Source organism: Vigna umbellata, chromosome 1 (assembly GCF_029865625.1).
Source record: "Vigna umbellata cultivar VRB3 chromosome 1, Vumbellata_1.0, whole genome shotgun sequence".
NCBI classification, from domain to species: Eukaryota; Viridiplantae; Streptophyta; class Magnoliopsida; order Fabales; family Fabaceae; genus Vigna; species Vigna umbellata.
Window position 1 is genome coordinate 2,467,370 of NC_142165.1, and position 144,179 is coordinate 2,611,548.

At 32.3% G+C, this 144,179-nt stretch overlaps 7 protein-coding genes, 1 long non-coding RNA gene and 3 pseudogenes across 20 annotated transcripts; 6 read left to right on the plus strand and 5 right to left on the minus strand.

The window, feature by feature from the left end:
* The first annotated feature begins 2,819 nt into the window (after positions 1-2,819).
* LOC148204392 (uncharacterized) lies at positions 2,820-5,028 on the plus strand (annotated as a pseudogene).
* A 27,507-nt stretch (positions 5,029-32,535) lies between these two features.
* Positions 32,536-36,890, minus strand: JOSL (JOSEPHIN-like protein). The gene is made up of 4 exons (XM_047311852.2): positions 36,723-36,890; positions 36,115-36,569; positions 33,667-33,719; positions 32,536-33,198 (listed from the first exon to the last, which is right to left on the minus strand). The coding sequence occupies exons 1-4, from the start codon at positions 36,804-36,806 to the stop codon at positions 32,687-32,689; spliced, it is 1,104 nt and encodes a 367-aa protein (XP_047167808.1). The 5' UTR covers positions 36,807-36,890; the 3' UTR covers positions 32,536-32,686.
* A 3,935-nt stretch (positions 36,891-40,825) lies between these two features.
* LOC148204393 (uncharacterized) lies at positions 40,826-41,624 on the plus strand (annotated as a pseudogene).
* A 5,242-nt stretch (positions 41,625-46,866) lies between these two features.
* On the minus strand, positions 46,867-50,566 carry LOC124836677 (uncharacterized). 3 transcript variants are annotated; one of them, XR_007028669.2, is made up of 6 exons: positions 50,245-50,566; positions 49,873-49,979; positions 49,457-49,800; positions 47,634-47,720; positions 47,495-47,548; positions 46,867-47,078 (listed from the first exon to the last, which is right to left on the minus strand). It is a non-coding gene; the product is annotated as an uncharacterized LOC124836677 (long non-coding RNA). The 3 variants fall into 3 exon arrangements; XR_015779757.1 differs by having other exon boundaries at positions 49,457-49,693; positions 50,245-50,565; XR_007028670.2 differs by having other exon boundaries at positions 49,457-49,668; positions 50,245-50,564.
* A 2,122-nt stretch (positions 50,567-52,688) lies between these two features.
* On the minus strand, positions 52,689-59,677 carry LOC124836672 (ATP-dependent zinc metalloprotease FTSH 9, chloroplastic-like). 2 transcript variants are annotated; one of them, XM_088091565.1, is made up of 13 exons: positions 58,698-59,677; positions 56,500-56,565; positions 56,252-56,407; positions 56,044-56,109; positions 55,503-55,688; positions 55,322-55,408; positions 55,114-55,227; positions 54,888-55,012; positions 54,687-54,795; positions 54,397-54,522; positions 53,745-54,068; positions 53,546-53,669; positions 52,689-53,188 (listed from the first exon to the last, which is right to left on the minus strand). In XM_088091565.1, exons 1-13 carry the CDS (start codon positions 59,493-59,495, stop codon positions 53,064-53,066), a joined length of 2,406 nt encoding a protein of 801 aa, XP_087947691.1. In that variant the 5' UTR covers positions 59,496-59,677; the 3' UTR covers positions 52,689-53,063. The 2 variants fall into 2 exon arrangements, with proteins under 2 accessions (XP_087947691.1, XP_047167805.1); XM_047311849.2 differs by having other exon boundaries at positions 56,252-56,386; positions 58,698-59,674.
* A 26,171-nt stretch (positions 59,678-85,848) lies between these two features.
* On the plus strand, positions 85,849-87,635 carry LOC124836678 (putative NAD(P)H dehydrogenase (quinone) FQR1-like 3). The gene is made up of 4 exons (XM_047311854.2): positions 85,849-86,121; positions 86,251-86,344; positions 86,547-86,812; positions 87,111-87,635. Exons 1-4 carry the CDS (start codon positions 86,096-86,098, stop codon positions 87,334-87,336), a joined length of 612 nt encoding a protein of 203 aa, XP_047167810.1. The 5' UTR covers positions 85,849-86,095; the 3' UTR covers positions 87,337-87,635.
* Positions 87,636-90,444: 2,809 nt separating this feature from the next.
* On the plus strand, positions 90,445-93,027 carry LOC124836679 (UDP-glycosyltransferase 71K1 pseudogene; annotated as a pseudogene). The gene is made up of 2 exons (XR_015779762.1): positions 90,445-90,639; positions 90,858-93,027. The product of XR_015779762.1 is annotated as a UDP-glycosyltransferase 71K1 pseudogene (transcript).
* Positions 93,028-98,607: 5,580 nt separating this feature from the next.
* On the plus strand, positions 98,608-101,045 carry LOC124842356 (uncharacterized). 8 transcript variants are annotated; one of them, XM_088091591.1, is made up of 5 exons: positions 98,614-99,332; positions 99,453-99,554; positions 99,677-99,726; positions 100,181-100,297; positions 100,701-101,045. In XM_088091591.1, exons 2-5 carry the CDS (start codon positions 99,495-99,497, stop codon positions 100,777-100,779), a joined length of 306 nt encoding a protein of 101 aa, XP_087947717.1. In that variant the 5' UTR covers positions 98,614-99,332; positions 99,453-99,494; the 3' UTR covers positions 100,780-101,045. The 8 variants fall into 8 exon arrangements, 4 of the variants coding, with proteins under 4 accessions (XP_087947717.1, XP_087947715.1, XP_087947707.1 ...); XM_088091589.1 differs by having other exon boundaries at positions 98,615-98,818; positions 99,390-99,554; XM_088091581.1 differs by having other exon boundaries at positions 98,616-99,332; positions 99,390-99,554.
* A 2,103-nt stretch (positions 101,046-103,148) lies between these two features.
* Positions 103,149-104,802, plus strand: LOC148204394 (UDP-glycosyltransferase 71K2-like). Its single transcript, XM_088091599.1, has one exon. It carries the CDS (start codon positions 103,221-103,223, stop codon positions 104,625-104,627), a length of 1,407 nt encoding a protein of 468 aa, XP_087947725.1. The 5' UTR covers positions 103,149-103,220; the 3' UTR covers positions 104,628-104,802.
* Positions 104,803-105,413: 611 nt separating this feature from the next.
* Positions 105,414-108,579, minus strand: LOC124829205 (uncharacterized). 2 transcript variants are annotated; one of them, XM_088091606.1, is made up of 4 exons: positions 108,330-108,579; positions 108,116-108,221; positions 107,848-108,015; positions 105,414-106,452 (listed from the first exon to the last, which is right to left on the minus strand). In XM_088091606.1, exons 1-4 carry the CDS (start codon positions 108,500-108,502, stop codon positions 105,739-105,741), a joined length of 1,161 nt encoding a protein of 386 aa, XP_087947732.1. In that variant the 5' UTR covers positions 108,503-108,579; the 3' UTR covers positions 105,414-105,738. The 2 variants fall into 2 exon arrangements, with proteins under 2 accessions (XP_087947732.1, XP_087947729.1); XM_088091603.1 differs by having other exon boundaries at positions 107,848-108,035; positions 108,112-108,221; positions 108,330-108,578.
* A 24,841-nt stretch (positions 108,580-133,420) lies between these two features.
* On the minus strand, positions 133,421-137,524 carry CPT4 (Undecaprenyl pyrophosphate synthetase family protein). The gene is made up of 3 exons (XM_047302669.2): positions 137,010-137,524; positions 136,863-136,930; positions 133,421-134,052 (listed from the first exon to the last, which is right to left on the minus strand). Exons 1-3 carry the CDS (start codon positions 137,430-137,432, stop codon positions 133,605-133,607), a joined length of 939 nt encoding a protein of 312 aa, XP_047158625.1. The 5' UTR covers positions 137,433-137,524; the 3' UTR covers positions 133,421-133,604.
* Positions 137,525-144,179: the final 6,655 nt, after the last annotated feature.

Here is a 144,179-nt window from a genome sequence, read left to right on the forward strand (position 1 = left end):
TTGAAGTATTTCATCTGGGGGAAAACTTAATTATATTTGGAGGTTAAGGGCCCTTTTGAGCATAATAATTAGTTGAAGTGATGCAGGGAAATGTCAAGCATAACTCCACATGATAAAGTACTTTTTGAAATGACAAGGAGAATTTAGTGAGTGTTGTAGATCATGTTCAGTCAAAGGAATTTGAATTTTTTATTCAATATTGAGCATTCAAAAATAACTATTTGAATGATAGTTCCAATAAAATAGAAACATAATGATAAACCATAGCTAGATGTTGTATTGTTGTTCCGAAGGACAATAATTATTAGTTGTGTAGAGGTGATAAATTATTCAAGCTATATAACTCTGGTCATACATGTTTGCTGGTATGTTCTCTACTGTTTTCAATAGGAGAGGATTAGAGATAAATGATAAAATAGTTTTACCGAGCAATTAAAGTAGTATGAGTTGTAGGAGGAACAAAGTCTTTAATCTGGCTGTGAACTTTTAATTGTGTGAAGCCAATGGTGTTGATTCTCAAAGTTGTCATGTGTTAGTAATAGAAAATGTTGTTCCTGAAATTAACAATGTAAAAGTGTCACCAATGCATGCTAATTAAACTAATAGGAATGAAGTTATAGAGATTGGCCATGTAGTTATGACTAACACATTGTATAATTTCTCTTCAATATTGTTTTAAAGACATGTTACTGAAAGAATTGAAGTGTAATGGTGATACTTGATGTTACTAAATCAGTAGTATGCTAAGAACATGGTTAACTAACATCTGGTTGTCACACTAGATATTGTTATCCTGCTCGAATGGTTATGCGGTGATTACTTTATAGTACAAATGCATGCTATCATGAATCCTATAGTATGTGCAAATAACAAGTTTTTTGGTTATCTATGTTAAGCTGCTAGAATTAGCTATTTAGTATTATTCGCTGAATTGACTGGCTGAGTTATGTGTTTGGTGAGTTTCCATGTTTTATCATGTTATAACGTATATATAAATTTGTTTAATTGTGACTTGAGTTTGAAATGTGATCAACAATAGTGTGTTACTGATTTTTGATGTCCATAAGGAATAGATTAATTAGGAGGGATGCTTCTAAATGATAAATTGCTGGAAGTCTTGTGCTTTGAGGTGGTACACTATGTGCCATATAGCTCTATTATGAAAAGCAAATGGAGGTCACCAAAACAATGCTCGTGAACTTGAGAGAAAGATTGACCAAAAAGAAAAGATCCTCTAGAGAATATGAGTCTACTAAGCCAATACAATTTTATAAAATCTTCTAATTACCATGTGAAACTATAGGAAAGAGAGAGACAATGAGTTGAAACTATATGTTTCTGAGACAACACAAATGCTTTATTTACACTAAGATAACAAAATTAATACAATAGATAGTGTAGATTTCATATCCTCTGACAACAAGTATATTATCCAGGAATAAAATTGTTCCAAGTAATACATATATAATCTAGATATTCCTTATTATAAAGAATTTGCTCCTCATTTCTATAATTACAGAACTTACAATATATATTAGAGGAATGCAAGGAACTAAATCTTTTCAACACACCCTCTTCTACTGGTTAAAATTAACTAACTATAGAAGTTGTGTTCCTAGCATTTCTATAAGCTAAAACTTCATATAATTATTATTAATAAAATAATATTATTAAATTTATACTAAAATTCATTAAATATTTTAAAAGAAATAAATTTTATTAAATTATAATTATGAATCGATAATTATTTTGTAAATTAATAAAACTATATATATATATATATATATATATATATATATATATATATATATATAATATGGATAAATAAATAAATAACTGTTTTTAAAGTTGTTTAAAAAGTTAATATAATAATTATTAAAATAAAATAATATTATTAAATTCATACTAAAATTCATTATATATTTTAAAAGAACTAATACAACTACTTTTTAATTAATCTTACGGCTACTTCTAGGTAGACAAATACACCTTACCACACAATATTGACCTTAGTGCTTCTATTTAATTAACCACCTTACTGCACATTCCTCTTTGGCCTTATAAGTAGATAAATACTACTACTTTTTAATTTTCATTAACCTTACTGCTACTTCTAGGTAGACAAATACACCTTACCACACAATATTTACCTTACTACTTCTCTTTAATTAACCACCTTACTGCACATTCCTTTTTTGGCCTTCTAGGTAGACAAATACTATCACTTTATTTCTTTTCTTAAGTGACCTTGTTTTCTTTATTTGGGCTCTGATAGAGTATACACTCAACATTAAAGTTGAAGCCTTAATGAATTGCTCTTTCCACAATCATTGTTGCTCCCAAGTAGGCAGATTGTAGTGTGATTTTTATTTACTTGTTGAATTTGAATGCAAGGTGCATTTCCATTTACTTATGATCATCTGAAATTGGTTTGTTTAATTAGATTTATAAATACTTGATTTCATTTTTACTAATTGCATTGTTATTCTTTTTGTAAATTGCAGTTGTGAACTTTTCTTACACATACGGTGTGTTCAAAGTTGAGGTAGGATGAATATTATTTTATAGTTTGTTATTGCAAATAGTGTTAACTTGTATATATTGCTAATACTATATTGACTAATCTTGATATATTAATAAAATATGGACCGAAAATGGATGTTTTGCTAGTCGATTATCAAAAGAGGATGGGGTGAAAGGGTTTCGCAGATTTGCAGTTGAGCATGCAAAAAACCCTAGTCGAATCATTTCTCCTTGCTTGCAGTGTTGTCATTTAAAGGTAGTGAATGCAGATGAGTTAGAAGAGCATTTAATATGCAATGGCATTGATAAAAGTTATTCATGCTGGACCAAACATGGTGAAAATAGAAAAAATCATATGAATAATGATTTTCATCATAATACAAGTTATACACCGAAAGAAACTGACACAACATATGAGTTAGATGATGTTGAGGAGATTGTAAATGTAATCGAAGAGGATATGCAAGATTCTCCTCAAATGTTTGATAGGTTGACAACGGATGCAAAGACACCATTGTATAATGGTTGTACTAGTTTCACAAGACTATCAGCAGTCTTGAAATTATTCAATTTGAAAGCACGAAATGGATGGTCTGATACTAGCTTTACTGAATTACTATCACTTATAAAAGATATGCTACCACAAGATAATGTGCTTCCTAGTCGAATGTATGATGCTAGAAAAATATTAAGCTCTATTGGGATGAGCTACGAGAAGATTCATGCTTGTCCAAATGATTGCATTCTTTTTCGAAATGAATATGCCCCATTGGATAAATGTCCTAAATGTATGACATCGCGCTATAAGAAAAATTTAGTGCCGAGCAAAGTGGTATGGTATTTTCCTATAATACCAAGATTTAGGCGCATGTATCGTAATGAACAAGATGCAAAGAACTTAAGATGGCATGAAAATGTAAGAATACGTGATGGAAAGCTTCGACACCCTGCACATTCTCCCCAATGGGCAAAAGTTGACCATGATTACCTTAATTTTAGGAAAGAACCATGAAACCTACGTCTTGCTTTGTCTACTGATGGAATAAATCTGCATGGTATGCAAAGCAACTCGCATATCACGTGGCCTGTGGTTATGATTATATATAACCTACCTCCATGGCTATGCATGAAAAGGAAGTTCATGATGTTGTCCATGTTAATTCCAGGTCCAAAACAACCAGGGAATGACATAGACATATACTTGACACCTCTTATTGAAGACTTGAAGGATATGTGGAACGAAGGTGTAGAGGTGTATGATGGGTATACGGAAGAAAGTTTCCTACTAAGGGCAATGTTGTTTGGCACAATTAATGATTTTTCGGCATATGGTAATCTATCTGGATATAGTATCAAAGGGAAGCGTGCATGCCCTATATGTGAAGATAATACAGATTGGGTGCGATTGGAACATGGTAAGAAAAATGTATTTCTTGGGCATCGCAGATTCTTACCTTCAAAGCACCGTTATCGAGGATGGAGAAAAGCATTTAATGGGATGACAGAAGAACGTAGAGCTCCAAAATTGTTGTATGGTGATAAAGTTTTTGAAAAAGTAAAGGATATAAACAACAAATTTGGTAAGCCTTTTACAAGAGATCTAGTCACAAGTGGGTGGAAGAAAAAGTCTATATTTTGTGATTTGCCATATTGGAAATCCTTGTACGTTAGACATTTCCTTGATGTGATGCATATCGAAGAAAATGTATTTGATAGTGTCATAGGTACGTTGGTGAACTTTCCTGGAAAGTCTAAGGATGGCATCAAAGCAAGGTTGGACTTAGTTCAAATGGGAATTCGAACAGAATTGGCACCAATAAAGAAAGGTAAACGTCAATATCTACCTCCAACAGCTTATACTCTATCTAGAAAGGAAAAATTGTGTTTTGTAAGTTTCTACAAGGAGTTAAAGTACCAGAAGGGTATTCATCAAACATTAGGAACTTAGTATCTATGAAAGATCTAAAGCTAATAGGGTTAAAGTCTCATGACTGTCATGTTATGATGGAGCATTTGTTAGCGATAGACATACGTTCCATTTTTCCTAAAAAGGTAAGATGGACCATAACTAAACTATGTTATTTCTTTAGAGCCATATGTAGCAAAGTGATTGACACTGGAAAATTGCAAGCACTAGAAAGAGAAATTATTGTAACTTTGTGTGAGCTTGAAATGTATTTTCCACCTTCTTTCTTTGACATAATGGTTCATGTCACCATTCACTTAGTTAAGGAGACACAATATTGTGGACCGGCTTATATGAGATGGATGTATCCAATGGAGCGATATATGAAGATATTAAAGGGTTATGTGAAAAATAGAAGTCGACCAGAAGGATGTATAGTGGAACGATATATACTTGAAGAAGCTATTGAATTTTGTACTGATTACCTCTCTAATGTTGAATCAATAGGACTTCCAAATTTTCGACACTTAGCAAGAACCACAGGAGAAGGGATTTCTAGAAATACCATAGTGACCATAAGCAGGAAAGATTGGGAGTAAGCTCAATTGTATATCCTACACAATGACGATGAAGTTAAGGCATATGTTGAGAGACACAAAGACATGATTACAAAATTAAATTCAACTAGGACTGACCAGTGGATATGTAGAGAACACAATGCAACTTTTATACAATGGCTAAAAAGTCACATTTTTGCAGAGTTAAATGTGAAATCCTCTTTAATTTCTGACAGATTGAGATGGTTAGCCAATGGTCCAAATTTTCAAGTCTTCTCTTACACTGGTTATATGATTAATGGGTGCACATTTTACACTAAAGACCGAGATGATCAAAGTACTATGCAAAATAGTGGTGTAACTTTGGTGGTTGAATCTATGCACATCTCATGTGCTAAAGATAGAAGTCCTACATATGCAAATATGTCATATTTTGGGGTAATTGAACTTATATGGGAGTTGGATTACACCACATTCCGGGTACCCATATTTGGTTGCAAGTGGGTTGATAATAATAATGGAGTTCGACAAGATGAAACAGGATTTATGCAAGTGAATTTTAATAAAGTGGGGTACAAAGATGAGCCATTTATTTTAGCATCAAAAGCTCAACAAATATTTTATGTTACTGATCCGGTTGATGTCAATTGGTCAATTGTGTTGTTGACCAATAAAATAAACGATCCTTCCAATGATGATATAGAAGATGAATATACAAATATTGAAGATGATCCTTTGTATCAAATATCATATGATGATGATCCAATAACAGATGATATCTTGTATAGGAGAGAGGATCATAACGAAGGAATTTGGATAAATCCATCATTTTATGTCCATAAGAAACCTAAGTCTTTAAACTTCATATCAAAGAAGAAAAGGTTGGATTTATAAATTTTTATTCTTATGTTTATCCCTTTTTACTGATGTTATCCCTTTTTTTATCTGAATCACTTTTATTACAGGTAAATGACAACTCCTACTGAAGATGATATTCCTTCTCCCAACCAAGCTAAAGGGATGAAAGGTATAGTGATTATGAAGAAGATCGTTCAAGCTAGAAGTGAGGGAAAAAAATTAGAGGTAATGGACATTGTATATTTTTTGGTATATTAGATATGTTACTTTCCTAATTATTGTTCAATATGTACTTATTCATAATATTAGGTTTCATGGAATGCAAAAGGTCAACCCATTGAACCCGGTGGCACAAAGTTCATCAGTTATCTTGGATCCATTGTTCGAGCAAATGTGTCTATAACTTATGATGATTGGAAAGATTCAAGTTTGGATGCCTATAAAGAGATCATTTGGAATAATATACAAGTAATGTTTACTACTTATTTTAAACATATGTGTTATGATTTCCAAACTGTTTTTTTCTAAGTATTTTTTTGGACAACTAACTTTCAATGTAGATACATGTCGTAAGACATTTGTATTAAGGAAGGCAGGGTTGTTGCTTAGGAGTTTTAGGACTTCCTTGGCCCATAAATATCTAAAGGATGACAATGGAGATTATTTAGAGAATCCTCCTAATCAACCTCCTTAGTATTTCTCTTTCTTGCAGTATTTTTCTAGTTGCAGATGTCAACAATATCATGAAAGTCAAATCATTGAAGTTAGAGAAAATTGGTGTTTACATGTAATTAGTACATGCTTATAGGTTATGTTAAGGTGATGTGCTTATAAGTATTGATAGGATATATATGTTATGACACGTAATAGACGACTTAATGATTAACTTTTGAAATATTAGTGTACCAATAATTTGTATTTATATTAATGAACATTCTTTTTGAGACATTTGTCGTATTTTTCTCAATATTTTATATTTTTTTTGTATATAATACCATAATAGAACTAATATTTTATATTTTATTCTAAAATTCATTATTTTTTTTAAAAAAAAAATTGAACCAATAGATAGCGCTTCTTTAAAGAAGTGTTATCTATTGTCAGCATTAATAAACCAATAGATAGCGCTTGTTTAAAGAAGCGCTATCTATTGGTGACTGATAATAGATAGCGCTTTTTTTAGATGTGCTATATATTAATAGATAGCGCACGCATAGATAGCGCTTAAAAAGCGCTATGTATGATAAAAAAAGCGCTATCTATGCACTTTTTTTGTAGTAGTGTCATTGGCTATAGCATTCCACAATTCTTCATTATCGTATTGCTATGAAGATTTTCTTCATGTAATATCCAATCACCAACCATTTGTTGTCGAATAAGTTGTAATTGCTCCTGCATTAATATTACACTTGTCAAATATTACAATTAATAACCTCTTATCATAAATCATATTAAACAATACAAACATATACTTAAACAATACCAACCGTTGTGTAATCGAGCATTTTTCCCCCATCAAATTTAGGTTGGTTGTCCCATAACTCCATATATTTCATCACCAGCAAACCACAATCATACCTACACATTAAACAAAGGTTATAAACATCACATATAAGAGACAACCCAATAAATTGGTTATTGATAAGGTCACTAACGTATTTGGTTGCACTGACAAATCTTCTTTAATCACCTTCAATTCTCGCTCCTTACAATTGGTCTCATTATCAATCATATTGAATAACTCTTGCAGACAACCAACTTTACAAATTTGTATTGAACACATTAAATATTATTGTAAAGCTTTTACTCTAAAATAATACTTGCATCAAAAGAACAAGAGTGCAACACAACTTGTCTTACCATAGCCTTGTCAATAGCATATCTACACCGTCTCTTATGACCAAGAGAATCCAAAATGAACAATTCCCTTGATTGACAATTAACACAATAGTACCACCAATGGTCATCACCCACAGTGGGCACAAACAACTAAAGAACCACAACCACAAACATCAATAATTCAACAACACATGTTATGATAAAGGTGTAAGTTGAAGTACTTACAAATTCAGAAATTAACAAATGATTCAATGAAGAACTTTGAGGTTGGAAGAAATGATGGTAATCTGTTTCTTGCAATGATTGTCGCTTTGTTTTGGGAATCTTCATTCTTTCAATTATCATTGTCTAAAACAATTGCATCCGTAAGATTAGTTCAAACATATGTACTTTAGTACAATGAAATATCAATGAATAATTAACGTACCGCAAAAAATGGATTGAAACAACACTGAGTAATAATTCCTTATTTATGCAATTGATTATTCACAATCATCGCAGTCGCAAACAACATAACCTACACCAAAAGTTCATAACCAATCATTTAATATCCTTTTCACATTTATATTTCATAAATATAACATAATGTACATATTTTTAATCCTAACCATTATATATACTCATCACATAGTAGTTGTACACAACGCTTTTACCTGACTACTTACATGGTATTAAAAAAAACATTGTCTCAAGGATATCCTAACAACCAACCGATACAAACAATGGTACAAATTTTTCAGGTATTACAACTTACAATATTATCAATTTTTGCACGAGGTCGAAAGCATTGCAAGTCTCCTCTAGTTAATATATTGTTTGACACCTCCACCAGTGCTCTATATACACAATAAATTCATCATAAATTTCAATTCTAAAAATATTTATAGATCATTTAATTTATGTATGTAACCATTGTGTTGTGTATAACTTACATATCACCATCATTATAAAGCGCTGAAGTGCAGGTGGTGTAAACACTTGCAAAATCAATGTTGTCATGTGTGGAAGGTCCCTCCATACCATCATTAAAAGATGACATCTCATTGAAAACTTCTTCTTCAAGACGTCTTATTTTCATTTGTAACTCATCAAACCGTTCTGAATGTTTATCAACTTTTCTCCTCAACACCCTTTGCTCTTACACAACTCTACCAAACTCAAAATTGTCATCATTTGACTTGGGATTAGTTTTCCTACCGGAAGTTTGTGATTCCTTTATTTCGTCATTATCCAATTGTTCTTCAGACAAGTTGCATTCCCACAATATCTTGAAAATGAAATACAATTTTACAAATGCTAACAAATCATATTAAGCAAATAACACAACAAATCTAAGGATTATATCAAAAGAAATGGAATTACCTCTGTTTTCCAAAATGCTGACATGGAGCATGTCAAATGAATGTAAGCTCCATGTCAGCATGTCAATGTATCATGACTCTTTATAAAATGGACAACAATCATGCATGATTTATATCTTTTCTATTAGAAGAAAAAAAATACTCTCTCGTGTTTTATTCTTTTCTTTTTGTTATTACAAAAATCGAGGCATTTCTACCCGCAGCTCATATTTTCTTCCTACGCTCCATACTGAAAAAAAAAAGAATTATTTGACACCAAAAACAACCATTTGATAACCCATTGTATGAGTAAAATGATCATAAAGTAAATTTTGAAAAAGAAAAAAATTTTTATATTTGTAAAAAAAAACAGAGTGTAAGATAATGTGACATAGGTGTAAAAGAAAATTGGGTGTCATAAGTATCATTTTATTTTCTAAAATTCCAACTATAATGTCGCTGAAATTAATAGAAAAGGAGAATGTGTTAAATGGTTTAGGTTTGTTGTCTTGTAATGTGTGTCTCAATGGTGGTTGGTGGCGCTTGTTAGAGGTGAACAGGTGTAGGTGGTGGTGGGAGGAGGCTTCGATTCACTACAAGTTGTTTTGTGTATGGTTTGTTTCATGTTTGAGTTATAGTTGCAGATTGTGTAATATGTAAATAATCTGGATTACACAATCCATAATTTAGAAATATTAATATTACTTATATACATTTTGGAGTGGATAATTTAAATTGTAAAATTTGGAATGCACATATACATTTTGAATTGTTCAGAATGAATATTTATATTTTGAATGGTAGAATCCATAATGGGTATATGCATGTTAGATTGTATAATCTAAAATGTAAACATACATTTTAGCTTCTACAATCGAAAATGTAAATATTCATTTTGATTATCATGGTTCTTTATATGTTAATGTGTGTTGAGATTGAAAGTTATTGTCTTGTTTTGCAATGACTATGGAGAAATGAAATATTAGAGTAAAATATCTAATGAGAAAGATTAATTATCGAAATATGGAAGAGTCAAATGTGATGATGTATGAGAAATGAAGAGGAATTGGTTGAAGAAGATTGTCTTTTTTATTTTACAATTGATGAGGTTAGTAGAATTTGATTCGTGTGTGTGAAAAGTTAGTGATATGATATATAATTATGTTGTAATATATATGTGTAGATATTTAGGACCCAAGATGATTTACTTGAATGAGTGTGCAAGATGACTTTTAGTCTTGGTTACGTGACTTTTAGTCTTGGTTACGTAATAGTCATATTAAGGTTTGACACGACAAATAAACAATAGGAAAGGAAGACTTATGTGTTGTTAGGTTGTTAAAGAAAAGGTAAGTACAGAAAATACAAACAGGGATTGAATGTCATTGTAACTGATACAAAAAAGTGTGATTGTCTCTTTAAGTTATGGGATAAACCTATATTTGCAACGGGGAATGTTAGGTTTTGAAGGTATTATGTAGTAGCTGTAATCATGAATTAGATGATACATTAGTTGATCACCCCTATGCTTGTAGATTAACATTGAATGAGTATCCATGTGTATTGACATGACCAAAAATCTAGTCAAGCCAACTAACATATAACTTACTTTAAAAAAGAATAATGATCTGTCATAACAATCAAACAATTATACAATGCCTAATATTCATACAAGATATCACAAAGATGTAGAATTGAAAGGCAACAATTAATGTTGTTGTTGGAGTGTGATACTTATGTTCATTGGAGTAGGTGTAATCAATTTTCACTTGTTGTAACTAAACTTTTTTGGACACACCCCAATTCAGTGAAATTTTTATATGCTTTTAACATTGTATTTTGTTGTGGATAACACAAAACCAACCAATATAGGTTGTCTTTGTTTAAAATTGTAGATTTCACGTCCAATGGATTGACTTTATCTACTACCTTTCTGTTATTTGGAAGTGAACGAGAAAATAACTTTATTTGAGAACTTCAAAGACTTAGCGATCAAATGTGTCCCATCAAGTCATTGCCACTAATAGAGACCTTGCTTTATTAAAAGCAATTAACATTGTTTTCTTTAGGCATTGAATCTTCTGTGTCAGTTCCACATTATTAAAATTATTAAAGCTAAATGCAAAATGTTAGTAGACTATGTTGATAATTGGAAAGTTGTTATGGATGCTTAGGCGACTATTACAGATCATGATGATTCTCATTCATTTGAGGGGTGTATGACACAATTCGAAGTTGTTTGTTTGTCATGGATTGACAGTGTGATGCATGGTAGTTCCACATAGGAGAAATTGGTTAAGTCATGGGTTTATCGTGTGATGCATCTAGGAAATTCAAAAACAAATAGGTATGTAACTATTCCTTGCTTGTTGTTTTATTAATGTTGTAAATGTTGTGGTTGATATCGTGTTGTTGGGTTTGCTATATTCGGGATTGAAAGTGCTCTTTGAAATTTAAAGTAAGTTTTTATAATAGTATTGTTGGGATGTAATAAACAACGTCATAAGACTTCAACATAATGAATTTAAGACATCATTTGAGTGAGTTTATAGATTATGGTATGTATAATGACTTATGGGGTTTGTTTCCAAACATTAATTGATGCATAATACTGAAGAGTACGATTGGATAAAACATGCTGGTTTTGAAAGTGAACACTTTGATTGTACTTTGAGACATACTTAAAGATTACCATGTGCTAGTGAATTAGTTAGATATGTTTTGAGTATCATACCACTAAATGAAGTTCATGTTATGTGGACTAGACTTAGTTTTTTTATTTGTCATCATCTGATTCATCTTCAAATTTATCTATTCAGTAAAAATTTGATGTAATCTTGAATGATTTCAAAGAAGCCAACATTGTTGGTAAGCTATCCAATAAAAGAAAGTTACATGAGATTGAATATCCTAATTTGAATTAGGCTAATGGTTTGGTGAATATTTTCCAATGCTTAGCATTAATGAATGGATGGAACAACTTAAACAATCTTTACTCGTGAACGACATGAAACCGATAAGTTGTTTCATAGTTTACGGTAATTAAATAAATTAAAAATTTTAATACTGACCAATTATTCATAGACAAGTGTAGATAAATGGATGACTATACCCAATATATGATATACCATTGGTAATAGATAAAATATTCTAGAAGTATGCTTATTTATAACAAACAAAGTATGACGATATTTTTCTTACGAAGTAAATCTCCATTAAATGTCATTTTCCATCAACCTATATGTATTGAACATGTCCATGATTTACATTTTGTCCAAGTAATTCTCTATAATGTGTATAAAGTTTTTATTAAATCATGTTATTCGTCCTTAATTTTGTAGAAAAATCTTAAATCAGTCATTTTTATATGTCTCAATTTATTTCTTATTTTGAAAACTTTTATGTAATTAAGTCATTAACACCGTTAAAGAGATGTCACATGTCAGTTTGTAGTTTATTATTTATTTTTTAAAATTTTTTTAAAATATTAATACTTATATTTAAAAAAACAAATACTCAATAATCATCTTTATTAATATAATAATGATAATAAAACATAAACAAAAATAAAAAATTTCAGAATTTTATTATTATGGCATTAATAACAAGAGTTTTTAAAATTATGCTTTTGATAAAAGAGTCTCAAAATATATTTTTCATTTAAACATGTGTGTGAGTACGAAATAAAGGGGATGAGGGAGGAGGCATAAAATAGCTGTGTTGACTTTTTGAAATATTCCGTATGTACACACTAAACATATAATGGGGAAATGACATTGTCACATTATCTTATATTTTTTTTTTTCCATTATTTCGTTTATAGGGCTCGGGTAGTTGATTCAAATACTCTAGTTGGACAATCAGAATGTGTGTTTTTTCTTTTATGTTATTGTTTGAATAAAATATAATTTAAAGTTAAAAAAATTAAAATATAATTAATTATAACAAAATCTATAAAATTAATTATTGAAAGTTAGTAATAGTTTAACTATAAGAATGTACTAAAAACTTGACATATTTTTAAAACAATTTCGTACATCTCTCCCATATAATTAATTAATTAAGTTGCTGAAATTTATTGGTAATTACAACAAACAAACACACACACGTGTGTGTGTATATGTATATAAAGTTATGTTGAATTTTGAAAATATCAATTAAATTAAAATTAAAATCTTTTTAAAAAGGTATAGAGGAATATCAAATTAATTTTTATGGATATATGAAAATTAGCATAATCTGTGGCAGGTCTTAATTTTGAAATACACATGGTTAAATATTTTGGATGTGTGTATTCAAGGGGATAAAGTCGCCAACCAATCAACTAAATTTTTTATAGTAAATATTTTGCATTTCTGTGTATTATGTAATTGGCTAGGTCAAATATTTCGACATTTATAATTGTTGATAATTTCATGGACAGTAAAATTGATGAGAAGATTATCCTGTTAAATAGATCATCCTCACATTACATCAAACTCGTTTACGTTGGACTTTTAGCAAAGTGACCAAAATTTCCATAAACTTTCCAAATATTTGGTAAAAATTCGTATTAACTCCTAACCCAAACTGTCACGCTTAAGCAAAATATTAGTGTTAGTGAAATAGCCAACTACTTTAAGTTGAGTCAAAAGAAAAAGTGCCCACCATTAACAACTGTAGTCCCTTGTACGACAATTCAATTAATTCAACAAGATTTTCAATGCTAATATCGTTTTTTTTACTGTGTGTGATATGTGAGGGTAGAGTGAAAGAGAAAAGAGTTGTTCAGATGGTTTATCCGAATCAAGAAAATATCCAGTCTTCTTAATTGAGAAAAAAAATAGGTTAGTAATCATTTAGTAAAAGGATTAAGATAAACCAACTTAGTCATTATTTCTTACATTAAGGATGTATTCTTTTAGGAGAAATGATTTGGAAAAAATAGAAATGATGAATTTGTATGGATTTGAATACGAAGTTTATTTGTTTTTTTTTTTAAGGATTTGAAAATAAGGATAGAATAAATTTGGAAATAAAGTTTGAGAGATTTGATTCATGTAATAAATTTAAAAAAATTATAAATTAAAAATAATATTAATTATCAATTTTTTTATATTAAAAATAACATAAAATGATATTTAAATGTGTTGAAATTATTTTTTTTAATAAATACAATTTTTTAATCCACGGTCGAGTTGTTTTCACAGTCAAAGTCTTCATGGTTGAACTATTTTTACAAACGAAGATAAATAATCTACACCATCATACTTGGAGATGACAAAAAAATCCGCAAGCATGGGTATCTGCGGATAAAATCTGTGACGGATAGTTACTATTCGCAGATATTTATTATCCGCAGGTAACGAGTAGCAAATATTTTAATATCCGCTTTTAAACGGGTCGGGTGCGAGTATTATATTATCTGATCCGCAAGTACATGTTACCCTTAAAAAATAATAATAATAATTTAATTTATATTTTTTAAAATTAAATTTTCTTTTTATTACTCTTAAAAAAAGGGAAAAACTTTTCAATTAAAAATTATGTAACCCTAATTAAAAATCCCAATTGTGGTTTCTCTCAAAAACTCTATTCAGAGTTTTATTCCCCAATCTCTTCTCTTTTACATTTTTTGCGAGAAAGCCCAAAAGCTTCAAGCTTCTTCCCTATCTCTGTTCTTGTGCGAACAACTCAACTTGGGGAAAATCATTTGTGACTTGTGCAAAGAGTTGGCCTCGTGGTGGTGAAGACGGCAGTGCAGCGATGGCACGACATCGGCGACATTATCGTCTTCCCCGGTGCCTCGCGAGGATGCATGACCCTTCTTGTTATTCACCTTCCCTTTGTGCTGGTTCACTATGCAAGGAGGGAGGTTTCCTCTCCCCTCACTTTTTCTGGTTCGTCTAGCAGAGGGAGGGGACTTCTACGTTTCGCGGTGACTTCGCAGCACAGGGTCTGATTCTCGCGTTTGGCTCACGATTTTGGGTTTGAATTTTCTTTATTTCTCGTCTACAGGTGGTAGCGAAATATTCGGGGTTCTTATTTAGGATTTAAAGTTTTAAAATTGGGAATTTAGGGTTGCTATTTCTCGCGATTTAGGATTAGAGTTCTTGCGATTGGGGTTTTTCCTAACCTTGTAGCGAGTTTGGAGTTTGAGAATTTTGGGGTTCTTGGTCTTGCAATGTTTAGGGTTTTCTCTGCGGTTTTGATCTTGCCTTCTGGGTTATATGCTTCCAATTTTGTCCTTGAAAATTGGGGGTTAGGTTTTTCAAATTGGAGTCTTGGTTTTTCTTGGAATTAAAATTAAAATTTAATTTATATTATAATATATATAATTTTTGTAATTTTATTTAAATTTTATTTTAAAAATATATAAAATATATCTTTTTTATATTTTTACGGGTATCTGCGGGTACTCACAGGTTTTAAAATATCAGTGGCTATTTTTTAAGCGGGTACTCGAACAAATAGCGGGTTGGATTTTCATTTTTGCAAGTCAGGTTGTGGGTAGACACTATCTGTGCCTGACCTGACTCGTTGTCATCCCTAATCATACCTCCACACAACAATGTTGTCTATTGAACTACATGTATTTATTAACTACATATACACATGAAGAGTTGTATGTTTAGAATAGCTTATTGGAACGTCTTCCATATGACTACAATAAAATCAATTTATTTCAAATTGTAAGACATGACAACATTAGTTTCACTTAAATTTTTATTGTTGTGTTAGCTTATAAAACCAAAAGTACACCTTAATTTATTTCCTATGAAGAACTTCTAAACTAGAGAATAATGTTAAAAGTTTAGCCCAACCCTTTTTTCTTGGCTACAAATAAAAGGAAATTCAACCAATTTTAATGTAAAAATTGTCATTATGAAAACAATATACATGAATTCTTGATAATATGAATTTGAGATTATGGTAGTATATTAGAGTCAAAGAGTGCTCAGTCAAGGCCATGGTTAAGAAGTATTATTTATACTTGGCCCAAGGTCCTATTTGCACCTATTTAAAGATTGCCAAAATTTAATGAAAATCACCACAGTGAACTGAAGAGTCCTATCGTAGTGTGTGTCACATTTATTTTTTCTACAAAATGGTATTAGAGCTTTATACTTTGAGTATTGAGAAAAAAAAGAGAGAGTGAGAGAGATATGAGAGTTAAACACCGTGAGGGAAATAGTGAGTGCTTGAGTGTTTTTTAAGAGAGATAACAAAGGTTGTCAACGGAATGAGTGTGCCTCAATTGACAAAAAAAATCAATTATGCTAATTGGTGCCTACAAATGAAGGCGTTGCTGAGATTCTAGGACATTTGGGATATGGTGGAAGATGGGTACAATGAACTCGATGAGTACAAAAATCAGACGGTGGCAAAAATGATCGCGTTGAAGAAAACACCTGCTAGAGATGGGTCAACATTGTATTTTCTCTACAATGGAGTAAATGAGTCAGGATTCGAAAAAATAGCGAATGTCGCATCAGAAATCCTGGGAGATATATGAGGTTGCGTATAAAGGTTACAATCGCGTCAAATAAGTCCAAATACAAGCTCTTAGAGGGGAATTTGAACAATTAAAGATCAGGTTCAAAGAGCATGTAACCGAGTACATAAATCGGATGGAGAAGGTGGTCAACCAACTCGACAAGAATGGAGAACAAATGCCACCTAGCCAGGTTGTGGGAAAAATCTTGAGATCCTTCACAAAATATTTCGAAAGTATTGTGTGCACCATCGAAGAATCGAAGGACTTATCAGTTCTCATAGTGGATGAACTTGTTGGGTCATTATAAAGCCACAAACAAAGGAGAAGGAGTTAGGATGATTGGGTTGAACCTCTCGACCAAGCACTACAAGCATAGTTTGACTTGAATGGAACTCGAAATACTCAGAGTCGAGGTCTTGGAGACAAAGGACAAAGAGGCCGAGGACGAGGTGGACATGGCTGAGGTAATTTTAAGGATGATAGTAAAAAGCAAATCGATCAACATAATTCGAATGGTCGTGAACAAGGGAAAGGCCGAGAAGATTAGTCAGGAGTTGAGTGTTTTAAGTGTGGCAAGCTCGACCATTATGCAAACGAGTGCAAATCGAGGAAATGCTACAACTGTGGTAAGGTTGGCCACATTGCAATACCAGACTAAGACAAAGGGGGAGATGTTGGCTGCAAAACTAACGACAAGTGCATCAGTAGAAGCGTAGCAAGTGATAAATATCGCTATCTCTCAAGAGACTTATGCAACACATGACAACTCTTCCTTTCATAACTCAATAGACATCAAAGTGCACAAAAAACACAATAAACTCTTTTTGGTATTTTTATCAAACAGTTGGTGTGCAAGGAATTTAACATAGAGTATTTACAATTTGTTAAGACTAGAATTCATTCACTTCATTCTCATGCATTCACAAACATCTTAATTATATTCATTAGGTGTTCAATTTTTGTTCTAAGTTCAAGTCATATTTTCCAATACATAAAGAACCAAAAATCAAGCCATGGGTGGTCAATCCAAAAGCAAGCATTAAGCATGAAAATCAAATACTAACATTGAAATGGAAAAGAATATGTATTAACATCACAAAATACACAAGATTCAGTTTATTACATCTAATCCCAATAAATAGGAAAAACCCTTCATGGTAGAGAACTTAGGATTTTACAAAATTAGAGAGATGGGAAAGAAAATGAAACCATAAAGAGTTCCACAACCTTTCCCAAGGTTCTTTACAACTGCTCCATGCTGCAATTATGCTTCCCCTTCGCATTTCCACCTCCAATTCGTGACCCATCTTCTTCCTCAACCCAAAAGGGGCAAAATCAGTATTGATGAAAATTAAAGCTCAAAGAGAAGGGAGAGCTTCCCAGCACCCTAAACAGCCTCCAAGAGCCTCTCCTAGTCGCCTTAAGTGAAGAATGAAGCGTAGGAGGAGAAAAATCTTCAAAACCTTCGTGAAAACATGACTAAATCCCCCTTTTACGCGTTTCTGGTTTCACAAACTCGCCCAAGCGAAAAAGTCAACTCACCCAAGCAAGTGAACAGTGTCGGTCAACCTATGAAGAGTGTCGGTCAACGCGTGAACAATATCGGTCAATGCATGAACAGTGCTAAGTGAATAGTGAGCATTGAATACTGAATAGTGCCATGCAAATAATTTTGTTTACTCATTGTGTTCGCAGCACTGAACATGACTCTTGTGGCACCTAGTGTGGGTATTCACTTAAAATCCATCTTTTGTTGTCCAATCATGCTTCCTTGAGTTCTAACTTGTTTTTCTCCACCAGAATTGCTTCCTCTCTTCTTATTTCACACTCAAAGAAAGATTAGAGGTAAAAAAAGCATATACTAACATGAAAACGCACTAAAATTGGGGATAAAACAATCTAAAAGCTATGAAGGTGTTGATTTATTAACCAAAATATACACACAAAAATAAGTAAAATCAACGTTATCACTCCTCCACACTTAAAATCTTGCTTGTCCTCGAGAAAAAGATAACTTGGCCAAGAAAAAGCATCTACTCAACAAAGCACAAATAACTAGGAAACAAGTTCACAAAATTAAATCGGATAATATTCACGAATGCTCTTCTTTCAACACCAGTCCAAAGAAAATGTGTGTAATTTTGTAAATCCTTTCATCTACCTCTAATAGCACACAATTTGACTTTGCTTTTCATTTCAAGATCCAAGAATTATCAAAGCATGCAAACACAACAAGGACTTTATTTGATGGTGGGACAAGGCAAGGAATGAAATTGATGCATCTAGGTAGTATGAACGAGCAAAGAGAGCAATCACATCAATTTCATAGTCTTATCATTCTACTCTCTTTTATCTGAAAACTAGAACAACCAACACCAACTTGTAGTCACCTTATTCATATATTTTTTTCCTTTTCTTTTTCTATTTTTCTCTTTCTTTTTCCTTTACAGATGATATATATACAAGAATGCATCATATTAACCAACACCAATTCATAATTTTTACCCAGGCTCCCCTTCTAATAATAACTTCCCCCACACTTGAATCACACTATTGACCATGAAAACTTTACTCTCTCTCATCAAGGTGAGATGTTCAATCATATTCAACAAGGCTTAAGGTTTCGAAAAGGAGGGTATGTTTCTTTAAATGTGTTGAGATTGTTGATAGAGGGAGCACTGGTTTAGCTGAACCCACAATCTCAGTAATATCTGAGTTTTTGATGATGACAACGCATAATTAATAACACATGTGTATTATGTGTTACATGTTCTATGCTTACATGTTATATGCGTATATGAGAACATGATTGTATTGTTGATGTGTTCTTCATTGCATTTCACTGCCTTTCACTGTGTTATATATATGTGATTTTATACATGAATGCATGACACATGTTTCTGGATGAGAAAAACCAGAAGCACTAATGTTGAATTTTAATTGTGTGGCAAACAATAGTTTTAAGTCGATTTCATTATGGAGTGAGTCGATTAAAACTTGTGTCTTTGCACAAACCTTTTTCAAAGTGTGCTGTGAGATTTTCCAAAGAGAAAGTTTTTCAAAACTATGATTTACTCTATTACATAGTTGATAGACCACAATCATTAACCATAGTAAAAACAATAACAACATTCTCGATATACCCATATGTGAACAACCACAAACATAAGTTTTCACTAAATCACAACACATTCTCAACCTATTCCAAAATGAATTTATGAACGAACAAAAATAGTTCTCCTCAAAGTCATATAACCAAATGCATTATATTTGTCAGACCAGCCAAGTCACACTTATTATCACTGAAACAAGAAAAGTAAATAGAAAGGGAAATAAAAATCAAACTCTTTTTGGGTGGACCAGCTTGCTACTTAAATTCCTCAGCTCCTCGTGTATTCTTCATCATCAACACTCATACATATCACTCACAGGAACACTAGGAAACTCGAACAAACTCGTTAGCCCAATTTTTATAAAAACAAATATTTGAAAATTAAAACTGAAAAACATAAAGATAAAAATAAAAATAAAAAATAAAAAAGTAAATTAGAAAAATGAAAAACACAAACAAAGAAATAAGGAAAAGAAGAAAAAAATAAAATTACATAACATGAGCACACCAACCAAACAACAATTCCAATATGTAGAATGATTAAAATGTATTTCCCAATTAACCTCAGTCAAATTCCTCTTATTGCAAGATCACTTATGTTCATAGGGGCAACACAATGTTAGCTAAACCTAATCCCTGTGATGTTTGTTTTTTATGATGACAACACATTGGTAATAAAAACACATGTAATATGTTAATGTATTGTATATGTTAATTCTTGCTGTGAAATATGCACATATTGTGTTTGTCATATTTGTTGACATATTTTGTTGATTGTTGCATATTATTGTGTTTGTGGAATGATCATATATGTGTATGCACAATATATGTTTTGGTGATATACAAAATCACATGCACAAAAGCATATCTGAATGACTTAATCGATTATAGTAGTGTGATAATCAATTAAGGTCATCAGACAGCTTGAGTTTTAAACGGTGGCCAAACAACTAGTTTTGAATTGATTACATTAGTTGGTGAATCAATTAAAACTCGTGTATCTGCACAACTAAAGGTACATTCTGTTTGATCAGGAGAAGAAGACTTGCAATCTTTGATTTTTTGTTCCTTGTACTGTGGCGTCAGGAAAAAGAATGGTGTACTCTTGACTTTGAGAGGGGATATGTCAAAGGGGTTGTTGCGACAAGAACGGGGTAGTTCTATGTTGGCAGGTTTTGTTGTTCTATATTTGATTGAGAGTTTGTGAGGTGTTTACATTTGAGAGTTGCTCTGTAAAGCCTTGGCTGTAATACTCTTATCATTATAATGAATTACTCTCCGATCTAAGGTTGATTGGGAGGGTGACTGGATGTAGGCATTGAGGCCGAACCATTATATAAATTGAGTTTGATTTTCTTCTCCCTATCTTTTTACATTTGTGAATACATTCTGTAACTGTTTTACACGCATACTGTTTTCATAGCACACCATTGCTTACGACACAAGAAAGGTTTCAAGAACCAAACCATTTGCGAAAAAGATTTGAAAAGTGCTATTTTTTTATAAAACACCAATTCACCCCCCTCTTGGTGTTGAGAAACAAAGTTCATCAATTCTAACAATTCGCACCAGAGCTGGTTTTCAAAAATTATTTGAAAAACAAATTGATTAACCTTTTTGTATAATCAATTGTTTGATCCTGAAATGGCTTTTGTTTCTCAAACCTTCGGTGAGGGTGCATCCACAAATAGACCACCTCTATTTGCTGGCAAAAATATATTTTTTGGAAAATCAGGATGCAAATCTTTCTTGAGTCGGTATACAAGGGTGTGTGGGATGCCACTCTTAATGAACCTTTTGAACCCACTCATGTGATTAATGGAAAAATTGTTTTGAAAAAAATCTCTAAGTGGACTCAAGAGGAAAATAGGAGAACACAATACAATGTTAAAGCAAGAAATGTTATTGCCTCTACTCTTATTATGGATGAGTTTTTCAGGGTTTCCCAATGCAAGACTACCAAAGAAATGTGGGAAGTTCTTGAGGTTACTCACCAAGGCACAGATGAAGTCAAGAGGGCTAGAAAGAATTCCCTGGTACAGGAATATGAGATGTTTAGAATCAAAGCTGAAGAGACCATATATCATGTATAGAAAAGGTTCACTCATATTGTCAACCACTTGATGACTCTCGGCAAAGCGTTTGAGAAGGAGGAAATTTACATCAAAATTCTGAAAAGCCTAAACAAAAGTTGGCAACTAAAGGTAACAACCATATCTGAATCAAAAAATTTAACTAACATGAATATGGCTACTTTATTTGGCAAGCTTAGGGAACACGAGTTGGTGCTTGGTAGATTGAAAGAGGAAGAGAAGATTGAACAGAAGCAATTGATTGCACTCAAGGCTACCAGCAAAAGGACCTCCAGAAATGATGAATTTGATGCAGACTCAAATGCAGATATTTCAGAAAAAGAAGTCATGAATATGATTAGTTAAAAAGTTTACCAAATTTATGAAAAATAGAAATGCTGCAACTGACTTTGCAGGTAACTCTAAAGGAGGAAGAAAGAACTTCAAGACCAACATTGTTACGTGTTATGAGTATGGAAGAGATGGTCACATCAAGCCAGAGTGTCCAAAATTGAAGAACAAACAAAAGGCTGATGCAAAGTATCCTCAAGACAAGAGAAGAAGTAAGCAAAGAAAAGCTTACATTGCTTGGGAAAACAGTGATGGTGACACATCAAGTGATGATGATCAAAGTGTAGAGGAGGAGTCAAACTTGTGTTTCATGGTGGTTTTTGTGTGTTCTAAAGACAGTGATACTGACTTCGAGAATGAGCCAATTGAAGTCAAGTATTACATGTTGTTGGACACATATCAAGAACTGCATGCAGAAGCTATGAAACTACAATACAAGATAAATCGATTAAACTCTAAAAGAAGAGACTTTGAATATCGAATTAAAAACCTTTTAGATGAAAATGAGAAGCTAAAAAATGAACTTGAAACTGCTTTGCAATATGTTAACAATGCTAAAACTAAAATTCAGATTGTAGAGAAAGAATGTGAAAACTGCAATGCTCATATAGAAAAAATAGAATACTTGACTAACACACTTTGCTCTTGGTAGAGATAATTTAGAAGTTGTTTTAAGGTCACAAGGTAGAGTTATTAATAGCTAAGGGATAGGTTACAAGGCTAAGAGTAATAGAATAAATTCTAAGAAATTTATTGGTCTAAGCAAACATGTTACTAATGCTTGTTTTTATTGCAATACAATTGGTCATACTATTAGAAACTGTTATTATAGGAAGGTTGGTGTTCCAAAAGGAAAGTATAAATGGATTCCAAAAGAACAACCTCATGTGACTAGCAAAAAAGGCCCCAAGTTTATTTGGGTACCTACAACAAAACCATTTGAATGTTTTACAAAGAAGTGAGCTGCCACAGAATCAGACAAGTGCTCAAGGATGAGGTTCAGTGGAATACATCAAAACTCTTGAGTAACTCAATGGGGTAGCATCTGTTGTCAAAATCATGCATCCATGCATCATTAGTTTTTTGTATGTGAATGGATGTTGTATGTACGATTGTATGTTGCTTGTCTGTGTTTGAAAAACTGTTTTCACGATTATTAATCGATTAGACTATAAATGAAGTCTATTATCTTTTCTGTGTATTTCTCTGTTTTGATGAAATTGTGTTAAGTGGAATCGATTTCAAGAGTAATAAAATCGATTAAAATTTTTTATCTGGGCTTTCTATAGTTTGAAAATTTTAATTGGGCCTGATGATAAATTGATTTGTCATACGACATTATAAATACTAGATTTGGAAATCTATGATGCACTGATTATTTTGTAACAAAAAGTTAAAACCTAGATTGAGTAAGATTCTCTATTGAATTCTTCACAAAAATGACTTCATCCTCATCATCCAAACGTTGCAAGAGAGTTGCCGAAACTAAGAGAAACGCAAGTCCAACAGGATGGATAAGCGATGATGTTGCTCGAAATAGGTTTATATGCTGGAGAAAAATCAAAGAAGTTGTTTCGCATAAGTCACTTGACTTGTCCCTGTTCAGTGGAGAAGGGTTCTTATTTCCTGTATGGCTTACACATCAGGCACTTGCGAAATTTATTCAGAGGAAAGGAGACTGCTATCCTGAGTTAATTGAAGTGTTCTACAATAATCTTCAGGTCGTCAATGGCAATATTCATTCACGGGTAAAAGGTGTAGACATCATCGTCAATAATGATGTCTGGCTACTTGTTATTGGACTTAAAGATGAAGGTTGTATGTCTCACATGGAAGATTCACTGCATAACAAATGGACTACAAAGAAGCAAATATATAAAGATTGCCTTAGGTATCCAAGTAGGTACAAGGGAGGAAAGGTATATTTGTTATGTTTATGAATTTGTAATCAGTGGCTTTCTTAAGCCATCTTTTGCTTTGGTTGATTGTTGTCACCTTTTGAAATATGAATGAAATTTAGCTTTTGATTTAATCAATCTTTGTGAATGGTGAATTGTGATTGACTGCTTAAGCTGATCTAATAAATGTTTCAATCACTTATATGATTGCAAATTGAACATTTCATTGTTACATCATGTCATTGAATAATCGTACTTAAATTGTGATTCTACTGCATAAAACTAAAATGCTTGATCTATATGAGATTGAAAGGATATGCAGGAATGTTGATTGCTAGCTAAGTTGAAATAAGAATTTCACATTACACTACAGAATGAAATCGATTAAGGGAAAGCTAAAATCGATTGTGATTCCTCAATTGGTTTGAAGTTTCTAAAGTTTTGATTCTTATACTTTAAACTTTGACTTGTGATTTGTTACGTGTTTATTCATCATATGTCTCATTGTGTTTACTCCGCTGTGAATCTGATATGAGTTTATGAATGATTAAATTGAATTGTCTGTTTCAAGATGTATCATATTTGCACTGATATCATATTTGTAAAATCTTCTGGTGCATTGCTTGAACATTTTTGGATGATACATACTTTGTCATATCTCTGTTATGCATCTTTGATACTAAAATGTGATATGCATAATGATAGGGGGAGTATTGTATGTTGTTATAGGCTGGTTCACATGTTAAAAAGGGGAGAAAATGTAAAATTCATGTGATTACTACTAATAGGGGGAGCATTATATTTTTGATAATTTGTTTGATGCATCTCTATACGATTTAATATCTATGTTTCAATTACATGTTGCTATATATCATTTTTTCCTAATGCCCAAAGGGGATGAAATAATTGAACATTGATTGAGATATTTGAAACTAGTTAATGTACAACATGATTTTATTAATCATGGTTGTGCATCATAAAAAAATAGGGAGATTGTTGATAGGGGGAGCACAGTGTTAGCTAAACTCAATCCCTGTGATGTTGGATTTTGATGATGACAACACATTGATAATAAAAAACACATGTACTGTGTTAATGTGTTGTATGTGTTAATGCTTACTGTGAAATATGCACATATTGTGTTTGTCATATTTGTTGACATATTGTCTTGATTGTTGCATACTATTGTGTTTGTGAAATGATCATATTTGTGTATGCACAATATATGTTTTGGTGATATAAAAAATCACATGCACAAAAGCAAATCTGAATGACTTAATCGATTACATTGGTGTGATAATCAATTAAGATCACCAGACAGATTGAGTTTTAAACTATGGCAAAACAACTAGTTTTGAATCGATTACATTAGTTGGTAAATCGATTAAAACTCGTGTGTTTGCACATATCTTTTTCAAATGTGTTGTGATGTGTTTTAAGAAAGAAAAATTTTCAAAAATCTTATAAGTGTTAAAGCTTAATCGATTTCATAGTTTATGTATTCAATTAAGTTCGTTATGATTTGAAAACTTACTTATGCTTGTCATAACTGCTATAATGGTCATATTTTTAAATGTGTTCGACCAAGCATTCGATGAGAATTGATTGCATTAATTGTATATTCAATTAGGAGCTGAATTGGTTGTAATTTATTTACATGTGTTTAATGTAACCGATTACATTACAATGTTAATCGATTTGATCTACGTTAGTACCAATATAAACTATATATTGGCGCATTGTTTGATTTTCAAAGAGAATAATTGAGGATTACACTTTCATATCTGATTGATTTTCATCTGAGAAGTTTTACAGATTGATCAAAGGCTCTAAGAATCAAGAACTATAAGTGGTTTATAGATCTTGAAGCATTCTTGAGAAGCAAACGTAAATGGACTAAAAAGGTTAATCGTTTCTACACAACTGAAGGTGCATTGTGTTTGATCAGGAGAAGAAGACATGCAATCTTTGATTTGTTGTTCCTTATACGTGTGGCGTCAGGAAGAAGAGTGGTATACTCTTGACTTTGAGAAGCGATATCTCAAAGGGGTTGTTGCGACAAGAATGGGGTAGTTCTGTGTTGGTAGGTTTTATTGTTTTATATTTGATTGAGATTTTGTGAGGTGTTTACATTTGAGAGTTGCTCTATAAAGCCTTGGTTGTAATACTCTGATCATTATAGTGAATTACTCTCCGATCTAAGGTTGATTGGGAGGGTAACTAGATGTAGGCATTGAGGTCGAACCAATATAAAAATTGAATTTGATTTTCTTCTCCCTATCTCTTTACATTTGCACATACATTCTGTAATTGTTTTACACACATATTGTTTTCATAGCACACAATTGCTTACGACACAAGAAAGGTTTCAAGAACCATACAATTTGTGAAAAAGATTTGAAAAGTGTTATTTCTTTTTATAAAACACCAATTCATCCCCCCTCTTGGTGTTGAGAAACAAAGTTCTTTAGTTTTAAAAACTTAGTACTCTCACAAGGTGCTGAATACTACTTTCCATGTTCTTTAAGGTAAAAATATTCAAATCCCTCTTGTAACGCCAATATAAGCTTGACGCACCTCATCCAATCCCTTGGTCTAAGAATGTATCAAAACTTGCATTAAGAACCAAAACAATTGGGGCCAAACATACAATCTCATCCTTGATGACTTGCAATTTCTGGGTTGATATAGGTAGTTCGACTACTGAAATCTCATCCCTAGGACCTTCCAACAACTAGATCAGGCGTATCCTGAAACAAGCATGAAGCACAAACCAAACCAGTGGAAAGTATAAACATCAATAAGCACACTACATAAAAGAAACACAAACAAAACAAACATACAATTCACAAAGAATTCTACTTTCCCTGTTTTCTAAAGTTAAAACACTCAAATCCATCTGGTTGTGCCTATCTAAGTATGATGAATCCTCACCCAATCCCTTGGTGTAAGAAGTGCATAAGACATGCCTTAAGTTTCAAAATAGTGAATTCAAACACATAATCCCATCCTTGGTGATTTGCACATCTGGTTTGATTTAGTTAGTTCCGCTACTGAAATCTCATCCCTAAGAATTTTCAATAATTGCATCAAGATCTAAGGCGTACCCCAAGACAGACATTAAATTCAAACTAAAGCACCATTTTGCTGCTGTTTTATTTTATAAGTTTGTTTGTTTTTAAAATATCCCAATCTTTGTAAAATTGACTGACCAAATTATGTCTTTAGGTCAATCAATTAGCGGGTTTTAATTTGACTTTATTTTCAAGTTGTAATAAAGGCCTAATTTGGAAACTTAGACATCAGCCCTTATAAGCTTAACTGTAAGAAAAGAAATGTCTTATATCTCAAGCCAAAAGAGGAGGGGTGAATTGGATTAACCCTTTTTGAAATCTTTATGAGTTCTTTGTTTCTTGAAATCAATAAACAAATAGCAATGAATCAACAAGTAAAGAAAGAGTAGAGAAAGATTAAGGACACAAACAATCTATACTAGTTTGGCTATCACAAGCCTACATCCAGTCCTCCTTCAACAACCTTAGTTGAAGGGAATCCACTATAATGATTGAGTATACAAGAATACCGAGACAACCCTCTCAATGCACTCCTATCACCACTCAAAATCAAAATAGCAACACAAGATATGAACACCCTCAATCTCTTACAAATACCAAGAGTAATCCCAACTCTTAAAACCTGGCTAACCCGCAAAAGTGTTATTATTTATTGCAAAAGATAAATATAACGTTGCGCAAGTTTCGTGCAGTTGCCAACGTTATATTTATTTTGTTATGCAACGTGCTGTTTGTTATGCAACGTGCTGCCAACGTTTTCCGCAAGAAATGGTCTCCAACGTTTTGCAACGTTTAAATTAATTAAAATATTATTTTTCTAAAAGATATTTTGGACTTTTGGGATCATGGGCTTGATCCATGAACTCTATAAATAGGGAGCTCCTCCTCCATTCCAATACACACAATTTTTCATTCTTTCTTATTCTCCTCTTTTCTGAGTTTCATTCTCTAACTCTTTTTCTCTCCTAAAAATTATTCTGGGTTGTTCTTATACTCTATTTAGAGTTCCTTGCTAGTTCTGAGATCCTCAGAAATTCTGAGAAGTTCCTGTTGTATCCTGGGGGGCTTGCGCAATACACCGCGGATAAGTCCTTAAGGGCAATGATCTACACGCCTCAGGAAGTATTTTTGTTCGTGATCTTTATTCTACTTTTGTCAGCTTTTACAACAAAAAGTACACAATATAAATTGTTTGAAGAACCTGATCTTGAATAAACTTTTCAAAGTGTAGAATTAATCAGAATCAATATAGTCCAATTGCCTTGAATGAATCCTTGTTGTTTGATCACCAAGAAAGCTTTGATTCCTTCAAGAACGTGTCTTTGAGAGCACATGTACATAAACTCAGAAGATTTGTTAGTATTTGAAAATGTTAACATTATGGAAACAGGTTTCAAGACACATATATATAGGATTTTCAAATCCTGTCGCAATATAATTGATTATGTTAATTGCATAATCAGTTATGCTTTTTCTCTGTTTTAATAGATCATCCAATATGTGTAATCGATTATTTAAACACTTAAGCCTATTATTGATTCATTTAACAGTCTTAACAGATTAAGCTATTTATGTAATGAATTAGACTATGTTCTTTGTTTTAATCGATTATCAAACTTATGTAATCGATGATTTCCACGCTTAGCCATATTAGTCATCCATTTTTCATCCTTAGCAGATTATCTCACTTATATAATAGATTATGGCTTTCGTTCTATTTTAATCGGTTGTGTACCTTGTATAATCGATTATAACATAGCAATTTGCTCCTGTTAGCTTTCTAAGTGATTTGGCTAAATCTAATAGATTATATAATTGGTTTAATTGATTATTTATGCCAGAAATGAGATTATCAATCTGTTTTAAGTTTGACTCATTCAAAATTAATGGATTCACATATGTAACACAATCATGATAAAGATAAAACATTGTTATATCATTTGTTGTGCAAGAAACCATTAATAATCATTTAATTGTGCATCATCAAAAATTAAGATATAAAGAGGTTAAGCTCCCTCTATCAACATTAACTATTTTCATCAAATGAGAAGAAGTCAGGGTTTTATGCAGATAAATTAGGATTTTATCATTTCTATCTTAATGAAATTGATTCTCCTAAGTTTTTGAGTGATTCAAAAATCCTTGGTTTTATCAAAAGAATTTCTATCCTTTTTGTGTTGCCTCTGGTGGAAGAGTGATTTTTTCCTTCTGTTTATCTTTTTTCTTCGTTGTTCTTTCTCCTTCTCGATTTATAGAATCTCAATTTTTGTCCAGTTTATCTCATGGTCATAACTTGTGTTCTACACATCCAAATTGAGTATTTCTTGAGCCTAATTTGTAGTTTAGAACGTGATCTTTCACACTGTTCTGAAAACACCCCAATCGGAGTTCTATAGCTCAAGATATTCCCCATTGTTTTTACTAAATTTCGAAATTTCTCTGCATAAATTGTGTGAACCACATTTACGAAATGGATAATTGAGGATCTTTAGGGTTAGAACCTTGAAAGAAAATAATTAAGCTTATCAGGGCTGATGTTTATGTTTCCAAACTAGGTCCTTATTGTAACTTGAAAATAAAGTCAAACTAAAGTCTACTAATTGATTGACCGCAAGACATAATTTAGTCAACCAATTTTACAAAGATTAAGCTATTTTAAAAAAAAAAACTAACTTATAAAAAAAAGAGAAAAGTAATGGTGCTTTAGTTCTCCTCCATTTGAGCCATAATGCAATTCACCATCTTGAACTTTTCTCCTTGAAATTTAAGCTTGTATTCAATTAATATGGACAACAGTTGTTGAAGGGCTTTCTTTGTTTTCCTTGCTCTAACTCTTGTCATAGGTCCTCTAAGTGGATCCTTGTTGTTGCTCATGGTCACGTCCAATCATTGGTTGGATTCACATCACAACCCTTAATTTTTAAATCTACATTTTAATCATTAATCAATTGAAGGTTCACATGCCTCGTTTATGTATGCATGCCCATATTTTTTTTTCTTGTGCTTTCTTTTCATAATTACATTATCATATATTTTCACGAATTTGAGATAGATTTTCAAAGTAGAGTACATGATGTCCATTTGTGGTGATTCTATTCTAAAGGGACATATTTTAATTAGAATAAATCAATAAGTTATTTGGTTAATCAGTTTTTATTTGATAAAAGAGATAAAACAAATACATGATTAGGCATAATAATATTTAATTAAGTTAGTTTGGTTAAATTTGCTATCATTAATCTAAAGTGTTTTTACTTTTAATTGAAAATTATTTTGGTTAATAATGAGAATGTCATTAAATTAATTGAGAAGTTACATTCATTAATTTGAAATCTAGGACAAGAATAAATCGAATAATATTTTTTAGAAAACCAGTTATGAAATGGAATCAACTTATTTTCCTTATTATTTATCTTTTTGTTATTTTGTTTCATTTTTTCATTTATTATTTTCTTATATAGTTTAAGACTTATATTTATTTTATTTATCATTATCCTATTTTATTGTTTCTATTTTATTTGACTAACCTTTTTAGTATAAATTTTATAAGAACTTTATGTTAAAAATTAATTTAATCTTCGTTGAGTGACGATTTTGGGTTAGTTTACCCATACTAATATTTTTGGTTACTTTTTTAATAATATTTAAGTTATTATAGATTCTATTAGATAGCGTTAGTACATTTATTCTATGATTTATACAAGATCGAATATTGTACAAGTAACATAATTGGTTAGTAGGTTCACAGCAAATTCGGATGAGAACATTAAAGTTTCATTAAGAGATCCTTAGATGTATCAAAGGAACCTTTGCATTATGTTTTAAAGGATTAAAATTAGTTGTCAAGTGTTATGTCGATTCAAATTTTGTAGGAAGTGCAGTAAGTTTGTTATCCAAGTTACAATATGTTGTAACTCTGTCTATTAGAAAAGTTGAGTGCATGGCAGCTACCGCAGCTTGCAAGCAAGCTATTTGATTTCAAAAGTTAAACGCATTGTATATTGTGACACTAAGAGTGTTTTGCACATTGAAAATACTATCTTTTATTATAGAAGAACAAAGCACATAGGTCTACATTACCACTTTGTTTAAAAACCTAGACAAAATTGATATACATTTACATAAATTAATCTTATCATGATAAAAAAGTAAAACATGAAGATTTGATTAATTTCATCAAAATCTTCAAATAGAAGAATATAAGAAAAGAAGATTACAAAATCTTCAAATAGAAGAATATAAGAAAAGAAGTCTCAACGTAGAGGAACTCACCTCCTGTTTTTTTTTTTCATGTTATAAAAAAAGCACTATGTTTTCTTATATTATTCCAAAGTCTATTCTTTCTTTTTATTATTTTAATGTGTGAGAAAAAAAGTTGAGAGAAAATTATTTTTTCTTTTAATATTTTTTTTATAGTTGTTTTTCCTACTTACAATATAATATGGTATTATTTCCTCTTTGGAACTAGAGAGAAGAACATATAATTTTATTTTATTTTTTTATGAAATTACACTTTTGTCTATTGTGTGTATTATTATTTTTTTTTTAGTTGCGATAACTTGTTATTATCATACTGAACATTATATTTTAGTTGTGAATAGTTATGATGATATTATGTAAGCATTATAGTCTTCTTCACTTAGATTTTTTAAGTTATCCTTTTTTCACGATAAATAGATTCATTTTGGTTCAGTTACAAGCAAGCACAATTTAGTTTTGACAAATTAAAAGCTCTTGCTTTATATGGCGATTATGAGCATTATTAAGGATTTTATGACTCAATAAATTAGGCAGATCAAATCCTTGGATTAAGAATAAAATCTTTCCTTTGCTGTTTCACGGGTATTTTTGCTTCCTATCATCAAGGAATCTTACCCCTCTATTATTGTCATTCACTTCAATACGAGAATATTTTCTGCATATTTCCTTAATGTTCATTTGTAATTAGACCTGATTAAGTCATCCAAATAGGACTAAGCTTATGGCTTCATTACATTAGAAGTTACTTAACTCCAATTTATTTATAGGAAAAGTTAGAAAAGTTGGAAGAAAATAAAATCAAGTTCAACTCTATGACCAACTAATCAAGATCCAGTTCTTTGAAAAACAGAAACTATTTGAGACAAAGAACCTTATTCTTTGAGCTTTCACCAACAGTTGATCACCTTAGCAGTTAGCAAAATTGTCAAAACAAAATCATTCACGTTTGCTACTTGCTAAGAACCCTCACTGTCATCCATGCATGTAATGAAGAGACAAGGGAAGTATTTCATGGCTTATATATTTCATACTCCAACGAGAATGAGTAACGATGCTATGCAAGAGATCCATACAAGGATGAACAAACCAACGTAATAGAGATATAGTGTGAGGATTTTACATCTTCGTCTCATATTCTTGTAACCCTTTTCATTATTGGTTTCAGCGTGTGCTTCGTTAAACATAAAATCCCACCAATCATTTCACATAATATTTCTTAGAAAAACTTCGATTATTGCATTTGTTTCATTGAAACTTAAAACACCTTGTAAGAAATTTATCAGAAGAATGAATATACACTGATTCTGTTTGTACAGAAGCATAAAAGGATGGCTTAATTCCCATCATTATGAGGTGAAAGAAGAAAGGAAGATATACACTTTAACATGGCATCAAGCACATGATTGTAACTGTCTCAAATCAAGGAGCTTGTACAGAATCTTGGCGGGGTGCTGTGGTTGAAGAGTTTGATCTTGAAAAAGAAGAGTGGATGAACTCAATGCAGTCCTCAACAGCAGCAGTTCTATGAAAATCAACAGAGGAGCCTGCTGATTTTGATCTTGTTAGGGAAGAAGAGCCTCGGTGTAAAGATCTCCTTGAAGACATCAAGCGTAGAGCATTAGTTATTCTTTCTGCAAGATCCTTCACAAGTTCAACGGGAGAGGTCTCAGACTGCCAAGGAATCCTGAACATGCAACTCTTCACTTGTCCATTTCTTGTTGATTTCCTGCTGGAATTCTGTCTCAAGGACAAGCCTGTTTTTTCATTGATGTAGCCACTGTGACTCATTTTGTTGCTTATTCCAGTTTGACTGATGATAGCAGCATTAGGAGAGAGAGCAATGATGATGTTATATAAAGTTGAGAGGGATTGTAGGGGAGACTTTGGAAGCAGAATCTTTAGAGAGGTGGGAATTGTAGAATGAGGAGTTTCTTATGTGAGTGAGGAACAACCATTTATAGGACTCTCTTGATTCCATCATGAAAGAAATGTGTACAAGGGAAAAACCGCAACAATACTCAAGTCCTTTTTACTAGATGAGATTGTTTACACTATTTCTCCTACCAGTTCCATTATTGTCATAAAAGAAATGTGTAAAAGTACAAGGAAGCAACCACAATATCAACCAAGTTCTTTTACATGACATTGGTTACATACATAATATTTTGCTATAGAAGTTTCATTTCTTCCACTCTCCTAGGATAATCAAAATTGTTTAGACTAATTTTAATTTTAACCATTCATTAGAATATAAGATATTACTCCTCTATTCTCTTATCTCTAACCTGATAAAACTTTCATATTTATTTATATATATGTGTGTAAAGTGAAATATAGACGGTGAGAAAGGTCATATTAAAGGTGTAGAAAGTTGCAGATACACTAGCCCTCTTTATTACTTTCTATTGCAGATGCAGTGCCGCCCTGTGACTTTGCAGAGCACACGTTTAAGCTTTTCCATGTAGTGGAGAAAGAAGCGGTATCTAAGTTGAGTATAATCAAAGATAGCATGAATATTTTATTTTAAAGTAATTGAGTCATCATTCCAGTTCCAAACTCATCCTACCCTCAGAGCAAGAAACTGTTTTAAAAATCAGGAAGGTGGGGGCTACATTCTTTCACTCATTTCTCTGAAGATGCTCTCAGAACCACCAGTAAGAATGCTGCATTGTTTTTCTATTTCTTTTCTTAAAGCTCATTGCAAGACAACCAACCGAGTTTCTGTTAAATAATTTATCTCTAAAGAATAGTGTGAACTAGTTGACATGATTTGATCGGTCTTCATTTTGCATTGGAAAAAGAAAAATGATATCTTTTGATGTTAAAGTCCTCACAGCTTTAACATCATGCTTTTGGGAATAAAGGGTAAGAATGTGTGTGCTATTCTTGTTTTATTATCAACAGAATATAGAGATGTAATAAAAATGTGGCTAAGTAGCAAACATCTAAAGATATGATTCCAAATTTATGCCTGATATGAAACTAAGAAAGTTCGAATAGAAATACGGTGTGAAACTTCCGAAGTAAGAAATAAAATATGATTTTCTGGATCTTTTGACTAAAAGAATGCAAAAGATCCTCATCCAGCATGCCAAGGAGTTTGACGATTTAAAGTCACAAACTAATTTCTACTCATTGAAGTGAAAAACAGTCAACACCTGGTGTGAAACTTTCGACCACATTGCTGCTCCTCAGAACAACGTGGTGCTATTTTTTTTGTTATGCAGAGAAGGAAATATTTCGGGTGAGTTACCCTTCTGCCCTTTATCAGCAAATTATTAGCAAATATGGTTACAAGTGGACCACATGGCAAAAGAAATGGCCAAAGGTTTGATATTCTCCACTGAGATGTTGAAATGATTTAATAACTCAATCTGTTAATCATGAAATTGAGTGGCAACATGTTTTGATAATTAGAATACTAGTTTGAATATACTTCTTTTAAGCACTTCGAAGAAAATAAGAGGAATTAAGCAGACAATAGATTAACACTCTCACATCAAGTTCAAAAGCTTTCATTTTATTTTTTTTGTTAAGGTGAAGTGTATAAGTTTTTTTTATATTATGAAAGAAGTTTGATTCAATTTCTTCTACTATATATTATGATTGAAAAAATCATCCAAATTGATTACATATATTCTAGCAGCTGTTTACAAAAGGAGAACATCACCATGGCTTTCTACCAGGACTTCGAAAATAAAAGTAAAAGCCTCACTTTAGATCAAACCTCCAGAACTTTGACCTTTTTAACGTTGCTTTTGGTCTTGTGAAAGAACTGATCCATGGCGGAGCGAGACAAACAAGCCAACTTGTACCTCATCTATTAGCATGGAACAATAGGAAGCCATATATGAGTTAGACGCTTTTTATGGCAGATCAGGGGAATGAATTTGTACACTCCACAAAGGGTTATCCATAAAGAATAAATATCTTAGTAAAATGAATTTCTTTTATCCCACCCGTCAATGCCCAAAGGAATATTTACAAAAGATGGCCATTAACCTTGCTGTTTGATAACTTGCTTGCATTAAGAAACAAAATCTTTCATTAAAATCCCGAATCAAAATTATGGACAATCAATACCAAGAGAATATGTGATTATTTATAAGACATTGTAGGTAATAGCTGCATAATATTTTACAAGTCGCAACTGTAGAAAAGATTGAAGTTACCTGTGGTTATTAAAAAAGAAGTCTGGGGACATTTGTTCTTCTATGCCTGTACGTAGAAATATCATATAGGATGGTTTACACACCAATCTATGCAGCCTCCATGGCTTTAACTGACCATATAAAAGTAATCCCACAATTGTAAATGAAGGGTCTATACTTGGTGATCATCACCTTATGGAAATTGTAAGTCAAAGATAAGTATTCCATTCATAGATCACTAGAATTAAAGTTCAAAGAATGTTTCCAAGTTAGATTCCTTTATAGTATATTTGATGATACTGAAGTACATTGCACAAAACAGTTTTTCTGCTATTAACAATTTCATTGTAAATTTTGTATGTACGGCATTTCAAGAAAGAAAAACACATGTCCTGCTTAATGGTTCAAAAGAAGCACAGGTCCAAGACACACATGGAAACTTCAGCTTAACAAGTGTATTACAGAAAAGATACTATCTCCTATTAAGAGCATCCTCTAGAAGCAGTTTCAACCATTATTCACAAAACAAACTCATTAAAAATCTTCAGAAGAGGATGAGCAAAGCTACATTCTACATTGAAATACAATCAATCTGATACTACATTTAAATACAATCAATCTGATACTGTACACAAGAATATCCGAATTTAACTTCTAAATAGAGTGAACAAATATTAAATTCAAATTTTTCAAGACTATTTTTCGTTCAAGACAATCAAAACCTCTCCTCCATGAGCCAATGTAACATCCAAGAACTCCCTTACTTCATGTGTATCAAGAAAAGGTTGAGGGGCGTCAAGGTCACTGTCCAAGTTAAACCAAACCCCATTAATCTTTCTCAATGCAATCCAGTGCCTACTTCTCCACATCCCACCAAACCTCGACGCTGACACATTGATCACAATCCCCATCAAAACTGGTGCATCAAGATCAATGCAAGATGCCCCCTTTCTACGATCATGCCACTCCACACTCTTTCCTTTCTCTTCCAAAGCCGCAATTAGAACATTTACGTCATAGTTTCCAGTGAAAACATTGTGATGGGGCTTGAATATAAAAGAGAATGGGGTCCACGTTTCTGTGTTGGAGTCTTGAATTGCGATTCTTTCAGAAATTTCATTCAATTTTGCTCTAGTAAAAGCATCCTTTTGCTGATCAAGGTGAAATTGAATAGACCCGAAAGCAGAAAGAAACGTGAATAAGTGAAATTATGCAAAAAGAAATGAAATTGGAAATTAAAACAGGGATGGGTATTCGTCGATAGTGCTGGTATTTGAAGAATCAGTGGGAAAGAGCAGATGCACCTGAAAAAGGGAGTTGAGAGAATGAACGAGACAGAACTGTAATCTTTGCCTTTCGTGATAGACTTCGGAATTGTCGGTTGCCATCAAAGGGTGTTCTGCGCCGGAAATTTCGATGTTCAAGACGAATTTGCAGTGTTCGTGTTTGCTTCTTTTTTTTTCTTTTCTGGAATAAATTAAGCATGTGTTTGATTTAATTTATATTAAGACCGGTTATTTATTCTTCTTAAATTTTAAGAAAATATAATTTTTATAAATCTTTTTAAATATATATTATGTTAGTTTTTTGTTAAATTGCTTTAATTTCCTAAGACATTTTTTTGTATCTACTACAGTTATAATTTATTGCTATACGGGACTTTATTTTGTATACATTTAAATTTTTTAGTATTTTAAAACATTAACTCAATTGAAAAAAATGTATTCATAAGATTTATTTAAAATAAATATAAATAATATCGATTATGTATTTTTTTTTAAGTAATGATATATATGATCTCTTAATTGATACCTTTAACTCTTATTTTATAAAATATACTTTATAGTAATTAAATTAAGGCTTAATACCTCTTTTGGTCCCTCGAAAGAGGGGGAATGTTCATAATCGTCCTACCTTTTTTATAATGTTCAAAACGGTCCTAACTTTTAAAAAAATTGGTCAACTTAATCCTTTTTGGTTACGGCGTTAAATTTCTAACGATACAGCTGTCACCCTGGACAAAAGCTAATGACGTGTCCAGTTTATCTGACTGCGTAGAACCCTAATTCCCAAACCCTAGCTTCCTTGTGCCGCCAGCACCATGGGCAACCGTAGGGCGCCGTCAACCACACTGCTGTCTTGCCGCAACCTCGCCATCACCCAACACCAGCGTCGCCGCCGGTAGCCACCACCGTCACCAATATAGAACGCGAACGCCAAAGTCGCGAGTCCTCCATCATCATCTTCAGCATCTTCCTCGACTTCCATCTCCACCATGAGACACTTTTCAGGTCGTCGTAGAGCTGCAAGGAACGGCATCCACCATGACTATTGTAAGAGCACTCTCTTCAATCCCAAACGGAGAAATCCCCAATTCCAAAAATCTTTCGAAACCTAAATCACCGCCACAACTCTTCAATTCATCTCCTCGTGAGTTTCGCCCAACCTTGAGCTAGCCATCAGCGCCTCCACCAGACCTAAATCCCGCCATCTCCCACTGCGATAGAAACCCACCATGGCCAATGTTCATCATCTTCTTCGCACGGTAGAACCATCACGTCGCACCTCCATATCGCAACCTGCACACCATGGTTTCTCCACCTTCGCAAACCGCGAGCACCTGCAAGAAAAGAAATCCAGACAGAGATTCCATATCCAAATTGTAATCCTGATCGCGCAACCATGGTTTCTAAATCACGGCTTTAGGGAGCCTGAAACGTGAGGCGAGGTTGCGGCAAGATGGCAGGGTAGCTGACAGCGACCTACGGCTGCCAATGGTGCTGGCGGCCCAAGGAAGCTAGGGTTTGGGAATTAGGGTTGCCACGCAGTCAGAGAAACTGTACACGTCATTAACTTTTGTTTAGGGTGGCAGCTGCACCGTTAAAAATTTGACGCTGTAACCAAAAAGGACTAAGTTGACCAGTTTTTTCAAAATTTAGGACCGTTTTGAACATTTTAAAAAAGGTAGGACAATTCTGAACATTCACCCTCTTTCGAGGGATCAAAAGAGGTATTAAAGCTTAATTTAAAAGCAAATAGTACTTGTTTCAGTATGATTATTTAGTACTGAGATACGAACCTTGTTGGTGGTGTTTTACTATTTCTGAACGTCTGGGATAATTGCTCTTCCTCCAATGATATCAGCTCAATGATATCAGCTGCTCACCTTCCTGTAACTTGTTCGCACTCCTTTCACTGATGTAATGTGTCCTCCTTAATAGAAGTGGGTGGGATACCTACGAAGATACTTTGATGCTAAAGTCAGATATGAGTTATGGAACCTCAGTTCTCAAACGAGTGATCTTTTCTCACAATATGATCTTTTTAGTCTTAGAGCAAAACGTACCTTTCTTCATTGGTCTCCATTGTATTTAACGTAAATAAAATGTGAAACAAACTGATTACCTTAAAATCCGGTTAGTTGTCGTGATCCACGTTATTCTTAAAATCCGATTAGTTGTCCGCGTTATTAAGGTCAGATATTTTTGACTATTTCCTCTTTTGTTGGACTATTGGTCCAGTTACTTAAATGTTGGGCTAATTGGCCCAATATCGTTTGACTGAATTGAGCGTCCACTGAACCCGGTTTGGTCGGATTGATTGAGTGTCGCTTGACTTTTAACATGCGCTGACCCGATTATCGTCGTTTGACGAGCGCTTTTAACGTTGGTTGAATTTACGAGCGTTTGATATAGTTGGCGAGCGTTTCTACAGTGGGTAGAGCGATCAGTCTTGGTTGCTAACCGCTCGGTTTGGATATCGTACTATACATAATGCCCCCCAAGTCCGAGTTAACCTATTGCGGTTTGTACGGGTAGGTTGACTATAGGACTTCGGAGTTATGGTCATCGGGGGGAGTAGTTGTTGCGCACCGTTTCATTTAGACGCTTCATTGACCTAACAATGCTTTAGGTTTTCCCGCTTTGGAGGCAGTTGTAACGTCTCAAAAACAGAGCCGTTAGATTATCTTGATCCTGTGGTATTCAGCGCTTTGTGTCAATTTTCCCCTCGTTAAAGCGAAAGGATATTTGAAAAAAGCCTGAGTCATTCAACCGTCGCTTATCATTTTTGCGTCAGTTTCTTCTTTCTCCGATTTTTCTCTCCTTCTCTTTCGCACTTATCAGGTAACCATGGATCCTTGCACTGTTTTAGATTGCACTCCAGGGTCGAGGAAGAAAGGGGGCAAAGTAGCAACGTCGAAGTGTCGGGAGCGTCGTCTATCGTAAGTCATTGCGAAATCACCACAATACTTAGTGGTGAAAGTGTGTTTTTATACGGTAATGTCGTCACCGAGAATCCGGAGAATTCATCGTCGTCGTCGCCCAATGTTAGTGGTTACGACTAGGTATCCCGCGATGTAAGTGATTTCGCTAGTCTGTTTAAGAGCAAACTTGTATTGCAGGATTGGGTAGAGAATAATTGTATCCTTAGAACCCTAGGTTATAAATCTTGCATAAAGTTGAATGCTTGTCGGGAGAATGAAAGGGTTTTTCACGGGAAAGAGAACTTTGCCGACGGTTTTTCACGGGTTTTTCCCTAGGTTATAAATCTTGCATAAAGTTGAATGCTTGTCTGTTTTATGATATGTATGTTAGGTTGCCTCTGAGCATTTTTCATATGGATGTGTTCAAAACCCTAAATGTTTCCCCCACGCAGTTACATCCAAACAGTTGGGGGTACATCCAGGCTTTTTGTCGCTATGTGCCAAGCTTTGGCCATTAGACCGACCCCATCTTTGTTTTTGTACTTCTTTAGGGCTCGCCCAGTCGCGATAAGGGGTTGGGTTTCTTTGATTTCTGAGCCTAGGAATGCCATTCTGGAATTGTATTCCCAATCATTTAGAGGTTTTAAAGATAAATTCTTTAGAGTGACGATCGCGGAGTTAGGTCGGTCGTTTTTTTTCAGTATAGATAACAGCCCTAGGTTCCCACTTTACTGGACGCAAGAACCTCTGAAATTTACCTCGTGGTCTGAAGATAAAATGACTATTGAAGAACTGAACACTTTGAATGTTTTGACCGCGCTGCCACGCCCCTTTTCTTCCCGCCGAATTATAATTTGTCTTGAGCATGATGATTTTGGCTCAAGGGTATTTGGTATGTTCTTTTTACTAACATCTTTGATTGTTATCTAATCACGATTGATCTATGAATATTGCCTCTTGCCTGCAGATATCATGGGAAGAAAAGGTCTCGTACATGATTGGTTTAAGGCCATGAGTGATCCCAAGCCGAGCAGCGCTCGTGATGGTCAGAAGGCTGCTGAGGGTGTTGTAAAAGAAAAGACCATCAATCCTCCGTAGGTTGAGCGTCCTCCGTCTCCAGACGTGATGGTCGTCTAAGATCGACCGTTTATAAGGAAGCATAAGGGAGGACAAGGCGTTGACCAGCCGGCGGGTTCCAAGAAAATGAAGGACGTCGAAGATCCTAGCGATCGCCCTATTCCAGGTGGCGTGCGGGATCCAGCCTTCAATTTAGGCCACAAGATTGCCTTTAATCTGGACGAACCTGAGAAGAAGGTAGTCGAAAAAATGACCGAGCAACAGATGGTTGATACAGCCCTAGAGTTCGTGAGTCGAGCGGCTATGGCGACGTGACATCTTGCGTATGCTTTAGATAGAGGCGTCGTGAGGGTTGAGCTGCAAAAAGTTCAGATGCAGCTGAAGGAAGTGGTGGATGCTCATTTAAAATGTGAGCAGAGAAAAAAACAGTTTGAGCAGCTGTTGAACGAGGCTCGTGTACTATTGGAGAACGTGTAGAAGGCCAGCTTCGAACTGAAGAAAGAGCGTGACCAACTGATGGCTGATTTAGAGCGGGCGAGGAAGGAGGTCTTTAACCAAAAGAGCGCCATTACTGCGTTGAAGGCAGAAAGGGACACCCTACTCCTTACAACTGTTGAAGATAAGGAGTTAAAAGAGGATAGGTGAAGCAATTGTGTTAGAGCATACCCGGGGTTTCAAGAAGGCCTTGAGACAAGTATCTCATCTCCTCAACATATTTACTGAAGGGGTTGATTTCGACCCAAGGAAAGATGTATACGAGGGGCGTTTGGTACCCTTAAATGAGATTCCTGAAGGCACTCTTCTGGAATCTGATCTTGCCGGAGATGAAGAAGAAGTCGTCGCGGAAACAGTCGTTGCTGAGGAGATCAAGGAAGAGGTTGTTGCAGTCCCCTCTACTAATGTTGCTGATGTTGTAATAGATTAGGCTTTGGAATTGTTGTGTTTACATCGCGTACTTGTTTGCATGTACTTAAGGTACTAGGTACCTGTTGATTCCATGACTTTTGCATTTGCCTATTTCGTATATACTTGTGGTAATTACCTGTGTTGATTACTTAATATAACTGCGATGATTATCTGTTGTCGAATATTATTATTGTTGCGTAATCGGTAAATTGCCTTTATGTTGATACAAGTTAGGGTGAACATCTAACAGAGGGAGTGTATCCCTATATGCAATGCGCCTGGGTGTTTTAGGGCAAACATCTACCAGGTTTGTGAGTGTTTCCTTGGTTCAGTGCCTTAGTATGAACGATTCTCTAGCGTCGGTCTCATGTTTGAGTTCGAGGTGTGATCATCGAGTAATTATATCATGTTTCAGCAAGTTTGTGAAACTTGTAGATTGAAAGCAACCTGCTTGTGTTTTTCTTGAAGATGATCTATACGATGGAAGTGAAAATGGATAAAAAATTATTATGGTAAACGGAGGAGTAATGTTTCATAAACATGAGAAAACAATTTTCAACTGAAATAAAATTTAAGATGGGTTGCGTTCTAGGTGTTTGGAATGGCTTGTCCATTAAGGAGCTCGAGGCGATATGCTCCATTCATTAAATCTTATGTGATGCAGAACGGTCCTTCCTACTTGGCTGCTAGCTTTCCATGAGCTCAATTTTTCCTTGCTTCCCCTCTTTTGCGCCATACGAGGTCCCCTTCTTTGAAGGCTCTACGTCTGACCTTGGTATTGTACCGGCGAGAGAGCATTCATTTTTGAGTTGCCTCGCGAATTGTGGCGACCTCTCAAGGTTCAGTTAGCATGTCGAGGTTCATCTGCAACTGCTCGTTGTTGATGTTCATATTTTGTATGCCTCGCCTTAATGACGGTTCTCCTACTTCTACTAGAAACATGGCGTTCGTGCCATATGTGAGGTTGAATGGCGTTTCTCTAGTGGATCCGTGAGGGGTGCATCTGTACGCCCATAGTACTTATGGTAGCTCTTCTACCCACAAGCTTTTGGCTTCACCGAGCCGCTTTTTCTCCAGTGGATCCGTGAGGGGTGCATCTGTACGCCCATAGTACTTCTGGTAGCTCTTCTACCCATAAGCCTTTGGCTTCACCAAGCTGCTTTTTCAACTCTGTGATTACAGCTTTATTGGCAGCTTCAGCCTGCCCATTTGTTTAGGGGTGTTCTACCGAGTTGGTAACATGTTTGATTCCCAAGCTCTTAAGGAATTCTTCCAGTTTCTTTTCAATAAATTGTCCTCCATTATCAGTGACGATTTTCTGAGGTAGACCAAATCGGCAGATCAAGTGCTAGATAAATTTATGTACCCGTTGAGCGCTTATGACCGCCAATGCCTCAGCTTCGATCCATTTTGTGAAGTAATCGACCGCTACTAGGAGGAACTTACTTTGAGAATTTCCGATTGGTAATTGTCCCACTATATCCATTCCCCACTGGGCGAATGGCCATGGCGAGATAATGCCATGCAACTCTTCAGGAGGGACGCGGAAATCTTTGTCGTGTATACATTTCTTAACGAACGTTTCACAATCATGGTCGATTGTTGGCCAGTGGTAACCTGCTCGCAATACTCAGGCCATGAGTGTACGCTTTCCTGAATGTAGACCGCATATTTCGTTGTGAAGCTCTCGTAGAACGTAATCTGCCTCTTCTTCCAATATGCATTTTAGCAGCGGCGCGGTATAGTCTCGCCTTTATAAGTCGTCACCTATACACAGAAAACGAGCAATGCATTTAGAGTCGGTTGTACTAACATTTTCTCCCTGTTCTTGTTTCGTCATTAGTTATCGTATGCTTTGCCGCCAATCGGCTTTGGGCATCACCGTATTAGTTGCAAAGGCTTCAATTATAGGTTTGTCGAGCGTCATCTTGATGACTGAAGACACTTTTGAGTGAGTCAACTTATATAAGAGAATATAATTTAGCACAAAGTTGAAACTAAAATATATTATTTGTTAGAGAATCTTTAATTTAATATGGGTGGTCTTAAAAATATCTTATTTAAATATAAGATGTAATAAGAAATTATCGTTAAAAGGTTGTAGTTAATAGCTAGTTTGTCTCCTATTTGATTGTGTGTTTATTAAACAAAACTAAAAATTAATGAAACAAATAATAAATATTTTTAAGTTTATAATTAAATTTTAAATAAAATCAATATTAAAAGTAATTTATACTTTTAGAAAGTCATGTGTTTATATAAATATAAATAGTAGGTTTTATGAATAAATAAAACACAAAAACATATTAGACATTATCAAGGATGTGTAGAGTTCACTTATTAAAAATATCAATTAATCTATGAACATACTGATGAAATGTGTATTGCTATATTTGTTTAATCAATGCATTAAAAAACTTGTTCAATATGTTTTGTTAGATTTGTCTAATAAGTATAAGGATACACTCGTCTAATGTGTTTTATTATACTCGTTTAATTAGTATATGGACAAATTTGAGTAATATATATTGCAAGATTTATCTAATCATGGAATGGATAGAGTCGTTTAATGTGTATTAATAGATTCATCTAATATGTGTATGAATAGACTCGTCTAACATATGTTGTTAGACTAGTTTAATCAATGTATAGACAAACTCATCTAATATTTGTTACAAGACTCGTATCATCAGTGTATGGACATACTCGTCTAATGTGTATTCTTAAACTTATCTAATCAATATATATTCATCTAATATTTTTTGTTATACTCATCAATCAATATTTGACAAACATTAAATGTTAGACCCCTTTAATGTTTTTTGTTATATTTATCTAATTAATGTATGAACAAACTCGTCTAATGTGTATTTCAAGATTTATATAATCAGAGAATGAACAAACTTGTCTATTGTGTATTAATAAGCTTGATTAATTTATAAGTGAAAATACTTCTCTAATGTATATTGTAAGAGTTGTCTAATCAATATATGAATGACTCGTCTGATGTGTATTGGTGGATTCGTTTAATCAATATATCGACAAATTTGTCTAATTTCTTTTGCTTTGCTCACCTAATCAATGTATTCCTAGACTTGTCTAATCAACATAGGAAATGACTTGTCTAATATTTTTTTGTTATATTTGTCTAACTATTGTATGGATAATCTTGTGAAATTTTTTTGCTATATTCTTTTAATGAGTGTATGTAAAGACTTTCTTATGTGTATTGCTAAACTCTCTAATCAATACATTGACAAACTTGCTTAATATGTATTATTAGACTTGTTTAATTACTACATGAATACACTCGTATAACGTATATTGTTAGGTTCGTCTAATAAGTGTATATTCAAACTCGTGTAATGTGTATTGCAAGACTCGTTTAATCAATGAATGAACAAACTTGTCTAACGTGTATTAATAAACTCATCTAGTTTGTGTACAAACAGACTTGTCTAATTAGTGCATAGACATATTTGTCTAGTGTTTGTTACTAGAGTCGTTTAATTAGTGTATGAACATAGTCTTCCAGTCAATGTATATGCATATTCATTTAATGTGTATTGCAAGACTTACTTAACCCGTGAATGGACAAACTCTTCTAATATGTATTAATAGGCTTGTATAATTTGGTATGGACAGACACGCTTGTGCAATGTATATTGCTAGACTTGTTTTATTAGTGTATGGACAGACTCATCTAGTTTTTATTTCTAGACTTGTTTAATTAGTATATGACAAACTCATTTAATGAGTATTCCATGACTCGTTTAATCAATGTGTGAAATGATTCATTTAATATTTTTTGTTATACTTGTTTAGTGATTGTATGAATAAACTCATCAAAAATATATTGTTAAACTTGTCTAATTAGTGCATCGACATATTCGTTTAATATTTTTTGTTATACATGTCTAATCATTGTATGCTTAGAATCATCTAATAAATGTATGAAATACCTCATCTAATATATTTTTTATTATATTTGTCTAATTAATCTATGAACATACTCCTTTATTGTGTATTGCTAAACTCCTATAATGATTTTTGTTATACTCGTCTAATGTGTATATTATTAGACTCATAATATTTATTTTGCTATATTTGTCTAATGTATTACTAAACTCGTATAAAAATGTATGTCTAGTATATATTTCTAGATTCAAGTCATGACAATGTAAATACAATAATGGTATATTTTAAACTAATTATTTTGTTAGTTTTTATTTTTTATTTCGATCTTACTAAAGTTTTAAACCCTATATTTTCAAGTTAAAATAGTAAAAAGTAAATTTAAAAAATATAAAACAAAATTTATATTGTTAAAAAGTACGACTTTTTATTAAAAATATCTAATATTAAGTACAACATTTTAATTTATTCTAATACAAATATAACTATTTAAAACTTTATAACTTTATGTTAATTTTTATGTATATATAATTAATTCTAACTTTTTATTTTATTAAATAACAAAGTGATTAGAAATCACAAAATAAAAAAATAAAAAATAAAAGATAATAATATAAAAGTAAAACCAATATATTAAATATAAATTATTTTTATTTAATATTTTTTCATATTTATCTAATGTTTGAGTTAGATTCATTTAATCAATAAATAAATATATATATATATATATATATATATATATATATTAGTAAACTCTTGTTATTAATATATAAATACATCAGAAATATATTTTAAGATAATTAGTTTATTAGATATTTTTTTATAAACTCTAACAATTTGAAGTTAAAATGAAAAATAAATTTGGTGAATATAAAAACAAAATTTATAATATTAAAATGTGTGATAATTTTATTACTAACACTACAAAAATCTCTATTTTTACCGGGGGTTTTTTTAAATAGTACCAGCGGTTTTAACCCCTGCCAATCATATTTCCCGCGGTTGGAAAAACCGGTGGGAAAACGTCCGTCGCCAAGCAAGTACCGGCGGTTTTGGAAAAAACCGCCAGTATTAGCGGGGGTTTCCAGAAACCGCCGGAATTTCCAGGGGTTTTGTAGAAACCGCCGGAATTAGTTGGGGTTTTATGAAAACCGCCGGGAATAGCGTGACATCTCAAAAACCGCCGGAACTAGCTGGGGTTATCACAAAATCGCCCCTATTTTTGATGGTTTAGTTTACCGGGGTTTTAAAACCGCCGGGAATTTGTATATTCATTTTTTTTTATTTTAATAAAATTAGATTATAATAAAAATGGTTTTATTGACAAAACAAACAATAAATTAATATGAACTAAAATTTAATAATATTGTATAAAATAAATTACATTGTTTAACCTAATATCATTCATACAACTAATTGTTCATACATAAAAATTAAAAAGAAAGAGGTTCATTACATATGTTCAATATAGATGTTCAATACTAAAAGTATTCAATAATAATATCTAATTTTTTTCTTCATTACATCCATTGTTTGGCCCACTCCCTTGATCAGATACCTACAATATAACATAATAGTTAGTCGATAATATATTTAATAAAAAAATCATACAAATAAATTTAACAATTATTATCGATGATCTTTGAAATACTGCAAATTGTGAAGACAATGGACCTTGATGATTTTGCAATAAAAGTGTCATGATTGCCTTCATTTTATTGACTTGTGATGTCAATGAAGATACTTATATCAGAAAAATTTATTTATGGGACATGTTTCAACATTTGGTTCAGTGACTTGAAATAGTTTCAGACATTCATTTGTACCACTGCTTACAAATTATTACTCTCTCTGTCGTATTCCTATATATTGAATTCAAGTGAATACATTCAGCCGAATAAATAAAGGGCACAATAAAATAAGCATACGAAATCTCAAATGCCCAATAGTGTGAATATATGTGACAAGACTAACCTTCCCAGGGTGATTGTACAAAGATGATAGATCAGAGAACAGAGAGGGAACGCCCTAGAAACAACACCAAAAGAAATCCCAGTCAACTATTAGACAACTAAGCTAGGCATAATATAATATGAAAAGGAATTTTGTAAACCTTAGTTAAGAGAGGCCTAATATAATTGGCGAGTACTGTCCATCTTCTAAATAAAGTCCAACACACTTTTGAAGTCCTTCATAGTATCTGAATAGTAATATGAATCATGAACTAAAATTCAGTTTCAACAAGCAGAATAGACAAATAAGCAATATAACATACACAAATACAGTGTACACAACTGTAAATAACATATCAAACCAACCAGAACCAAATTTAAAAGAAAAAACAAAGTTAAACCAATTTTGCAACTGAATCAAAATCACCCCTCATCCATTTACTGGAGAGTATTCAAAAACATTTTAATTTCTATTAAAATTAGGATACGACATGCATTGCTTATCATATAAAAAAAATACAGAGTAGACAACTTATCAAATCGAATAGAACCAAGTTCAAAAGAAAAAACAAATTTAAAACTATTCTACCACTGAATTAAAATCATCCCCCTTGGCCATTTATAATTTCTCTTAAAATTAGGACAAGACAACCACTGTTTATCCTAATCTAATTTCACACAAAACACACCTTAAGACATCAGGTAAACAATAGTTTCCAGTACCAAACTGAGCCACACACAAAAATGAGAGAAAAAATGAAAATAAAAAAGAGATATAACTTTGAAGTGTAAGAAGTTTCAAAAAACCAGACAAGTTAGAATGTATTTCCAATTATTTATAAAAAAAAACAGAAAAGGATTTTCATGTCAAGATAATAGCATATGAGCACATAAATCGTCGAAGACTAGTCAAGACAAAAAGAGTTACAGGAAAAGATTGAAAAATTGATGAATGTGTATTTCCGCAGGTTATATTCTCTTCAGGAAAGCTAAATGTAGCTAGAGAATTTCCGAAGGTTATTAATCTTTCTTTTTTATGTCTTCTCACAAATGTCTGGGTGGAGAAAAAAAATATTATCATGTTATTGCAAATTAGTGTGTTTGAGTGGAAACAAAAAATATGCATCTTTATACATATACTTATGAGGAATGAGGAACAATCAGAGTATAATAGATAAATTGAAGAAAATTGGAGGAATGAACTAATTTAAATCAAATAAATATTAGTAACCATCTAATCATTCATCAAGGATAAAAAAATTATAAATATGTTTACCAAAGTGTTGAAATGTGATAGATTAAGATTTTTAAGAGAATATATGAGTGTTATACATGTAAATACAACTTTAACTTAAGGAGGAGTGTTGGATTTAAGTCAAAGACAATTTTTACAGTTTTAAAAAACTCTATCAGTTATGTTCTGGTTTTTTTCTTTATACATTGTTACTTTTTGGATGGTTGTATATATTCATATAAATATCCTGTGAAGGTTAATGGGAAACATTTCAATGCATTTCTGTAATTCCTATATGCTCTTATTTATTAACTTTTGTTTCATATATATATATATATATATATATATATATATATATATATATATATGATAAAATATATGTTTAAATATTATTTTTATTTTTTATTTTTATCATTTGTCCAACACATCCCATGTGAAGAATCCTCCTAACCCATTTCCAGCATTAACTATAATCTGCACATTTTGTTGATTTCATTGCAATCAGAGTGTGAAATTTTCAAAGCTAGAATGACTAATGACAAAACAAGACCAAGACTTCAATTTAAACGCAACAACTATCAATATCTTATGGCATAAAGGTGTTAAGAAACTTTGCAATAACTTGTAAGTTAGTATTAGTAAATTAACCTAATCATTGTGGCTGCTACGAGTTCAATGTAATGAATTAAGGATAAAATGAGTTAAAGAAATAATGACTATTTATCTATTATAGAGGGTTATCAGTGAGACCTGAAATCCCTGAAGTGGAGTGTCAGGATACAGAGGATGATCGATTCTCTCCTTGATTATTTCTCGTAGGTGTATTGCATAAGTGCTCATAAAATCAACTTTTGTTGGAATGACACTAAGCAAAGTAGAGACTTTGGCCATCCTATATTTGCATATTTTCGAGCAGCTTTATCACATATTTCCTCCACCTCTGTTGAAGTCAATCCACCTCTCTTGGTAAAAAATTTGTATTAGGCTCTGATTATGACAGAATCATCACATCCATATTATAAGCTTCTCAGTACTAGTCTTAAAGTCTAGTGTCATAAGCAGCATTCATTTGAGTTCATGGATTGTAGAAAATCCTAATCAAGAGTTAAAACAAAAAAGCATTAACCAACTACAAATTGTTGCTGTTACAAATTTTGGTAACCTACCATGATTGAACCACCATAGGCAAATGGAGACAATATTGTGCTCATGAAACAAGCTGGTGTGGTAGCTAGTCCCATGTCAAACACCATGCAACCTGCACGAGAAAGACCTGCAAAAACTACAACACTCAGTTTTGACCCTGTAATTCTAGGGTCACGTCCAAGAGACACTCTCACATTCTCTACAAGGCAAAATGCCTAATGGTAGTCAACTTTGCCTAATTTCAAGATCTACCACTCCACAAGTTTAGGTTTGAAGAATGATAAGGTTTACCAGTTTTCATAAATTACAGCAAACACGAATTTTCAAAACCTCCTTCGAAACCCTAACCCCCAAATCACAAGAATAAAAAAAGAAAAGAACACGATTCGAACCCTATCTGGCGAAGCTCATCCCCGCGCCGCGAAGAAATCACCGCCGTGGTACCCACCGCGCGGTGAGGATGGAGGTCGCGCCTGGCCGCCGAAACTTGCGTTTCCTCTCTGCCAAAAACGAACCCAAACCTCCTCCTTTGCCATGCTCCTTGCGTGAGAACTCTACACCTTGTTTGAAGTCCAGAAAACGTGAAGAACAACGTTCGAGACGCGAACTGAAATCCAAGAAACGTAGATGAACGACGCGGGAAAGAAGTAGGGTTGAGTAAAATGAGTTCAGAGACTGATAGACGTAAAGAAGGCTCACGAAAAAGAAAGAAAGAGGATTGAGAAAATATTCATAAAAAAATTAAATTAAATAAAAACAATAGCTGCGGTTTTCAACATCAACCGCGGGAAATTACTGGGATTTTTCAAACCTCCGAAAAATAACCTCCCCTAAAATATATTATTTTTGTAGTGTAAAAGCTTTAAAAGGAACTATAATTTTTTAATATTCTTTTGTAACATAATTATTTAAAACTTTATAAGAAGTGTTATGTATGTATGATTTATAATGACTTCATAAAATAATATTAGTTTAATTTATATGAAGAATATCAATAATAAAAATATTTATTTAATAGTCTAATATAATAACTCTAACTTTACACATAATTAATTTTTGAAAATTTTACATACCGATTATGTATTTTTTTTAAAGTAGTGATATATATTATCTCTTAATTGATACCTTTAACTGTTATTTTATAAAATATACTTTAAAGTAATTAAATTAAAAACAAATAGTACTTACATAAGTAAAACATAATTAAACACGAAGTTCACACTACAAGATAATTATCTGTTAGAGAAACTTTAATTTAATACGGGAGGTCTTAAAAATATCTTATTTAAATTAAGATGTAATAAGAAATTCTCATTGATATTGTAAAAGTTTTAGTTCAGAATTGTCTTGAATATGACTAATTTTTATTTTTATTTTCAGAATAAACTCAACTAAAAAATTGTACAAAACTCACATCCAATTTATTTATTACACCATTTTACTCTGTCGGAACAGAAGTCGTGAGGGTGTAAACTGATTTCTTCTTTTGCGTTAGTCTTGATTGAGGTGAGCAAATTTCAATGCAGAATTTTTAATTTTTTATATTTCATAAGTTTAGTATAATAATACAAATTTTAAAAATAAAAAAATTAACAATTTTGTTGAGATTAGTAAAAATTTGCAATACAATATAATAATACATGTTTGATTAAAACCTCATAGTTACAAAAATTTATGCATGGTAGATGATACTATTAACTCGTCAAATAAAATAGCACTCAATAGCATAATATATCCTCATTCTTGTGTTTTGTAAGAATGGAAAACCTTTAGAATACAATTTATTCCCTTTTAAAGTTTAAAATGATTTATAATTAGATCTGATTTTTAGATAGACACAGTTGCTAAAATTTGATGACTCAAATTGATGATATTAATTTACTTTTATCAGAGGAGTGAACTAATCCACCAATATATCTTCTAAATTGAAAATTAAAACATAAATAATTTAAAGGATTAAAATATTTTATGTTATATTATTTAAAATATATAAATATATATCATATTATAACTTAAATCATTATATTAACAAGTAAAACTTTAATTATTAATTATGATAAAATAATTTATCATATAAAAATAATAAATATAGTAATTAAATTAATTAAAAATAATAATTAATAACAAAAAACTTAAAATGTATTAAAATTGTTCAAACTGCCCCACCTTCAATAAAGTAGGTTGGCAGTTTAGGTAAGAAGAGTTTGATTTTGCTACATGTAAGTTTTAACAGCTTGTCTGGAGAAGGCTCTACACTATTTGTCCACTTGCAGTTTTGTTGTTCAAGCTTCTGAGCAGTAGAAAAATGAGATAATGATTTACAATGATAGAATATGACATCATGATTTTCCAAAGAAGATTGGCCACACAGGACAATGGTCCACAAGCACAATGCAAGTTAGCATGATATTGTTCTTTCTCTGTTAAAAAAAGTACAAAAAAGTTGCATTCATAGAACACTGGATATTTTGCTCTCCTCTCAATTTCAAAAGATCCTGTGCTATATGAATACAAATTCATTTCAATCATTCACACCAGGGACAAATGACTACAAATATTCTACCTTGTTAAGGTTTACTTCTGATACAAGACAGTTGATGTTGCAGAGTCAACAAGATTTCTTTCCTTACAAAGGATAGGGGAAATCATTCTTTACTTTTTATCTCTGTTCCATTTTGGAATAATAATTATCCATCCCAAAAAGATTCTACTCAGTTGAAAACAAAGATGACTATACTTTAGGAAATTTGAGAATGGACTTCATAACTAACCATGTTATGTTATACTTACAGTTGGGATAGAATTTTGGGTGTAACATAGAGCAGAACCATGTATATTTCACAGAACCATCAATATATAAAACTATATACCAAATTACATTTGCAAACAGCCACATCAGGACTGAAATAATAGTCAATATACAACGAATTCAATTTACCAGTCAATATATGTAGTTGGTGAGAGGCACTATTATGTATTTCTTCATCTTCTTTATCCGTGTGGCTTTGGATGAGTGAATTATGAGTGAAATAACAAGGCTGGCTATGTGTTAAAAATGATGCCATGATCCACCTTACAGGAATATACAGTGTTGTAGGGGTGAACTCATTCTGTGTGGGATATATAACTGCACTGGCCTTAGCCAAACACGTCAAAAACATACCTTAACTTTCACTCAACTTTGCTCGCATAATAGACAGCTCTCAACAGTTCAGGAACCTGTCTGCATTGGGAGGAGAGACCCTTGCTTGCCTTCTATGAAGATTGCTAGCTCTGTTGGTGCAACCACCAATCTTAACCACTTCTGTAACTCTTCACCCTCTACTTTCTCTTTTTCTGAAAAATCAGTATCAGTACTATTAGAACATCACAGTTAAGCAAAGCTACATGGTTCACAGTCATCTGAATTGATACATAGTTAATAGATGCACAAGATGTTCATATCCCAATTTCACTTGTCCCTTCACATGATCATCGTGTTATATAGAAGTGGCATGTAAAGTTCAATTAGTGACATGACAGGATACAGGTATGAACATGCTAGAGATAGAACTTTCTATTTTTTAGTTAAACCCTAACCTAAATATATACACTATCCATTTATCAGATTAAAAAATTTGAAGTTATTAAATCTTAATTTTTGGACAATCAGCTGAAAAATAACCAAATATAAAATGAGACCCGTATAGTTACCTTCTAAATGAGCACCTAAACCCTCCAAAACAGTAGGATTAGCTCGCACAATGGAAAGTGATACTTCCAGCGCAGACTGCAGCAATGCTTTCACTTCTCTTTGAACAAGATCAACAAGGTGTCCCTGTTTGTTTAGATATAAATCAGCATATAGTAAAAATTGAATAGGAAGAAGAAATAAGTTAATGAAATAGAGGACCTGATCTCTTCCCCAAGGAACTGATCCGCCAGATTCATCCATTCCACCATTGGAAAGGGTGGCAATTGACACAGGACCTATTGTCTGATTAAGACCATATTCAGCAATAGCTTTGTATGCCATATCGGTTGCTCGCCGTATGTCATCAAGTGCACCTGTTGACACTCTACCTGAATAAACAACTTCTTCTGCAGCACGTCCTCCGAGTAGGGTAACCAGACGGCCACGCAACTCGTCAATGAAAAGCAAGTATCTGTCCTCATTTGTTGGAGGAATGTAAGTGAATCCCAAAGCCCCTCCGGATCTAGGCAATATGCTTAGCTTCTGATAACATACACAGGATACCAAGGCATGAATGGATTTTCTTAATAAACAAAAATCAAACATAATTTTCAATACAAAAGTAGGCTAAAATTCCCAAATAGCAAATTTTGGCAAGTATTCAATTCGAAATAGAATGAAGGAGGGTTGGGTTCATTTCACAAGTATAGATACTTAAGCCGTGTTTTCAATAGTTTGCTTGTCTAGACAACTAAAATTCCAAATACCAACCCAGTATGATTATCTGACTTTTCTTTATTAATACCTAACCATTTGCAATGACATTTGGCATATTTAAATGGCCAAGAATAGAATATTTTCTAGGGTTTACCTCAACACGTGGCTGTCCAGAAAGAAGGCTTGCAACTGCAGTACCTACTACAGCATGACCAGCTTCATGTCGTGCAACTACAGCCTTCTCGCTTCCTTTCAACTTAGCAGTCTTCTTTTCTATACCCTGAAATAAGAAGTTACTTGGTCCATTTTATCCAGCATAGGTAAAACTTACAAAACTAAAATTTTTCAAATTAACTTTTGTTATTGACATCCAAATCCTGCCAGACGGCAGCTGTAAAGTGAAAATGTCCATCTATCAAGATTTTAAGAGACATTGTAACTTACTGCTATTGATCTTTCTACAGCTTGAATGAAATCAATTTTCTCCACAATAATTTTGTTTTGTCTTCCCGCCAATAAAGCAGCCTCATTTACTAGGTTTGCAAGATCCGCTCTTCAATTTGTGTACCAGTGTGTCAAATCAAAATTTCAGTCTTCCAAATATTTAAAAGATATAAAAAGGTATGAACGAAACAGAATAATTACCCTGTAAAACCAGTGGTCATACAAGCAATGTCACCAAGATCAACATCCTTAGCTAAAGGAAGTTCTTTCTTGGAAACATGAACTTTCAGGATAGACTCTCTTCCAATCCTATCAGGTGTTTCCACCTAAATTGAAAATGAACATTTTTTCTTAGAATATGCCAAGTCAAGGTCTTTCTGAAATCAGTATAAAAATCAAAGGTTATGCTGTTAAATAAAATCCAGACCATAACTACTCGATCAAATCTTCCTGGCCTTCGGAGTGCAGGGTCTAAGACATCTGCGCGATTAGTTGCTCCAAGAACAATGACTGCAGAATTGCTGTCAAAACCATCCATCTCCTGCAATTAAGTTAAAAACATTAGCCTCTTATTTACATAATACCCACCCCAATGCTCGAAAAAAAAATACAAGAAAATGGAAAATTGGTTATACAGTGAGCAGCTGGTTCAAGGTTTGTTCTCGTTCATCATTGCTGACAATCCGAAATTTACCATCGCGACTTTTAGCCACAGCATCTATCTGCATACCAAAATGATACCAAAATGAAAGTTTAATTGGTTGAATAGTAAATATTAAATCAAACATCTAACAAAATAAAAAGAAATATATTTACCTCATCAATAAATATAATGGACGGTGCCTCTTTCTTTGCCCTTGCAAAGAGATCTCTCACACGGGAAGCACCCATACCAACATATAACTCTACAAACTCACTAGCAGAACAACTTATAAATGGTACATCAGCTTCCCCTGCCACAGCCTTCGCCAGTAAAGTCTTACCTGTCCCAGGAAGACCCACCTATAAGATAAAACAATGGATATTTACAACCTACATGTCAAATTAAAGTAACAATAAAATGAAAATTAATTTGGCTATACAGTGAGGTACCATTTCAAACTAACACAATAGTTATCTCAATTTTGCAAGTTAATGATCATGAAAACAAGAGAAAACATAGATCATATAATACAGTAGAAAATTTTACTGGATATTATTAGAAAATATTCCCAAAAGAAATTTCCCATATTTGATCCCTTCCCCATGTAAACATCCACAGCTACAAAGTGTTTGCTGGCTGACCAACATGTGATTTCATCCTAAGATCAAAAGACCACAGTGTATTATTTATCATATATCCCTTAGCTAGACTCACCAAGAGAACACCTCGGGGAGGACGAGCTCCAAGTCGTATATATCTGTCAGGATTGCGAAGAAATTCCTGGCAAGCGAACATCAGATAAACTACTTGTCCATATCTCCAAACAAAAGGAACATAAAAAGGCCTGTTGTATAATAGAAAAACTTCTATATGCCCTAAAGAATTTTAGAGCTAAGTATGAGATGAAGAAAGTCCAGCCTACCACAATCTCTTCTAGCTCCTCCTTAGCCTCATCAACACCAGCAACATCGGCGAATGTGATAGTGTCACCTTGTTCAGATGACTTTGTGCCAGCAGAAGTTCCTGACTTACGATTCCTAATCTGACCAGGGGAGTGCTGCAGATAGCAATTCGAGTCCTCAAAAAACGGTTTTAAAATGTTTAAAACGACGTTAGATAAGAAGGCCTGTGAACAAAGAAAAATGAGTGAGTGAAGGAATTCAAACTCACCTGAGAAAAACTAATAGGGAATCGATGGAGCAGCCCTGCTAGCAGAGCACAATAAAACAAGGCTACCTGCAAATATCAGGATGAAGTCAACAGCATGTGATATAATATATAATGTCAACCACGACAGACAAGGAAAGTCATAATGAATGAAATGGGAAGTTTAACGTCTTAAACCATTGATACATTATAATTGAAAAATGCCATATTCAACAAATGTGAAAGAAAGAAGATTTATCTCAAATAGATAAAAGATTACCTTCTATTTATTATCTGAAGTAATGGGTCCTTAAAAGTTATTATTGCAAATTCTCATTGTTAAAATCTATAGTTTTTAATTATGAATAAACATGTAGAATATAGTTTCATGAGCTTGATAATTTTATCCACTATACTAGTCTCAGACAAGTGACACAAGTTATATCCATTAGTTTCTTAGCCAGCTCTATTAGTTAGTTTAGTTGGTTGAAGAAATAAGGCATGTTGCCTATAAATACACCATTGATAGTTGTTACGGGACTTGGATACCTCATATACCATAATCCCTATCAAAGCATGTATATGAGAACCAAAATCTCACCAGCTCACACTTTACTCGGTCACACTTCACTCAACATCTTTGAACCTTGAACCTTATAGAACCTCATAGGTAGCCCTTTCCGAGTCACCAACAACCAACTATAATACTGGTTGATAAGCATCCAAACACTTGGGGAACCCACTCTTTAAATGTTGGTTGCCAAGGGAGGAAAAACTAGCACTTAAATATTTCACTGAGCATCCCACAATATTCATTGTGGGACTTAGATACTCCATAAATACCCATCACTATCCGGGAGAGAAAGAAGAAATCACTTGCCTGTTGTGAAAGAGTCAGGGCCTTTGGCCAGGGAGGTCAGTCTCTCAAAGAACTGTGTGTCTTATTCCATTAATTAAGAAGTTCACGGTTGTATTTCTGCAATGAAGGTACAGGTTTCTATCACTGTCCTTCTTTAATAAAGAAGACTTGATAGAATGGAGTAGTACACCTATGGGACCATTTGGTCTAAGAAAACATTTTCTATTTTCATTTTTAATTACAAAAATGTGACATTGTTTTGTTTGCTTTCTGTTTTCAAAAATTTGCATCAATTCCTATACAAACATACACTTTTGGAAACAAAAAACAATGTGACAACAAGATGCTCTTTGTAATTAAAAGCAAAAACAGGAAACATCTTCTCAAACAAAACACAGTCCTTAAGTTTTTCATGGCTCTTCCAGAAGTAGGGAAAACTTAACGAGATAGCTACAAGGCCTGTTTGAACAAGCTTCTCTACAAGCTCTTCTAAGAGAGCCAAATATAAAGGAAAAATTGAAATTAACTTATCCATAAGCTAAAATTAGCTTACTCACAAGTTAAAATTAAAAATTTAGAGATTATATGAAAGAGTTTCTACAAGTTAGTTTATGTGTAAGCAAATTTTAGTTTATGAAGAAGTTAATTTCAATTTTTACTCTTATTTTTTTGTCCTAGAAGGAGCTTCCAAACCGGCCAATAGTCTACCTTGTGTGCTATAACCTATAGCCATTGAGCATTCAGAGTTTTCAGCTACATCATATAATGATTGTAATTGGAGAAATAACCATATTTCATGTATCAGTAGGTTTTTTGCACAAGCAAATATATTGGAATTTATATATTACACTTCAAACCACCAACCACTTTCCATTCTTGAGCAAATCCACTCGTGGCAGAAAGAACAGATACACAAACAATGCATACAGTGATACAACAAATTCAAAATATAAAACACAACATAGTTATAATAAATTAATAATGCAATGAACAAAAGTAATCCAAAACTAACGCATCATAAAAACCATAAATCAAATGAGTGTAAATAAACACAACAATGCTACAACTAATCTAACTATTCTTATTTTAGGTAAAATCACATGTTCTATCCATGAAAAAGCAACCACGCTCGAGACAAAATAAAAAGAATAAAAACATTGGCTATAAAATCCTCCCTCGGAATATTTATATTAGCTATGTACGAGTGATTAAGCTAGAAAAAAATCCTTGCATATTGACCGATTGGTGGGTGAGAATCTAACTAATTTAGTTTGCCAAATTGTGTTGACATAAGACTATAACAACGAAAACCAAATGCAGCTACAATTATTTCAAGTGTAGAAACCATGTTCCAAATACTTACCAAAGCAGAGTTGAGGAATCCATTAGACCTCTTATCCGGGGACCCGAACTCCACCTCATTTTCCAACATCTTCTCGTAGGGGGTCCTTATATCATTAGGCCTAGTGGTAGTGTAAACAATGTTCTTCGTCGGAGTAACACTCTTAACCAAGGACTCTGACTCTAAAGGAGTAGCAGCTGCAACTTCAGAACCATCCACGTCAGACTTCAACTTGAACATGATATGGACCCCATCCACCTCCACTTTCTGCACCTGATCACCATTAATCTTGCTCAAAAAATCGCTGTAAGGCACGCTCACAAACGACGTCGCAGCCCTCGGTTCGGAGCCAGGTAACTGAATACCTGGCTTGAGCAACCGCATCACGAAAACCACAATTCCCAACTGCAGCAACAACACTCCAACCTCCTGAGCATGCAAAATGGGCTGCCACCGCCACTTCCCACTCTTCGAACCCAACCACCACCACCACCCCTTCCCTTGCTTCTCCCTCCTTCCGTTGGAACCAGACCCTGTCGAACCCTTATCCACCCCCTGACCCTCCCCGCTCTTCTCGCCGGAATCCCCCTCTTGCCCACCACTCGCCCTGACTGCTACACCGTGAACCTTCCGCGTCCTCCACAAATCGAAGCTCCCGGAATCCCTCCATACCCCCGGAACCCTAACCGGAGCCGAATTGGGGACAAAACGACAGGTGTTTTGCCTGAACGGCGTTGAGGGCTTCCGCCAGTTATGGGAATTGAGAAAAACTTTGGTATACGTTATGGGAGAGAGATAGAGATACTCCAACGCCGACATTGGAATATGAATAGAACGAGAGAAAGAGAAATAGAAACACCCACGACGTCAAAATCGAAACTTTGAATATCCTCTTCCCGTTCACTTGCATTAATTTATATGGGTGTGGCTCGGAGATGATAATCCTCTGGCTTCTGATATGAGTGTCAATGATAACGGGAGAAGAAGAAGAAATGAGAAAGAGACAACGTGATCCGACAGGACATGGTAGCCGTTCGATTGACCACAGGTTGAAGATTTAAAGGATCCAGATTTCTTTGTTCTCTGTTTTGAAAATTAATAATTGTAATAACTACTTCCGTTTCCGAAGATTTTATTGTTTGGTTAGTTTGTGGTGTTGGTGGTGTGTGGAGAGATATTTGGTGCGGAAGGGTGTAGAGAAATGTATTTATATGGATTACGAGACCAACACGTGTAGGGTGATGATACGAAGGTGGTCATTGGATGATTACCTGGCGTTGTCGTGTGTCAATCCGGAACACAACTTTGCGGGCACAACAAAAGATGGAGAAAGAGCCACAAAATAACCAGTCATAATAAACAAAAACGGTATCCAATTTTATATTAAATTGAGAAATAATTTTTACTAGAAATTATGAATACATTAAGTAATTATCATATCAAATGTTATGTTTCTAAGAAGTTAATTTATAATTTTAATACTTTAGTTTAGCCTTAGTAATATTTTTTCTGGTACAGCATAATTTTTTATTTATTTACCTCAATAGAATATTGTAATTAATATTTACATGAATAGCAGCCTTATATAAAAGTTAAAATTCGGTTTTCGAGATATCGAATTTTGACTTTTCATTTCAATAACTTTTGTCAAAATGTATCTTAGAATTCAATTTCCAGAAAATGGAATTCTAATTTTTATTTTTTAATGATTTTTCTTAAAATATATACTTAAAATCTTTAACTATTTTAGACAACCATTTGAAGATTTAAACGTTTTCGAAAACCATTAAAACGGTTTCCAAATATTGTTGAAGACTAAAACAATTTTTCAAAAATTGTTGAAGATTATGTTAACGGTTTTCGTACAACATATTTTCCTAAATTTTATTTTTTAATTTACATATTAATAAATAATTCATTTATTTTAATATTTTAATAATATATTTTTAAATTAAATTACTTTTATTATAAAATTTAAAAAATATTTAATTTATTTAATTATAAATTAATAATATTATAATAATATTGAAATAAACTAAATATTTTTTAAATTTTGTAATAAAAATAATTTAAAAACTTTAATAAATTCTAAAAAGTTATATTAAAATATTAAAATTAGTTAATTTTAAATTCAAAAACAAAATTTAAAAAGATATGTTAAAGGCTCGAAAACCCTATAATGTTTTTCAAAATTTTATTTTTAAATTAAAATTAATAAATAAAAAATTTATTTAATATGTTAATATAATTTAATATCTTATAATATATTAAATCAAATTTTATATTACTACTATTTTTAGTTTTATTATTATTATTATTATTTTCATAATAATTATTAAAATAATAAATACATTAAATGATATGAAAATAAACTAAATATTTTTAAAATTTTATAATAAAAAAAATTTCAAATATTTGTTAAATTCCAAAATACTTATACTAATATATTATAATAAAAAAATTATATATTAAAACGTAAAAAATATGTTAACCATTTAATTTAAAAAAATCATTAAAATATTAAAATAAATTAAATATTTAATAGAATTAAAAATAAAAAGTAAAATATAATATTAAATAATTTAAATTTTATTTAAATAATTCATCTATTTTAATATTTTAATATAATATTTTGAACTTACCAAATTTTTTAAAAAAATTTATTCTAAAATTTAAAAATATTTAATTTATTTTAATATAATTTAATATATTTTATTACTTTAATAATTACTATTATAATTATATTACTACTAATAAAACTAAAAATAATTGTGAAGACCTGAAAAATGAGCCAAGACTAAGGGCACTATGACGTTAGAAAGGGCTTTCAGATTTAAGTTCATTATCTCAGCTTCTCATTCTCTCTCTAAAAAGCTTGTTCCTCCATTTTTCTCTACCTTCTCTCTCTACTCCTTCACCAATTTTCGACAGTTGCATTGTTGATTAGGTGGTGCTCAAGTGACTGCGGCGTAGAGACCTTCGCAACCATCCGAATACATTTTCATTCTTTAGCGGGTAAGTAGCTCTTCACTGTTCTCCGCTGTCTGGGACCTAGGGCAAGTTGCATGCGCCTAGTGTACCCTTCTTTACGTTTTTCCTTTGTTCATTCTAGCTCTAAGAGCTATTTCTATCGCCATTTGGGTGATTTGTAGAGTGGGGTTGTGCCCTTGTTGTGTGAGGTGTTGTAGAGAACGGTACTGTAAGTTGTGCTGTAAAGTTTTCCAGGTAAGGGGAGCTAATTATTTTGGGTTGAGTTTGTTTCAAAGTATGTGTGTATGATGATTTATAAAATGATATGATGTTTGGCTGCATTTTTTATGTTTCGTATGTTGGATGGTATGAACTGAAAATGATGATGATGATACTGGGAGTTCTTGTCTGTGTTCTGCGTTTGATGAATTTTAATGGCTGAAATTGGAATTGTTAAGATCATTTTTTTTGTTGGTAGGATAGAGGAATCTTAAAAACCAGAGTTGGTACATCCTTGATCATAGAGCAGCCTTGGTCTGATCCAGCAAGTTGTAACTAGTCATATGTACTGGCGCTTATGGTGAGTTTGATGCGTCAAACATTTGATTCTTCTCTGATGACCAATTGGGCTGGCAAGAAAGGGGTGGGGTGAGAATTTTGTGGTAATGGTAGTTGGATAAACAGTTTAGAAATTTTGAAGTATTTGAGGACGCTTTGAGAGGAAGTGAGATAGTGAATTTGGGAAGTAGGGGTTCTGGGCATAATGGGACTGTTGAGACATCTTAGGCAAGTCAATTGTGACATGTTAGGATCATAAACCTGGACTAAAATGAGTTACAAGTATTAGAATTGGATTTGGGTCCCTAAGTTATTGATTTTGGTGTTCTAGAGTAGAAATTGAGTCTAAATCACTTTAGAGTTGTAATAGGAACGTTTATAATCACCTAGACAAGTTTAATTAGGTGTAATACAGGAATTAGGAGTGTTAGAAGTTGGGGAAAATAACTAGAAATGGTAAAGGGTGTGTGAGTTGCATATTTCTGCAGAATTTACGTTCTGCAGACTATGCAGACTCGTTATGCGAGCTGTCTCGCATAGCGAGACCCTGTAGAGAGTGCTCATTGTTTGAGTCACTCGTTGTGCGAGTTAGTGCGCTGTGCGAGTGACCAGATGATGTTCGACAATTATACAAATCCGGATGAGTCGTGTTGAGTACTTATTGCATGGTTTGAAGGGTATGCTTTTGGATTGTTCTCTTATATATGTAACTAAACTTGATGATATTCATTGATTGTGTTATATGTATATTGCTTGTTTATCTAGCTCACCCTTGCTGCTGTGTTGTGTGTTGTTTGTGTATATCTTCTTTTGCGATGATCATCCACTTGGATGAGAGCAGATGTTGTTGAGGAGATACGTTTGGAGCAAGTACTGGAGGATGTTGATGTTGTAGTGTAGTCTACTTAGGATTTCCTCTTTTCGAACTCATGACATTTTGAATACTCTAAACGATTTAAGTTTAAATTCTATCTTCTTTTATGGATGACTGTAATCCCATACTTAATCGCAAGTCATGCTCTAACCGTTCTCTTTATTTGAATGTTGACGTCTATGTTATATGATTGTAGTTATTATATATTTGGGATGTCACAATAATAATAAAAATAATAACATAAATATGATTTAAATATTTTAACAAACTAAATTATATTAAACTATAAAAATAATTTAATTATTTCTTAATTTTAAATTAAAAAATAAATTTTAAAAATAACATATTTTAATATGATTTAAAATATTAAAAATTATTTTATTATAATATTATTAATTTATATTAAAGTAAATTAAATATATTTTAAATTTTATAATAAAAGTAATTTAAAACTTTTGTTAAATTTAAAAAAATTATATTACAATATTAAATTAAATGAATTATTTATTAAAATTGAAATTAAAAATAAATTTTAAAAAATATGTTAAACGATTTTTTTAACCATTAACATAGTCTTTAACAGTTTTCGAAAATTGTTTCAACCTTCAATTGCTTTTGATAACCGTTTTAGCTTCCAATAATTTTCGAAAATCGTTTAGATGTTCAACGATTTTTAAAAATTATTCAAAATTTTTAATATATGTTTTTATAAAAATCACTAAAAAATAAAATTAAAATTCGATTTTTTAAAAATCCAATTCTAATATATCTTTTACAAAAATTATTGAAATAAGAAATCAAAATTTAGTTTTCCGAAAACTTATTCTAACCTCTTATAAAATCGTGTTATTCATTTAAATATTGACTACTTTGTTCTATTGGGTAAATAAATAAAAAATGAATTGTTATAAGAGAAAAGAAATCAGCCTTTAGTTGACATTTTTTACATTGTTTTTTGTATTTATCGCATATTTAAGTTTTTTCTTTGATTCTTATTTATCAATGTTTTAACTTATGTAAATGTATGGATCATTTATGTAGTTTATTAGTAGTTAGAATATAAAAAATAAAAAAGAGTTAATGCATTTGAAAATTTAAATAAGAGTATTCAAAATATATATATATATATATATATATATATATATATATATATATATATATATATATATATATATATATAAACTCACAATTTACTAAATTTTTTTACCTACTAAGATGATAAGAAAAAGGCGTTATGAAGTGTATCAATTTGGCAGAATACTTTTGGACTTTTTCATTTAAAAACTTCTACAGTTAAGTTGCTGTTTTCGAAAATATATTTTTAATAAGAAAATATTCGTTTTCTAATTTCAACTATTGTTTTTCATATTATCATATTTTTTTAACTTAATCACTTTTTATTAATTATAATAATAATAACTTATTATTTTTATTATAAAGAAAAATTGAACACAAATACCCATGTATTTACAAATTAATAAAGATAATCGGTTTCTCATCTAATAGCTATTTCAGGTGAGAACATTTTAATCTAATTTCTCTTATTAATAAATAATTTTGTAATTGCTTTTTACAATTTATTTAATTACCTATAAATATAAAAACTATCTTTAATCTTTAATAAGATACGTATAAAAAGAGTTATAAGAATAATTTATTTTATATTTATTTTTTAATAAACATGATAAAAATTAATATTTTTGTAGTCAATCTTATTAATAAAGATGATTAGTTTATGTAACCAATTTGTAATTTTTTTTACGTGAACATTTCTTTTTAATTTCTTTTATTTATAAATAATTTTATAATTAAATTATAATTTTATACTTATTAAGTAGTGAAAGTTGAATAAACCTAATGACATTTTGAGAGTATAATAGTTTAAAAATAGTCAGATTCAATTATTTTAATGTTGAAAAGTATTATTATAAATAGTTTTGTTATGAATGAGTTTTATTATTTTAAAATTGATCATTTTTTATTTTTTCTAAAGCTTTCTGACTTTTTTTTTCTAAGACTTCTTCCTACTCAATTTGTTGAAGAACCAGGATTGATCATTACGGCGAGCTTTTCAATTTGGACAGAATAGTTTTTTCTTTAATGTAAGTTGAGTTTCAGCTCTTTTTCTGTTATCGGTATTATGTGAGCATTCTTCCACTTACATGTGTTTTTTTAATAATCTATATGAGTCTTTGCTTATTAGTTATCATAATGGTATGTTTGGGTTGTTCTTGTAACTTCTATATGTAGATAAAGCATCCTACAGGTCGGGAGGAACAATGTGAGCTTAAAGAGATTTGAGATTCCTTAGAGCAAGTTCATCGATCTCTTAGGTAAGAAGCTAATTGCATTCTTTTTAAGTTATAAATACTTTGAAATTTTTAATTGTATGATTGTATGGTGAATTGATTGAATGATTGATCTATATGATGAGTGTGATATGTTGAAATGTGAAAATGTTGTCTGATTTGAGTTTCAAATGAAATTGTTGACTTAGTGAAGATTGTGTAATCTGAAATTTGCATGTTTTAGCATCTGTGATTTGAATATTTGATTCTTAGATGTTTGGTTGGCTTGAACTTAGTTTTGTATGATGAAAGAGCTTAAATTTGATTAATTGATCAAGTTGTATGAGCTTCCATGTTTAAAACTATTTTTAACTCATGCATTGAGAAAGAAGTACTAGTTTGATCAATTGAATATGTATAAGCTCCCTCAAAAGCACAAAATACAAGTTTTGATATCTGGTAAATCGTTGAGCTAGGCTAGGGTGATGTTGAACATCCTATTTTACGTATGGGATAGCATTGAGCAGTGCTAAGGTGACACTAAGCGCCCAGTTCTTCGAATGATTTGGCATTGAGTAGCGTCAGGGTGTCATTGAGGGTCATCCTTTATAGGAGCATTTTAACTTCAGGGCGTTCAACACCAGAAAGTGTCTCTAATGAAAATTTTTTATGAAAAGGTCGTTAAGCGTAACTTATTGTGACAAGGTCATTGAGTGAGGTTAGGGTGACGCTAAATGTCCTATTTTACGTATGGGATAGCAATGAGCAGTGTTAGGGTGACACTGAGCACCTAGTTCTACGAATGATTTAGCGGTGAGTAGCGTTAGGGTGTCGTTGAGGGTCATCCTTAGATTTGAGCATTTTAATTTCAGGGCGTAGAGCACTAGAAAGTAGTGTTGTCAAAATGGGTTATAACCCGTGAGTCAACCTGACCCACCACGGGTTTGAGCCGAGTTGGGTTTGAAAAAATTATTATTTTTTTATGCGGGTTAATTTTGAACCCGACTTACTTAGAACCCGGCTCACACGGGTTGAACCTGTGGTGAGCCAGGTTGGCTCACCAACCCACCTAATTTAATTTAATTATTTATTATTATGTGTTTCAATATTATTAGTTAGCATTTTTTTATTATATTGTAGATGAGATAAAAAAAAAGATGTTTCAAGAGACAAATATATTATAATTTATCTATTCAAGTCTCTAATATTATAAATGGACAAGTGATACAAAAATTATCAATATTAAAAACTTATGTGTTCGTCTTTTGTGCTTGTTTTTGGATTACGCTTGCATTGTATAATATATTTTTTTATTTTGAATTGTCTTTGGAGTTTAAAATCATTTTAGAATAAATTTTTTATTTATATTTGAATTAAAAATATATAATATTTTTATTTTAAAAAAAAATTATAATTAAGTGAGTCAACCCGTTTAACCCACTAACTCGCAGTGGGTCGAGTTGTGTTCAAATTTTTTCAGCTCGCTAATAAGTGAGTCAGGTTGGGTTAGCTTACTAAGTGACCAACTCGTGGTGGGCCGAGCTGGGTTGAGCTGGATTACCCATTTTGACAACTCTACCAGAAAGTGTCATTGATGGCAACTTGTTGTGAGAAGGTCATTCAGCGTAACTTATTGTGAGAAGAATGATGTTGAGCATCATGGCTAGTGCTAAGTGCCACCTTTTGCAAGAAGTATTATGCTAGGCACCACCTCTGACCGATATGTTTGAAGTTTTCTTCTTCTTTGGTTGTTTGAGATAGAATGCAATGTATCTTATCCATGTCTAAGAGTATTATTGTATTTATTCATGTATGATATTGTGATGATGACAAGTTTGTTATGAGCATGGTATGTGTATGACATAATTATAGGGATCTTGTTACGATATTCTATAATGACGTTTCTTTAGTGTATGTATTTATATATGAATTAAGTATTAGGAGTTATCATATCACTCTAATAATCATTAAATCTCAAGTAGAGAATGATAAAGTATGTGGTGAAAGGTGCAGGAAGTCCTAGTCTAGGAGTTTTACCTTTTCCAAAAATGATTGATGGACTAACCTTGTGTGTGGCAACTTAGATGGGCGAGTTGTTCCACTATCACAAATGCATAACCCACCAGAGTCTGATATCGATACATGTATTTGGATAATTAGGTCTATAATGAATTTATATGTGTGACATGGTCATTTTAAGAATGAGCGATGTATGATGATTATTTCTATGTATGTGTATGACAACTCCTTTTGCATATTAGTTTACCCTTTTGTGTGTTTTGTGGTTGTTGTATTGTCTTTCTTTTTTTTTTTGCGATGATCACATATTGGTGTGAACATATGAGAAATAGATGTTGAAGCATGGATGACGGTGATGATATGAAGTATTTTTCTTGATGTATTTTTGTTAATTATTTTAGATATATTTTATTATTATAGTTACTTTTATGTAGATAACTATATTAACATCTTATAGACAATTAATTTGTTTTATCAATCTTTTTAATATCTTATGTTATCAGTTGTAAACAGCTAAAAACTAAATGTTACATAGATACCCACTTTTTATTATTATAGATAATTAATTGGATATTGAAAAACAATTATAAAATTCAAAAAATAAAATATTAAAATAATTTACATCAATAAAAATAAAATTGGTACGGATATCTGAACACGAAATAACAATTATGAGAGTTACAAAACTATTTTAGATTTTAATTAATTTCCTATAGAAAACACATGAGCTTATGTATATTCACTTATTCTGTGATGAAATAAAAAATTTATTATATAATTTTCAGAATTAATTAAGTTCAAAAAATATTTATAAAAACTTAAAAGATAAAATAGTAAACTGAAATATATTGATAAAGAGTAAAATTGATAAATAATGATGGACACTAAAAGAACATTTACAACAATTATAATGGTGAATTAAAAAATATTTACAAAAGCTTAAAAATAAAATATAAATAAAAAACAAAATTCTCAAAAATTACACACACCAAAATACCACTATAAAAGTGAGTTGGCTCATATATAATTATAGATATGTTAAGAAAAAGATGTTAAACAAGAAATGAAGTATGTCGTTTTTATTGACTGAAAAAATGGAATGATAAAAGATTAAACAAATATTTATGTTAAGAAAAAGATGTTAAAGAAGAAAGGAAGTATGTTGCTTTATTGGCTCAAAATTCGAATGATAGAAGATAATATGATGGAAATAAATTGATTTAATGTATTGTACTTCTATTATCTATTATAATATAAGAAAGGAGGATATTAGTAAATTAATCCTATTGTACTTATTTTATTTTATTGACAAATATTTTAAAAGTTAGTTTTTTAATTATTTGACATTTTAATTTTTTTATATTTATTTTGATATAAGAAAATAAGATATTAGCACATTTATTTTATTATCTATTTTTTTATTTTGTTGACAATGGTCTCAAAAGTTAGTTCTTTTGGTCATTTAACATTTTTAACTTTTTTATTTATATTTATTTTTCTGTAACATGTTTATTAAAAAACTTCTTTTTTAGCATCTTACCAGTGATAAAATAAGATATAATAAGATCGTTAAAATAAACCGATTATCTTAAAAATGCCTAATTAATACAATTATTTCAAAAAGCAAATAATTATATATATATATATATATATATATATATATAAAGCAATTATGGATGATTCAGAATTTTAAAAAACTTTTATATATAATAAGTACTACAAAATGAAGAAAATTATTATGCGTCATCACCACCTTCCACCAAAGACGTATCAAGACTTATCTACTCACCTACTCACATCGTGAAATGATCATAGTAAAAGAGGCAAACAAACACAAGAAAACACAAAAAGAGATGACATGATAAACTAATATGCAAGAAAATTATTCTAAAATAATTAAATCATATCAAATATAAGCTAAACATGGATTAAATACAATAAATCATATAGATACACACAAATAGTTGAGACTAAACTCAATTATCCAGATAGATGTCTTTGACATTGAGCTTCATTAGAGGCATGCACTTTATAGTAATATTTATACTCTATGTTATCACCCTACCACTCACAAGGTTAATCTCCTTCGTACCAAGGACCAAAACATTCCAATGGCTAGAATATCAGGATACCTCTTTATTGATTCCCCAAATGTCTCTTCCAATTTCTCTTCCAATTTCTCTTCCAATTTCATACACTAAGATCATCACCATAAAGAATTTCTCTTCCAATTTCTCTTAACAGCATCACCATACTTGTCCACAACTATAATCATCACGACATATAATAATAAATAATATTGTAAGCATTCATCAATTCCATTACAAATCTTTTTTAAACCACCAAAGAAGAAAAATATATCCATCATACAAATTGGCGCTCATAAGTGGCGTTCAACGTCAAACCTTTCGCAAGAAGTGGCACTCAACAACAGTTCTGACCCTCGGTGTCATTCTTCTCACAAAAGTTATGCTCAACAGTGTTCTACTACCGCTTAATGTCAAGGCATTCGCAAAATACGACGCTCAATGGTACAAACTTGCGTTTAATGGCCTAGAGCTAAAATGCTCCTAGACTTGCACAACGAGGCTGATACTCAACGCTAGTTTGCCACTGCTCAGTGTTATACTAGACACTAGCAAATGTAATTATATGATTTGAGAAAAATGTGACATGTTAGATTGATCAATTTGGTATTCTCTTCTAAGTAATTTGGTAAGTTACTTTTCTTTTTTATCTATTTATTTTATTTTTTAATTTCTTTTTTATTTATATTTATTTTGCTATCACATGTGTATAAACTTTATTTTACCTTTTTATCCATTTATTTTATTTTTAAACTAATTTGTCTATACTATTTCTTTATTCTTAATTTTATCCTTTTATAACTTCTAATTAATTTCTAAAGACCTATAAAATGACATTTTAGATTTAAAAATAATGAGATTCGATTATTTTGATGTTGGAAGCTTTCAATATAAATAGTTTATTATGAACGAGTTTCATTATTTTAAAACACATCATCTCTCTAGAAACTACTTTTCTAGAATTATATGACTTCTATCTAAGAGTTCTTATTCTCTTCGCATCTAACTCAAGTACTAAGGTTATAGGATTAATTCTTACGACGAGTTCTTCAATTTGGACTATTAAGATAAGGTCGTCTAAAGAAACAAAATTGTCTAACAAGTCTTGTTTTGAAGTTTAACAAATGAATATTTAACGATATAATGTTTATTGATTAAACCTTCTAAAGGATATTCTTGGTAAAACTAATGTTGAACAACATAATTGAAACATCTATGATAAGTCGGTATAAGATGTTATATAGCTTACAAACAATTTTTTATGAAAATGTGTTTAACAACCGTCAAGAACAAAGTTCTATTAAACATTGTACCTTGTAAACAATGTGTTACTTAAAAGGATAGACTAGTATGCTTAATGCTTAGTACACGAAACATGCCTAAATAATCAATAATGTTTAAAACATTAAATGCATGTATAGTTTGTACTTCTTTGTTTGTGGTGCTTTGTTCTCTTTATTTGTGCAAATCATGAAAGTAGCAAGTTTTTTCCCAATGTCCTGCACTAGATTAGAAAGACATTAAGAGATAGAAAGACATTCTTGGAATGTTTTCTTAATGTTTTTTGCTCTGAACAAGTCGTACATGCCATCTCTGCTAAAAGCATTATTGCTTTGCCAAGACGTAACTTAGCACTTGACTTCGTACCTAAAAGACCACCTACCCTCACCGAAGTCAACTATCTGAGAAATGGATCTTTCTCGAAGAAGGCTATATAAGGAAGACTAGACAAAGAGAAGACAACAAGAATATCTCTTTGAATCTTATGTTAGTTTTCATTCTCTAAGCTTTCATAGTCTAAGACTTTCCTTGTAAAAGAAAAAGTTTTACAAGTCTTCAGATTTTCTTGTATTGAAATTATACTCTTTTCGAGAGCTTTGAATATGTACTTGTTTGTATATTTAGAAGTGAATCAAAATATTTTATTATTTAGTTTTGTTGAGCTAAATTGTCTAGTCAGTAAGACTAATGTTGAATCAAGAGTGGGTAAACTCGTTTATCCAAGTTAGATAGTTTGTAAACCATGAGTGGTAAAATTTGTTGTAATCTTTTAAAGATTAGTGGAACCCCTTACGTGTGTTTAAGGGAGAATTGAACATAACTCTGTTGAGTGAACCAGTATAAAAATACGCTTGCCCTATTTGTTTTCTTTCCTGAACGGTGTTTGAAAACTTAAGTGTTTAATATTTATTGCAGACATTTAACCCCTACAAAAGAGCTTAAACACTTATTTGCAAATTTTTTGAAAACTCTATTCAACCCCCTTCCCCTTCTAGAGTCGTTCTTGTGTCGTTCTTGTGTTTCATGGACCGTTTAGTTTCTTCGTTCATGTAAATTGAGTTTCAACCCTTTTTCTTGGTCTTTTCTGTTATCTGTTGCATGTGAGCATTCTCCCACTTGCATGCGTCTCTTTAGTCATCTATACGAGTCTTTGTTGAGCAGTGATCATAATGGTATATCTTGATCGTCTTTGTGATTATTTTATGTGTGGATAGTTCATCCTACAAGTTGGGAGGAGTTTCACTAGTTAGGGTCTTATGAGCCTTAAGGGATTTGACATTCCTTAAAGCAAGTTCAACTATCTCTCAAGTAAGGGAAACTGATTGCATTGATTTTAAGTTATAAATACTTTGAAATTTTTAATTTTATGATTGTATGGTGAATTGACTGAATGATTGATCTGTGTGATGAGTGTTATATCTTAAAATATGAAAATGTCGTTTGATTTCTGTTTCAGATGAAATTGTTGAGTTAGTGAAGATTGTGTAATATGAAATTTGCATGTTTTAGTATTTGTTATTTGAATGTTTGGCTGGTTTGAAATTGGTTTTGCGTGATTAAGAGAAATTAAATTCGATTAATTGGTCAAATGGTATAAGCTTCCATGTTTAAAATTGTTTTGAACTCATGCAGTGGAAAGAAGTACCAGTTTGATAAATTAAATAGGTATAAGTTCCTTAAAAAGCACAAAATACAAGTGTTGATATCTAGTATAGTGTTGAGTAGTGCCAAGGTGATGTTGACCGTCCTATTTTGCCAATGGCCTAACATTGAGCTATGCAAGGGTGATGCTAATCGTCCAGTTCTATAAATTGTTTGGCATTGAGCGACGTTAGGGTCCCACTAAGCGTCATCCTTGTACTATAGGTCTGGAGCATTTTATCTCGAGAGCGCTGAGCGGCAGAAAGTATTGTGTTGGGCACCACCTTTGAGTGGCAATGTTTATGTTTGAAATTCTCTTCTTTTTGGTTGTTTGAGATGAAATACAATGTATTTTATGTATGTTTAAAAATATTAGATTGTTTATTCATGTATGATATTATAATGATGATGAGTATTATATGTGTTTCGCTTAATTCCACGAATCTTGTGAGGAGATTGTTAAAATAGAATGGATCAATTTCTCACACCAAGAGGGGAAGGGAGGGAGCGGGTGGGGGGGGGGGGGTGTTGGTGAAGTATAAAATTTAAACCTTTCAAAATATTTTTCACCAAAAGAGATGCCTTTATATTTTTCTTGAAACGCAAGTTAAAAGATTTTCAATGAAGCAGAAATTTAATCGAATGTGTATAAAGTATAATCGATTGAATGTAAAAGAGTAGGGATAAGAAAGATCAAACACTGAGTTTTTATACTGGTTCAACCAAGCCTACATCTAGTGTCCTTCCAACCACAAGAAGCCAATGCACTATAATGATCAAGGTTTTTATAGAGACCTCACGTCAAATATATAAAACACTCTCTAACCCTCAAATCAAAATATAGGCAGTACATAAACATACTAGTAGCAAGAATCCCCTCTCCTACAGTCCAACCCCTTTGAGGCACCCTCAAAGTCAAGAACACAACATGCCCTTCTTCCTATAATCACAACAAGGAACTCAACCCAATCTTCAGCAGATTGTAGAACCTGATCTTGTAGTAGACACTCAAATGTGCAGATAGATCAGACTTTGAAAACTCAACAATCTTGCTCTTCAAGAAATCACAATTAGTTGATCACCACGGTCAAACTAGTTTCTTGGACTAATTCTCTTTCTGTAAACTTTACACTTTTCTGCAAAAGAATATGAAAATGTTAGAATCACAAAAGTCTATACAAAAATCAAATTCGCGTCAATATATAGATAAACTCGTATCAGACGAAACATAATCGACTCCGCTACTAATGCAATCGAATACACCAGTTCAATTATAACAGATAGTAGCAGTCAAAGAATTTAATTGAATTCACAATTAATGCAGTCGGATAACATTTAATGCTTGGTCAACACATTTAAAAATATAGTCGTTTTGACAGTTATATCAAGCATTAACATATTTCAAAATGGTAACAAACTTAATCGAATACATATGGCATGCAATTGATTATGTAATAATGTTAAGCCAAGTTTTGAAAACTTTTCTCTTTGAAAAACTCTCACAACACTTATGAAAACAGTTTGTACAAAGACACAAGTTTTAATCGATTCAGCCCATAATGTAATCGACTTAAAACTATTGTTTTGCTACACAATTAAAATTCAACATTAGTGCTTGTGGTTTTTCTCATCCAAAAACATGTGTCATGCATTCATGTATAAAATCAAATATATATCACAATGAAATGAAATGAACAACACATATATAACACAATCATGTTCTCATATATGCATATAACATGTAAGCATAGAACATATAACACACAATACACATGTGTTATTAATTATGCGTTGTCATCATCAAAAACTCAATATTATTGAGATTGTGGATTCAGTTAAACCAGTGCTCCCCCTATCAACAATCTCAACAAAGATTTTATGATGGCGTTTCATTAGTGTAAGCATTGATGTGGGAGTCTAAACATTGGAGTTTATCCTGTCTCTCTATAACCCATTCAAGCTTAGGTATAGTGGAATAGGGTGTGTGGTGAGAGGTGTGTTAGGTCTTACTCTACGGGCTTTACCTTAGACAAAGATGTTAACAGACTAACCTTGTGTCTAGTAGGGTGACACTCATTGACAATGACTTCGTAGAGAAGTAGAGGCCACCACAAGTGCAAGACCCCTCGTGATTTCACATCAATGCTTTATCCAAATAATTGAGTCTAAAATGAGTCTTTGTATGTGATATGGTTATTTTATGAATGAGTTATGTATGATGACATTTCTATGTTTGTTTTATGAAAACCTTTTTTCATATTAACTTACCTTGTCATTTTTTTCGGTGTTCTTTTGTGTGTTTGTTTGTTTCTTTTGCCGTAATCACCTTATTGGTGTGAGTGATGAGGGATAGATGTTGAAGCATCTCTGGTGGAGGACGGTAATGTTGTGAAGTATTCTTCTTGGTTGTCTAGTGGTTTTCCTTAGTTTGTTTTAAATATATTTTATTATTACATTTATTTATTTTTAGATAATTGTATTAACATCATATATTTATATGTTGAGACAATATGTGTTGTTTATCAATCTTATAATGTCTTATTTTATCGTTTGTAAGATGTTAAAATTGGAATCTTGCATTTTGGTACCGGAGTAGTTTATCCTTAAAATGATCTAAGTGTGGGTGGGTTTATCGTGTCTTGCAAGTTTAAGAGTTTAAGTTTAGATTCTAGAGATTTTGTATCTAACTAAAAGTATTAAGAACAAAAAATGTCTTGATAAGAGTAATAAGGGTGCACACTTATGACTATATCAAAAATAATTTTCTTTCTTAATTATAAAGGTTTAGGGGAAAAATAGTTGTGGTTTGAGTTTTGTTTTCTATAACAATTCTTGTCATGTTTTTTCTTTTATGGTAGCGTTAAGAGCTCTATAGTGGTAGAAGATGTAGATTCAAGGATAAATTGACTTACTTATCTTTATGAAACTTGACTAAGGCCTTTGAGACAATTTTTTACCTGAAAGATATGAAGATTGTTGAGATTGTTGATAGGGGGAACACTGGTTTAGTTGAACCTACAATCTTAGTGATATCTATCTTTTTTATGATGACAACACATAATTAATAACACATGAGTATTTTGTGTCACAGAAGAGGGTGTTCTTGCCATTAGTCTTTTTTGTGTTGTTGCCTATATTTTAGATTAGAGAGTTAGAGAGGTGCTTTAAACTTTTAATGTGAGGTCTCTGTAAAAACCTTGATCTTTATAGTGCATTTGCTTCCTGTGGTTGGAAGGACACTGGATGTAGGCTTGGCCGAACCAGTATAAAAATCAGCATTTGAATTTTCTAATCTCTACACTTTTTTATCATGTCGATTATGGTGTTAGTATATTGGATTAAGTTTACTGCTGCATTGCATATCTTTTAACTTGCGATTCAAGAAAAGTGTAAAAGCATCTTATTTTGTGAAATAGTTTTTGAAAGATTATATTGTTTACACTTCACCAATTCACCCCCTCTTGGTGTGAGAAACTAAGCCATCCTATTTTATCAATTGGCACCAGAGCTGGTTTTCATAAAATATTTGAAAAACAAATCGATTACTATATCGATTCGATCCTGAAAAATGGCCTCTATTTCTTTAACAAGAAAGACAAGTGAATCTGTTTTTGAACTTGTGCATGTTACCTGTAATGCTAAGTCAAATTCCGTTACTAATGGCTTTTGTGAGTCTCTTGAAACAGGTCTCTTGAGAAACAAGAAAAATGGTGTAGATAAATTGGAATCAAGAGTTGAGAGGATGAATTTGCAGGCTGAGAAGTTTACAAGATTCCTCAATGAGATGAAAAGTTACAAGCATCAGAATGATAACCAAGATAATGTATCAAGAAGTGATCTCATCATGATGGCTAAATTTGAAACAGTGAAAGCATGTTTGGAACAAAGAGCGAAAGATTCCATGTGGTATCTGTACAGCAGATGCTCAAGGCACATGATAGGAGATCCAACAAAATTCATAAGCATTTCTTACAAGACTACTGGCCATGTCACATACGGTGATAACAACAAAGGAAAAATCATCGGTATTGGTAAAATCCAAACTCCCTCCACATATGAAATTGATAATGTGCTGCTTGTTGAAGGGTTGAAACACAATTTGCTCAATATTAGTCAATTATGTGATAGAGGGCTGAAAATAACTTTTGAACCAAAATACTGTTTGATTAGCAATGGTTCAACTGATGAGTTGTTACTAATAGGAAAGAGATACAACAACATTTACATAATCGATTTTAGAAAAACTTCTTTCCAATCTGTTGTATGTCTTATGTCTAAAGAAGATTATGCATGGTTGTGGCATAAGAGACTAACTCATATTAATATGGGTCAATTGAACAAGTTAGTGTCTAAGGATCTTGTTATTGGTCTTCCTAATATTCGCTATGCTTTTGAAAATTGTGTGATGCATGCCAAAAAGGAAAACAAACAAGACAATCATTCAAAAATAAAAGAGAAATGTTTACCACCAGACCCTTGGAACTATTACATATGGACTTATTCGGTCCTTCAAGGGTTAGGAGTCTTGAAGGAAATTTATATGGTTTAGTAATTGTTGAAGACTATTCTCGTTTTACTTCGACCTTCTTCATTTCTGCCAAGAGTGAAACTTTGAGGGTGTTCAAGAAATTTGTTGGTGTTATTCAAAATGAAAAGGAGCTTAAGATTAAATCGAATAGAAGTGATCATGGCAAGGAGTTTCAAAATAAAGCATTTGATGAATATTGTGCGGAGATAGGAATCTCTCACAACTTCTCAGCACCAAGAACACCTCAGCAGAGTGGAGTTGTTGAAACAGAGAATAGGGCATTGGAAGAACTGGCAAGAACCAAGCTGAATGAAAGGGACTTACCGAAGTATTTCTGGGCAAATGCAGTGAGCACAACTTGTTATGTACTAAACAAAACAGTGATAAGATCAATGATGAACTTGACTCCCTATGAATTGTTTAAGGGAAGAAAGCCTAACATTTCACATCTGCAGATCTTTGGATGCAAGTGTCTTGTTCTAAACAATGGTAAGGAAAGCCTTGGTAAGTTTGATTCCAAAGTCGATGAGGCCATCTTTATTGGCTATTCTCTTACAAGTAAAGACTACCGTGTTTATAACAAAAGAACAATGTGTGTTGAAGAATTTGTACATGTAGCTTTTGACAAGTATATTGATATTTCCACTAATCCCGTACACTCTAGAAAGTCTATAGATGCAGATGATTCCGCTGGAGAGGAAGAAGAAAATGAAGAAATCCTAGAAGAAGAAAATCCTAAGAATGTAATTGATCCCCAAGAGCTGAATCGATTAAGGAATGGAAAACACCAAGGAATGTCTCGACAACCAACACCATTGGTGATATCACAAGAGGTGTTTCCACTAGGCGTCAACTTAATCAATTATTCATGAATGTAGCATATGTTTCTAAGATTGAACCCAAAAATATTGAATTTGCACTTGCGGATGAAAAATGGATGATGGCCATGCAAGAGGAGCTAAATCAGTTTAAGAGGAATAACATATGGGAACTGGTTCTAAGAATATAAAACCATCAGGTTATAGGCACTAAATGGGTCTTTAGAAACAAGATGGATGATTCAGGAGAAATCATCAACAACAAGGCAAGGTTGGTTGCTAAAGGTTACAGTCAAGAAGAAGGAATCGATTATGATGAAACGTATGCACCAGCGGCCAGACTGGAAGCAATAAGGATACTGTTTGCTATTGCCTCAGTCATGAAGTTCAAGTTGTACCAAATGGATGTCAAGAGCGTGTTTCTAAATAGGTATATCAAGGAAGAAGTCTATGTGAAACAACCACCAAGATTTCAAGACTATGAACATCCGAAATTTGTTTTCAAATTGAAAAAGACCTTATATGGACTGAAACAGGCGCCAAGATCATGGTACGAGTGCCTAAGTGAGTTCCTGATACAGAAGGGATTCACTGAGGTAAAGTAGATTCAATTCTTTTCATTAAGAATTCCAAGAAGGATAGATTATATGTGCAAATTTATGTTGATGATATCATTTTTGGAACAACTAATCCTACTTTATGCAAAGAGTTTTCTAAGACTATGCAGGATGAGTTCGAGATGTCCATGATGGGAGAACTCACATACTTCCTATGACGTCAAGTTAAGCAGACTGAAAATGACATCTTTATTCATCAATCCAACAAGTACTGCACTAATTTGTTAAAGAAATACAAAATGTTGGACTGCAGGCTACAACACCTATGACAACAAACTGCTATCTTGACCTTGATGAAGCAGGCAAAGCGGTTGATCAGAAAATGTATAGAGGTATGATTGAATCTCTATTGTAATTAACTGCTAGTAGACTAGACATCATGCATAGTGTCTGTCTCTGTGCTAGGTTTCAGTCTCTACCAAAAGAATCACACCTAACAATGGTAAAAAGAATTTTGAAATACTTAAAGGGAACCAAGAATCTTGGACTATGGTATCCTAGTGGTTCAAACATTTTTCTAGAGGGATATAGTGATTCTAATTTTGGTGGCTGCAAGCTAGACAGAAAGTTCTAGAGGGATATAGTGATTCTAATTTTGGTGGCTGCAAGCTAGACAGAAAGAGCACTAGTGATACATGTCATCTACTAGGATGTTCAATAATATCTTGGCATTCAAAGAAACAAGCTTGTGTGACATTATCTACCACAGAAGCCGAGTACATAGCAGCTGGAAACTGTTGTGCTCAGTCTCTTTGGATCAAGAGTCAACTAGAGGACTACGACATTAGATAATATTCCCTTAAAATATGATAACACCAGTTCAATAAATTTGACAAAAATCATGTTCTTTACTCTAAAAGTAAGCATATTGAAATAAGGCATCATTTCATACGAGATGACATCCTTAAGGGTGAAATTAAGGTCGAATATGAAGACACCTTACATCAATGGGCTAACATTTTCACAAAACCGTTGAACAAGGAAACATTTTACACAATCCGAAATGAACTACGATTTTGGATGATAGTAGCATAAAATAGGTGATAGTCAATTACACTCTGTATGTATGCAACTACACATGTTTTACTGTCACATTTACATTATTGCATACTTATACATTATCTGTAATAATTCCTGTAATACATTGATTCTAAAATACTTGATCTGGAAAGACCTGGAAAGGTTATGCAGGAAATATATTTGCTGACTGAGATTAAATGGAAGGTCAACATTCTGAACAGCAAGAAGTCGACTATGACTATGATCAAATTGATTGATTTTCGACATTGGGTTTCAAGATTCCAAACTGGGAACATCTGTCATCTTTAAACCTTGATAAATATCTGTTGAATGTTTATACATCTTATATCTCTATTTTTATCCATTGTGAATATGTTTGAGATATTAAGTGTTTAAACTGTATTGGTGATTCAAATTGTATCATTTATATTCTGAAATTACTACTGTGGTATATTTGTTCTGATACAATACTTGAATATGATTTTATATGGTCTGAGATATACTCTAATTGTACTGCATTATGCAACTATGATTTGAGATTGAAACATGCATAATGACAGGGGGAGCATTACATAGTGCTGATAGTTCACATGTTTCCATTAAGGGGGAGAAAATATTACTGTCATGTGAATATCATTAATAGGGGGAGCATCATAATATTTCTATCATCTTATCTGATGTATCTCTATATGCGTGATTATCAATGTCTCAATTAATCGATTGCATGCAATATGTATTAGACTAAGTTGGTTGTTATTTTGAAAACTGGTTGAATGCTTGCCATAACTGTCTTAACGGTCATATTTTTAAATATATTGACAAGACATTTATTGTAAGTGGATTGTATTAAATGTGCATTCAATTAATGAGCTTGACTGATGTTAGTCTGTTATAACTGCAAGATGCATTCGACTACATTAGTAGCGAAATCGATTAAAACACGTCTTATGAGTGTATTACTATAAATTGATATTGTTTTGAATTTTGTAAGAACTTTTTGTGAATCTGACATTTTCATATCTTTTACAGAAATCTGTGTGATCTTATAGAGAAAGAAAAATCTCCAAGAAAGAAGATTGACCGTGGTGATCAAAAGACTTGAGGTTTCTTGAGAAGCAAGGCTTGCTGATTTGAACGTCTGATCAATCTGCACAATTGGGTGTATTCTGCATGATCAGGATTTGCAATCTTTGAAGATTGACTTGGATTTCCTGTGGTGTTAGCAGGAAGAAGAACGGTGTTCTTGACTTTGAGACTGTCTCAAAGGGATAGACAACAGAAGAGGGTGTTCTTGTTGTTGGTCTTGTTTGTGTTGTTGCCTATATTTAGATTGGAAGGTTAGAGAGGTGTTTTACACTTTTGATGTGAGGTCTCTGTAAAAACCTTGTTGTAAAAACCTTGATCTTTATAGTGCATTTGCTTCCTGTGGTTGGAAGGACAATGGATGTAAGCTTGGTCGAACCAGTATAAAAATCAAAGTTTGAATTTTCTAATCCCTACACTCTTTTATTAAGTTGATTACGTTGTTAGTATATTTGATTAAATTTATTGCTGCATTGCATATCTTTTAACTTGCGATTCAAGAAAAGTGTAAAAGCATCTTATTTTTGTGATATAGTTTTTGAAAGATTATATTTTGTACACTTCACCAATTCACCCCCCCTCTTGGTGTGAGAAACTAAGCCATCCTATTTTAACAAAGGTGAACTATGTTAGAGTTCAGAAGCAACGTTTTATATTGAAGAAATTTCAAGAAGAAGTTATTGGGATCAGATATCACATGTTTTGCAAGAGGAGTTGAGGTGAGAGGGAAAAATAAAGGAGATATCAGTGGGCGCTTGTGTAGCAAAGTTGGAGAAATCAACTTAGTTTTTCTCCTAATTCTTTTCCAACCAAAAGCTAAAAAAGATTTTATATGAAATTCCAAAAGATATCAACTACGTAAAATGTTTATGCCTATACTTATGCAACAATTCAAAGCAAAAAATAGAAACTGAAGACATAATTTTTTATGGTTTCAATCTTCCTCTACTCCAAGATCCTTTGTTTAGCTCTCATACCAAACCCCCTTTTCAAATATCTCATCATCTTTAAATTTAGAGGCTTTAACATCCTCTTTGTTATGACTTTAGTTCTTTGATTGTTTAGCCATCTTCAGTATGACAATTTGATGGCCAACTTCAACATTAAAAATTTAATGGCCAACTTTAGTGTTTCTGGTTCAAATCCTTGACTTGTTTGGTCAACTTCAGTACTGACTATTTGTGTCTTTTAAGTGAGGGTCAATGATTCAAATATCCTTTATTCCAATTCCCTTTGTTGCGCAACATCCATAGGTGAACTCTAGGATATTCATGATCTTTTCCTGAAAAATAAATGTGAAGAAGAGGTTAAGAAATGCAAATTTAGTTTCTACTCTTCTTGCATTAGGGGGAATGACAAATCTAGAAAAATTTCTAGGCCTTAGGTGCATGACACAATCTTCTTAAAGCGCAAGGTCCACCAACCAAAACCTGAAATGATGACTCTGCCATCTCCTCCGTCTGTTTGATCAGACATCTCACTTGTTGAAGAAGATCTATCTTTTTATCTTTCTTAGCCTTGTTCTTACTTTTCCTTTCTAGCTTGTTCAAAAAGATCAAATCTTATGCATAATACAACATAATAGAGGAAAAAAAAATCAAAGTTCCTTGTAAATTTTCTGCTTAGCACTAAATTTGGTGTTTGATATGCTCTTGCCTTTGTTGATTGCATCAAATCATTAAGGTTTTGTCCATCTTTCATTAAATATGTTCCTTTAAGTTCAATACTCAAAACTGGACTAAAATCACAACATCTAATTTCACAATCTAAAAATTTGAAACATACTTAAAATATGAAATCAATATTTTTGTAATCTGTCTAGTTTTTTCAAAACTGAACCTTCCACGAAATTCTAAAAAATATGTTCTTACATTCAATTTAAGGATCATTAAATCAATAATGTAATGCCAAATGAATCAGTCAAATTAGATAACTATGGCGAAAGTTATGCATAAACAATCAACAAAGGTCAAAGTTATCCTTTTGTAATATGTTTCATATTTTGAAAATTAAACCGCTTCATCCACAAAACTCAAAAAATATGTTTACATTCAAATTTAAGATAATTGAATTAATAATGTAACTAAAAATATAAGAATTAGCTAATTATAAAATTGTGGAGAAATTTATGCATCAAACAAGTAGTAGAGGTAAGACTTTTCAGATTTCAATTAAAGAGAATATTTTCGACAAAATTTTTCTCAACAATAGAAAATACACAAACATTCCAAAAAAGTAAGAAAATATATATATCTTTTAAACTTGTCTCTTGTTTGAGATCTCTTTAAGAGCAAAACAGAAATGAGAGCAAAATAGAAAATAAAAATGGAACTTTTAATAAAAATGGAACCTATACAAAAGTGCAAAAATGAAACTTTACAACTATACAGACTCAACTTACAAGATATCTACATGTTTACAAAAAGAATGGTTAGACCTACCAAATACTTGAACTAAATCCACGACAACGACACCAAAAACTTGATGGGGAAAACTTGGGTTGAGATTTTTATGTTAATTAAGCTTAAGCTCCAAAATCTCTAACATCACACAACATAAGGTTTTAAAATATTTATTCAACTGTGTGACCTATTGGCAAGTGCACCAAGTTATCTATAGTATAATCGAATGAGGGTTATCGTATCCATAAGGAGGGATTTAACAAGCATATTGGAAGTTTGATTTTGTGTTTTTGTATTTTAGAAAATATTGGTAGTAGTATATATTATATAGATTGAGTGAAGTAGAGGGTATGAGGGAATTTCATCTCATATTCTTCCACTGCACCACTATTTTCTTATTTATCTACTTACGCAAACCATTCATTGTTTTGAAAGTGCTATGTAAATGTAACTTTAGGCCCATTCCTAGCACCTAGAGCCTAAGATCATTAAACTTTAGTATGATTCCTCAGTGACTGCTTGAATAAATCACTTGCATGAAGATCATTACTCTCTAACCAGTCTTAGATCTATTCCTAGCATCTAAATGCCAGAGGAAAATTAGTTTGACCAAAACTTGGAATCAATTCTCATTCAATCCCGAGCTAATGAAATAAGATGAGTGATCAGTTTATGTAAAATAAGCACAAAACTATTTCACAAACATATTGAATGAAATCATAAATAAATATTTAAGAAGTAAGAAGTACAGATAATTAGAATTGATTACATCCAACCTTGACATAAGAGATTTTAGCTACTCATAGAATATTGCAATGCAATCCCAATATCATTTAGACATAAGATTTATAGTGAAAGCATCTCTCTCGAGTCTCACAAACTCATTTCTACTATACTACTACATATTTGATTCTCCACTCATCCTAAAATAAAAACATGAGGTTTGTATTTATAAACGATCCAAGGTGGTGCTTAACTCCAACTTTGGCCCTTGAACTGTAGATAAGAGGTTTTATTCTATATCTTTCCAAACTGTCTTTCTTAAGGATTAAATTGCACATTTTGGGCTCAAGCTATAAAATTTACATTTGAGATCTTTCTAAAGGTGGATGCGGTTTTCTCCTCATGAGTGTTTGCTCTTGTGGCTTAAACCTCATACTCTAGTGCTTCAGCCTTTACCTTAACTTCTTTGAGAATGAGTCTTTATGGCTTAGCCTTATATTTATTGCTTCAAGTTTACCTTTATAATGAGTGTTTTTGTGTGGCTCAAGCCTAAACTTTACTACTCAACTGCACCAGTATCAGTTTTGTCCAAAATTGCTTGATTTCATCTATTTTCTTTATTCTTTTCATTTTGACTCTCTATTAATATCAATAATTGAAAATTAAAATAAATAGGGATGAATTAAATATAATCTTAATAAAATTAAGACAAAATATAAATACCAATATTATTTTAAAATTTACTTGAATTAGACATTTATCACTTAATAGATAATTATTTCACCACTTTATTATATCTTTATTTAAGTCAAACACTATTTTTATTTATGTCAAACATATTATTAACCAATAAATAGATATAGAAAATATATATATTAACTCGTACATTTACACATATCACAATATTAATACTTAAAATATAAGTCTTTTAAAAGTTATTAATTGATATTTTATTTATTGAATATTCTTAGTGTATAATTTTATTTGTAGTCTATATATATTATTAACCAATAAATAGATATAAAAAAATATATAAACTCGTACATCTACACGGATAATAGAACTTTGTGGTACTCTTTTAATATATATATATATATATATATATATATATATATATATATATATATATATATATATAATATATATGTTTAGGTTATAATTTAAATTACTACAATATTTGTACAAATCTTTTAATGGATTTATAGTATCCTAAATAATCTTTTATGCTGTTACAATATCTAAATTTTTACTTTTTTAGTTTAAGGATTATGCAATAGAGATGTTGAATTATATATTTTTTACATAATAAAACTGTTTTAATTTAATAAAAAAATAAAACTATCAATATTAGCTAAAATATATTTAAGTATGTGAATTTGTGTTTATTTATTTCTTTTAGTAATAAAATTAAAAAATAATTTTTTTGTCATAATTATTGAAAAAACAATTATAAATATAAATTATTTTTATTAGTTTCTAAAATTTCATTCTAGGTTTTTATTGTGGATAACTAGCTTAATTTAAAGAATAATAATAATAATAATAATAATAATAATAATAATAATAATAATAATGCATATAGAAAAGAATAGTGACAAAATAATTATATCATCCTTTTTAGTTATATATTATGGTATAAATAAAAGACATTTTTAGCTATATATTATTTTTATAAAATTATATTTTTTAAATAATATAATATTAATAAAATAAAAATGTATAGACATATATACATGCATTTTTGCCAGTAAAAAATAGAATGGTAAAATTTATACATTGTAAAAAAGATTATAAAAGAAAATCTGTTTACTATAATTACCAGTAGAAAAAACATTTATATTTTTATTACATTAAAATAGTAGAATTACAGAAATATAATTTTACAAAAACAATGTTAAAATATATTAAAATAACGTAGTATAAAATTATATACAATTTTATAAAAAAGACATTAAAAAATTAAGTAAAAATTATTAATTTATTGTTTAAAATTAAACAAAGGTTATTCAATTACTTGATTAAATAATAAATTAATTTTGTATTGATCAAGAAATAATAATTTTGATAATATACACACTAAAGGAAATAATAATGATGTATTTTTTTTATATAATGTTACAGAAAATGATAATAAACGACAATGAAATAGATTAAATTTGAAAAGATTATGCGCCTCATAAAGGCGATTGCAAAAACTTTTAGTGCATTTTATATTTATTTATATATTTGATATATTTGATGTCACTTTCGTTGTCAGGTTTCAATACACGCCTCTCTGTTCCATCATCTCAATTCAATTCATAGGTTTCTGTGGCTTCTACTGTCCATACCATAACCTTGCCTAAATTTTTTGTAGATAATGAATTTCAGATGATTTCATCTTTCTATTCTTCTTTCTTCTGAAATCATCACACCTTGGAATTCCATTGCTCAATTTGCTAGTTGTTTATCCCTTTATCCTGGAGCACACCCCATTTTTCTAAAGCTGATCAAACGCTAACAGATAAAAAATGGCTGTCACTAAGGTCTACATTGTGTAAGGATATTTTCAACTGCTACTTTAGTTGAATTCTTTTATCATTCATATTCTAGCTGAAACATTCATCAATCATACTCTTCAATTTTATAGTTTGATGACCTTGAGGTGTTGCATCAATCTCTGTAGGTATTACTCTTTGTATGGACATGTGGACACCATGGCAAGAGAAGTGCTAAGAGGGGCTTCTGCAGTTGAAGGTGTTGAAGCAACACTCTGGCGGGTAATTCTTTCTATCAGTTATAATGTGCAAGTTTCTGTTTTGGATGACAGGTCCCCTGATGCTAAATTGTGGTTTTGGTTATCTGTTATGGAAATCTTGAAAACGAATCTCTAATGGCAGCAATTTCAGTTTGAGTTTGCAATTTTTTCAATTTGATCCCTTCAATTTCAGTTGATAGTTTGTTTTTGGTTTGTGAAAACAGGTACCTGAGATGCTTTCTGACCTAATATTGGAAAAGTTGAAAGCCCCTTCTAAACCAAATGATGTACCAGACATAAGGCCAGAACAACTTGTAGAGGCTGATGGTTTGATATTTGGTTTTCCTTCTCGTTTTGGCATGATGCCAAGCCAGCTCAAGGCCTTCTTTGATGCCACTGGTGGGTTATGGGCATCTCAAGCACTGGCTGGCAAACCTGCTGGAATCTTCTGGAGTACTGGTTTTTATGGTGGAGGCCAAGAACTGTCAGCGTAAGTATCCCCTTCACAGTGCCTCAAAATGTTTCATTTGGTTCTTCTCACATGAATAGAAAAGAAAATAGCCTCTTTCTATAAAAGAAATAGCCTTAATGTTAGTAAATTGGTTCCATCCTCTATGCAACTATTGATCATACATTAGAACAAGGAGTTGTATTACTTTTCAATTTGCATGACTGTCTACACCTTCCCTCAATACTAGCATGAATTATATGCATCAATAAATCTCATTATTTCTGTTGTTACCCTGATTTTAGTTTACTTCAGTTTATTGTTTATATTGTGTTTGCAGATTGACAGCAATAACTCAATTAGCTCATCATGGTATGCTTTTTGTTCCTCTTGGATATACTTTTGGAAGAGGCATGTTTGAGATGGATGAAGTTAAAGGAGGCTCTGCTTATGGGGCTGGAACTTTTGCAGGAGATGGATCTCGTCAACCTACTGAACTAGAACTGCAGCAGGCCTTTTACCAGGGTAAATACATTGCTGAAGTAACGAAAAAGCTAAAAGGCTAACCTCTCTGCCTAACATAAGATACTTTCAACTGTGAAGTTCTTATAACTTTTATTGGACAGGCTTGAGGTTACTTTTACTGATGAACAAGATACAAAGGTCTCATGTTCCTTTTCTTTTTCTGGGTTATGTGGCTGCAAGAATATATATCTTCTGATGAAATAATAAGATATTTAGTATTTACAAAGTAAGAAGAAAATTGTGCAAATTCTGAAACTTGGAATCATCTTTATTAGTATGGCTTGTCATGAATCATATTACCTTACTAATTAATCAATCAAGAAATCACATTTCATATTTATATTTTTCATGCATTACAAGGTTACACCATTTCCTGATTCTGCCATAAACAGAGGATGACACATTTTCCTTGAGCTGCGTAGATAAGAATTACTTTTATTGAACGCAAATTGCAACTAATAAATACCAATGATAATTTTTTATGTAGTATAAGTGATTTTAATGGGTCTATAACTAGCAAATATTGTTTTGTTGTACACTTAAATTTTTAAGACATTCAAGCCTAATGAAACATATAACAGAAGCAATATCATGCATTGTCCTATTGTTGTGCTGGGTAGTTTATCATACCAACGAGTCATAATTTTCTTGTATTCGCATTAAGAATGAATAGCATTTAGATGGTGGTTGGAAAAAATTGGTGATTATGCAACACTCGTGGATTTATATTTTGGTTAATCATACGTGCAAACTCTGTCTAACAAAAGTCAAAGGTTTGTTTATGAAAATAGACGAAAGAAGAAAATGACAACTGAACTAATGCTTAAATAATAAGTGTTTATGTGTCTTAGCAAGAATTGGTCACATAACATGAAAAAATGGCACCATATCAACCGGCATTTCAGGATTATAAATAGCTGCTTCAAAGCAATTCAAATAGAATTAATCAAATTAAAACTCATCCTCAAATTCATGATATTCAGGTATAGCCTCAAGCTAAAGAGAAAGATGCTTGTTGACTCAAGCCAAACTACTAAAATAATTTTGGGTGAAAATCAGTAACTGCGAAAACAGCAGTAGTTTTTATTAATTTCTCACCATCAAAAACATGTGAGTTGAAAGATTTTGGAGTAAATATGGTATAGAAGAAATGCACTTTACACTCATTTGAAAGTTAAACCTGTTTAGATGCATGACTAATGTGCACATTTTCTAGAAAGAGAGAACGAAGTTGGTTGCAAAAAGTAAGGAATGTAAATACCTTGTTTCACTAAGGGCCAAGTTTGGTTATTGTAGAATCCTAAGAATAAAATTACTAAAGGGGAATGTTATGTTCTTTGATTATGGAACCATTCAAAATTTTGATTAAATAAAAGAAGTCTCAAACTACTTGGGATGATAGTAAGATTCTTATACTATGCTCTTAATTAGACATAGTTGCAAATGATATTTAATCATAAGGACAATTATCTAGACCTACAAGACTTTAATTAATTCTTAAAAACAACACTTTCAATCTAGATTAAAGGTTGAGTTGAATTGTCACTTCTCGAAGGCCGATTTAAATCAACCTGAAGTAAAGTTCGAGCCAAGTTAGCTCGAATTGAAGGTTGAAGGTAATAGTTATAGTCAAGTCGAGTTGGGTCGAAGTCTGAGACTTATAGGCTCGGGCCGAAGGTTGAGACATGTTGTCTCAAGCCGAAAGTTGAGACAAATTATCTCGAATCAAAGGTCAAGACAGGTCATCCCAAATCGAAGGTTGAGACGAGTTGTCTTAGGTCAAAGGTCAAGACTCGTCATCTTTGATTGAATGTCGAGATTGATGATCCCAGACCAAAAGTCGAGACAAGCCAATCAAACTGAATGTCATGACAGGTCGACTCGAGAAAATGGTCGAGATGGATCGTCCTAGATTGAAGATGGAGACAGTCCAATTTGGATCGAAGGTCATAATTGTTTGACCTAATTAGAAGATTGATATAGGTTGACCTAAGATAAAAGTTGAAATGAATGGGTTCACGTAAAATATCAAGATAGTAAGCATAACTAGAATGTTAAGTTTTGATTTATATATTGATTGATGCTTGTAGGTCAATAATATATTTAAAAGATTTAATATTTTTTTCTATGTTTGAAAAAGAGTCTAGAGACTAATTGTGGCCTATAAGCTTTTGTAGACGGTTTATCCTAGGCTTTTTTACTATGTAATTTTTTTTTATCCCAACCTATCTGGGTCTAAGCAAGTTGTCTAGAATTGGTCAAATTGATAGCTATACTCTATGTTAAAATTAAAGGAGATTAAATGCAACCGGACTTTCTTAAAATCCATAGAGGTCCCTTACCCATTAAAACAAGTATAAAAATCAATAAAGATAGGTGAAACATTATTACCACATTTAGTACATTGAAACTATCTGGAAACTAACTTTAATATGGAGTACATTTTACATATAATCGTCAAGGCGAACAAATACCGAAGAAAGAGTTCTAGGGAGCAAATAAAAAAGAAAACCAAAAAACAAGTAATCGAAAGAAGATAAGTTTTACTAGGTTTTTGAATCCCAACAATAAAAGTTACCATCAGAGGAGAGTTAATCCCATGATATTAGTCTCCTAAGTAGAAAAACCTCATGGCTTAAATACTTTATCTTATTCAATGTAGGACACGTTACATCTTATCTTATTACAAATGGATAATCACGTGTTAGTTAGTCAGATGTCACATCAATTTACATAAGACCATTCCAAGACTCAAAACGATAGTGTAACCCTCATGTTAATAATTTTTCATTGCTTTCAGTTGGAAGAGCTGGCCTTTTCTGATTGATTAGTCTTTAATTTAATTTACTTTAATGATAGACAAATCCTGATTGAAAAAATATTTCTTATTTTTTTTAATATATTTACTAATACTATTACTCTTATGATATATAGATTTTTCGAGTCGTCAAATACCAGCTTAGAAATGTTTTTAACAGTTTTTAACTACCAAATAAACCTAACTGAAAAATGATCAAACGAGAAATTTTCTAAAATGAAAAATAATAATGCTTTCATCATTTAACAACTCTTAAATTTTACTTAATAATAAAAAATAATATAACAAAAAAACGGACTATATAATAACGGTAGCATTCTTAAATGGTGTAACTCCATTAACCTTCAAGGCTGGCTCTGATTCTTATTTAATATTTTCTCTTTCTTTTTGTACAAAAGAAATATGCGAACTTTTATTTGAAATCCAAACTCATTGCACTGGATTGATCCAAATTTACAGTAAAGTAATATTTCTAATCGTGATTTCTTGTTAAAATCAGAGATTGAATTTCTAAACCTTGATTAAGGTATCCGAATTTAGAATCACTTGTCCAACGTCTTCTGATTTTTTACTCTTTGATGTCTTACTTGAATTCTTTCATACTTCCTTTCCTTGTTTTCAATTTCTTCAATAATCCTTTGCCCTTCTTGTTTCTCTTTCTTTCCTTTGAAATTTACTTTGTGGCCTATAACAATTGAGCATGCTGAACTGATTGTGGCCTATAATGATTTTTTATTTGATTAGATCCACGAAGAAAAGCATCAGTTCTTATTTCAGATCTGCATCTATGTTGTACGATGAAAGGTCAAACTGAAGTTGAATCAAACTCACAAACTGCCAAACCTTAGGGAAGAGTTAATCACAGTTCCACCCACCATACTTGAAAACTGATGGCTGAAATGAAGAAGAAAGCAGGGTTGATCTTCTTTACCATACCGGGGATTGGCCACTTAGGTTCATCTCTCGAATTAGCACAAATTTTGATCAACCGTCATAACCATCTTTCAATCACGATGATCTGCATGAAGCTCCCTCATGCTCCCTATTCCGATGCATACATCAGATCAATTACAGCTTCACAACCACAAATCCAAGCCATTGATCTCCCCCACGTAGAACCCCCTCCACAGGAACTACTAAATAGATCAATACCACACTACATATGGACCCTCTTGCAGATCCTCAAACCCCAGGTCAAAGCCACCGTACAAAACATTTTATCATCATCTCAGTCAAATCCCGTCATTGGGTTGGTCATAGATGTTTTCTGTTCACCGATGATTGATGTGGGAAACGACCTGGGCATCCCTTCTTATTTGTTCATGCCCTCAAATGTTGGGTTTTTGAGTCTCATGCTTTCCCTTCAGAAACGTCAAGTTGGTGATGTGTTCTGTGATTCTGATTCAAAATGGTTGATTCCGGGTTTCCCTGATCCATTTCCTTCTAGTGTTATGCCTGATGCTGTTTTTAGCAAACAGGGTGGATATGCTGCTTATTATAATCTTGCTCAGAGGTTCCAGGACTCCAAAGGTATCATTGTTAATACTTTTTCAGAGTTGGAGCAGTATGCTATTGATGCATTATGTAACGGTCAAATTCAAACACCTTCTATCTATGCTGTTGGTCCACTGATTAATCTCAAGGGTCATCCTAACCCAAATTTGGATCATGCACAACATGACAGAATATTGAAATGGCTAGATGAGCAACCTGATTCTTCAGTAGTTTTTCTTTGTTTTGGAAGTAGAGGAAGTTTTGATCCACCTCAAACAAGAGAAATAGCACAAGCACTTCAGCGTAGTGGAGTTAGGTTCTTGTGGACTAAGCGTTCTCCACCAACAACAACAAAAAAGGAAGAGAGAACGTTACCAGAAGGGTTTTTAGAGTGGACAGAAGGTAGGGGAATGCTATGTGATTGGGCACCACAAGTGGAGGTTCTGGCCCACAAAGCCATTGGGGGGTTTGTGTCTCATTGTGGATGGAACTCTATTTTAGAAAGCTTGTGGTTTGGAGTACCAATATTGACATGGCCTATTTATGCAGAACAGCAGCTGAATGCTTTTAGGATGGTGAGGGAATTTAGATTGGCAGTGGAGCTGAGACTGGACTATAGAAGGGGTAGTGATCTTGTAATGGCGGAGGAGATTGAGAATGGGCTGAAACAGTTAATGGATAGAGATAATATGGTACACAAGAAGGTGAAAGAAATGCAAGAGGTGGCTAGGAAAGTTGTACTCAGTGGTGGGTCTTCTTTCAGCTCTGTTGAGAAACTCATTGATATCATGACATTGAATTTCATGGTGGGGTTGCCTAGCCACTTTGATGAATCAATTAATGAAAAAGCCTAACTATGTAGTGCAAGCAATTGATTGCACAAGGAAGGTGATACGTCAGTGTGAGAAGGTTTCTTATTATCAAAGGAATAGGGGAATGCCATTGGCATAGCTTTGAGATTGTTTCTGGATTCAGACCTCATGATCAACCAGTACTTAAGGCATAAAATTACAGCAAAATAAGGATTTTCCGTCTTCAAAATTTTTGGAGAACGTAAGTTGGAAAGTGAAATTGCTGCAGGTGTATCATAGATGTTGGTCTGCAATTTGATGTTATGACAGGAAACAATTGATGACAGTTGTTGAATTTCATAGATGAGGTTTCCCGCTTTCTTTGAGTCAATTGATTGCACAAGGAAGGTGATCATTTTAACTAGACAACGTTTGGTGAATAGAAACTGATGAAACTGATGAAACCAATGTATTCACGTGTAAGGGTTGTAATTGTAGTAATGCTATTTGCTGGCATTTGAACTAAGGAAAGAAATTGAATGATCTCAGTCTTGTTTAGAACTTGCTTGTAAGATCCTCAAAAGAAGTTACTTTTATAAAGTGATATTACTCTTCTATTTTTTTTCTTAGATTGGAGCACTAACAAATTAATATAAAACTTATTTCTAAAAAACAAACCTAAATTTTTCTGGGAAAGTTAGGAACAGTGAAGGATGAGCACATGGGTAGAGTAGATAGACTTCCACCAAGATAGGCTATGTAGTATGTTTTTGATTTGCAGTGAAAATATTACAAACTCACGTTTAATGTAAAAGACACAAAAATTTTGCTTTTCATAAAACAGTCATAGACATTGTTCTTGTGGATGTCGTTAACTTCTAAAATTCATATGAAGCATTTTTTAGATACGGTTTTAATAACATATAGGATTATAGATTTTAAATGGTTTTTTTAATGAACTAAAGTCTTAAAAGATAGTAAATATTTTAGTAATGTTTTTATTATAATTAATATTAATTTTAATTTGGTATTGTCTATTTTATTCTTTTATTATTATTATTATTATTATTATTTGTTATTATTATTATTATTATTATTATTATATATTTATTTTTTCTTAAATTCTTCACCATTTCTTCTATCTTACTTTTTCTTTTCTTTTTTTAAATTCCTCGAATAAAATCCTACAGTAGTTATTTAAACAAATTATAAATAACTTAATTTTCTAAGGACAATTTTTGTAAAAACTCATTTTTCTAAACATTCTCGTAGTAATTTTAAATAATATTATAACACTTTAGTAACACTAATAATTATAATTAAATTGAATTTCATTTTAATTATTAAACTAGAGAATATTTTATCTCAAAATCTGTTAGCAAAATGAAAAAGATAAACATCTTGCTTCAATAAAAGATTTTGATGATAGATGTTTTATAGAGAAAGTATTGAAGAATTAAACAAATGTTTGCTTTCAAGAAATACTTTGAAGACTCAATAATTAAGTTGTTAATGATTAGTAATTTGTGTATTATAATTAATTTAGTTGTTCAAGAGTCGATAGATAGAACCCAAGTAATAAAACACTCAGAAATTTTTTTATTTTTCATAAAAGTGTATGTGATAATCGATTATCATTTAAGATAATCGATTATCCATGAAAGCACGAATTACCAAGGTTCGCAGATAATCGATTATCACTTATGATAATCGATTATTAGTGACAGTTGCAAACTTGACTCTTCGTTTTTTAACCTAATTTTCAAATGCAAAAGTCTATAAATAATTAACTTAAACAACTTTAAAAGAACTTTTCACTGAGAGTATTAGAGTTGTGTGCTTAAGGGAAACTATCTGTATGTGAAAAGGGAGCTTGTGTTACTTGGTGCTTGTAGGAGGAAGTGTACTTTCTTAGTATGTCTAAGTGGTGGAGTATACTTACAAAGTAGAGTCAAGTTGTTCATCCTTTTGTGCATCAAAAGGAGGTGTCTTTCATCTCTTATCTGTTAAGGGTTTCTAAACTGAATCTTTATTTCTCTACTATAAATTGTTACTTATTTTAGTGGAAAGGTTAATCCCTCTTTCGAAGAGATTAACAACTTGACGTAGAGTCTTTTAATCCGAACCAGTATAAAAATTACCTATGTGTTTTTTCTCCATCCTTCTCTACTTTATTTATTTGCTTTTATTCAACGTAAGTTTTCATATTTATCAAAGAAACTTTAAAACAAAAATTTGTTCAAAAGAAGAAATTTTTAATTCAAACCAATTCACCCCTCCCTTCTTGTTTTTGTGTCCGATTACACACGCTTAAACATTCCGCTGTGCAATACGATTCCAACAAAATCAGCATAATTCATGATTCATAGTATTCAAAATATGAACTAACAACTTAATACAGTTTCTTAAAAGGCTAAAACATATTTTTATACTACTCCTTTAGTGACAAGTTCCAACTCTACTGATGTAATCAATTCTTATTTCTGCTTCTATATTTAAAATATAATTATCGTAAAAGAAAAGAAATAAAAGACACACAAAAATGGCAAGGGTAAGCTAATAATCACAAAATAAACTCCAATTTGAAGAAACTATACTTTTCACAAAAGTTGTCAAAATAACTTCGTGAGATGTATAAAAAATAAAAAAGATAAGTTAACTAGGTTCAATCATCAAATTAAAGAGTCCTATCTTGACCAAGTCTTCTAAAAGACTAATGTATCGATGACCTAGGGAGACTATGGACCTGTCATATTGACCATCTTCTCCTCCTTCTCTACAACAATAACTTAAGTGGAACATCATACATTTGAATCAATATTAACAGAGTTAATTTCATTAGCTCTCTGAATATGATCCTCCTTCATATAATATCATCTGTCTTAGTTATCTTCTTCAACAAGTCATACAGAACAAGTCTTCTTCAATCACTTGGACTCTAACTTAAAATAAAATTTTCTCCTTGAAAATAACCAATTTAACAACCACAACACACTAAAAATATTTATGCATATATATGCATTGTCAAACACATAGAAAACAATCATAATTATAAAAGCTAGCATACAAAAAAAACCATTTAGCAAGATATAAATCGCTTCTAGTATGAAAAAATGTTACATAGTTACCACCCAATTCCAAGCAACAGAAAAACTTATTTTATGCACTTTAAGTATTTTCTCATCCTCCCAAAGTCTTCACTTTCTAATTCACATGTGTTTAATCTTTTTAAACTAAAGTATTAAGACTAGAAAGAAAACTCATTAAACACCATAAAAACATTCAATCCTACAAATCCAAACAATAATATTACCACAAAAACATCAAAATCACATCCATTCATTATTTTCATTTTATAGGCTAACTTTTTCATACATATACAATTTCATATGAATACATTATCAACCATACTTCAACTTTTTATACCATCATCAAACCACACTTATTTATAAATTTTCTTGCATGTCAATCTCTCTTATAATCACATTCATACCCACTTCATTTGAATAACAAAACCAACCACAATAAGTTGTCCAAATCAACAACTTCTCATCACATTTATAAGAATTTCATAGTTTAAATCAAATCACCCCTTCCCAGGAATTACTTGACTACATCCGTACTCAAATTATTATCACAATTAATAACATACATCAAAATCATGCTTCTCATAAAATTACTCTAAATTACAATAAGCATATACCTATAATACTCAAATTATTATCACAATTAATAACGTACATCAAAATCATGCTTCTCATAAAATTACTCTAAATTACAACAAGCATATACCTATAATATTCATACTGCAAATTTTTCTTTAAAGTTTAACAATAAGATGTTAAATTTTCAAATAAATTAGTTTTCCTTACTTAATAGAGCTTGTCTAGCGATGCTTTCTCCCTAAAATAACATCACATGCAAAAATAACTCTATTTACACAACCAAAGACCCGACTAATGATTAAGACAACATTTTAGGATAAAAATCAGAAAGGGTTTCACTAAAAATTAAAAAAACAACATGTAACTGAAAATGAGCTTGCATGCAAGGAAAATAGATTGCTCTTATAGAGAAAAGAGAAAAATTCAAACTTACCTAAAATAGAATTGAAAAAACGTTTTGATAAAAATTTTCTCACTCACTTGTGTGATGTTGAATCTTAGCTTAATTAGAAATTTGGAGAAAAAAATGGAGGTTTTTGAGAGAGCTAAGATTTATAAAAAGAAGAAAAGGTTTTCTATTTTATGAGAAAAAGGAGAATTGGGATTCTGACAATTTTTCATTAATTTTCCTGCTAAAGAAAAAGTAAAATTCTACTATATTAATTTTTACATAAGCTTTAAAAGTAAAAGAAAATATTAAAGTATCAAATTTAATAGAAGTTAAACTTAAAAAATTGTTATTATATTCATCATTATTGAAAAAGTAAATTTGTAATAAAACATTTTAAACATTTAAAAAAAATGAAAATACCTTAATATAATTTATAAGTAAAAAAAATTAAAATTTCAAATTTAATAAAAACTAAACTTGAAAAAGATATTATTAATTAATCATTATTGAAAAAAATAAAGGTATGATATGTAACATCCCAAAAATACAGTCTAGAACTATATAATAAATAATCACATTCAATAGTAATCTAGATCAGTCTTACACTAAAGTAGAGCATACGCTCATGACCGAACGACCTTACAGAAAGAGTTACAAATTTAAACTTTACATGATAAGCAAACCTGACCGAACGGTTTACAGAAGGAAATATCGAACGGTCATACTTAATAAAAAGGAAGGTGATCGAACGACCACCTTACTATAAACTAACTACTGACTGAACGTCCTACTGTTCGGCCTTCACTTCTACCTTGATCAGATTCTCTTCTTCCAACGCCTCTTCCAACAACTCGTCTCCTTCTACTCACATCCACAACGGATGATCATTGCAATGACAAAGATGAACGTACAAAACAAGACAAGACAGGAAACACAGATTAAGCTTATGTAATTTAATTCATGTATAAACATACATTTTCACAAAATCAAACACACAATATATATATATATATATATATATATATATATATATATATATTTCATCATACGTTCATACAAAGCCTAATACTAGACTGACTGTCCGGACTGTATGAAATCTGTGTAGCTACAGGCGTTCGTGCACCCGGGTGATGTAGTAACTAGGATACCCTCAACAGCTGCCACCCGAGGTTAGTCCTATCTGTCCAAAGTACCCCTAAGGACTAGAACCTCCTGTCGTTCCCACACCTGACTTACCCTCCTCTACGTGAGGACAAGTAGAGGTCTCTAGTTCTAGAATAGATTACGACCGAGAGGATTATTATCGGGTTGAGAAAGAAACCGAACGCAATAAATATTGCAAGAGCGAACGGAACGAACGTTAATTATAGGGTGAGCCAATTAGATGAACTGAATCTTGAGAGCTCCAACCGAACACCAAAAAGATCATGCCAAGTACTAAGACTCTAGGCTGGAACCAATGGATACAGACACTTCAAAACAGTCAAAGAATAATACTTAAAAGCAGTCACATAAGGAGACCGAACGTTTATGAATACTTAGCTTATTTGAGTTTAACATCAAGAAAACCGAATGCCAGTCAATGGCCAAACACGGTAGAGAGAGAACTCTATTGAAGTTGGACGAATGCAATTTTCCTCAATATAAATTATGAAAGAAACGAGTACGAGCGCTTGTGTGAGACCGAGCACTACTCAGTACGAGTGCTTGGTGTAAGACCGAGCACTACTCAGTACGAGCGCTGGGTGTAAGACCGAGCACTACTAAACTTATATTAGAAGGTTTGATAAATATAATAAGATACTATTGAAGTAGTGATTTAAGAATAAACGAGACTATACAAATACATATACTAGTGGAAAAATGACATTTTATAACGATCATATTATAACGTAGTTATGAAAATCAGTTATAATATCTAATACAGTAGCAAACTTGTAAATAATTTAATTTATATTATAACGGAATTATAAAAATCAGTTATAATATCTAATACGGTGGCAAACTTGTAAATAATTTAATTCATATTATAACGAAATTATGAATATCAGTCATTATATAAAAAAAAAAGCGTCGCAGAAGTTTAAAAGATATTATAAGGGAGGTAAAGACCTTTGTTATAATACATGAGTGGATATAAAATTTTGGTAATATATTATGCCTGCTTTTGAAAAACCGGTTATAGTATCTCTTTAACCGTCTTGACTTCATCAATGGGCCGCTTACTCTTAATCATCTTCACACAGATATTCACACAGAAACCCTAACTGGCAGGGCACCATCAAGTCTCTCGGTTGTAACATTTCATCACAAGAGCACATCTTCATCATAAGCTTTTCCCTCTCGCTTGAGAATTTTTAAGCCGTAAGTTTCCATTTCTCTTCACATATCTGCATTTTTGTTTCACTCATCATCCAACCACATCTACTGCTAGGGTTTCTCACAAACCTTCATCTTTTTTGCCTTTACCTTCGATTCCACCGATTGAAATATCATTTTCCACATTTTCCACCGATTATAATCACGTTCTACCGATTATAATCCCTTTCCACCAATTAAACATTGATTTACACCGATCAATCGGTCAGTTTAAGGTTTCTACTCCATCTTAGGGTTTTTCGCATCGAATCCTAAGCATAACTTCTCGCTTAGAGTTCTCGTCTTTGATTCTCTCTCGATCTCGAGCTTGTTCTCAAGTTTCTACTCCATTCCACTGCGTCGCCTCTCTAAGGAAGCTTAAGGAGGTCCGAATCGTCTTCGCGTTGCTTCGATCGACTTTTCCTCAGGTCGTCTTCCATCAACTTATTGCTTCGAAGTTGTTGTCGGGGTGGATGGCTTGCTTTACAGGAGTGTTGAGGCAGTGTGACATTGTTATAAGGTACGTGGTTTCTTGGGTTAATGTGCTTTGAGGGTTAATGACCATAAACAAAAACAGGTGAAGAAGAGCAGAGAGCAATGAGTGTTCGGTCCAAAAACTTGAGCTCAGTATTCTATGCAGTTTCGTACCATCCCATTCAAGCTGACATCACCGACGACATGGATGTTGTTCCTCACGACAATGCTGTTTATCGTGCTTAACTCTGTTCCTCTATTGGCCTCTGTCTGTTTTTCTTTTTCCTTCACTTTTTAATAAATTATTACAATTTTGGTTCCTTTCTAACCCTTACTAACCCCATAAATAATTGATAGTTTTTTTCTTTTTTTATGGATTTGCTTTTGCAGCCAGCGACTATATCCTGCACTTATGTATGGGCTACCTGGCAAGGACTTTTGTATGTACTAAACTCTTTAGTTAGAACTTGTGTGTGCAATAAACATTGGTCTCAAGCTTTGGAATGGTTGTTGAATTTTATAATGTGTTGTTGCGTCTTTGCCTGCCCATAAAATAAATGTTGTCTGGTGTATTTACGTATCTATTGGTTGAGCTCTTGATACTGCTGAAATCTTGTCCAGTTCTTCATACATTTTTACATTGGTATTCCTTTGGTGAAAATTTCTTTAGAGTTGATTTTTCAGGGAATGTGGATTCCAAAAACAAGATATCACTGCACTGTGAATTGAACTGACATGTAACCCTTTTTATAATGCTTTGTTTTTTGTCTTGTGTGTTTTATTTACACTGTCTCCCTTTTAATGCTTTGTTTTTTATGAGGTATAGGAGTTTGCTATGATCTGTGTTTATATTTGTTTTTACATCTTATTCAGTTGATTTGTTTCACTTTTGAGGCCATTGGAGAGGATTATTCTGTTGAACCCGCTGATACTAGGAGACCATTCCGTGCTCTCCTTGATATTGCTCTTATCAGGACTACAATGGGAAATTGTGTCTTTGGTTCCCTTAAGGTGATCTATATGCAATGCTACTTGGTTTGTTTCTGATTTATTAGTTGATTAATTGAATAATTGAATATATGCAACGGGAAATATGTCTTTGGTGGACATGTTGCTTCTTATATGAAGGTATGGACATTTGCATTTGCACATTTTTTATTTAGAGCATGATGGTTCATCAGATATTGTTCTACAAGACTTACAAATACCATGGTTACTAACTTGCTAAAAAATGATAATTATGTATGCTTATGAGACTTGTTATTATAACCTAGATGCTCTCTGGAATGTTTGTTTTCCTTTCTAAAGAATGATGATCTACAAAATACTTGTCTTGCCTCTCACCTTCTCCATGGTTTATCAAATGTTTGATGGGAAACATATTCTTAATGCATCATGTCTTCTATTCATACAGTAAAGAGAATGAAGATCTTTCAGCAAAGGCAAAGGCAAAGTTCAGCATATCTTTCAGCATAGGCCTAGTTATGAAGTAGCCACACCATTATGTATATACTTTTTTTTTGCATTTTTCTAGGTAATAATCATGATTAGGCCGTATTAGTAAAATTATATATAGTTCAATTTTGATGAGTTGAAATTGATTCTTTCTAGACCTTAGCTTTTTTGCTTTTAAATCCTGTCATGTATTAATCATTCTTGTAATGTTGTACAGAGTATCTGTTCCTAATTATTAGAAACGTGGTTGGTTATTAATTGAAATTAATCAAACCTAGCCAATGGCAAAACCTTTTTTTTTTCATGTTTTGGAAGTGAATGTCTGTATAATTTGAAATGGATATTCAAATATGCTTTAGTTTATCAAAAGAGGGTTTCGAACCCTATGATAGCTTTTTAAATTTTTAATTAAGAATACGAGAAAAATTAAATAAAAGAGGATAATACTAGAAAATTTGATTGGATGTCAAAATGTAAGCATGAATTTTTTTTTATATGAAAAACAACTACATAATAACCTATGTTATAATAGGTTAATTATGATATTAGGATAGGTAAAAGGAACTACGATATAATATGTTGAATCTATTATAACTTAATTTTTAGCTACGTTATAAAATGTGCATACCTATTATAACGTCCAGAACTATATCTCCAGTGTCATTTTTGTACGTTATAAAATGTGATTTTTGTACTAGTATATATATATATATATATATATATATAATTTTTCACAAAATACCCAGATAGAACTACGCTTGGCCGAACGTTCAAGCATAGTATTACAACGCGAAGACGCTCGTCCTCAACTAGGATTCTTCCCAAATGAAAGAATCCAATTCTAACCAAGTTTATTAGCATTACCGAACGGTCAATGATCGTTCAGTGACGAACGTACAATATCATAGGGAAATTTCATATTCAGAATTCATGTATATTCAACTCATTTTCTTAACATATAGTTTCATAACTTTATACATTCATATCATAATCAATTTTCATACTTCATACAATCCAAACATATCAACCATCATATATTAATTCAGTCAAGTCAACGAACGTTCATACAACACACATAATCATACAAATTAAATTAATAAGCTTCCCTTACCTCTGAGCGTGAACGAACGTCCTAGAGACAATACAGTTCGCCTGACTACAATTTCCTTCTACTCTCCACGTTAAACAACACTTCAAACCAAAATTAAACAATAGACAAAATGGTTCAGAATGATACTATGAACTCATGCAAACCAGGACTTGGTTTGCATGTGCCAGAGAACGAACGGCTAACGAGAAGAAGAACTTACTAGTTCAGAATTCGAAACCGTTCGGTTCAAACTGAAGCTCTGGACGCCGGAAAAGCTTCTACGGTGCCTGAACGGTGATCGGAGAAGAGAAAAGGTGAGAGGTAGAGAAAATGGGGGAGCATTTGAGAATATCAGAGTTTGGAGAAGAAGGTGCATGCAGAGAGTCTGACGTAAACTTTCCAAAACTTAGTTTTGCTTCCCACGTCAAACGAACGTCCGCTCATCTGCCGACATCTGCATTCCACTATCTGATTTCCGGATTCCCTCCGCTTGATACTTGGCATCCGTTCAGAGGATTTTTGGGTGCGTTTTTAATGATTCTGACATGATAAAATAGAATTATTGGGTTATTTTATTTGAAGATGTACTTCTTTGAAATATAAATATTTTTTGAATTAAAAATAAAAGGATTAGTGGAGAAAATTAAAATATTATTAATTTAGGAGCATTATGTATTAATTAACAATAATAATTATTAAGACAATGAAGGATGCATGTGAATATTGTTATTGAGAGTAAGGTAGTACTTTTTTTTTTTCAAAAAATAAACACTCTAAACCCACCATTTTCATCTCATCTTTCATTCCGTTTTTTTTTTTAATTTTCGTACAAATTATGTAAATTACTTAAATTAAATACACATGATTCTTATAAACCATTTCAAATCATTTTTAGTAAATAATATATTATTGCTACAAAACAATGTGTAAATAAGTATTCAAATTTAGTTAAAACTAAAGTAAACTTCTAAATGCTTATTAAATTTTTGCATGAGAAGGTAAGATGTCAATATGGTACCCGAAAAATAAAGCAAATGTTAAGTAATAACTTAAAAAAAGTGTATTCCTTTTTATTCATTGAAACAACTTTAAGGACTTAGAAAAAATATATACTAATACATATTTTTCTATAATATTTTAATAAAATATACGTATTTTTTTTATTAAATTAAAATACATAACGAATAAATAATAAATCACTAAGAAAATAACACGTTTGTATTAAAATATTTTCGAAAAATTCTGCCTAACAAAAGTCTATTTCATTTAATACACATGTATCTTATCTTAACCAAATTAAATATGTAGCTTGTAGTGGTGTGATAAAAGTTGAAAGCCAACGGGGAAAGGCTTAAATCCTATTCCAAACTCTATTCTCTCAGCACTGAGATGACGAACAACGCGGAGCTGATCTTCATTCCCTCACCAGGGATTGGCCACTTGACTTCATCCCTTGAATTTGCTCAGCTTCTAATCAACCGTGACAACCATCTTTCAGTCACCATTCTCTGCATCAAAATCCCTTTAACTCCATTTGCAGACTCTTACATCAAATCAGCTTTAGCCTCACAACCTCAGATCAAACTCATTGATCTCCCTCTTGGAGAACTTCCTCCACAGGAGTTAATTTTCAAGTCTCCTGAACACTACATATGTACCTTCATCGAGAGCCTGAAACCCCATGTCAAAGCCACCTTGGAAAACATCTTATCGTCCTATCCTAGGTCTGAATCACAACCAGTTGTTAGGTTGGTCCTAGATTTCTTTTGTCTGTCCATGATTGATGTGGGGAATGAACTTGGCATCCCCTCTTACATGTTCATGACTTCAAATGTTGCATTTTCAGCTTTTATTCTTTCCCTTCTGAATCGTGGGATAGAGGATGTGTTCAATGTCTCTGAGCCTGACTTGTTGATTCGGGGTTTCCCAGATCCAGTTCCTCTAAGTGTTTTTCCTGATGCTGCTTTTAACAAAGATGGTGGATATGCTGCATATTACAAGCTTGCTCAGAGGTTCTTGGACACCGAAGGAATCATTGTTAATTCCTTCTCAGATTTGGAGAAGTATGCTATCGATGCATTATCCGATGGTCAAAGTCAAGTACCTCCAATCTATACTGTTGGTCCTTTGATTGATCTCAAGGGTCAGCCAAACCCAAATTTAGATCAAGCCCAGCATGACAAAATATTGAAGTGGCTAGATGAGCAACCACCTTCCTCTGTGGTGTTTCTTTGCTTTGGGAGCATGGGACGGTTTGCTCCATCTCAATCAAGAGAAATAGCAGTAGCACTGCAGGGTAGTGGAGTTAGGTTCTTATGGGCTATGAATTCTCCACCAACTGCAGATAATGTAGACAGAACCTTACCAGAAGGTTTCTTAGAATGGATGGAGGGTAGGGGAATGATATGTGGATGGGCACCCCAGGTGGAGGTTCTGGCCCACAAAGCCATTGTTGGCTTTGTTTCTCATTGTGGGTGGAACTCTATTTTGGAAAGCCTGTGGTTTGGGGTACCAATATTGACATGGCCTATCTATGCAGAACAACAGTTGAATGCATTTTGGATGGAGAGGCAATATGGATTAGCAGTGGAGTTGAGACTGGACTATAGAAGTAGCAGTGATCTTGTAACGGCAAAGGAGATAGAGGAAGGGCTGAAAAAATTAATGGACAAAGATAGCATGGTACACAAGAACGTGCTAGCGATGAAAGAGAAGGCCAGGAAAGCTGTCCTTACCAGTGGTTCTTCTTTCATTTCTGTTGGAAAACTAATTGATAATATATTGGGAAGGAACTGATAACATAGTTGTATTTCACAGCTGCTGCTTTCTCGAAATAATATCAGTCATACCGTGTCAGTTATTTGGACCTTTATAATCTATTCTATCCAGAAACATGTCTATCATTCCTTAGAAAAAGTGTAAACTGGATATTAGATCAATATGGAAATGGTTGCAGTTTGTGTTCGTCAAATTTATTCAAGCAATTCTTCTGTCATGCGTTTTCTTTTTATGGCTTATATCACATTGTTCATTCATATATGCACCAGGGGAATAAAGTGGATTATTAAACTTTTTAAATATAATAACTGTGACTATCAACATTTATAAACTTAGGGATTTTAAATTCAAGTGATTTCAAGAATAAAACATACAACTAAGTATTCGTGTGTTTTCTCTTATTAGCATAAATTAGTGGATTGTGTAATGTCAAGCAAGATTTACCAGCTAAAGTAAAAAAATTGTAAGAAAAAAAAAATGAATGCATACCAACAAAACAAAAAGGCAACATTGTGCTCCTACACACTTGTCAAAGATGGACCCAACCAGAGAAGAAGAAACAACAAAATGTATGACTATAGAATTTGTGTGATGTGCTTCAATTGAATGTTCATACATATCTTGTAAACCATGTGGATTAGCCCTGAAAAGTCTCCCGAATGGGAGAATATGAACCAAATTATCAAAGAAGTCAGCACTGATGGACTCGACTGTCCTTCGCTAAAGTCCTTAATTTATTTGGAGCTCCTAAATCGCTTTAAAAGAACCAACGGATTTTAGATATATTTCGTACATACAAACAACTCCAAATAAAATTGGGAGCTTCGTTATGTCAAACCATTTCGCTTGTTGCTACTTGTAGAGAAGATTGTATCACTGATAGACAGGTCAAGTACTTTGAATTAATGGTACATTAACATTGGTAGTTGGAGATAGCTGAACCCGACTAAAATATTTATCAAACCAGCCACGCCAAAAGTGTGAAAATCATCATACAAACAAAATGAACTTAGACATTCCAGAAGCTTTGAATCACATTTCAGGTTATCAAATGATTTTCCGCTACTCTAAAACTAGGTTCTCTCCACGACAAAGGAATGATATGCTCGTATCCACCTCGATACTGTCATTACCTTCTTGACCTTTTCTCTTCCCTCCTCTCAAAATCATGCCTTACTTTTGACTCTAGTCTATCACTATCACTTCTATAAAACCTGTTATCTTGCTTCCTATCATAATCTTCTCTTGACCTTGGTGCAGATTCATCTTCACTGTGTTTTCGAGATCTTCTGTCTTCCCTGTTACTATGAGGTTCTCTTGCCTTGCTTACAAAATCATCCTCATCCTTCCTCCGGGGTCCTTTATCTTCCCTTATGTCCGAATCTCTCAACTTGGGTTCATACTCACCATCATCTGGCTTTATTGACCTCTTGTCTTCCCTTCTACGATGATCTTTTTGCTCAGGAATATCATCGTAATCATCCTTTCTTGATTTCTTTTCTTCTCTCCTATATCGCTCTTCTCTCGACTTATGTTCAAATTCATCATCTCCATACCTTCTTGATCCTTTCTCTTCTCTTCTATTATTATTTTCCCTTCCCTTATATGTATCATCATCATCACGCCACTGCCTTGACCTCTCTTCTCTATCACTTCTCTTAGGTTGGTTGTCGAATGCAGCATCATTGGATCGGGCTTTAGAACGTGAATCTATGTCTCTAGTTTCTGAATTATGATTTGGTTGATTGGTGCCAAATCTCCTCTCTTTTTTGGGACCCTCAAATTTGTCGTGACCCCATTTTGGATTGTCTTCTTTCTGACCCCAACCTGTATTTGCAGCTCTCTGTATAATGACAACAAAGACAGTAGATGAAAAGGTAGCTGCATAGACCCTCTGTATGTAAGATGCTGTTCCAAAATTTTGAACATTTTACAGCACAACTTCAAAAGTTCAACTATAGGCAAATCAAAAAGGAGGAGAAACAATTTTCAACCGAACAACCAGGACAACAAAGAGCAGCAAATTACACTACTTTTCCTTAGGATATATTTCAATTAAAATGTCCTCCTCTAATTTTAATATTTAAATTTCTGCTAATATTCAAAATTTGATAGTAGAGGTCTAAACTAGTTGTTGATACTGCCAACCATAATAGCAAGAGGGAGGAAATCCTGAGAAGCTAGTTTATATCAAATGGAGCTTCCGTATGATGCATATTCACTCGTGTATGAAGGAATGTAAATTTTACATAGAGAGAGAAATGCAGTAATTTAAGCAGAGAGAGAAATGCAGTCATTTAAGCATAGAGAGAAATGCAGTCATTTAAGCATAGAGAGAAATGCAGTCATTTGCATAGAGAGAAATGCAGTCATTTGCATAGAGAGAAATGCAGTCATTTAAGCATAGAGAGAAATGCAGTCATTTAAGCATAGGGAGAAATACAGTCATTTAAGCATAGGGAGAAATACAGTCATTTAAGCATTTCTTGGGTAAAGAAAGTGTAATACTCAATAATTGAAAGCCAGGATGACAGAGCAAAATACATGCAGATCAACCATTAATACACTACAATGAGCAAACTTACAAACTATATCAAATTAGACTCATTACAATTTTACATTACAGTCAGGACATATAAAATTCTCATTCAAAACAGTGGTTCATCAAACAATACCAAATTTCCATTTATTAACATGTCAAACAATGCCCCTTCATTACATAATAACATTCAGGAACATATGACATTATATAGGAACATATGACATTATATACCAATATAACGCTGATCTTTGAATAATAATCAAAACGTGAATGCAATTCAATTCCATAATTCCAATTCTGTTAAGACTGCAATTAGTTTTATTAAACACGGGGAAGGTATCAAGTGAAACTTAACAGTAACCAACAATATCAAAGTGTCATATACCAATAAAAATCTAATTCCAATAAGTCAAAAGGCACTGCATACGAATACTAAAATTTAATTTACAAAATATAGACCTTAACTCCAATTTTTCACTGAGTTAATAGAGCTATCATCCACATATCTAAAACATAGCATAAAAAGAAAAAAAAAACAAATTACTCTGACATTATCATATAACAGTTATCTTACTTGCTCATCATGAGAAAACTTGCAGCATTATTCTAACATCATCATACAACAGTTATCTTACTTGTTCATCATGAGAAAACTTGCAGCATTTCTCAAACATTGTCATAAAACAGTTATCTTACTTGCTCATCATGAGAAAACTTGCAGCTAGCTCCACGAGTACAATCACCCCTTTGAAACGCACGACAAACGCCCCGTGCCTCCCTCTTCTGCCGCTCTGTCTCCTCGTCTTCTTCCTCTTTCTTCTTGTACTTGTCAACATGGTCCACCCTAATAATTCTCCCCATAATCTGAGCCCCATTTAAATTATCTGAGTTACACAAATAAACATCACAACGAAATTCACCATTGTGTCCATTAAAAAAATAAAGAAAATAGAGACCGACCCACAGCAAGATTTGTGCTCCTTTGATCCTCATACGCAAGAAACGCAAAACCCTTTGATTTTCCGGTGCCCTTGTCTCTAACGAGATTAACATCAACAACCTCCCCATATCTGAGTAATAAAAAAAATATCATTCAGATTTAAAAGAAAAAGAAAAAGAAAATTTAAAGAAAATAAAAAGAGTTTGATGAATTGAAATGGAAAAGGGAAGCGAAATACTGAGCAAAAACGGCGAGCAGGTCACCCTCGGTGAGATCGAAGGGAATGCCACCGACGAATACGTAAGCGGAATCTTTGTACTTGGCGTGCCACGAAGCTTGTTCGCCAATTCCCAGTGCAGCTTCTCTGGCGTTGATATTCTGAGTGCGCTTCACCAGTGTTAAAGGATTCATCTCTCTGCTCAAAACGAAGCAGTGCAAACAGAGAAAGAGGGAAATTGGGGGTTAGGGTAAATAGGTTTTTGACTCAAAAGTTCTATTTTTTTCTGCATTTGGACTAAATACTGATTTATTCCCTTCCACACAAAAAATTCAAATTTAGGTTCTGTCTCAAATTTTAATGTAATTTATTTTATCAAATTTTAAACTTTACAACTACAACTGCATTTGGTCAAACTTTAGTCTAATGTAAAAAAAAAATTAACTTCAAAAATTATATTTTTTCTAAATTAAAATATATCAAAGTTTAGAATATTTCTAATTTTAAAAATATAAAAACTAAAAACTTATGTACTTTTTTTATTTTTTGGTAAATAACTTTTTTGCTTTCACATTTATTCTAGTAATAATTTTAGACATTTCATAAATAATTTTTTTCTAAAATAAATAGTTTTACGAAAGTCACTTGTTTAAGAATTAAATAAGATTTACTATTCAAAATAACTTATATTTTGAAGTAAACATATTAAATAAATACGTAAAAATAGAATATTTAATTATTTAATTTAAAAATTAAAAATAAATAAACATAGATAAATCGATCGTTATGGTAAAAATGTGAAATAATGTACAGTTGCTAACAAAATTTGTTGAACTTTTTAAAGATTGAGTACAAGATGATAAATAAAACTTTCAAGTTATTGAAATATTTTTTTTCTATTTAATATTATTGGCTTAGCTTCAATAAAAAATATTTAAAATGAGACTAGATTTATTAACTTAATTATTGGTTTTTTTATGGGAGTAGGCAAATCGGTCTATTATATTATCATAATAGATAGATTTTAAAAAAATTACAAAAATAGACAAAATGTGCATGTTTAATGAGTGATGATTAATTTGTATTGGTACTAAAAAATCATATTTAATGAGTTAATAATTTTTTTAATAAATCATAATTTTATTTAGGAAAACAAATCATTTACTTTCTATATTTTCTTACTGATCAATTCTGATTTTTACCTCTCTTTTTTTTTTCATTGTCTATAACTTCACATTTAGTGATTTTATTCATTGATCCTTATTTTCTGTGTTAACATTACTTTAATATTCATTTTGACACATTACTGCTAATTTATTCTTATCTCTTATATGATATGCATGCGTCTCGTAGTTATTTCAAGCAGGAAAAGAAGCTAGTTAATATTATTTTCTTTTTGTGCAATAATGTGTCTCTAATAATATCATGGTAATTTTTCATTATTGTATAAATAAGTTCTATATATTATTAAGCTTTTACCCAAATCCTAATCAACTACATTGATCTTCAAAATTGTTCTATTAATTATTAATCTGAAAATAATAAGTTTATGAAAAAGTTGAAATTTGGAAATTAAATTATGTGCTGTGAATTGTGTGAATTGGAGGTTATTGCTATAGGAGAACTGTTGGGGGGGGGGGGGGAATGAAGAAGTATAGTGTGAAGTAAATTGGACTGGTTTAGGGTAGTTAAAGGAAGTGAGGTAGTGAAATGGAGAATTGGTGGTCAAGGGCTATTGGTGACTGCTGGGATAATGTAGGTAGGTCATACGGGACTGGTTTAAGTCATTAGAATGGTCAAAAACTGGTTCAAACTAGTAGAATTGGTTTTGGGTCTATAAGTTGAGAAATTGGAAGTTTTAGAGTAGGGATTGGTGCATAAACACTTTAGATTGGTGTTAGGAATGTTTAGAATCCGTTAGTCAAGTTTAATTTAGTATCTACATCGATTTAGGAGGGTTAGAAGTTAGCCAAGTTGAGTGGAATGGGTAAAGAGTGGTTGAGTTGTGTAATTCTACAGAAATTTGTTCTGCAGATTATGCAGACTCGTTGTGCGAATGGATTCGCATAGCGAGTTACCTTGGCGAGGTGCTCTCTGCCAATGAAACCGCATAGCGAATGGGTGCGCTGTGCGAGTGAATTGGGAGGGTTGCTCTCTGTTTGACAAGCCACAAAGTGAATTGGATCGTTGTGCGACTGGTTAGGGTCTGGAACTATTATTCAGTTTATTCGATTAGCAAGTGGGTCTCGCTCTGCGAGAGGTTGAGGTCTGATGCTTTTCATCTTTTAATCGCATAGCCATTTTAGTCGCTATGCGAGAGATCTAGAGTAGTTGGTCTCTGTCTTGGGTTTTTGCAAGGCGAGTTAGGTCGTTGTGCGAGAAGCTTATGGTCTCGCTATGCGAAGGGGTGCGCTGTGCGAGAGGTTCGTTCTAGTTCAAGTATTGTGTATTCTTATGTTGTTTAATATGTATCAATGTGTTGTATGAAGTAAGTTGAAGTTGTATCATGTAATATCTGTGGTAATTGTGGTATGTTGTAATCAAAAGTGTAAAGTTCAAGTGTGGTTTATGGACGTAATTCCATGCTCCTCAAGGAGAGGAGACATGGTGATGCCCTATGTTGTGATTCAAAGTGTAATCTCTAGTTGAGATTCAAGTAAGTTTAGAATGGATGCAGGAGCTCAGTCTTGGGGGTTATCCTGAAACTCCAATGGTCTTTCATTCTCAAATAGAGAGGATTGATCCATGTCGTGAGGAGTAGCAGGAGGTCCTAGTCTTGGGTGCTTCTAGTATGGCCCAAGGTGAGTGATAACGGACTAACCTCGTGAGTGTGGTAGGGTGAAACCCATTGGCAATGGCTTTGCAAAGCAGTAGAAGCCACCACGAGTGCACGACCCGCCATAGCTCGACAATCATTCTAAGTCCGGACAGTCAGAGTCAGAGTGTGTTATGTGTGAAGGGTTTAAGTGATGTGAATGCATAATATGCTTGTTTGAAGTTAACTAAATTGTTGTATGATTTATCTTTGTTTCAACTAGCTTACCCTGTTGTGATTATGTTTTGTATGTTCTGCTGTTCTTCTTTTTCGATGACCATCCTTTGGATGTGAGCAGCAGAGGAAGAGGTCTCTTTGAAGCAAGCATTAGATGGAGGTGATGCTGCTGCTGAGTAGTTATGTTTGGCTCTTTATAGCCTTGTAAATAGTTTTGGAATAATCTTCGATTTGTATATAAAGTTTTAAATTTATAGTTGTTTTTGGATGACTGTAAAGGTATTACTTTATGTCTTAGATGGATAACTGTACTACTTTATCATGCATGTTACTTCTCCTTATTATAGTTTATACTATATATATTGGGATGTTACATAGATTCATGGGAATGTGGCTTCTATGTGATGTGTTGGATTAAGACTATCATTCGAGCTGTCATTACAGATGACTGGAATAAGGTAATGATGTATACCTTGAATACATTACAAATCAAATTCATCTTCAAACATATATGAAACCATAATGAATCTTTCTTGAATTTTGCAGCGCTTCAAGATTACATCTCCTATACCAGAGGACACAATTAGGCAAATAAGGCAGGAGTGGACCGCTTCTCTTGTGCAAAGATGGAGTTAGGAATAGTTTTATTTGTTGTTGAACATTGCTTAGTTTTAGTTTAAGTTTTATCTTGATAGTTTTGGTAGTGGATTATATTTTACATTAAGTAGAACTTTGTTTATATGAAACGCATATATATATATATATTATTGCAAAATTGTTCTCGGACAATTTTCTGCTTTTCAGGTGTGGTTTTATTGCAAAAATAAATTAATTTTTTTAAAAAAAACGCCCAGTAGACGTCTGTTAGTGCACTTTCCGATGTCTATAAACATTCGCTAGTGCACAACCCGACGTCCAACGCCAACCCTAGCACAAAACCATTCAGGCATATGGTCGTCGGGGGATACACCTGGACGTCTGTGTAGACGTCGGGGGAGGGAGGCGCTGGACGTCTGAGGAGACGTCGGGGGAGGGAGGCGCCGGACGTCTACAGAGGCGTCGGGGCTGACACATCGGACGTCTATATACACGTTCGATGTCTACCCCCCGACGTCTGAGTAACGTCACCCACAAAGATGTCGGGGGTAGGTCGGACGTCAAAAGGCTAAAAGAACGGACGTCTAAAGCCCTTTCTACACTAATGTCCATCCCAATTCACGGACCATAACAAGCCCAATAGCGTGAACAAGGGAAATAAATCCCCAAATGTTGTAGCCATGGTTCAAGCAGGGGCTCTTCACGTGTAGGACTAACCTTTACCCTACCCAACCAACATGCATGTTGTTACATATACCGCAAAAACATTTATATAACCCTTATTCGAACCCCTTTGGCATTCAAAACAAAATGCAAGAAAACATGCACATATATGGATTATTAAATGTCTTATCGTCACAAAACCAAACTATAATAAAATATTCCTCATTTTTCTTATCCTCACACAACCAAAATATAATAAAATATTTTCCATTTTTCCTAGATCTTACATTCTTTCCAATTCCTGGATACAAATACTCCTTCTTCATGCTCTCCTTTAATTCTCAAGTTTCTTCTTGCATTCTTTCAACCCAAAGAACCTTCACCGTCCTAATATATTTTCCACAAAGCTTTTTAGTCTGAACATCCAATACTCACATTGGTCTAAATCCACAGTTAAATCCTCAAGGACTTGGATATCATTAGCTTCTAACACATGATCCAGAATTGGAACATATTTCCTCAATTGTGATACATCGAACACATTATGTAAATTTGATAACTGATGTGGTACTGTCGTTTCGTAAGCTATTGGCTCAATCCTTCTGAGAATCTTATACATTGCAAGAAACTTTGGTGTCTTACCTTAAATTCCAACAATCTCCTCCTATGATATGCATAAGACTTTTTTCTACTATGAGTTTCTCGCATTTGTTCCTGAATCAACTTTACCTTATTCGTAGTCTACTGTAACAACTCAGGGGCCACTGTTACCACTTTCCCATCCTGATACCAACACAAAGGTGTTCAACATCACCTCCCATACAAAGCTTCAAAAGGCGTCATCCTGATACTTGAATGATAATTATTATTATACATGAACTATACCAATGGCAAGACCTCACTTCAATCTCCGAGATGATTAAGCACACACATCCTCAACAAATCATCCAAAGATTGAATAATCCTTTTAGACTATCTATCTGTCTAAGGATGATATGCTGAACTCATCCTTAATTTCATACTCAAAGCTTCTTGTAACGTCTGCTAAAACCTCGATGTGAACTTTGGATCTCGGTCTGAGACAATACTTGTAGGCACTCCATGAAATCTTATTATCTCTCGGATATACAACTTTGTCAGCTTCTCCAAAATCATTCTCTAATTGTTGGAGAAAATGAGCGTTCTTTGTTAGCTTGTTCAGTATCACCCAGATGGAATCGTGACCTCTCAATGATTTTGGTAGATGAGTTACAAAATTCATCGAAATATTGTCTCACTTTCATTAAGGAATATTCAATTGTTCTAACATCTCTCCCGACCTCTAGTGTTTTACCTTGTCTTTCTAACATACCAAACAAGACAACACAAACTTTGTCACATCTTTCTTCATTCAACTTAACCATAATGATTTCAACATATATAAGAGGGATTTGTTTGTCTTTTCACCAACAAACATTAGCAGAAGCTCAATGATACGTTCCTCTTAGAATTAATTTGACATAATTAATTTAGGGTTAAATATGTTTTTAGTCTCTCAACTATCATGCGATTTTAGATTTAGTCCCTTTTTCAAACTTTGGTATACTTTGATCATTGTCCTTAAGAAAACTATAATTTCTAGTCCTCCAAAACCAACGCCGTTAAAATTAGGCTGAGCTGTCTACTAGTGTGTCATACTGTAAACATAGAAAGTCTCCCTCTCTTCACAACCACCACCACCTCCTCTTCTTTTTATCTTCCGTCAGCAACGATGCCAGTTCTTTTCTTCCTCCCTCTGCCACCAAACCTCCTCTCTCCTCATCCCACCGGAAAACAGAGTCCCTAACCCACGGACCTGCGAACCCACAAACAAAAATCATAATTTTTGCAATTGTCGCAACCCGTTCTTCCTCATTCTCCTTCTTCATCGCAAACTCTTAACTGTGCCATCTCTTCCCCTTCCTCCAAGCCCCAAACCCTAGTTTCCATCTTCTTGCACCACTCCAACCTCTTCCCTTCGTCCACGCACAATTACTATACCAATAATTTACTTCTGAAATACCTTTCCCCTTGCTTCGTGAACGCATATAATGTCAGTTATTCGTGATTGAATTTCCAAATATGGAGAGGTTAACGTAATCTAGGAGCTTCACCGGTTGAATATTTGGATGTCAGAAAGAAGGGTCATTGTGTAGTCCTAATCATTCAGTCAACATTGGAAAGTGCAGTAGAGAAATTTCACTACCAATTACACTTTTTTATTTTTTTTGTTTCTTTTGGGTGTTTAAAGCCTCTTTTATTCCTGTGGTTGCTGAACCTGGAATAATTTTGTCATTAACATTTTCCATTTGTTTACCTTTTGTAGTATTGACTTTATGCAATCAAGAAATTTTTACTTTGCTATTCATTTATATAACTGTTTTCAATGATAACTCTTTTAGATAAGTATAAAATTTGTATTAATAATATTTTTTATTTGTATAGTTTTTCCCAAAATTGTAGATTTTGAATAATAGTTTTTGTTTTCTAAGAAATATATAAAATAAATATAAAATTAGAGTTTTTATTTGAATTGAATTCTTTTATTTCAAAAACCATGTCACGCTTTCATTTGTTACTTGGGTGTGGTTTCTTTTTCCTTTGAGTTCTTAAGAGACTTTAAGAGGAAATGTGGTAATACCTTGTTGCTTCATGATAAGGAAAATATGAATGATACTCAAATGAAAGTTTATCTTGATACTGAAAAGTTGCTCGCACCATGTTATGCAATGAACTAATATGATTGTTGGAGTGAATTCAATTCTTACTTTACTGAGTGAAATATGAATCTACGAAAACATGTTCTCCAACTGCAATCTTTGTGAAATTTGTTTACATTATCTTCTAATCATTCAATTCTATAACAACAATTATCGTCCCAGACTTCCTTTTTAGCTCACTGGTATGGTATCAGTACAAGTTATATATGAAACCAAACATAGAAAGCAATAATCAAGCATAAAAATTCAACCCTTTACTTTCATCTCTCGGTGAAATGAACAGATAGATGAGGAGATTGAAACAGATAATGAGCAAGAGTTATTTGCCAAAGCTGAGGCCTTCATAGGAAACTTCTACAAACAATTAAAGATGCAGAAAGAGATCTATCAGGAAGCCTTTTAGGAATGCATCACTTTTTTTTTCTAAGAATAAATCATTTGAAGTTTGCTAAATTGTATAAACACTGGTTTTATTATGCTTCTGTGATATTTTTTCGTCATGGGTTTGTACATATTTTAGGCTAGAACCAAGGAATGTTTGTCAATTATCATCTGATATTTCTGTTGAGAGAATTTTACAGTGTCAATTTTCATGCTTCCAAAACCAAAGCAATCCAAATCTGATTGGCAATATGATAAGTAACAACTAATGGCCAAATCAAATGCATCCTTCTTAACTTTGAGATCGGGATAACTATCATGCTTCCTATACAAGACATTTGATATCAACGCCAAAACCCTTTGCCGTAAGCTCCTAACCATAGATCTAAGTATCCGTTGCTAGACATTCAAAATCCTCAACCCCTTGAACACAACCTGCTCCTAATGAATAAACACTGAGAAATCCTCAAACTCGTTCTCGGGCAGATGCCACCCATACTGCAACTTGACCGAAAGATCCTCAAAGAAAATCGGTATGCACCTCGCTAGTAACGAGTCGAACGTGGACCGGTGGGTGGGAGTGTCCCGGGAGGCTGCAAGTAGAAACTCGCCTACAGCATGGGTCGCATAAACCGAACAGGGTCGTGCTCGCAATCTCTGATGTCCACAATCTTGCATAACTTCTTGTTCGAGGGGTCCGAGGTGGCGTATGCTCCAACGAAGAGGAGAGAGGGCTTGGTCCCTGGTAGGAGCGGCCATGGATATTTGTATGTTTTAGGATTTTGAAATAGCAAGAAATAGAGGAAGAAGGTTTATGTAATGTTGGGAACAACGAGGTTCAAGCTAAACCTATTGTTGTGACTTTGCATTGAAATACCAACGTGACAAACGTTAGGAATAAAACATTTTATCACACTTGGTCAAACGTTAACTAACTCAGCCTAATTTTAACGGTATCTATTTTGGAAGATGAAAAATTATAATTTCTTTAAAGATAAGGATCAAAGTGTATCAAAGTTAAAAAAAGGGACTAAAATCGCTTGATAATTGAGGAACTAAAAACATATTTAACCCATTAATTTATTTCGACAAAAAGCCCAACCTCGCATTATTAAATCCTTCTAACATGGTGGTTAGCCTCACATTAGGGCAGATGGAATTAATCTGCTATAAACTGTGCATTAAGGCAAATGAATTTGATCCATTATACATCACACACTAAAACTGACAAATTTAACCCATTATAAACTACACACTAAGACACACGAATTTAATCCGTTACAAACCAACATTAAGGAAAACAAATTTAATCCATTATAAACCACGCACTAAGGCCCATAGATTTACTTCGTTATAAAGCACGTACTAAAGTGGACGAATTTGATATGTTATAATATATATATATATATATATATATATATATATATATATATATATATATATATATATATATATATATATATATATATATTTAACACAATATATTTTGAGATTAGTAAATAGTGCTAATGTTTATCTTACTAAATGCTAATTTAAGTAAAATAATAACAGTATGTTATTATTTAAAACATATATGAGCTTCTATTCTCAAAGCCAAGGTTACGCTTAATAAGCTGTATATGTTGAAATTGTATGTAGTAAAAAATTCATTGACAACTTACTCATGTAAATAATTATAATATATATAATTTTGTGAGTTGTTGTTACATATGTATGATTTGTTAGCAATATTTTAAATATTATAGCATTTTCAGTTTTTATTTTTAAGGAACATAAAGTGGTCCATTAAAGCATTATTTTTATCTTTTTAACTGTATAAAAGTTATGGAGTAGTTATTAATTTTGTTTCAACGTAAAGCCCATTTATTTTTTAAAACTGTGATGGCCAGACTTTATATAAGGGAATGGGTTACTCTCAGTTTTGACCACTAAGCCTACTCCTTTATTTAGAAAACACACCATTGAGTTTGAGTGAGTTAAGGTTTAAAAAATAAAGCTGTATTTGGATTTTAAAGCTGCAATGGCAGGAGGTACACACATTATTATTTCATTTTTGCTTATGTTATTTTTGATCTGGATGTAACATGTTTAGGTCAATTTTTTCCTTGCATAATTTTGTTAGTTTGGATTTTTAGATTTATGAGCTTTGTTGTTTTGACTCAATTAATCCAAACAAATATTACCAAGTTAACGTAAAACCTGATTATAATTTTCTTGTAATGTTAAACAGAGCTTTTACCTTTTAAAAGTGAATAAAATTAGCCAGATCGTCATTAGGATTCACGAGTTGATGATGAACTGTTTCGTTTAAAGTTTTCCTTCTTCGCTTTTGTGTTGTCTTCCTAGCGTGAAAGTCTAGTCCTTGACTTTTGACGATAGCTAGTTCCCATCAGAGCCTACAGGATTTCCCATAGCTTCTTGGGATTAACCTCTTGATGAGAAACTTTTTTTGGGCTTGTGCTTCTTCACCAGTTTTTGTAGCGAATTTTCCTTGTTCGGGATCCTTTCGGCTTACGACCATTTTGTTCTGTGTTGTGCTTGATGAAGGGAATGAAGAAGGGTTTTTCTCTATTGAATTATCGTGGCGGAGAATTGGGTCTTTAAAGCTTGCATCTTTATTAATTAATAAAGATAGAAAAAGGGTTTCTGCCAGTTTATGAACCCTATCCCCTATTTCTTTATTTTGATTTTTTTTGGATAATTATACTTTAACAACATAGTTTGACAACATTTTGACACGGGTCACGTGTCAAAGTTTAACCGGTCCACATGGAAATGAATTTACAAAATGGAAAATGACGTGGAGAGGAAAATGGGGCAGGGTTTCAAGTGGAGGGGTTTGATTTTCTCATTTCAAATTTCTAATCTCAGGCAACCTTAGAGAGAGAACTCAAATCCTAGAGAGAGTGGTTCTTCCTCCCACCCACCCAACTTTAGAGAGAAGGACTTCTCTCCTACCCACCCATTGTCGCTGGAGTGTCGCCGTTTACGTCTACCCACCGCTTCCTCGCACTCACCCAACCTTAGAGAGAAGGACTTCCCTCCCACCCACCCATTGTCGCCGGAGTGCCGCGGTTTACGTCTACCCACCGCTTCGTCCCACTCACCCACCCTTTTTCGTGCCTCTTCCCTCCCACCCACCCATTTTCATGCGTGTTCCCAAAAGCGTTGTCGGAGTGCCGTCGTTCACGAAAGTATTGTCCGTTCACCGGCGTCGTTCAACGGGTGCACATCGTTCGACGTTCGAAGGTTTGATTGCAACAACCACCGAAAAAGGGATCGTTTTCCCTAGAGTGCCGACGTTGAGGAAAGTATTGTCCATTCACCAGTGTCGTTCACCGGGTGAACTTCGTTCGACGTTTGAAGCTATGATTTCATCGGCCACCGAAAAAGGGAGCTTTTTCGTCGTTCTGCAATCATTTCACCTTTCGTTTGGGAACTTTTTAGTTGTTGTTCGGTGTGTGTTATTCTTTTCTAATTTTTTCCACCATTTAATGCAAAAAGAACCCCATTTACTACAGATGGTAGAAGAAAAAAAACGAGTAGTTCAATAAATTGTTGTAGAATAGGAAATGTAAATCATTGATGTACATAACCCCAAACTTCTGCCTATAGAGTTTAAATTCGAAAGCAACTTATGAGATGTAGTCTCAGAATCACAAGCAACCTCGATGATGTCATAGAATTGTTCACCATAGAATACAATTATGCTTTGTTTGGTGTTATGGGACATTGTTTATGTTGAACATCATTTTCATCCACCTTACCTTCCTTTGGTTTCAGCATTCCCAATTGGATCCATCGGACGTCCTCCATCTGAAACAAACTGAGCTCAATGCATTTCTAGATGGCTTGTATGCAACGCCAACAAACGGAATAAACACTTCGTCCAGATCGGTCATTCCACCAAACCCCATTGAAGACAACAAAATAAGAGGACATACTAAGGAAACTTGTCAATCCCTCAAGCCAACGTTCTCTTTCTAAAGATTGTTACTCATCCATTGTTCCAAGTTAAGGTGCAACGAAAGACATATGACTAAAGAAAAACTTCCTATATTTATGGAAATTTTCTTTTTTTAGTATTGTTGTTAAAATATCCTTATGTAAGTCCGTTACTATTTTAATGTAATATTAAATTATAATGTCACATTAATGAAAAAGTTATTATTTCTAATGACAATCATTTAAAGTATTGGAGTTAATTCTCAAATTGTTGAAGGAAAAATATAATGAAATTCATTGGCAGCAAAGGCAAAATAAGTGGATACTTTAGGAAAAAGTTTTGCACAGGCAGATCAACTATGAAGATGACACTAATTTTGGAGTGCCTAATTTATTTCGAATAATTTTTTGAACTTAAAAGTAATTGGAACAAATTATTATGCCATTTATATAGAATTCCATGGCCAAGGAACCATATGTAGTAAAACCCATGGTGTAGAAACAACAATGGTAGCAAAGACAAAGTAAGTGGCTAATTCAGGCTAAGGTTTTGCACAGGCAGATCAACTATGAAGATGACACTCATTTTGGAATGCCTAATTTATTTCTAATCATTTTTTGAACTTAAAACTAATGTAGAACAAATTATTATGCCATTTATATAGAATTTCATGGTCAAGGAACCATATTTAGTAAAACTCATGGTGCAGAAACAACAATGGTAGCAAAGGAAAAGTAAGTGGGTACTTCAGGCAAAGGTTTTGCACAGGCAGGTCAACTATGAAGATAACAATAATTTTGGAGTGCCTAATTTATTTCTAATCATTTTTTGAACTTAAAAGTGATGTGAAACAAATTATTATGCCATTTATATAAAATTCCATGGCCAATGAACCATATTTAGTAAAACCCATGATGCATAAACATCAATGGTAGCAAAGGCAAAGTAATGGGTACTTTAGGCAAAGGTTTTGCACAGACAGATCAACTATGAAGATGACACTCATTTTGGAGTGCCTAATTTATTTCTAATCATTTTTTGAACTTAAAACTGATATGGAACAAATTATTACGCCATTTATATAGAATTCCATGGCCAAGGAACTATATTTAGTAAAACCCATGGTGCAGAAACAACAATGGTAACAAAGGCAAAGTAAGTGGGTACTTCAGGTAAAGGTTTTGCACAGACAAGTCAACTATGAAGATGACTCTCATTTTGGAGTGCCTAATTTATTTCTAATCATTTTTTGAACTTAAAAGTGATGTGGAACAAATTATTATGCCATTTATATAGAATTCCATGGCCAAGGAATCATATTTAGTAAAACCTGTGGCGTAGAAACAATAATGGTAGCAAAGGCAAAATAAGTGGGTTCTTCAGGCAAAGGTTTTGCACAGGTAGGTCAACTATGAAAATGACACTCATTTTGGAGTGCCTAATTTATTTCTAATCATTTTTTGAACTTAAAAGTGATGTGGAACAAATTATTATGCCTTCAACGACGACAATTTGACCAACAACAACAAAGAGAGTTCGACCACGCTTTAATGAACACCAACGCTTCTCGGTGGGTGGGAGGGAGGAAAATCGGTGGGTGGGGCTTTCATGAACGGTGACATTCCAGCACTTGGGCGATGCTTTTGGGAACATGCACGAAAATGGGTGGGTGGGAGGGAAGAGGCACGAAAAAGGGTGGGTGGGTGGGAGGAAGCGATGGGTAGAAGTAAACAGTGACACTTTAGTGGCAATGGGTGGGTGGGAGGGACGTCCTTCTCTCTAAGGTTGGGGGAGTGGGAGGAAGCGGCACTCTCTCTAGGGTTCGGGTTCTCTCTCTAAAGTTGCCTCAGATTGGAAATTTGAAATGGGAAAATCAAATCCTGCCGCCACTTGAAACCCTGTCCATTTTCCTTCCCACGTCATTTTCCATTTTGTAAATTCATTTCCATGTGGACCAGTTAAATTTTGACGTGTGGCCCGTGTCAAAATATTTTCAAACTATGTTGTTAAAGTATCATCATCCTTTTTTTTTTTGGGTCAATTTAATGACCTACTGCACTGCAGCTTTATTGCTTTTTTCACGCAAACATTAATTGCAGTACTAAATTGTGCTTTTATGTTTAATTAATTAATTTTTTCTTTCCGTAACATATAATATTATATAATATATGTTTAAGTGTTTTTATATTAATAATTATATATATTTTGTAGATATTATTTGTACGTATATATTTATTATACGTGCAAATTAGAATATGCATTATTATTATTTTGTTTGCATATTAAGAATAATATAGTTTCAATAAATTAGAGAGTAGCCACAACATGTTTAATTAATTAAAATTGTATATAAAGTTTTCTTAAATGAGAAACATTAATTATAAATAATTGTATCTAATATGATAAAATCTACCCACATAAATTTTGTTATATGTATATAATTAATTAGGATAAAATATTAATTTATATTTCTTAATTTACCCACAAGAATTAAGAAAAAGGAACATAATTTGATAGTTTTATCATTAAGATAATGAATCTAATTGCCTCAATATTCTATGAAAAACAAGTTTTTTGAACTTTTCAGTTTTTCAACCCATGAATATTTCTGATATTAAATGTGGTATTCCCAAGTTAAAGGGTGGTAATTATAAAATTTGGAAGGAGAGAATTCTTCTTCATTTGGGATGGATGGACATTGACTATGCTATTAGGAAGAAAGAATAACTTGCTATTACTGAGACCAGCACTTCAGGATAAGTTACACTTTATGAAAAATGGGAGAGGTCTAATTGTCTTTCTGTGACTTTCATAAAGATCAACATTTCTGCTAGTATACGGGGTTCTATTGATCAGCATAACAAAGTCAAGGATTTATTAAAGGCTATTGATGAACAATTTACAACATCTGATAAATCCCTTGCCAGCACCCTTATAATGAAATTTTCATCCATGAAGCTCATTGGGATTAGAGGAATACATGATCATATCATACGCATAAGAGATATTGTGGCTCAACTGAAAGCCTTGGAGGTTACCATGTCAGATTCTTTCATAGTACATTATATTTTGTGCACCTTGCCTCAACAATATGCTTCCTTTAAGATCTCTTATAATACACATAAGGATAAGTGGTCTATCAATGAATATTTGACCATGTGTGTTCAAGAGACTGGATTGTAAGTGTCTGGATAAATATAAAGGGAAGATTTGTGCTAGGCTAGACATAAAGAAGGATTGTAAGTGTTTCTTTTGTAAAAAGAAAGGACCACTAGTAAAAAATTGCATTTTTAACTCGCACATTAAGCCTCGGTTTTTCTGGAACCAAAGCGTATCAAAACGCGGTGGCAGTCCTGTAATTTTCAAAATAATATATACCTCGGTTGTTAAGCAACCGGTGTCTAAAAATAATACTACCTCGGTTGGCAGGGTAAAACCGAGGCATAAACCTCACGTGACAATTATTAGAGCTCGGTTGGCAGATGGACCGAGGCATATGGGCTTGGGCTGAACCTTAAAAATCCAAAAACCTAGCCTCTGCGACCGTGAACTTCATTCCCAAAAACCTAGCAACACTGTCATCTTCTCCTTTTTCTCTGCGATGTGCGCTGGCGGTGAGAGCGGCGACGGTGCGGCGAGACAGCGACGACGGTGCGGCGAGACAGCGATGACGGTGCGGCGAGACAGCGACGACAGTGCGGCGTGACAGTGGCGACGGTGCAGCGATGGCGAAAGCTCTTTTTTCATGGAGCGGCGGCGACGCGGCAGCCAGGACGCGACGGCGACGGCGAAAGCTCTGCGATGTGTGATGGCGGAAGCAACATAGCCAAAAACCTAGCCTCTGCGATGTGCGATGGCGGATGCTCTCGAGAGCGCATCTCCCAACCTCCATTACATATGCACCTCTCCTCCGCACTCTAAGTCTATTTTCCTCTGTTCATTCCTCTTTTCCACCGTTTAAAACCTTGGTTCCACCAATTAATCGGTCAAGATAGTGTCTCTGCAGGTGGATGGCGAAATGGATTTGGGGGTTCTGCTTCTAAAGTTGCTCTACGACTTCTATTGCTCGCTGGGAAAGAAGAAAGAGAAAGAAAGGGAGCATCTTGATGGAGTGGTTGAAGCGTCCAATCTCCGCCAGACTTCAACCTCAGCCGCTCGGAGAGCTCCGATTGCACCTCTGTCAAGGGCTTCTGATTGGGGTTGAAAATTTGGGTTGTTAATGTAGGTTGGAGTTTGGGTGGCACTGGTTCGTGATAATCAGAGGATTTGAATGCGTTGATGGAGTTTGGGTGCCATTGGTTCGTGATACCGAAATTGTGTTTTTTTTTGTCTCAAAATTGTGTTTCTGTGTGTTTTCTTCCTTTTGTTGTTCTTTCCTTCTTTCCTTTGGTTCGTGATACCGAAATTTGGGTTGTCCATGCAGTGGTTTCATTGAATAAATAGAACTAGAACTCAACAACATAATCAATAACTCTGTGCAACAAAGTGAACCGTGGATACCAAAAAAATAAAAAAAAAACACGATATTTCCTCGGTTATGTAAGAACCGAGGCATAATTGAATCTTGTTTTGACCCGGTTCAGAACCGAGGCACAAAACCACCTCTTTTTACCTCGTCCGTATATGCCTCGGTTACAAAACCGATGCCTATAAGCAAAACTAACCGATGTCATATCCCTTTATTGCACTAGTGGACACATGAAGAAAGACTGCTTAAAATTTAAGAATTAGCTTGATAAGATAGGTACTCCATTTGCTTTTATCTGTTATGAATCAAATATGGTTAATGTTAATCACAACACATGGTGGATTGATTCTGGTTCTACAATCCATGTTTCCAATACTTTACAGGGTATGCAAAACCTAAGGAAGCTAATGGGAAGTGAGCAATACAACTTAGGGACTAAGATGAGTTCACATGTGGAGGTTATTGGAACATGCAACTTAGTTTTAAGTAGTGATTTTGTTTTGCATTTGGAAAAGACATTTTATGTTCCTTATTTTTTTAAAAATTTGTTTTCTGTTTCAAGACTTATACCTTTAGGTTTTTCTTTTCATTTTTCAGATTATGGTTTTACCTTGAAGAAATCTAAAGTTGTTAGTCTTGGTGAATGTGTGATGGTCTTTATTCCATTATTTTGCAAAACAATATCGCTTATAATTCTATGCACATTACTGTCGGGTTAAAATGATGTGTTGTGAATGAGGAATCCTCTATGTTGTGGCATCGGAGATTAGGACATATCTCCATTGAGAGAATTAAGCAATTAGTAAATGAAGGATTACTTAGTGTCAAAGCGGTGCAGTGAAATGGTTAATGCATTTAACAAACCAAGAGGGGGTGAATTGGTTTCTTATCGCAAATCGTTCTTTTAATAATTTTCTCACGTAAATATAAATTCCTTAAAAAAATTTAAACAAATTAAAAGAGTAAGGAAGAGAGAAAATTGCACAGGTAATTTTTATCCTGGTTTGGATCAAAGATATCCTACATACAGTTGTTAATCTCAACTGAGAATTAACGCTTCACTAGCACAAACCAACAAATTGTTATAGTCACAAAGAAAATAAAACAGTTTAAGGTTAGAACACCTCTCTTGTTACCCCAAGAGATGGAACTCACTTCCCCTGTGACCCACAAGGGATGGACACCTCCTCTTAATCTTCATAAAGGATGAACATCTCCTCCGAATTCTTCACAAAGGATGACAGGCTTTCAACTCAACAACAACAACAACACTCAATCACACTCCCTATGAAAGTTCTCGCTCTATGCCAACAACAACAGCACTCAATCACACTCTCTGTGAAAGTTCTCGCTTTATGCCAACGACAACAGCACTCAATCACACTCCCTGTGAAAGTTCTCGCTCTATGCCAACAGCAACAACACTCAATCACACTCCCTGTGAAAGTTCTCGAAGCCACAACACAAGGGTTCAACAAACCCTAGAACAATTATCACCGCACACTACATATAAGATTTTCTGAAATACACTTATTTCGTATTTTAGAATGAGAATCTCAATCTAATTTATAAAGATATTACACAAGGATACCTCCAAAAATCCGTTGTCAACTAATTAACGTGTGATAATCAATTATCCAATTATGGTAATTGATTATGCATTTAATGAATGCACAACGGTAAAAAACTTGCTTAAATATTCTCATAATTTCTCGTAATAATCAATTATGACAAGTCATAATTAATTATTGATAATCGATTGTCTATAATAATCGATTATCTTGAGTATAAAATGAGGTTTTCTGATTCAAAATAAATTTTAACGCAACCAAGACAAAAAATACATAGAATCAAAGGTAAACCGCATCCTATACATAAATATACTAAATTACAAAAGCTTTAACATAAAACAAGTCTTCATGAAGATCTTCTTACAAGAAAAGCACTTGAGACATTATCAAAACTTCTTCTCTTCAGCTTTATGTAACAATCTCCCTTTTTTTTATGATGATCAAAAACTCTTTTATCTACTATGATTTAAAGCCTTTTGTAACCTCTACTAATCTGTAAAGAAGAGGGATTAGTGGACAAGAGATAAATATAATTAAGCCTTTAAACATATTTCTCCCATTTTTTTATCATTATTAAAAAGCGCTATGTATGATTAAGTAATTTCTCCCCCTAAATATAAGAACTCCCCTTGAATATAAGTCATAACCAAATAAATAAAAATTATCATAATTTTTATTAAAGGGAAACAGGAGGGATAATTCAAAACAGGAGGCATAATTTTTAGAAATCATAACAAATAAATAAAATTTTACACCTTAAGGAAGAAACAAAAGTAGTTTAAAAAAGTTATCATTTTTTTTAAAACTCCCTTAATTTGACAAACCATACTTTACCAAGTTTTGGTGCACACCCAAAAGCTTCTTCCTTAATTTTTGAAATAACTTGCAAAATAGAAAATAATATTTTGGTACCCAAAAATACTTATTTGGGTCCTTTGGGTTACTTAGACAAATATTTAAATTATTTTATAACCTAAGTAAACTCTCCACATGGAACACCACAATGTTTTATTTTACACTTATTTGATGTATGACCCTTTTTCATGCAATAAAAACAAGTAACAACTTTTGGTTTCCTATTATTATTAGTTTCATGTTCAATCCAAATTTTACCAGTTCTATTAGTTTTAATTTTATAATTATTGTCATTATAGTAATTTTGATTATATTCAGGAACATTTTTTATTTTATTTTTATAATTATAATCATAATAATTATAATTATATTTAGGAATATTTTTAATTTTATTACTATAATTATAATCGCAGTAATTATAATTATTTTTAGGAATATATTTTACAACCTTTTTAATTTTTGAATTATTACTACTTTCAACATGGATTGTTTTATCAAGAGGCTTCTTTTTATTTAAACAAGAAATACATTCTTCAATTTTGGTATATTTGCCTTTTTCGTAATATAAAATCTTGTTTTCCAAATCTTTATTTTCTTCAAGAACATTTTCATGATTTGATTTTAATTCTTTAAAATACTTCTTTAATTTTTTTATGAGCATTATTTAGTTTCTCTGATTCACATAATAATTCTTTATACGTATCAAGTAATTCACTTTCACTATAATTTGAATTTTCAGAATCGCTAAAAATACTTGCTTGACTTTCAGAGATATCATCATCAGCCATTAGACATATGTTGGTTTTCTCATCAGAGTCACTTGAGCTTGTTGTGGAATCATTGTCTTCCTCCCAATCAATATATGACTTCTTTTTCTTAAAGATTTTCTTTTGCCTCTTTCTTCACCCTTCTTTGGATTTCGACAATCTGCCTTTGTGTGTCATTTTTCTCCGTAACCATAACAACGATAATTTGATGATGATTCTTTGTTTTCCTTCTTCCCATTTTTAGATCTTCTTTAGTCCTTGGACTTCATGAACTTGTTAAATTTCTTAATGAAGAGATCCATATCTTCTTCATCTTCTTCAGAGTCTTCTTCTTCATTAAGATGTTTGCTTATCACTGCACACTACAGATAAGATTTTCCGAAATACACTTATTTCGTATTTTAGAATGAGAGTACCAATCTAATTTATAGAGATCTCACACAAGAATACCTCCAAAAATCCGTTGTCAACTAATTAACGCGTGACAATCAATTATCCAATTATGGTAATTGATTATGCATTTAATGAATGCACAACGGTAAAAAAAACTTGCTTAAAAATTCTCATAATTACTCGTAATAATCAATTATGACAAGTCATAATTGATTACTGATAATCGATTATTATAAATTGATAATCAATTATACTGAGTATAAAATGAGGTTTTATGATTCAAAAATAAATTTTAATGCAACCTAAGGCAAACAATACATAGAATCAAAGATAAACCACATCATATACATAAATCTACTAAATTACAACAGCTTTAACATAAAACAAGTCTTCATGAAGATCTTCTTGCAACAAGAGCACTTGAGACTTAACTTTGAGACATCATCAAAACTTCTTCTCTTCAACTTTATGCTAACACTTAGTACTTTTGATTTTACCAATTTTGAGACTTTCGTGCATTGCAAAAAAGGGTAAGCAAACTAACAAGTCTAAAACTGGTGCCAAGAGAAGTTCAAACCTATTGAAATTATTCATACAGATATTTGTTGTCCAAATATGGATGCAAGTAGTCCGAAATACTTCATCACCTTTATAGATGACTACTCACGTTATATGTATCTCTACTTACTTCGTTCTAAGGATGAAGCTTTGGATGCCTTTAAAATTTTTAAGGCTGAAGTTGAGCTACAATACGGAAAGCAAATCAAGATTGTGAGATCAGATAGAGATGGAGAGTTTTATGGTAGATACACAGAGAATGGATAAAAACCTAGTATGTTTGTGAAGTTTCTTCAAGAACATGGAATTGTTTCCCAATACACTATGCCTGGTTCTCCAAATCAGAATGGTGTGACAAAAAGAAGGAACAAAACTTTAATGGACATGGTAAGATCTGTGAGGAGTAATAAAAAACTTACTCAATTCTTGTGGGCTGAAGCATTAAAGACCGTTGTGTATATATTAAACCGAGTCCCAACCAAGGCCATCTTAAAGACACCATTTGAGTTATTCAAAGGTTGGAAACCAAGTTTGCGACTTATACGCGTTTGGGGATGTCCATCTGAAGTGAGAATTTATAATCCACAAGAGAAGAAACTAGACCCAAGGACTATTAGTGGGTATTTCATTGGATATGCTGAAAAGTATAAGGGATATATATTCTATTGTCCATCGCATAACACTAGGATTGTAGAGTCAGGAAATGCAAAATTTCTTGAGAATGACATGGTTAGTGGGAGTGATCAGTTTTCAAACATTGGGTATGAAAGGGATCACTATGAAGCTCAACCCTCTAGCTCAAATCATAAATTGATTTTCATTCACACCCGTCAGACACAAATGGGTGTTAGACAAACAATAATTGAAGCCTCACAACCTGCTGAAAATGAATTTATAGATCAAGTTGCTAATGAGGAAGAAGAAGATGATGTTAAACAACCTGCTAAACAGTTGCTTGAGCAACAAGTTCCTCAAGAAAATGATGAGGCAACATTGAGAAGATCTACTAGAGTTAAAAGGTCAACCATTCCTAGTGATTATGTAGTGTATTTGCAAGAAGTTGACTACAACATTTTCACAAGCCATGAAAGATGAGTTGGATTCTATGGCATCTAATAAAGTCTGGGATCTTGTTCAGTTGTCTCATGGTGTAAAATCCATTGGATGTAGATGAGTCTTTAAAACCAAGAAAGACTCAAAATGCAACATTGAGAGACATAAGGCGAGACTTGTTGCCAAAGGGTTCACTTAGAGAGAAGGAATCAACTATACAGAGACTTTTTCTCTTGTATCTAAGAAAGATTCTTAACAAGTAATTATGACATTAGTAACTCATTTTGATTTTGAGTTACATCAAATGGATGTGAAAACAACATTCCTTAATGCTCATTTGGAATGAGAGTTTTACATGAAACAACATGAAGGATTCTCTTCTAAAGATAATGAGCACTTAGTTTGCAAGCTTAATAAATCCATCTATGGATTAAAACAAGCCTCCCACCAATGATATCAAAAATTTCATGATGTCATCACTTTATTCGGTTTTGAAGAAAACGTCATGGATCAATGTATAGACTAAAAGGTCAATGGGAATAAGATTTGTTTCCTTATATTATACGTGGATGATATTTTGCTTGCAACCAACGATAAGGGTTTTCTATATGAAGTGAAACAATTTCTCTCAAAGAACTTTGACATGAAGGATATGGGAGAGACATCTTATGTCATTGGCATTAAGATCCATAGGGAAAGATCTCGAGGCATTTTGGGTTTGTCTCAAGAGACCTATATCAACAAAGTTTTAGAGAGGTTTAACATGAAGGATTGTTCATCAAGTGTAGCTCCCATTGTGAAGGGTGATAAACTCAATTTGAGTCAATGTTCGAAAAATGATTTTGAGCGGGAACACATGAAGAATATTCCATATGCTTCAACTATCAGAAGCCTTATGTATGCTCAAGTTTGCACTAGACCTGACATTGCATGGTTGTTGGTGTTTTGGGAAGATATCAAAGTAAACCAGGTGTTGACCACTAGAATGTTGCAAAGAAGGTAATGAGATATCTTCAAGGGACAAAAGATTACATGCTTTTATATGGACGAACTGAATGTTTGGAAGTGATTGGCTACTCCAATTCAGACTATGCTGGCTGCGTTGATTCACGAAAATCAACATCTGGTTATATTTTTATGTTAGCCGATGGAGTTGTATCTTGGAGAAGTGCCAAGCAAACCTTAACTGTTGCTTCTACTATGGAGATTGAGTTCGTTTCCTGTTTTGAGGCTACCTCATATGATGTATGGTTAAAGAGTTTCACTTCTGGGCTTAGAGTTGTAGACTCTATTTCTAGGCCATTAAAGTTGTACTGTGACAACTTTGTTGCGGTGTTTATGGCTAAGAACAATAAAAGTGGATGTCAAAGTAAGCACATTGACATCAAATACTTAGTCATTAGAGAACGTGTTAAGGAAAAGAAAGTGGTCATTGAACACATTATCACTGAGTTGATGATTGTTGATCCTTTAACTAAAGGCATGTCACCAAAGAATTTTAAGGATCATGTAGTGCGAATGAGACTTGATTCCACGATGTAATTACATTATCAATACATTTATTATTTTTCAATGAAACTCTTATTTAGTTTGATGTTTTCTCATATATTTTTGTGCACATTTATTTTGAGAAGATATCATTTAGTTTAGATCTAGCATAAACATATGGTTTATGCATTAAGTTGAGAGTTATTGTTGAGAGAAATATATTGTGGTACATGGAAGATAACACTCACTATTAGAGGACCTATCCCATGACTCGTATATATTTTGTCACTTGTTGTGGTTAATAATTGGGTAAATGGACCAAGTGAGAGAATGTTAGCAATATTTTATTATTATAGCATTTTCAATTCCTATTTTTAAGGAACATAAAATGGTCCATTAAGCTGTTATTTTTATTTTTTTAACTGCATAGAGGTTATGGAGTAGTTACTAATTTTGTTTCAACGTAAAACCCATTTATTTTTTAACACTGTGATGGTCAGACTTTATATAAGGGAATGAGTTACTCTCAGTTTTGATCACTAAACCTACTCCTCTATTCAGAAAACACACCATCGAGTTTGAGTGAGTTAAGGTTTAAAAAACAAAGCTGTATTTGAATTTTAAAGCTACAATGATAGGAGGTACATACATTATTATTTCGTTTTTGCTTTCGCTATTTTTATCTGGACATATTATTATAATGTTAGTATAACATGTTTAGATCAATTTATTATTTTATCATAATTATCTGAATTACATATTTAATTTAATGTATAATTATATGAAAAGTTTTCACTAACTTATTAGTTAGCGGTCATGGAGAAGAAAAAGGATTTTACACAACCTTACTATTATATAGTTGAAGAGATATTATGCAGAGATTTCAATTTTAGAAACTTTATCTGAGTTACGTGTTAAAAGTAATATATATATATATATATATATATATATATATATATATATATATATATATATTATTCGTAAAATACATTAGTGAATTTAAATTTGATGTTCACCTTAAACTTTTATGATAAATATAGTTATATTAATTTTACTTTGTGTTTTCAATCTATATAGAGTTATTGGTAAATCTCGAGGTCAACTAGTTCAAATTTTTTATCCAAAGGTTGTAAGTCATTTATAGTTCTAATTCATTTTCTATGTTATTGAATGATCTAAATTCTTGACTATTTAGTTTGTCATTCTAGTGTAACCAACAGCTAGATTCATGGGAATGTGGCTTTTATGTCATGTGTTGGATTAAGACCATCATTCGAGCTGTCATTACAGATGACTGGAATGAGGTAATGATGCATACTTTGAATACATTACAAATCAAATTCATCTTTAAACATATATGAAACCATAATGAATCTTTCTTCAATTTTGCAGCGCTTCAAGAGTACATCTCCTATACCATAGGACACAATTAGGCAGATAAGGCAGGAGTAGACAGCTTATCTTTTGCAAAGATGGAGCTAGGAATAATTTTATTTGTTGTTGAACATTGCTTAGGTTTAGTTTAAGTTTATATCTTGATAGTTTTGGTATTGGATTATTTTGGTATTGGATTATTTTTTACATTAAGTAGAACTTTCTTTATATGAAACGCATATATATATATATATATATATATATATTATACTATATTGTTCTGGGACAATTTTCTCCTTTTCAGATGTGGTTTTATTGCAAAAATAAATTAATTTTATAAAGAAAACACCCAGTAGACGTCGGTTAGTGCACTAACGGACGTCTATAAACGTCTAGCAGTGCACAAATCGACGTCCAACCCCCTAAACCCTAAATAAATTGTTTCAGGCCTATGGACGTCGGGGGTGGCTTCATCTGATGTCTATATAGACGTCGGGGGTGGCTTCATCCGATGTCTATATAGATGTCGGGGGTATACCTTGGACGTTTATATAGACGTCGGGTCTAACTACATCAGACGTCTATATAGACGTCCGAGGTATACGCCCGACGTCTGAGTAACGTCACTCACAAAGACGTCGGGTACAGATCAGACGTCAAAAGACCAAAAAAATAGACGTCTAAAGCCTTTTCTGCACTAGTGACTAAATATTTATGATTCAATATGGGGATGCGGGATAACCGTTATTTTATGTATTATAATTCAAACTAAATAATACTACATATAAATCATAAAAATGAACACATAACAAAAATGGCTGAAATTAAAGAATTTTTTGATAAATAAGAAGTCACCGTTTACATACAACTTGAAAGCGTAAATACACGATTTCATTTACTTATTTTAATAATTGGGAAATCTGTGCAACATGTTTTTCCAATATTCTTTCTACAATTCATGACTTTTTTAAAAGGATAAACACAGTCTAAAAACCTAGAAATTCTACCTTATAATAAAATTTTCATGTTATCAATATAAGAATTTCATATCTATCTTATTAGAAATTACCTTACATATAATTTTTAAAATTATGATTGTTAAAGTTAATAATTTTTAATTATGAGAGTATAAAATAATTTTTACACTATTAGTATACATTAGGATTAAAGTCACAATAAAAATGTGTAAATAATGGTTAAATATATACGTGTGTGTGAAAAATAGTGATAAAAATAAGAGAAATAAAGAAAAAGTAAATTTTAGAATATTTGAAGACTATAATAACTCTATATTAAGATTTATTTCTTCTCTTAATACCAGTTTGTTGATGAATATACAAAATATAACCATCTTTTGATGGTGCTTTCTTATGCCTAAAAGGTGGCATTGACAACTTCCAATATAGTTGTATATGTTATGAAGAAGAGGTATGAAGATTGGTGAGAAATGGCTTATGAATGACGTCCACCATAGCGTCTCTGTCTCTGCTGAAATGAACTTAACGCTTCTGCAAACTCATCCTTTCCAAAATCTGGCCACAGATCTCTGTTAAAGTAAAGTTCTGTGTAGGCCAATTGCCACAACAAAAAGTTACTCACTCTAAGCTCACCACTGGTTCTTATAAGTAGATCAGGGTATGGAAACTCAGTGCAGTTCGTTTCCAATTCCTGTTCAATTATGTTTTCATTGATGTCGTCTACGTAAAGATCACCATCTTTCACTTTCTTCGCTACACTTTTACATGCTTGAACAACATCGTATTTTCCACTGTAGCTCACTGCCACAATAAGTTGAAGTCTTGTATTGTTTTTCGTATCCTCTTCTGCACTTGCTATCAGTCTCAGCAGAGACTCCGGCAACTTTGATGAATCTCCGATCACAGATATTCGAATTCCTTCCCTGTAAAATCAACAAAAAAATTATTCTTTTTAATTAATGAGGACATATATTTACGTTCGTTCAATACACTTTTAAGATAAAATCATCATAAAAAATGAATTTTTATATTTTTTTAAAAAGAAAATAAAAAAATGTGAAATAAATATAAAAAATTTGTATGTGTAAAAATTTATTTATTTATTTACTCTCTTTTTTTCCATTTTTATATTATCTTCTTTCATGGTTTTTTTTATTTCATAATTCAAAACATTTCAAACATTTAACAAATTCCAAATTTAGAAATTACATGTATATTTAGTTACTCATGCCATGAAAAATGTCTTAAGTTTTGTATTAAAAGGATGTATAACATATCCATAACTATTAAACAAATTTGCTATCTCATTATATATTTAAAGGAAAATATTTACATATTATTATTAATTTTTAATTGATATATGTACATATGAAGGCTAATTTGTTAAAATAGAAGAAGACGAAAAATTGATTATAATTGTAAGTTTATCATCTTTGAATTATGGAGGTTGTGAGTTTGTAAAGTGATGTGATTCAGACGAAAAGTCTAGAAATAGGGAAGTGAATTTAGGGATGGACCACAAATAAAAAGCAAAGTACAAAATAGAACCCTCTACAGTGACACTTGTTAAGTCTATAAGGATTTTTTATTTTCCAACAACATAGTAATAATAATAATTTTATTAAATTTTATGGTTAGGACATTGAAAAAGAAATGAGACGTGAATATATTTTAGGTATCAGATTTTAAAATTTTATAAAAAAAAGTTAAACATATTACTTTTTTAATTCCAAATTGTGTGGTTTTTAAAATATTTCACATAGATAAAAAAAGTGTAAATTTAATAATTCTCATTTTTTATTTAAATAAAGTATTTTAGTTATTATCAAATACAAAAATTATCATTAAATAATACAAGTAATGTCAATGAAAACCAATTCCGCCACTTGTCAACTTAAAAACAACCATTTAGAAAAACTAATTCATGAGAAAATAATTTCAAATTCTTAGTTTTATATGAAATTTAAAATTATACAATTTTACTTAATAAGTTTCTACGATAATCTTTTACAATTTTAAATTCTTTAAAAATTTCACATTCTAACAACATATTTTATTTAAAACATCTTTTAATTTATCCGTAAAAATAATATTGAGTTATGAATACTCTCTTTCAAATCATTCTTAATACGTTAGTAAAAACATATCAGATTTTAATATTTTTCCAACTGAAATTCGAAATTAAATAATTTTAATTAATCAAATTACTCCGGTAAATTCTTAAAAAAAATATTTAAACTACATATTTTATTATAAAATATTCCAATTTTTTCATATAAATAAATTACTATCTAAAAATTCTTTCTCTAAATCACTAGGTTACTTATCAGTTATCACTTTTGAGTGTGATTTAGTAATTTCTATCGAAGTAAGCAAAACCATAATTGTAATAGTTTAATGGTAAGTTGCCTTTTCTTTAAATATGAAATCTACTGAATTTTAATTAAATTTAATATAGACTGACAACTCTTTCTTAAACATGTTCCTAGATTCCAAAATTCCTTTCAAAGATACTTATAAACCAACGTATAAACAATTTTGTCAATAATGAAATTTAAACACCTCTAGTAATTAATTTTGTAACGAATATTTTTCATAATAACACACAAATTTCAAATTTTTGTGTGGCAAAAATTAATGTTAGGGGTAAATGTATTATTTTAAATTTAAATACATTTTTATTCTTTAGAGAATTTGTGAGTTTTGCGTATAGTTTTAATAGTTTTTTTTTTTAATCTTTGGAGTATTAATGATTACATTTTATTCTTAAAACAAATATTTATTTACATTTTGTTCATACAATTATATTTATTCTTTTAAATAATTCTTGAAATACTTTTAAAACTAATTTAAACAACATGATATGAAAAAAATAAGTTATGATATGATAAGATAAAAAAGAAGAATATGATGTGATAATAATAAAATAAAAATATAATAACGTATAATTATATCTAATGTTTGTTAAATTTGTGATAGAGATTATATAGTATTCTGAAAAAAATTATTTATTTTTTAATTATTAGAATTATTAAAATAGTATTTTATTTATATAATTATATTTTATATTATATAAAGTATATATAAGATTTTAAAGTTATAACATTTAACATCTTAAAAAATATTTAAATACTTATTTATTTAATTTAATATCTAAGGAATAATATAATTTAAATTCAAGTGTTACAAAAATTATAAACAAAAATTCATACAAACTAATATATTAAATAAAAATTATGATATATGTTATCGTATAAATCAATATTAACAAAGATTTATTTTATTTAAAAATTGAAAAAAAAATGACAATTGATATCAAGTTTAAATTTATAGGAACTCAATTTAAAAAAAAAAAATACAGGATAAAATACCCAAGTCAAAAGTTAGTTCAGGAACCAACATTAAAATTTTCAAAATGGTTCGACCTAACATTTTGAATTTCAGTCGTAAATATAAATTGAATTACTTTAATGTCAATCTAAAACATAAATATAATGTTTTTCTCATATTTTATTTAATTATAGTTTTACTATCTTCACAATCATCTTTTATATTTTTAAATAAATTTCCGTATAAACTATAATTAATTTAGAGACAAACTAAAAGGGAAAAAAAATAGAAAGAAGGGTTCACATATTAATTTCTAATACAATTAATTTTAAACCATGGAAAATTAATTTTTCTTCCTCCTAAATAATGGCAAAGCAATTTAGTTGTTAAGTGAGTACAGTACCTCTTAAAAGCATCGATTTCAGAATTTATGGTTCTCTCAAACAGCTTCAGCAAGAAATCAACCTCCACCTGCACCACCACATTCAACCTTCAGTAAAACCACATTATTAAAACGGCGTCGTGTCGTATAGGAAAAGACAATAATGACCTTGGGGCGAACCCAGTTATCCGTGGAGAACGCGAAAACCGTCAGAACCTTAATCCCCCAACTGCAGCACAGCCTCACCATCCGCCTCAACGACTGTACCCCCGCCTGGTGCCCCGCTGACGGCGGCAGATCCCTCAACTTCGCCCACCTCCCATTCCCGTCCATGATAACGGCCACGTGCTTCGGCATCAGTTCCGGCGACAGCTCATCCGGCAGAGGCTCAGGCGACTCTCCGGCGAGAGAGGTCCCCTCGCCTGCATCATCCCGAAGCGCCACACAGGCAGGGGCAGCGAAGGAACCGCGTTTAGTGACGGCAAGTCCTTGTGTTTGGGAACGGTGATAAAGAGGATAATAAAAGTGAGAGTGAAAAGAATGAGAAGAAGGCGAGTTCACGAGTGGAACAGGGAATCTGAACGAAAACATTATTGTTTGTGGTTGGGTTGTGAAGTGGGATATGGTTATCCCGGTACGAGAATGTTCGATTGTTTGAGCTTTTGGGAAGTGCTTAAGATGTGTTTGTTTTTTATAAGGAGAAGTGGAACGTTGCTGTATATGAAACTGTCACTCCATTCGAAAGTGTTGGTGACATTTTAGCTTGGGGACAAAGCGGTGCCGTTTCGTAGCACAATTGGTAAGTGAATGGATGAATGGTTCTGGTTTATTTTCTTTCATGAGGCTACATGTTTGGTTTCAGTTAGGTGATGGGTACTTGTTTTTGTCTCTTGTGACAATTTGCTTTTCTTTGATGAATTCTTCGGTGTAAACAGAATATGCAAAATTTTGTGCTTAAAAAACCATTTGATTTTGGTAACATCCTAGTCATTATGTAGAAAAAATATGTTCTAGATTTTTAAGGATGCTGATTGTCCACCACATGGGTCACAAATTTCAGTCTGAAGAGATCATATAGTGAATTTTGTGGTAATTTTTTAGCATTTTCTAAAGAGAGTATGAATGGCCAATTTTTTTTATAAGTTTGATTCCACAAAAAATTATGTTTAATTCGAATATTTTTAATTAAATTTTTCTCTTTCTTCTTCCACCTAAATGTAATCCTCTTAAAAAAAATTATTATAAAAGCTATGTTAGTTTTAAAAAATAATTAAATTTAAAAAGAATGGTAAAAAAATAAAACGTTAAATTTTAAAAAATAATTACTTCGAATTAAAATTGTAAAAGAATTGGGTGAAAAGTGAAAATCATTTTTATATAATAGTACAGTAATAAAAGTGATAATATTTTAATTACTTATTTAAATAAAAATATTTACAAAATAAATAAAAATTATTTATAAATAATTCGAATATAATGTATTTCGTGTAATTTGAATAGCACTAATAATTATATAAATTCTTCTAAAGGAGCTACGTCAAGTTGTTTAGTCATTAAGTCAATCTACTCATTTTCAAATTTTATAGAAACCATCAACAAAACAAGAAATATATAATATAACAATATTTTGAACCCTACAAATTTTCTCACTCTCTCGTGACAGAACCCTCTTGATAAGTCTAATAAAAAAAAACGTATTATATGTTCATAATAAACTCATTAAATCATATTCTAATTTACAAATACTAGAATTAAATTAGAAGTTAATTTTTCTCTATTTTATTTATATCTATTTCTCCCTCTTTAATTTACTTCATTCAATTATCTATCATCTTTCTTATATGACATGATTAAGATATATTCTTAAGAAATTGAAATGTATGATATTTGCATTCTTTATAACTTTTTTCTTTAATATTTAGTTTGAATAGAATAATTAAAACATCTTATATTTTAATTTTTTTGTCTGGTTAAGTAATTGAATTTATTTTTAAAATATTTTTTTAAAATATAAAAATTTAAAATTAAAATTTACTATAAAATATTAGTCAAATTTTAATATTTAACAATTTAATATCTTTTTAATATATATGTAAATGCATGTATAAAAAGAAAATCACAAGTTGTGAAATTTTATTTTCTTTCTATTTTGAATGGATTTCATATTCTGTTATTGTAGTTATTTAAAATATTTTCTAAAAAGTTTTAAATTTTATTTTCTTTTAATATATTCATTCAAACAAGTCGTCATTCACTATAAAGGATTTTAAATTACTTTGAGTTACCTACTAAATTGTCTCAACGATCATACTTTTAAAGTTCTAAAAGCAAGTATCACGCTATCCCACTTATATGAAGGTAGCATTGGTCAAATAAATTAAAGCATTAAATAGAAACAGACGTGAGGTGTTGAAAACTTAAATGAAGAAAAAATATAAAAAATAAAAAGGAAAGGGAAGGGAAGCAAAAAGGTAGCTTTGCAACGTGTCTATCCCTTCTTCTCTCAAGCTCTTTCACATCACTTCCTTTATATACTTCTTCTTTTAATTTTTTTTTTCATATATACTATTTTATTTTATTGATCAGATTTCAAAACTGAATAAATTTCTATTCACTCTATAAAAATTAGCATTTTTCAATTTTTGTGTTATTTTAATCATCAATTTTAGTAAAAATGGTTAAGATAAGTGATCCTTTAAATTTAATATAATTTCTATCGTATTTTGACGTTTTGCAATAGTTAGGTGCATAAGTAACACTACAATAATTCATAAAATTATCAACAAAATTTTACTAACAAAAACAATTTCAACAATAAATTTAAATAATTGATAAATTTTACTGACAGATTATAAAATTTTAATTATCAACAAATTTTATTGACAAATTCTTTATTAAAGAAAATTATTTTTGGTAATACATATTTCATTTATCGATGAAAAATTTCACCAATAAATCTGTCGATAATATATATTTCATTTATTGACAGAAACATTCGTCGATAAATTTGTTGGTAATACATTTCATTTACTGACATATATTTTTCATCGATAAATTTGTCGGTGAAATGAGCGATAAATTTTTCGTCCAAATCTCACGTTCAATGGTAGCATATATCTCATTTTTATTAAAGTTGAAGAAACAAAAATTTTCTTCAACTTCTCTCTTGCAACCCACCACCATTGCCTTTCGTTGCTACCTTTCATCGCTACCATTCATCGCTACCCTTCAGCGCTGCCCTTCGTCGCTATCTTTCACTACTATCCTTTGTCATCGACCAAGCTCAGGTAGGCCACCAACAACATTGAAGTGATCTTCTTTTCCTTTTACGGTGTTTGCGTTTTAGCTTCTCCAACCAACCCCTGCTCACACCGCTTCTCTGGTATCTGGGAATACCAGCAACGTCTTTCTTTCGTTCTTCTTTCTTTCTCAGATCTTAGAATGCGAAAACAAGTTGGAGTGATGGTGCCTTCTGATTTTTATTCTCCTTTGCATGATGGTTGTGACGATTTTAATTCTCCTAAATACACTAGTTAGATTTGTTGTATTGGTGGTTGTTTAGGGGTTATGAGTGATCTATTGATGAAAAAACTCATAAAAATATAAAAATGAAAAAAGAAATGAAAGGAGGGAGGAAGAATAAGATGAACCAGATTGTGATATTTATCGACAGATTTTAAGCATTACTGACAGATTTTGACCGTCAATAATATTAATTTTTCTTGCAGTGTAACTAAACCAATTTATTTTTCAATATTTATTAACATATTCTTTTAATTTTAACTTCAAATTTTTTAGGTTGTTGAATGAGTTGATGAAGCAAAGCACATAAGGATCTTTCATTCTCTAGGGATGTGAAGACATATTAGCAATTGGCACTGGTTGTCCAAAACTTCCTGGATATGTTTGTGGTGTTGAAAAATTTGTAAGCATCTAACAATTGTTTGGTCCTTCATTAGCTCATCATAGTAAAGCAAATATTAGTGAATAAATTATCAAGTCTATCAAAGAAGAAGAAAAAAAAGGAGAAGATGAACGAGATTGAGAAGGAGTACTTTGATATAAGGGTACGATTATTAGAAGACATGTGAGCAGGGTTAACCTCTTTTCCACCCGAGCCTAGTAATCCCACTCAACAACCTTCTCCTATTTGCATAAGAATAAAGAGGAGTTGTGTTGTTCCCTCTCAAGAGGCTTCTCCCAATGATGATGCAGTACGACCTCTTCGATGATCCCCTCGAGTGCTTGGTGGCTTTAGGTAATTTGCCTAATTATATTGTTTGGCATATACTTGTTTGGCAAATTATGTTGTTTGATTTATTTTACATATATTATTTGGTTATCTTAGGTAAAATGTATATATTGAGGTCAACCATACACCATGAAACCATTACAACTGATATGATGAGGCTGGTGGTTGTATACGTTTGTGATGTTACTGCTCGAGTCATTGTACCCACTCAAGAGATCGAGATAGTGGAGTAATCTCTTAAGCATTTTATCCTTTGGCCAATTAGATTAGCAAAAGCAATTGTAAAAGATATATTTGTCTTTAATTATTTTAATTACACTTTTTGTGTCTGTAGGTGTATACTAAAGTTATTTAATTCTTTAAATATGTATAGTAGGTTGGGGTACAAGGTGAGGAATATGTGAATGAATTGTCGCCATAACTGACAATTCTAGAACGACTCGGTGCAATGGAAACAACTATCTCCCTATAACCTATACAACAAAAAATGTCTCTTAAAGTCACAAACAGGATCTTCGACTCCCTTTTTCTATATGTCAGACAGATGATTTTGAAGTTCTGCATGGCAATGGTATGTTATGTATATTAGTAATACAACTTTGGTTGTTGTAAGTGAACTTTTATTATTATTATCAAGTTTGAATATATTCAATACATTATTCTAACATTATTCATTTCCAATGTTTATGGTATTTACATCGCAGGTGCACTAAGAGGAAGAATGTTCACATACATGAATTTATTGACCCGGTTGTCATTCAAGATGTTGGGAATAATGGTGAAGAGGTGCAAAAGTACCTATTAGATGCATTTGAAAAAGGAAAAGAAGAAGTGTACTTAGTACCTTATTTGCAATAGTAAGTATGTCTTTTATCAATTAAATTATATTTAGGTAAAACTTAATTATATCTAATATTATTTGAATCTGTAGTTGTTATTGGCAGTTTCTAGTAATTATTCCTCAGAAATCTCTTGTGGTTCTCTTGTGTTCATTACATAATAAACCTAATACATTGGTAATTAAAAGTACACTAAGCGTAGGTTTTAATTAATTTATTTGTTGGGTTATGTAATTTAATTTTACTAAGTTCCATTAAGGCATAATTTCAATTTACCTTAACTTTTACAAAGTGGTTGGGGTTTATTCGTGGTTGTAGGGACAACATATCGCTCTTAGAAAGAAGTTGCGGCTCGAAATACAATTATTAAGTTTATAATATTCTATGAATTTAACTTAGAGTATCACTACTACAAAAAGAGTGTTTTAAGTCTATCAATTTAAGTTTGTTTTCAAAATAATAGACTTAATAAATGTGCGGTGACACTTTTGTAAATAAAAGTCTATATTTTAAATCTGTTAATTTCAAACATAAATTTTGGTTTTTAATATGTTAAAATACAAACAAACTCAATTTTTGTATCAGTTAAATTTTCTACTATACGTAAATTAATATTTTAAGTCTTTTCAAATAAAACAAGACTTTAATTATATATCAGTTAAACCTAAATTCATCTTTAACCTATTTTTTCTTCACATAACACAACACTTATTTCTCCATTATCTCCCCTCATGTGCCTCCTCCATACCTGCTCATGCCCTCCACTTTCATCTTGGTGCAAGATCTCTATACCTCTGCGTCCAAGGGCACAGATATCATAGCCGTCGCGCCTTGTCTCCCCTCTCGCGCCGTTACCGTTGCTGCCGCTTGCGTCGTCGTTTTCGCCGCATCTTTTAGGGTTTTAGATTGTAATCTTTGTATTATAGTGATTTTTAGGGTTAGAAATTTTTAGGTTTTCTTAGGAGTGATTACTAATGGCTCCAATTTCTCTCCTCCTATTTCTAATTTGTATTATGTTATGTAAAGAATGTGATTGGATTAATTTATGGGTTCTTGGTGTATTTCTTTGGTTGTGAAGATGAATTGAATTGAGGGAATTATTGTTTTATTATATTCTAATTTCATCTTTGTTGTGTATGAGAACTTATATAAGAAAGATGAATTTTCTGGTGGTTGATTGAGGTGCTAATTGTATGATTGGATTTGTAATTTTGAGTGAAAAATTTAAGTTTGTTGATTCACATAGTTAAAATTTAAGTCTATTACTTAATAACAGATTTAAAATTTAAGTTTGTTGAATTTAAGTTTGTTCTAAAACAGACTTAAAAAACCCAAAATAACATACTTAAAAAGCTTTTTTACACTATGTACTCACGTCAACTAACGAGCTTTGAGTGTCTATAGTATGTGATGAGGCACATGCATAAAATCATACACGTAAACTTTGTTGACTCATGAGATTTGGTAAGATGTAAAATCTTTAACTCACATCTTAAGTATGTATCACTAAGCCCTTGTTCACTTGAATGGATTTGGGGGATAGTGATTGAATGGATTTAAGAGGATTTAAAGGTAAATTTTTTGTTGTTTATTTGAGTCAATTTTGGAGGTAAGTGAGAGTGGATTTGGAAGTAAATTTTTTTAATCTGTCACATCAATCAAATTCTACACTAATTCTCACAAACTTTACTTACAAATCCACTCTCACTTACCTCCAAAATCCACTCAAATAAACAACAAAAAATTTACCTTCAAATCCTCTCAAATCCATTCAATCACTCTCCCCTAAATCCATTCAAGTGAACAAAGCCTAAAAGATTGTTGACTCAAACTGTTCATTGTGTAGGTTTTTAATGACATATCTCCAATGGAACAAGGAGTCTTAAAGGAAGTTCAGGAGTAATGAGCTTCGTTTCTTTTGAGTGTTTATAAAATATGATATTAGGTATTTTATGAAATTTCATGTAAGTATTATATAAGGATTGTATTCCATGTAAATATAAGGTAAGGATTATATTCCATGTAAATATTAGGTAAGGGTTGTATTCCATGTAAATATTAGATTGTATTATATTATTACAAATTGAAAATAATATTAGATTGTTTGGTTGTCCTGGATAATGATACGCAGGTTTTATATGTGGTAATGAGTAGAAATAAAGTTGTTATTTAAAAAAAACATTATTTCTTATGTAAAAGTGTCACTTTTTATACTAATTGGAGTCTTAACCTGTAAAAAGTGACACT

Excerpts from the sequence above, each read along its gene's own strand:
- JOSL (XM_047311852.2), bottom strand. The coding sequence starts at position 36,806 with ATGGCAACCGACAATTCCGAAGTCTATCACGAAAGGCAAAGATTACAG. Across the intron at positions 36,570-36,722 it reads CTCTCAACTCCCTTTTTCAG|CAAAAGGATGCTTTTACTAG; the intron begins GTGCATCTGCTC and ends CACCTTGATCAG. Across the intron at positions 33,199-33,666 it reads CACTGCATCTGCAATAGAAA|AAACTCCTCATTCTACAATT; the intron begins GTAATAAAGAGG and ends CACTCACATAAG.
- LOC124836672 (XM_088091565.1), bottom strand. The coding sequence starts at position 59,495 with ATGTCGGCGTTGGAGTATCTCTATCTCTCTCCCATAACGTATACCAAA. Across the intron at positions 55,228-55,321 it reads CCTTGAACCAGCTGCTCACT|GAGATGGATGGTTTTGACAG; the intron begins GTATAACCAATT and ends ACTTAATTGCAG. Across the intron at positions 54,069-54,396 it reads CTGGACAGCCACGTGTTGAG|AAGCTAAGCATATTGCCTAG; the intron begins GTAAACCCTAGA and ends GTATGTTATCAG.
- LOC124836678 (XM_047311854.2), top strand. The coding sequence starts at position 86,096 with ATGGCTGTCACTAAGGTCTACATTGT. Across the intron at positions 86,345-86,546 it reads TTGAAGCAACACTCTGGCGG|GTACCTGAGATGCTTTCTGA; the intron begins GTAATTCTTTCT and ends TTGTGAAAACAG. Across the intron at positions 86,813-87,110 it reads GGAGGCCAAGAACTGTCAGC|ATTGACAGCAATAACTCAAT; the intron begins GTAAGTATCCCC and ends TTGTGTTTGCAG.
- LOC124842356 (XM_088091589.1), top strand. The coding sequence starts at position 99,447 with ATGCAGTTTCGTACCATCCCATTCAAGCTGACATCACCGACGACATGG. Across the intron at positions 99,555-99,676 it reads CTGTTCCTCTATTGGCCTCT|CCAGCGACTATATCCTGCAC; the intron begins GTCTGTTTTTCT and ends TTGCTTTTGCAG. Across the intron at positions 99,727-100,180 it reads GCTACCTGGCAAGGACTTTT|GCCATTGGAGAGGATTATTC; the intron begins GTATGTACTAAA and ends TTCACTTTTGAG.
- LOC148204394 (XM_088091599.1), top strand. The coding sequence starts at position 103,221 with ATGACGAACAACGCGGAGCTGATCTTCATTCCCTCACCAGGGATTGGC.
- LOC124829205 (XM_088091603.1), bottom strand. The coding sequence starts at position 108,502 with ATGAATCCTTTAACACTGGTGAAGCGCACTCAGAATATCAACGCCAGA. Across the intron at positions 108,222-108,329 it reads CTGCTCGCCGTTTTTGCTCA|ATATGGGGAGGTTGTTGATG; the intron begins GTATTTCGCTTC and ends TTTATTACTCAG. Across the intron at positions 108,036-108,111 it reads GAGCACAAATCTTGCTGTGG|ATAATTTAAATGGGGCTCAG; the intron begins GTCGGTCTCTAT and ends TGTGTAACTCAG.
- CPT4 (XM_047302669.2), bottom strand. The coding sequence starts at position 137,432 with ATGTTTTCGTTCAGATTCCCTGTTCCACTCGTGAACTCGCCTTCTTCT. Across the intron at positions 136,931-137,009 it reads ATAACTGGGTTCGCCCCAAG|GTGGAGGTTGATTTCTTGCT; the intron begins GTCATTATTGTC and ends GTGGTGGTGCAG. Across the intron at positions 134,053-136,862 it reads GAAATCGATGCTTTTAAGAG|GGAAGGAATTCGAATATCTG; the intron begins GTACTGTACTCA and ends TTGATTTTACAG.